Source organism: Juglans microcarpa x Juglans regia, chromosome 1D (genome assembly GCF_004785595.1).
Source record: "Juglans microcarpa x Juglans regia isolate MS1-56 chromosome 1D, Jm3101_v1.0, whole genome shotgun sequence".
Classification (NCBI taxonomy): domain Eukaryota; kingdom Viridiplantae; phylum Streptophyta; class Magnoliopsida; order Fagales; family Juglandaceae; genus Juglans; species Juglans microcarpa x Juglans regia.
Window position 1 is genome coordinate 39,985,572 of NC_054594.1, and position 128,996 is coordinate 40,114,567.

General features: G+C 36.8%; 12 protein-coding genes and 1 pseudogene across 22 annotated transcripts; 5 read left to right on the forward strand and 8 right to left on the reverse strand.

Moving 5' to 3' along the window:
• The first annotated feature begins 2,230 nt into the window (after window positions 1–2,230).
• On the forward strand, window positions 2,231–4,216 carry LOC121257484 (coniferyl alcohol acyltransferase-like). The gene is made up of 2 exons (XM_041158499.1): window positions 2,231–2,749; window positions 3,054–4,216. Exons 1-2 carry the CDS (start codon window positions 2,297–2,299, stop codon window positions 4,035–4,037), a joined length of 1,437 nt encoding a protein of 478 aa, XP_041014433.1. The 5' UTR covers window positions 2,231–2,296; the 3' UTR covers window positions 4,038–4,216.
• A 7,703-nt stretch (window positions 4,217–11,919) lies between these two features.
• Window positions 11,920–14,367, forward strand: LOC121257586 (coniferyl alcohol acyltransferase-like). The gene is made up of 2 exons (XM_041158653.1): window positions 11,920–12,431; window positions 13,371–14,367. The coding sequence occupies exons 1-2, from the start codon at window positions 12,036–12,038 to the stop codon at window positions 14,334–14,336; spliced, it is 1,362 nt and encodes a 453-aa protein (XP_041014587.1). The 5' UTR covers window positions 11,920–12,035; the 3' UTR covers window positions 14,337–14,367.
• A 2,574-nt stretch (window positions 14,368–16,941) lies between these two features.
• Window positions 16,942–26,651, reverse strand: LOC121257546. Of its 8 annotated transcripts, XM_041158588.1 has the most exons (14): window positions 26,353–26,649; window positions 25,973–26,131; window positions 24,608–24,761; window positions 24,394–24,499; window positions 23,927–24,016; window positions 22,826–22,939; window positions 21,125–21,310; window positions 20,266–20,388; window positions 19,516–20,036; window positions 18,849–18,948; window positions 18,657–18,716; window positions 17,886–17,978; window positions 17,680–17,799; window positions 16,942–17,578 (listed from the first exon to the last, which is right to left on the reverse strand). In XM_041158588.1, exons 3-14 carry the CDS (start codon window positions 24,646–24,648, stop codon window positions 17,258–17,260), a joined length of 1,875 nt encoding a protein of 624 aa, XP_041014522.1. In that variant the 5' UTR covers window positions 24,649–24,761; window positions 25,973–26,131; window positions 26,353–26,649; the 3' UTR covers window positions 16,942–17,257. The 8 variants fall into 8 exon arrangements, with proteins under 8 accessions (XP_041014522.1, XP_041014575.1, XP_041014566.1 ...); XM_041158641.1 differs by lacking the exon at window positions 25,973–26,131 and having other exon boundaries at window positions 20,320–20,388; window positions 26,353–26,651; XM_041158632.1 differs by lacking the exon at window positions 25,973–26,131 and having other exon boundaries at window positions 26,353–26,650.
• Window positions 26,652–28,098: 1,447 nt separating this feature from the next.
• Window positions 28,099–31,892, reverse strand: LOC121257533. 2 transcript variants are annotated; one of them, XM_041158566.1, is made up of 3 exons: window positions 31,485–31,892; window positions 28,673–30,447; window positions 28,099–28,584 (listed from the first exon to the last, which is right to left on the reverse strand). In XM_041158566.1, exons 2-3 carry the CDS (start codon window positions 30,405–30,407, stop codon window positions 28,265–28,267), a joined length of 2,055 nt encoding a protein of 684 aa, XP_041014500.1. In that variant the 5' UTR covers window positions 30,408–30,447; window positions 31,485–31,892; the 3' UTR covers window positions 28,099–28,264. The 2 variants fall into 2 exon arrangements, with proteins under 2 accessions (XP_041014500.1, XP_041014507.1); XM_041158573.1 differs by lacking the exon at window positions 31,485–31,892 and adding an exon at window positions 30,539–30,900 and having other exon boundaries at window positions 28,673–30,500.
• A 12,284-nt stretch (window positions 31,893–44,176) lies between these two features.
• On the reverse strand, window positions 44,177–50,104 carry LOC121257593 (myb family transcription factor PHL6-like). 2 transcript variants are annotated; one of them, XM_041158676.1, is made up of 8 exons: window positions 49,492–50,104; window positions 46,869–48,017; window positions 46,279–46,495; window positions 46,067–46,143; window positions 45,936–45,975; window positions 45,453–45,519; window positions 44,883–44,952; window positions 44,177–44,686 (listed from the first exon to the last, which is right to left on the reverse strand). In XM_041158676.1, the coding sequence occupies exons 2-8, from the start codon at window positions 47,562–47,564 to the stop codon at window positions 44,336–44,338; spliced, it is 1,518 nt and encodes a 505-aa protein (XP_041014610.1). In that variant the 5' UTR covers window positions 47,565–48,017; window positions 49,492–50,104; the 3' UTR covers window positions 44,177–44,335. The 2 variants fall into 2 exon arrangements, with proteins under 2 accessions (XP_041014610.1, XP_041014600.1); XM_041158666.1 differs by having other exon boundaries at window positions 45,453–45,521; window positions 46,869–48,029; window positions 49,492–50,103.
• Window positions 50,105–55,369: 5,265 nt separating this feature from the next.
• On the reverse strand, window positions 55,370–60,851 carry LOC121257602 (exosome complex component RRP42). 2 transcript variants are annotated; one of them, XM_041158688.1, is made up of 9 exons: window positions 60,654–60,851; window positions 59,985–60,041; window positions 57,558–57,685; window positions 57,305–57,361; window positions 57,070–57,162; window positions 56,695–56,773; window positions 56,435–56,559; window positions 55,891–56,034; window positions 55,370–55,802 (listed from the first exon to the last, which is right to left on the reverse strand). In XM_041158688.1, the coding sequence occupies exons 2-9, from the start codon at window positions 59,995–59,997 to the stop codon at window positions 55,563–55,565; spliced, it is 879 nt and encodes a 292-aa protein (XP_041014622.1). In that variant the 5' UTR covers window positions 59,998–60,041; window positions 60,654–60,851; the 3' UTR covers window positions 55,370–55,562. The 2 variants fall into 2 exon arrangements, with proteins under 2 accessions (XP_041014622.1, XP_041014630.1); XM_041158696.1 differs by lacking the exon at window positions 59,985–60,041 and having other exon boundaries at window positions 60,654–60,847.
• Window positions 60,852–61,585: 734 nt separating this feature from the next.
• Window positions 61,586–67,722, reverse strand: LOC121257609 (annotated as a pseudogene).
• A 714-nt stretch (window positions 67,723–68,436) lies between these two features.
• LOC121257615 (D-3-phosphoglycerate dehydrogenase 2, chloroplastic-like) lies at window positions 68,437–72,591 on the reverse strand. Its single transcript, XM_041158721.1, has 5 exons — window positions 71,833–72,591; window positions 70,295–70,671; window positions 69,871–69,981; window positions 69,676–69,771; window positions 68,437–69,511 (listed from the first exon to the last, which is right to left on the reverse strand). The coding sequence occupies exons 1-5, from the start codon at window positions 72,470–72,472 to the stop codon at window positions 68,840–68,842; spliced, it is 1,896 nt and encodes a 631-aa protein (XP_041014655.1). The 5' UTR covers window positions 72,473–72,591; the 3' UTR covers window positions 68,437–68,839.
• An 8,499-nt stretch (window positions 72,592–81,090) lies between these two features.
• On the reverse strand, window positions 81,091–83,821 carry LOC121257623 ((R)-mandelonitrile lyase-like). Its single transcript, XM_041158732.1, has 3 exons — window positions 83,551–83,821; window positions 81,521–83,036; window positions 81,091–81,431 (listed from the first exon to the last, which is right to left on the reverse strand). Exons 1-3 carry the CDS (start codon window positions 83,651–83,653, stop codon window positions 81,389–81,391), a joined length of 1,662 nt encoding a protein of 553 aa, XP_041014666.1. The 5' UTR covers window positions 83,654–83,821; the 3' UTR covers window positions 81,091–81,388.
• Window positions 83,822–89,494: 5,673 nt separating this feature from the next.
• Window positions 89,495–91,147, forward strand: LOC121257627 (mitogen-activated protein kinase kinase 5-like). The gene has a single exon (XM_041158745.1). It carries the CDS (start codon window positions 89,862–89,864, stop codon window positions 90,918–90,920), a length of 1,059 nt encoding a protein of 352 aa, XP_041014679.1. The 5' UTR covers window positions 89,495–89,861; the 3' UTR covers window positions 90,921–91,147.
• Window positions 91,148–96,046: 4,899 nt separating this feature from the next.
• Window positions 96,047–100,078, forward strand: LOC121257634 (tyrosine-sulfated glycopeptide receptor 1). Its single transcript, XM_041158757.1, has one exon. The coding sequence runs from the start codon at window positions 96,553–96,555 to the stop codon at window positions 99,745–99,747; it is 3,195 nt and encodes a 1,064-aa protein (XP_041014691.1). The 5' UTR covers window positions 96,047–96,552; the 3' UTR covers window positions 99,748–100,078.
• Window positions 100,079–109,100: 9,022 nt separating this feature from the next.
• On the forward strand, window positions 109,101–120,167 carry LOC121257935 (ATPase 10, plasma membrane-type-like). Its single transcript, XM_041159221.1, has 22 exons — window positions 109,101–109,341; window positions 110,093–110,175; window positions 110,266–110,385; window positions 110,677–110,775; window positions 110,887–111,024; window positions 111,711–111,845; window positions 112,014–112,193; window positions 112,284–112,490; window positions 112,763–112,882; window positions 114,106–114,225; window positions 114,334–114,456; window positions 114,710–114,814; window positions 115,013–115,157; window positions 116,377–116,538; window positions 117,204–117,442; window positions 117,862–117,894; window positions 118,009–118,090; window positions 118,387–118,547; window positions 118,682–118,855; window positions 119,007–119,189; window positions 119,289–119,452; window positions 119,660–120,167. The coding sequence occupies exons 2-22, from the start codon at window positions 110,110–110,112 to the stop codon at window positions 119,754–119,756; spliced, it is 2,853 nt and encodes a 950-aa protein (XP_041015155.1). The 5' UTR covers window positions 109,101–109,341; window positions 110,093–110,109; the 3' UTR covers window positions 119,757–120,167.
• A 235-nt stretch (window positions 120,168–120,402) lies between these two features.
• LOC121259009 (triacylglycerol lipase OBL1) lies at window positions 120,403–123,305 on the reverse strand. The gene is made up of 5 exons (XM_041160481.1): window positions 122,676–123,305; window positions 122,303–122,550; window positions 122,144–122,177; window positions 121,233–122,014; window positions 120,403–120,751 (listed from the first exon to the last, which is right to left on the reverse strand). The coding sequence occupies exons 1-5, from the start codon at window positions 123,079–123,081 to the stop codon at window positions 120,494–120,496; spliced, it is 1,728 nt and encodes a 575-aa protein (XP_041016415.1). The 5' UTR covers window positions 123,082–123,305; the 3' UTR covers window positions 120,403–120,493.
• Window positions 123,306–128,996: the final 5,691 nt, after the last annotated feature.

Sequence of the window (128,996 nt, forward strand, 5' to 3'; positions counted from 1 at the left end):
CAGTAATTAGTATAGAAATAATACGGTCTGAATAGTGAAATGAAATATTATTTCATATTATATTTTAAGGATGATGCTACAGCTTCCTGGGGGCTCTCGCCGGAGGTATAGCATATGTTTTTATATGTTTTTCTAAAATTATTTTTTATATAACTTTTTTTAATTTTTTTTAAAAATAAAATAAATTTAAAACATCACTAAAAACATTTCTTTAATTAGAAAGTAAAAAAAAATTATTAAAAAATATTTTTTTAATTATAAAGTAAAATAAAAAAATCATAAAAAAATTATAATAATAAGATGATATGAAATAATTAAACGTGACTATAGTTACATATCGACCTTTACATTTTTTTACATGAAAAATGCTACTCTACAGTTGGGTTCCGGATCCGACAAATTTTATTTATTTAATAATTAAGAAAATATTTTTTAATAATATTATAATGTTTTCATTAAAAAATATTTAAAAGTATAAAAAAATAATGAAAAAAAAAACTTTTTTTATCGTTATCGTCTCGTGCTAGCAGCCTAGCACTGCTCCTTTGACATATTCTAACGCGTCCACCCGCTAAAGATTCCTGTTTTCTATCCCAATAATTAAATTTAATATATAAATAAAAAAATCATTTTTATGATAAATTCTATTTTTTTTTAAAGAATATATACTTACAACTTTTGTGAAGTATATGTTAGTTATTATTTATTTTTATATCTCATACTTATAATTTTTTTATAAAATGAATGATATTTTTTATAAAGTATGATAATATTTTTTTATAAGATGTGGGATGTGAAGTAGTAAATAGTAAATGATGATAAAAATTTTTTATATTAAAATAGATAAGAAAGCATGACTGTTGACTGGGGGACGTTTCCCCATGCCTTGAATGAAAATTAATTTTTATTATTTTATTTTAAATAAATAAGCAGGTTGATTGAGACAGAAGTAGTCGATGAGAAGTTAGGATTCAGGAAGGTGGACGATTATTGATGATTCATCTCCTTTTCACGGCATTCCATCTTTTTTTTTTTGGGGTCAATGCATTCCACAAATTTACTTGGGACCAAACACGTTTTCTTTCTTTGATGAAAGGGATGTAGACTTTCGGAGATAATCAACATTTTGAATAGTCTGTTTGCTATTACCAAGTCAACCTAATTAGACGTGTTGAAACTCTCATCACAGACAAATGGACGGCCTATAATATTGCCAAGCCACCTCATTTTATGTTATCTTGTGGTCACATGGCTTGTAACACATGTTCATTTTGGAGTTATGGAAGAGCCGTATCGATCAGAATTTCTGACCTGACGAAAATAAAATAAAATAAAATAATTTTGTTTTTTTATTGGTATGATGACCCAAATAATTTATCAGTGAGATCGGGTTAACAATTTCAACAGTTTTCCTTTCTTTAGTATTATTGTCTTGCATCACATCATGTATTCCTTTTGTTTTTCTATTGATTTTTTCTATTCTATTCGAATGTTTACAATACCTATATATATAAAATTGGTGGTAATTCTTTTTAAACTTTATCCTACTAGAACTGTGTTTGATATGGCTTTTGTTGTGTCTGGTGCAGGCTAAAAATTTAAATCTTGCCGAAAGAGAGCTTCAGTTTGTGTGATTAGAGAATCTAGATTCATCCAATTTTTCTCGTTGATGATGATTTCTGTATCTATATCTCAGTTTTTTAGTTATTAGATGGATAGTAAAAGTGTTTTATCTCATCTCATCTCATCTCATCATTATTATAATTTTTTCAAATTTTAACACAAAATATAATAAACAATTCATCATTTTCAAATTCTAAAATAATAATAATATTAAAAAATAATATTCTAATAATAATTTATTAAACTTTTAATTTTTATTTTTATTTTTAACTCATCTCATCTCAACTCATTATTAAAACTGTACTTTAATATTACTCGACTTAAAAACTGTTGAAATGGTTGCAACTAAGTTATTGTGTAAGGTCGTTTTCATGGATCAAGTCATGAGAATAACATGATTATTATAGACATAAATTTATGACTAAATTTTAAAAAGTTGTATTTTATTAAAAATAAATAAAATTCTCATATGATTCTTTAATTTTTCTAAAAATACTAATTAGCATAATACTTACCTAAATCTGCATATAAATAATTAATTTTCTTTCCGGTTATCCCACTGTCCTGGCCCTGCGCCAATGTATAATTTTTAGCTAGCAAGCCCATCAAGCACATGAGCATCCTCTCGTCTCTCTAATTTTCTTCCCAAGAGATCCTGATCCAAAACTTGCATATGGGGGCCGGAAGATCAGAGGGGTCAGAGTACATTGTGAGAGTGAGAAAGACGGAGATGGTGGCTGCAGTTCTGCCATTGCAAGAGCACTGGCTGCCACTATCCAACCTAGACTTGCTTCTTCCCCCTGTGGACGTGGGTGTTTTTTTCTGCTATAAGAAACCTGCAGCTACCTCCGGGGATGATGCAGACAACCAGCTTAGTGCTTTTGAGTCCATGGTCGGGGTGCTCAAGAAGGCATTGGCACAAACTCTGGTTTCCCACTACGCGTTTGCCGGTGAGGTGGTGCCAAACTTGGCTGGAGAACCTGAGATTCTCTGCAACAATGGCGGAGTATGTTTTGTTGAAGCTTTTGCAGAGGTAGACCTTAAAGACCTCAACTTGTATAACCCTGACGAGACCATCGAGGGCAAACTTGTACCCCAGAGGAAGCATGGTGTTCTCGCTGTCCAGGTTTGGTTCAATATGTCACACGCTCTCTGATCTGTAGATGGCTATGATTTCTCATTGCCTCTAACAACGAAGACTTTTTGCGCAACCACGGTCGTTTTTTTAGTTGATATTTTTGTTCACTCAAAAACACGTTTTCTGAAATCTGTTGGACCATAGATTTTATTTCTATTTTTATTTTTTCATGCAGACACTTCCTTTTCGATGGCTTGATTATTTTTTTCATGTATGATTGGTAGATATGTTATGAGATCAGGTACTATACCTAGCTAATAGTTATTCGAAATTAACTGCATGCATGGTGCAGGCTACTCAGCTAAAATGTGGCGGATTGGTGGTGGCATGCACATTTGACCACCGAATAGCGGACGCTTACTCGGCCAACATGTTTCTTGTTTCGTGGGCTGAGATGGCTCGGTCTAAACCAATCACTGTTATGCCATCTTTTCGTCGATCTCTACTTAACCCTCGACACCCCGGCTCGATTCATCCCTCCTTGGATGACATGTATGTCCCCATAACCACATTGGCCCCACCCAAAGACCCAGAACCTGATGCAGACGATCTCATTAGCCGCATATACTACATTACTGCCGACCAACTCAACCGTCTCCAGTCACTAGCCAGCAGTACAAATGGTCACAGGAGGACAAAATTACAGTGTTTTAGTGCATTCCTGTGGAAGATGATTGCCAAATGGGCTATTATTAAGAACATGGACAAAAAGGTAACCAAGTTGGGCATTGTTGTCGATGGAAGGACAAGATTAAGCGAAGGAGATAAACATAAAGCTTCACTCATGGGTTCTTACTTTGGAAATGTGCTGTCCATACCCTATGGTGCCAAGCAAGTGAATGAGATTAACGACAAGCCGTTGGATTGGGTGGCGGACGAGGTTCATAAACTGTTGGAAGGGGCAGTGACAAAGGAGCATTTTTTGGGGCTGATAGATTGGGTGGAGGCTCATCGTCCGGTGCCAGGTTTGGCAAAGATATATTATAATGGGAGCGAAGATGGACCGGCTTTGGTGGTGTCATCCGGGCAACAGTTCCCAGTGTCTAAGGTGGACTTCGGGTGGGGAAACCCGGCTTTTGGATCGTACCATTTTCCGTGGGAAGGGGACGCCGGATACGTGATGCCGATGCCGAGCCCCGCCGGAAACGGTGATTGGGTGGTGTACATGCACCTCTTTAAAGGACAGCTGGAGTTGATAGAGGCTGAGGCTGCTCAGGTCTTTAGACCCTTGACTTCTAGCTATCTCGGTTTCGACTTGATCAATATTGCAGGCTAATTTCAGCGACTGCATGTTTTAAGTATATAATCTTTTATAAAATAGTGGATTCTATAGAAAAAAAAAAAAAAGTTTTTATCATAATGAGATCTACCTTTTATAAAATATCTGCACGAAACTTATATATTTGTATGTATGATTATTAAAATTAAAATATTATTAAGTTAATGTTATATCACTTATTATAAATGCCTGTACGTTCAAAGCAATTAATAATTAATTAATTTTTACGTTGATTTTATTTTGTAATTAAATAGACTATAGGTTAGATTTATTTTTTATTCTTAAATATTATGTTTGCAAATTATAAGACAACTCGTGCGGCACATGATTTTTTCTTCTGATTAGCTACTATTTATCACTCCATAATACATATTCTATGCATGAAAAACACCACATACCTTATGAAAAACACTACATACCTTATGAAAATTAACACTCCATATCCGATAAAAAATTATAGACGTAAAGTGTGAGAATAAATAGTAACTTATGTATAATAAATTTCTTTTTGTAATAACGTTCAGAAAATAATTTGTAAAGATTATGTATGTGCAAATTCTTTTAAAAAAAATTCATTGAAAAAAACTATATATATATATATATTTTTTGTAAGAATGGATACAAAACTTACCGAGACACTGAGGCATAGGGCTGTGCATAAAAGGCCCAGACCCGATCAATTCGAAAGACTCGACATGAGCTCACCGAACTAAAATCGGGTTCATCGGTTCACGGGTTTAATACACCCAACATCGGTCGAAACCGATCACCCGAATGTAACATTGGGTCTGTGAATGGACCAAGTCAAGCCCTCGCCTCGTTCGCTCTCCTCCTCCACCAATTCTATCTGTCATTGTTAGGAGAGTCAGCAGAGGTAGAAGAAGACCAAGAAAGGTAGAGTAGAGTTGGATTGGTAGTGACGACAATGGCCGTCTGCGTAGTTTCAAGCTGACTGAGTCCACTTTCCTGGCCTCCCTCATGCCCAAGAAAGAGATTTCCACTGACCACTTCATCGAGGCTCACCCAGAATACGATGATCGCGGAGTCCTCATCGCTATCTTCGGTATTGATTTTTCCTTCATATATCTGTTCGTACAGGTGCGGGATTTGAGCAGAATAGATAACAAGGATTGTTCTAATGAGTTTTCTTCCTCTCCATGGGTGATTGTTTTCTTTTCTTCCTTTTTTTTTTTTTGAGTTAATCAAAACTAACAGATCGGTACTAATTGGATTTCTTTCTTTTTCTCATGTTATTATTATTTTCTCATCAATTTTTCCCTTTATTTTCCTTCTCTCTGTCTCTCTGCTGAAGAATTCGAACACTTGTTCTCTCTTCACAATCGTTCAATCAAATTCCATCAAACACGACTTGTTGACCAGTTTGTTTAAAACATAGCAAGGCTTGGTGATCTATGAATAAGACAGAGGCATGAGATCCAGAATGGGTCTTTTTATTTTTGCCCTCCAAATCTCCAATGTGTATGGTGGAACGAAAGAGGAGAAGAAAAATGGGTTTGACCCGATCCAAAGTTTACAGGTCGGATCGGGTCACTCTTGGTTAGTGTGTTTTGCGAGTCGGGCCCAAATTTAGCTCGGGTGGTTTGGTGTGCAGGCCTACTGAGGCATGCATCTGATCAACCAGTACTGTTCAAGTATTTTCTAGCTAGGGCATTGAGCTCATCCGCTAAGTTGCCGTATTTGCAGAGGAGTAATATACATACATTTCATACATATTTTACAATACACATTATAAAAAATATTTTCAATCTTTAATAATTAGACGTACCTTGAAAATATCCTTATTTTATAATATATATTATGAAAAATGTTATGAAATGTATTATGTGGATATTATTATTTTTTATATATTAAGAAAATACTAAAAATGGAATAAATTGTTTTTTTTTTATATTAACAATGCAGAACCTTTTTTTTTTTATTGATCGTTATTGCGCAATACAGAACTAATGCCCACGCGCACACATAAAAAAGGGCTAATTTGTATTGAGTTATTTGCTCAAAAAATGATAAATTCCAACCAAAATAAATAAATTTTTATTGTAAATAATCATTCTCATTACAAACTTAAATGATATTTACAATTTTAAAATGTATAAGTTTCGTGCACCTCTTTAATAAAAGTTAATAAATATAAGATTTACATAAAAATTTATTTTTAATAATAGATTCTACTTTAAAAAAAAAATGTATTCACTCTAAAACTGTATCAAGCATTATTGATTGGTTGCAAATAACTGATCATTTGAAATAATAGGACGTGATTAGTTATCCAGAATTAGGTGCGCATGCAGTAGTACTACGTATGTATAAGGTGTGAGTTAGTTCACCCTACAAAGAATCTTTCATTGTTTGAATTAGAGGAATTAGGAACTGGTGAAGTCAGTATTGATTTGTATCCAAAATTAATTGAAGTTGTTGATCAGCTACTCCAATCGTACATTAATTGCATGCATACGCCACTTGTCATTTTCACGTTTCTAACATTTGTAATACGGATAATGATACATAACCAACTATTCTATAATTTATCAACAACATACTACGAAATTATTTCTTATTACTTTAATTCAAAATGATTGTCCTAGCAATTACCGTCTAAAGTACGAGAAAAAAATAATTATTTAATACTTAGTTGTAAACCAATTGTGATATAGTTGTTATTATATCATTTTCCTTGTACGACATCGTTTCTAACAGCTCTCTCTCTCTCTCTCTCTATATATATATAGTATATATACATGTAAAAAGTAGAGCTAGCTAATTAATTAAGTGTCGATTTGGAGGGTTGGGTTTTGGACGTGATTTTTGGTGCATGGCTGATCTATCATGACGATGATGATTCTGGTTGACCGCCTAACAGCAACTAACGACTTCAAAATCTGGCTTAGTTAATAGGATACATCGATCAAAACCAATGTCGATGTCGAGAATGAAATATAATTAATGGTAATTTATATATATATATATATATATATTAGCAATGTTATTTGAAAACGTTTACATCATATACCATTCACATGTCATAATATGATTTATAAGATTTAAATTTTAAAATTTATCTTCCAAATCAAATTATGTCATGCAAATAGATATAATGTAAAAACTTTTAAATAGAATATTTATTCTCTATATATATATAGTAGCATTAATTCATGATAAATTAATGGGAAAATATGTTAATAATTTCATTTATTAATTGATAAAATCACTATATATATCTAATTAATTAATGTTAGTAAAATATAAACATAAAGAGTACACCTGAACAAAAGTCAAGTCAACTCTATAATATATGAGTAATATTAAATACAGTCAAGTTTTACATACTTTTTTTAAAAAAATATAAGTTTCATTATTAAAAAAATAATTTTTTTATGTAGATTCTAAATTTATCTTTTTTTTTATAAAAAATATACGAAATTTGCGCAACCTTAACTATAAATATTATTTTTCGTATTTATATCTAAGAAATCGTATTAATTACGATCTCAAGATTTTAACGAAGATTCTTGTAACCATGATAGCTTCGGGTTGAGTCATTACCCAATTTACCTTTTTATGACAAACCTTGAATGGCAGCAGGTTTGAGTTTTGAGGAGGCAGTTTTAAGTGGTAAGTCCACGTACTTGCGACGATGATAAGATATATAGTCAATCGAAAGAAGAGTCGTTAAAAGGGCAGTCTAATCCATAAAGTTAAAACATTTATGAAAGAGAAGCTGCATTGCAACCTGTTTGTTCGTAGGTACTAGGTTTGATCCAAGATTCCATAAATTATGCAATAAATAAATGCATCATGTATTGCGGCTATAACATTTTAATTACATAAAAGCAGCTATTTTCAAAACCTAGGTTGAGATCCCCCTTTGCTTTGTGGACTAGCAAGCACTCCACTCTCATTAATAATTTCGTTGAATTTTTTTGAAAATGCAGATAATATTGCGGCTATAACTTGGTCGCATTTTTCATGTTTTTTAATGGTAAGCAATACCAAATCAACACATTGTGATGCGTAGGAGGAGAGTGCAGTGTATAGTATAAGGTCTCGTTTGATTATACAGTTTAGATGTGATGAGATATTTTATTAAAAATTAAAAAAGTTAATTTTTTTATTTTTATTTTTATATTTTATTTAGAAGTTCAAAAAAATTATAATGATTAGATAAAAAAGTAAAACATTTAAAATTGGAAAATATTTATATTTATGGCGTTTGGATATTGAGATAAGATATAAGCATCTCTCTATCCAAATCAAGCCTTAAACATAATTTAAGTATAAAATATTTTTTAATTTTTTCGTATAATCATTACTCAAATACAAAAATCAATATAAATTTTTGTAAACTTCAAAACAAAAATTATATTCAATTTGTTCTCTTACCTTTTTCCAAACCCAATAAAATATTTTCATTCAAATCATTTTACTATTATTCACAATATTATGCGATACTCTAAATTCCTCTTAACTCATCTCAACTCATCATTACAACTTTTTTAAATTTCAACATAAAATATAATAAACAATTCAACTTTTTCAAATCCTAAAATAATAATAATAATATTAAAAAATAATATTCTAACAGTATTTTATCACTCAACTCAACTCATTTTAACATCTAAATGTAACCTAAATATCAAAACATGTTATGAAATAGCCTAATTAAACTTCTTTCTTTACGAGGGTTATATACTTGTATAAAAAATAAGGGAGGGGGGTTCAATGACTCAATCATGGTGGGAGTGCCCCATTTTTTGGAAAATAAAACTTCCCATAGCTTTTTTTTTATGATTTTCTTAAATATTCTTACCTTACCAATAAATTGAAAAGAACCCCTTAACTAACTACATTTCTTCTTAGCAAAATTAAAGAAGATAAAATATATTTGTAATTTTAAAATGTTTAAGCCCCGCGAACTCTCTTTAAAAAAATTGGATAAATTTAAAACCCACACAAAAAAATCAATTTCGATAAATCTCACTTTTTAAACTAAGAATGTGCAAAACTTATGCACTAAAATGTATCTAGCATTAGTTTCACAATATTTTTTTTAGAGAAATGATATTTACAGTTGTGAAGTATGCAAGTATTGTGCAATTCTTTAAAAAAAAAGTGAATAAATATCAGATCCATTTAAAAAAAAAATTAATTTTTTAATAATAGACCTCATTCTTTTTCAAAACGATTATACGACGCTTATATATTCTATGACTATACATACGTTGCATTATTATTACTTTTTTTTTTTTGTATTTTTATAAACTCATTAGTTTGGCCACACGTGTTTTAAAGTAAAGATCGTGTACATAAATTTAAACAAAAAACTCACGGGTACGTGTAATCTTTATATACATTTTCTTCTTATAGTCACCTTTAATTTGAACTTTGCCCGTTCCGTTTAGTTTATCTTTTCTATACATGTTTGTTTTTTTACAAAAATTTTTATTGAATTTTCAAAACAAATATTCATTTTTCGACAGCTGAGACCGCCCCTCTCTTTCGCGTTTTTATAATTAATTTGTGATATTTTATTACTACAAACGTGGACCACATATTCTTAAATGAATAAAACATTTTTAAATTTTTTCTAAAATATAAACACTAGCTTTTTTATCAAGAAGGTGATGTAAATGATTGGTTTTATTGAAATTATTTTGTTACCAAACAACTTTGTATCATTTTTTAAATTCCAATTTAATGTGATAAGAGTAAAGGAATCAATTTTAAAGGAATCACGTGACTCCATTAAAATCAAATTTAATATTATATTTAATTATTTATTATTATTGCACGTTTCAAATTTACCTTTATAATAAGTGGTGAGTTTAACTTCAAACCGGAAGGGTGAACAAGCGGTTTGAGAGTGACTGCCTCGGCAATAACTAGGCAATGCGGGTCGTGTTGGGCCTCGAAAGTAGGGCTGGGCTTCGACTCCGACGGAGTTGGAGTGCTCGTTTCTGACCTCCGACTCCGACAAGAGTCGGAGCCAAATTGGAGCTCCGACTCTGACTCCGATCGGAGGTCGGAGCTCCGACCTCCTATAGGAGCTCCGACATAAGATCGGAGCTCGACGTGCGCTCAATGTGGCGCTCGAGCAGAACTTTTTCAGAGAGGTTCGCTCGACTTCCTCTCGACATGTCGATCAAGCCAATATTTAATACAACGTGTGCTCGACTTGCGCTCGACACCTCGCTCGAGCGCAAGTGTACAGTAAAAAAAATTTCGGAGTCAGAATCGGAGCTTCTTGGAGCTCCGACTCCGACTCCGACTCGAATAGATATTCGGAGCTATTCCGAATTCCGACTCCGAATTTCGATGACTCGGAGTCGGAGCGGAAGTCGGACGGAGTCGGAATTTTTGAAATTTTGCACACCCCTACTCGAAAGTGTCAATGCAGATCCAAATATCTTCCACTCAAGACCCATGCTCTGCTCCACGTCATTCTTTCTGAATGAGTAGTGCTACACGTGTAGTACGAGACGGGTCTCGATAAAAATAAATTTTTTTTAATTTCTGAACACAACGAGCTACAGTAATTAAATAGACTAGAGCTACAGTAAATGATTTAGAAATAGTATGGTTTGAATAATGAGATTAAATATTTTTAGATAAAAGTTAAATAAAATATTATATTTTTATATTATTTTTATATTGATATTTGAAAAAGTTAAATTAATTATTATATTTTGTATAAAAATTTAAGAAAATTATAATAATATGATGAGATGAAATAAAACCAAACCGGACCACAGGGTACATATCGACCTCTACATTTTTTTACATGAAAAATGCTACTCCACACTGACAAATTTTATTTATTTAATAATTAAGAAATTTTTTTTAATAATGTTATGCTTTTTATTATTATAAAAATATTTAAAAGTATAAAAAAAAATGAATGAAAAAAAATAAACAACGTCTCGTGCTAGCAGCATAGCACTGCTCTTTTGACATATTGTACCGCGTCCACCTGCCAACGATTCCTGTTTTCTATCCTAATAATTAAATTTATCAGTCTAAATTAAATTAAATAGGAAATTTTTAAATATCGTTTGAATTCGAAGATGAGTTGAGATTGATTGTAAATAGTAGTGAGATGAGTTATGAATAGTAGTGAGATTTATGAGTTAAAGTTGATGAATAATAATGAATAGTAGTGATATGAGTTGATATGAGTTGAAATGAGTTGAGATGACTTGCGAATACAAACTGGGCCTAATGTATAAATTTTTTGCGTATTCTTTAAAAAAAATTGATAAATTTAAGATTTAAATAAAAAAATTCATTTTTTTTTATGATGAATTCTATTTTCTTTCAAAAAGGATATACTTACATGTGACAAGAGAATGTATTTTTGCTCTGTTTGTATAGTAAAAATATTTTATCTCATGTCATCAGTATAATTTTTTTAAATTTTAACATAAAATATAATAAACAATTCATCATTTTCAAAACAATAATAATATTAAAAAATAATATTATAACAATATTTTATTAAATTTTTAATTTTCATTTTAACACATCTCATCTCAACTCACTATCCAAGCCGTATCTTAATATTACTCGACTTAAAAGCTGTTGAAATGGTTGCAACTAAGTTACTGTGTAAGGTCGTTTTCATGGATCAAGTCATGAGAACAACATGATTATTATAGACATAAATTTATGACTAAATTTTAATAAGTTGTTTTTCATTATAAATAAATAAAATTCTCATATGATTCTTTAATTTTTCTAAAAATACTAATTAGCATAATACTTACCTAAATCTGCATATAAATAATTAATTTTCTTTCCGGTTATCCCACTGTCCTGGCCCTGCGCCTATATATAATTTTTAGCTAGCAAGCCCATCAAGCACATGAGCATCCTCTCGTCTCTCTAATTTTCTTCCCAAGAGATCCTGATCCAAAACTTGCACATGGGGCCGGAAGATCAGAGGGGTCAGAGTACATTGTGAGAGTGAGCAAGACGGAGATGGTGGCTGCAGTTCTGCCATTGCAAGAGCACTGGCTGCCACTATCCAACCTAGACTTGCTTCTTCCCCCTGTGGACGTGGGTGTTTTTTTCTGCTATAAGAAACCTGCAGCTACCTCCAGGGATGATGCAGACAACCAGCTTAGTCCTTTTGAGTCCATGGTCGGGGTGCTCAAGAAAGCATTGGCACAAACTCTGGTTTCCCACTACGCGTTTGCCGGTGAGGTGGTGCCAAACTTGGTTGGAGAACCTGAGATTCTCTGCAACAATGGCGGAGTATGTTTTGTTGAAGCTTTTGCAGAGGTAGACCTTAAAGACCTCAACTTGTATAACCCTGACGAGTCCATCGAGGGCAAGCTTGTACCCCAGAGGAAGCATGGTGTTCTCGCTGTCCAGGTTTGGTTAAATATGTCACACGCTCTCTGATCTGTAGATGGCTATGATTCCTCATTGCCTCTAACAACGAAGACTTTTTGCACAACCACGGTCGTTTTTTTCAGTTGATATTTTTGTTCACTCAAAAACACGTTTTCTGAAATCTGTTGGACCATAGATTTTATTTCTATTTTTATTTTTTCATGCAGACACTTGTTTTCAATGGCTTGATTATTTTTTTCTTTTTAACAAACTACAGAATATTAATTATAAATTTGAGAAAACGTTTTCCTTTGTTTACTTAAAAGCTAGTACCTATATATACGATTGACGATCTTTGTTGAATGTGTTTGCAACTGGAAATGGCCGATAGGATCCAAATTACCTGTGAATATATCATAAACTCGTATTTTTAGTGTTGGAGAGAAGGCAAAATTAACATATAAATGAATTTGTATTATAAATTATCATGCAGTATATTTTTTCGTAGAGATCAATCTTAATCTTCATCTGGGAAGGGCCAGGGCTCCATCGTGATACAGAAGTACGTAGACTGTCGGGACTTGAATTAGCTGTTCATACGCACAAGAAACTTCAAAAGAATATCCATATTATATCATGCCTTCGTAAGAATTAAAAGTGAAAAAAGAGAAAAGAAAAAGAAACTAAACTTCTTTGTAATAAAAAAGAAAGAGTCACAAATTAGTTACGTAAAGGTAAATTTATAAACTGACGTTGCTTGATATAATACGTCAGATTGTACAATTATTTTTAATGTAAAATAGATTTAACGGATCATGTGAAACTAAGTCAATTTATAAATTTATCTTTATGTAATCTATTTACATCTGTTTCAAAAAAAATATCGACCGATTAAATGCATGATTGGTAGATATGTTATGAGATCAGGTACTATACCTAGCTAATAGTTATTCGAAATTAACTGCATGCATGGTGCAGGCTACTCAGCTGAAATGTGGCGGATTGGTGGTGGCATGCACATTTGACCACCGAATAGCAGACGCTTACTCGGCCAACATGTTTCTTGTTTCGTGGGCTGAGATGGCTCGGTCTAAACCAATCACTGTCATGCCATCTTTTCGTCGATCTCTACTCAACCCTCGACACCCCGGCTCGATTCATCCCTCCTTGGATGACATGTATGTCCCCATAACCACATTGGCCCCACCCAAAGGCCCAGAACCTGATGCAGACCATCTCATTAGCCGCATATACTACATTACTGCCGACCAACTCAACCGTCTCCAGTCACTAGCCAGCAGTACAAATGGTTGCAGGAGGACAAAATTACAGTGTTTTAGTGCATTCCTGTGGAGGATGATTGCCAAATGGGCTATTATTAAGAACATGGACAAAAAGGTAACCAAGTTGGGCATTGTTGTCGATGGAAGGACAAGATTAAGCGAAGGAGATAAACATAAAGCTTCACTCATGGGTTCTTACTTTGGAAATGTGCTGTCCATACCCTATGGTGCCAAGCAAGTGAATGAGATTAACGACAAGCCGTTGGATTGGGTGGCAGACGAGGTTCATAAACTGTTGGAAGGGGCAGTGACAAAGGAACATTTTTTGGGGCTGATAGATTGGGTGGAGGCTCATCGTCCGGTGCCAGGTTTGGCAAAGATATATTATAATGGGAGCGAAGATGGACCGGCTTTGGTGGTGTCATCCGGGCAACAGTTCCCAGTGTCTAAGGTGGACTTCGGGTGGGGAAACCCGGCTTTTGGATCGTACCATTTTCCGTGGGAAGGGGACGCCGGATACGTGATGCCGATGCCGAGCCCCGCCGGAAACGGTGATTGGGTGGTGTACATGCACCTCTTTAAAGGACAGCTGGAGTTGATAGAGGCTGAGGCTGCTCAGGTCTTTAGACCCTTGACTTCTAACTATCTCGGCTTCGACTAGATCAATATTGAAGGGTAATTCTAGGGACAAGTTTTAAATGTATAATTTTTTGTGTAAATCTTTTATAAAATAGTGGATTCTATAGAGAAAAAAATTAAATTTTTTCATAATAGGATCTATTTTTTATAAAAGTTTTGTATGAAATTTATACATTTAAGACTTGCATATATTGTATAATTAATGTGGTGATGAATTTTATGGACTTTAACTGTGTACCACACGTATGCCTCTTTATAAGTCATATCTTGTGCTATATATATATATATAGTATTATATATAAGTAGTACTACTACTACTAACGTTTATATACCTTCAGTTTTGGCCATTTCCAATAGAAATTCAGATTCATAAAACATTAACATGATGCATGCGCGCAGGTTTATGAAGGTATGCATGCGCGCAGGTTCATGACCAATGTTACATGACCATATAATATATATATATATATATATATATATATATATTATATAGCTGCTAACTTATAAGTTTCGCGCACTCTTTTTAATAAAAATTAATAAATATGAGATTTACATAAAAATTTATTTTGTGTATGAGATTTAGACACTCTAAAACTGTATCAAGCATTATTGATTGGTTGCAAATAACTGATCATTTGAAATAATAGGACGTGATTAGTTATCCAGAATTAGGTGCGCATGCAGTAGTACTACGTATGTATAAGGTGTGAGTTAGTTCACCCTACAAAGAATCTTTCATTGTTTGAATTAGAGGAATTAGGAACTGGTGAAGTCAGTATTGATTTGTATCCAAAATTAATTGAAGTTGTTGATCAGCTACTCCAATCGTACATTAATTGCATGCATACGCCACTTGTCATTTTCACGTTTCTAACATTTGTAATACGGATAATGATACATAACCAACTATTCTATAATTTATCAACAACATACTACGAAATTATTTCTTATTACTTTAATTCAAAATGATTGTCCTAGCAATTACCGTCTAAAGTACGAGAAAAAAATAATTATTTAATACTTAGTTGTAAACCAATTGTGATATAGTTGTTATTATATCATTTTCCTTGTACGACATCGTTTCTAACAGCTCTCTCTCTCTCTCTCTCTATATATATATAGTATATATACATGTAAAAAGTAGAGCTAGCTAATTAATTAAGTGTCGATTTGGAGGGTTGGGTTTTGGACGTGATTTTTGGTGCATGGCTGATCTATCATGACGATGATGATTCTGGTTGACCGCCTAACAGCAACTAACGACTTCAAAATCTGGCTTAGTTTATTAAAGGATACATCAACACCAATGTCGATATCGAGAATGAAATATAATTAATGGTAATTAATATATATATATATATATTAGCAATGTTATTTGAAAACGTTTATATCATATACCATTCACATGTCATAATATGATTTATAAGATTTAAATTTTAAAATTTATCTTTCAAATCAGATTATGTCATGCAGATGGATGTGGTGTAAAAACTTTTAAATATAATTATTCTATATATATATAGTAGCATTAATTCATGGTAAATTAATGAGAAAATACTTTAATAATTTCATTTATTAATTGATACAATCACTATATATATCTAAGTAATTAATGTTAGTAAAATATAACAAAAAGAGTACTCTCTGAACAAAAGTAAACCAACCCTATAATATATGAGTAATATTAAATACAATCAAGTTAATGTATTTTCTTTTAAAAAAATTAAAATATGATCCACTATTAAAAAAATAATTTTTTTTTATATAGATTCTAAATTTATCTATTTTTCCATAAAAAATAACATAAGATTTACACATTTTATAACTACAAATATCATTTCTCACAATTATATCTATCAAGAAATCGTATTAATTACATTCAATAACGATCTCAAGATTTTAATGTAGATTCTTATAACCAATCACAACATTACATATGTTTGTTAGAAAAAAAAAAAAGTTGATAGCAACCCTGAGTCAATACCCAATTTACCCTTTTATGACAAACCTTGAATGGCAGCAGGTTTGAGTTTTGAGGAGGCAGTTTTAAGTGGTAAGTCCACGTCCTTGCGACGATGATAAGATATCGAGTCAATTGAAAGGAGAGTCGTTAAAAAGGGCAGTCTAATCCATAAAGTAGAAACATTTATGAAACAGAAGCTGCATTGCAACCTGTTTGTTCGTACGTACTACGTTTGATCCAAAGCCAGCTATTTTCAAAACTAGCAAGCATTCCACTCACATTAATTATTTCGTTGAATTTTTTGAAAATGCAGATAACATTGCGGCTATAACTTGGTCCCATTTTTCATGCTTCCTTTAAAGTCTCCAAATGATTGCCACGTCCCAAAATGTCAAATGTTTTTAAAATTGGTATGTTGGTTTGATAATTTACCACTTTCACAAGTAAATAAATCTTTTTTTTTTTTATAAAATAGAAGCTAATTTAATGGTTAATTAATAAGCAATACCGTATCAACACATTGTGATGCGTAGAAAGAGAGTGTAGTGTATAATATAATTCTTTCATCGTAAACCAGTCGTAGTTTTACATCATTCGAGATGCGAGAGTTTCTCAATTCTGATACTATGCAATATGAACAAATAAGTTAGTTTTTAGCAATTAGCAGTCCAGGAAACATGTAGTCCTTATTTGATTTTTTTGGGTTAAAGCAATGCACAAGCATTCACCTGCATGCTTGTCCATGAACAAAATGTACAACACAACATCCCCAGAAGGATAGACCTGGTCTACAAGGCAGAAGACAAAAACTGCCACCATCCTTGGTATATATTATCAAGGAGAGGTTACACTTCACACTAGACTTGCAACCTAAATTTTCTTTTAGTGTCATTTACAGCCAGACATTATTCTCGTATTGATTTGCAAGGCAGGCAAGGTAAGCCTGGTATATTTGGGTGCAAACTTAGTCCTATCATACATTAACAAAGATGAATTTTGTCAGGCAGGAATAGGTACCGGAAGTGTGAATCAAACGGAAGAATGCCGCAGTTGCGCGAACCAAGAAGGCTTTGCCTTCTCTGTGATATGCATTGTTCAACGAAGGTGGCCTGATGCGGCGGAAGATAATGCAATATCCATACAGCCAGATTTGCATCATCCACAAAGGCTTTGGCAAAGCAGTGTAGCATTTTGGGGACCAACAGCCTCCCTTTGCTGCTAACCCCAACTGAAGCTCGAATGAAATCATGCTGTGCTTCTTGAAGCTCTTCTCTCACATTCTGAGCAGTGTAGATTCTTACCTGCATTTGTTATTCTCCAAGTCATGTAAAATGCAGATCAAATTATTGGAGTACTAAATATAAAGCAACTCATTCCACGCATTATTCGGAAGTGTGATTACCGCAGGTGAAGAGTACATTCCACAGCTGAGAGCAAAAGCTACAAGTGGTTCATATATATCAACTGCAGATTTCCGTTGTTCCTCTGATACCTTCAGCTTGTGAAGGGCAAGAAGCAAAGCCTGATAATAGTTTCCATATAAACGTTAATCAGGTAATGAAGTAAAACAAAGAGAATAATTCAACCAGATTACTAAAATTGTCATACGATTTGTGGCCGATGGAGTGGTGGTTTCATTTTTAGAATCGCATACTCAATTGCGGCTGCACTGAAAGAATGTCCCCCAACAGTGTATGCTGCCTGGAATAAAAAACATCAATGGATATGCTCCAAGCATGAAAAGGCCATAAATTACACATTCATTAACTGCAAGCCACGAAATTATCCTTGTAACAGTCATATGCAAAAAGATGGTGAATCTATCCGTCATTAATTTGAGATAAAGATCACGACACAAATTAAAGATGGCCTTTGCATGCAACCACCGTAACATCAACAAGAGATATGAGGCATCTGAAGGTTTTATTGATGAAGATCAGCTAGCTTAGTCATTCATTCAATACTAAGTCAAGAATTTAAGTTGGATTCTAACATCATGACACAAACACAGAAAGGCTTTTCTGTCTGTCTATGCAATTACCAAGTGCGCGACCCAATGTGGATTGCCATAAGGGGATACACGTGAGAAGGGAGTGTTTGGTCATTCACTATCAGCTTAATCTTTCAGAGTAACTGGTTAAGAATTAATCCTAATATCTTTGCTGAACCTTATGACCATCCAACTCAGCCACAAATGCTCATTGAACAGGCCCAACCGCTGCCTACTTTGAGCTTTTTGACAAAATCCACCAATTTTATTTAATGCCAAGTGCTGCTAGAAGCACTGGAGAACTCTCCAAAGTGCTTGGCCTCCTAGTCTAACGAGATAATACTAGGTATACACAAACAAAATGAGAGACTACTTAGTCAGAATCAAACCTTTTGCAACAAAGAGAAGAGCTTCAAGTCACTTCTTGGAACTCCATATGCCAAGTACGCCTGTTCATAGATAGCCACAAGAGAACAATAAATTTTACCCATCAACTTAGGTTTTGGAAGTGCTTTGCGGTGTTAGCAGTGCCTAATGTATCTTTTATAAACTACGCATACAATAGAAATATAGCAACCCACATGCATAATCAGAGCATTATATAAGTTGATCCAGAAAGCAAGCTTCTCATCACAGCTCAAACGTATAGGATTCACTTTCGCCAGTTGCTCAACAAGTGTTCTGCTCTCAAAACATACACACACACACACACAGAGAAAGAGATCAGCTCCAGGTCCAAACAACAATTCAGCCATTCAGATGCAAGACTTAAACATTCACGGAGTATTAAAATGGTTATACATGTCTGACCCATGTGCAATATCAGAGAGAGAAACAAATACATGCAACAAGGCCATTTCAGAATAAAAATACCACATCTTTGTTATTTCATCTTCACATATAAAACAGCTTTGGAAATTCATCAGGAATCTTTCAATACCTTGGGTATACCTTCTATATCAATACATGTGCTCACCAAGAAAAGAAGTTTGAAATGCTGAATGTCGGGGAGCCAAAGCAAACATAAAATTTTTGGGAAGTTGCGTGAAAACAAGATCAGAAGTAGATTAACAAGCAAACATCCAATATAAAAGAATAAAAACAATCTCAACTATTCTACCTCAGGAGTCTGTAACATTTCTCCTAATTTCCATAAGAACAAATTTTTGGAATTCATGAATTCTCATGTAATTATAATCTGCCCAAGAGACCCAAGGAAATTCAAACCAAAAGAAATAAATGGAATACCTGAACCTTCTCAGCGCCCCCGAGGCATATTCTAATTGCTTCTTCCCAACTGACATCCAAGAAACTTCAGTTGCTAGTCCATAGTTTCCAATATTAGCCCAACTTAATTTTCTCCGCACCCTGTAGGGATCACATGCATTGTCTGAAGCCACCACCTCAGAGTTACTCTGTATATCAATTTGTGGGCTCTGCAACCATGATGAAATCATTGACCTTTCAGACGATGACCACCAAGATGAACTGGAAAGATGACCGCTTGGAGATGTTCCATGTGGTGAGAGAGGTGAGCAGTGGCTTTCTGATGTAGATGTTTTGGATGGTATGGTAGAATCTGCCAGAGACATGAATATATTTTTCATACATCTCACCATCTCTTCAGATAATTGATTAGGGTAGTTCCAAAGGCCGTTTGATGGCATCCCTCTAGGGAGCTTGCTGAACTCTAGAGGTTGACAAGAGTAGGAATCCATTTTCATAGACATTTTCTTGTCATGGCCGAGTGGAATTGAGTCCACTGCATTCTGATACAAAAGTATCAGATGTTAAAATCATCTTAATGGTTGACCATTACACTAAAGGTTTACTCAATATTTCCACTTTCTTAAAACGAAATACATGGATCAAATTTAACAAGAGATAGTAAATTCATCTGCTTTCGGTGGAACTGAGTTCTCAAAGTACACGAAACTAAAGCCAACGCATTACCGTTAACTAAAAAGCTTCATCGTAAGAGGAGCACAAGACAGATACCTCTATTACCAACTCTGTACATTTATCGGTAGATTCTAATGATTGGTCTCTCATCTCCTGGCAGTTGTCTTCGGAGGAATCACCAACTTCAGAAACGGAAACCTTTTTCAAAGAAGGTGAACTCTGGACAATATAAAAAACAAGTTAACCATATTTCACAAAATTGAGCATATACAAATTTGTGTAAGTTTAATCAGACATATGGTGATGCGAGTTATCTCATATAACCATTACGATTATACCAGCAGTAGTAAAGTATAGCGATTAAAATCCTATCTCAGCATTCCAAAGCATGAAGTAATCAGCTGCCCATGCGTGTTTAAGGTTCCCTCATGGTATAGAAGTGGAACAAATACAAGACCATCTATAACTCATTCAAATATGGAGTGAATTTTTTTTTTATAAGTCAAATATGGAGAGAAAATTCAGCAAAGGCTTTCAAATAATCTTTGGAACCCAAAATTGGCACTTTCCAAGTAGCCAATGAGCGAAACAAAGCTTTTAAGAGTGAAATAGTAAATCAGCCAAACCATTGAATGGAACTGATTAGAATTGGCTCCGCAAAACCTTGTCCAACATATCGGGCCACCTATACTTTCTTATTTTTCCAAGTTTACATATTCGAAAAAGCAATGAAAGTGAATAAAATAAAAATTCTACAATCTGGCTCCAACTGAGTTACTTTTATGACCCACTTCACATCAATGCAATATTACTGCCTAGCAATACTTTATATCTTTGAGGAGGAAACAAAACGGGAATTTGAAAAGAAAAAGAAAAGTAATTCATTTTTTTTTCAAGGTATAATTATTGTTCCCTCTGGGAAGGCGTAGGATTAAAATTAAAGCAGATAACATACCGAAGTATCCATAATGTCAGAGGAGTGAAGAGATATTGACTGAGATGTTGAATGCCTCATACGATATTCTGCAAGCCTCCGTTCATTTCTCTCTTGGCTAAGTTGAAAATGCAAAGAGACCATCTCTTGTTCAAGTTTTGAAACCGTGATCTCCAACAATGAAATATTGGATAGGAGCTCTTGAGCCTATACTAATATGAGAAAACATCATTATCATGATAAACAACCAAGTGCAAGTGGGGTACGAATATACAAAGAAAGAAAAGAAAGAAGTACGAACATACAAGCATGATAAACAATTGGCAACTCTAAAAGCTAAAGTTATTTGAGAAAAATATTTTAATTATTTCAACTCTTAGCTAAAATTTTAGAGCAAGTTTTAAAAAAACAAAATATCAAAAGGATAAAAATTCATTTTGCACCCTTACTACTATCCTTTTTTTCAAATTTCAACCCAAACAACCAAAACCCTCAATTTGTTCCCTAAACTTACCACATTTCATCAATGTGCACTGCCTCATTAAATCAGACAAAACTCTAGACTTGTGTAGCACGCATGATTTTTTTTTTTTTTTCATGTAAAAAGTTGAAAATGCCCTCCATTTTGGGTGAAGGTCATGGTCTCTGATCAACGTTGGCCATGTGTCTTCGACCTCTGGGGGTGGCTGCACAAGCTGCCCCTTGAAAAACCATTGAGATCTATTCAAAACCAGGGGCATTTCAGACATTTTGCACAAAAAACTTGCGTGTGTGGAAGGAGCCTAGAGTTTTGATGTGATAGTTTGAAGTGCAATTTGAAAAAAAAGGATGGTAGTTTTGTGGGGGAGGGGTGAAAATGAAATTTCTCCAATGCAAAACTAGTAAACTACATGACCCATGATTTACTGGTTCCACCTGATAGAACTTTGGAAGAAAATATAGAGATCCACAAAAATATGATCTAGACTTATTTGAAACCTATGAAGTAGGTTAAACGGGATAGTAAGTTCCTCTCAAGTTCCTGTAGACCCTTTTAACTTTATTTACTTATTTCTGAACTATCAAGTTACCATTAAAAAAATCTAAACTTTCAAGTCGTGTAGGTAAACAATGAAATTCTAAAGTAAGAAATTGCATGTAACCGCCTCTAAGAAGTTTTCGGCAGTCTCCATGCCACACTTGTCTCATAATATCCTTTCATGATGCTTGCCAATAAAAGAAATGACAATATTTTGGGTGCGAATTAATTGGCCTGGAGTACTCACAAAGAACAGTTGTCAATCATGAATCATAGTAGTTAAGTTTATCAGAAGAAATAACAAGGAATTACCCCGCCCAAAATGCCAAAGTGTGTCAACGAAAAGAAACAACTAGCAATATCAGTAACAAAACCAAGAAGCTTGAACAACTCATATCCTTATTAAAGGAAGTGGGAGTCAAAAAAGTTAACCATTAAGAAATATAGATAAAATTATCCACATTCCCCCTTTTTCTTTAGACAGAAAAACACACTGAACCTAAATGAACAAGAAGAGGTCTTAGCAAACGCGTACAAGGTAAATGATAATGCATTCATAGCCTCAACAAAAAAGTATGAGGACATGTGAAATACACTTCAAAAATTTTGATTTCATGACCATTTTGTCAAAGATTCTCGTGAGGCCACTTCAATTGTAAACATAACTTACAAAATCCAAAAGAACAATATAAAAGGTAACAAACCTGGTGAGGGAGATGTGATGGACTTGAGAATTTCGAAGCATTCTTCTGAATAGCCTTTTCCAGGATAGCATGCAGTTCCATCTCTTCTTGCAACTGCTGTTGTAATCTTTGTACCTATTGCAAAGGCACACCCATTTTTGGGAGCGTTAGGCATGGAAAAGTTGCCTTTGATGAAAGCTATATAATATAACTAGCTCCAACATCATACTTCCTACATGATGAAAGCCTTGTGATAGAATTGATGAGTAAATTTTCCATTAACACTATTGAAGACTGACAAATTAATTCTATACCAGTCCTAATCTAATAACTTAGATACTTTTGACTGGCTAAAGCTTTGAGCCAACAATTTCCTTTAAGCAGTAAAACACCATGCCTTCCGCAATGTGTACAAAACTGCCTTAACTTTTCCAGATGATTTCTCTTTAAGAGAGGAAAAAATATCAGAACCAACAAAGCTTATTGTCAAACTACTAATACAGCTATATATCCACCTCTACAACAAGAGCCATTTTCAAAGTTGTATGCATCGCCCAAGCAGGACTTCGAACACTCCCACCTTCTAAGTCCACCCCTCCTTCACACATTTAGAGTATCAAATGCTCCCATCGCATTCCACTTTCTAAACAAAAGCCAGGAACCAAGAAATGAGACCCTCCTCATACTTGGGAAGAAATTTGTAAGTGGGTATATAAATATATAAAACTATGTAAATGGTGCAGAAGTCCTTCAGGCCAAAGAAGGAAGTGGTTGACAAGCTCCACTTAGTGTTCAGCTGCATATGATCCATCAGAACAACTTGATAGAAATAGTTATCTCTAAGGCACTCTCCCCATCAGACAACAGTTGATGGCCATTTAACCCTAGGTACTAATTCACTCCTATGTGAAATTGAAATTTCAAATCTGGATATCTCTAAGTGGTTCCTTTCAAAAGAACTTTATTCATATCAGAGAATAAATCCCACAGACAGAAACACTACTACAAAATCTATACTGGATTCCTACTTCTGGAGATTAAATTCACCAGCCCATATTAAAGGGCATAGCAATATGCGCATGTCTCAAAATGGCACCTTAAAGGAAGGGAAGCGAAGCTTACATCCTGTTCAAGCTGGAACCTGGAAGCATAATCATTGTTGCTTGTAGTGCAGGATCCAAAACTTCCAGCCTCATCTCCAAGATTGCTCTCCTAAATATTAAAGAAACAACCATATTTCCTTGCAATTAATATACAATTTAACCTTTTCAACAAAATTAGATATCATAATTGACACCTGTAAAGGTTTTGAGAGAATCTTAAGAAACATTAATTTCAAGCCGAGAGTAACTTAAAGCTCACGATGTGACTATATTCTGCTACAAAGAGAATTTAATTGGATTATCAAGCAAAGAAGAAAAAGAAATGAAACATTTTTTCCCATGTCAATTAAGCATTTATCCCCATTTAATCCCTACTATTAGGGAACACATATAGTAAGCACTTCCGTAGAAAACTAGTCTCTTGACGTTGTAGCCAAGAACTTGAAGACAATAAACCCCTATAAAGAAAGCCCCACCAGTGCTCACCTCTAAGGACGAGTTATGGCTACGAATTTCATCCACATTATCGAGATGTATTTCTGTATCAGAACAACTCTCGGCAGAATGTGATGGTTTCGAGAGATAATCGCTCCTGTAAAAGTGCAATCAGAAAGAGGAAAAATAAAGCATTCAAAAGTAGCAAAAATAAAGAGCCCAGAATTCCGTCTTTAAGCAAACAATGAGACTGCTGCATGCTTACTGGGTCAAGGCAGATTCCACAATTGGCGAGGTAGGCATCATGTGATTAGTGGGTTTGGCATCTCTGTCATAAAGCACAAACTGAAATCCCCGAGCAACCGTGGCTTTTGGTACCAGAAACTATAATATCCAAGTGCAAACAAGCATCATAAACCCTGTAAATTCACCTAAAAACATCAAACATCTGGCCCTTAGGAATTTGAATGGGAAATCTAAAACAACAAGCTTCGAATAACTTGAATGACTGGGCATGTGTGCTGTAGAATTAGCGGGAAAACACTGTGACACCTGTGAACATGTAATAAGGACAAACAAACTCATGAATGCACAGCTACCAGTCATTTTCAACACAACCAAACAAATATTACCAACACAACTCGTGAGACCAATCAATTTCAACATCCAATTTAAGACAAGACCAACGAACCTAAGAGATGTAAAAAAAGAGACGAAGAAAAAGGAATAATATTGTGCAGGAGCATTATTTATTATCCGGTTACATTTTGCATTCCATGAAATTGAGAGCTGAGCAAAAAAGCATAAACAAGAGCTTATGGGGAAATGATTGTCTCCACAAAGGAAAAGGTGAAATGACCAAATTAGGAGCAAAAGAGCTTTCTGCACATTAATTGGGCACTCAAATGCTAAGAAAATGGGAAAAGAAAAGGTAAAGGTGGGGATACCTCCCTACCGAAGTGGAAGTCAAAAGTTGTTTCGTTGAGTAGTAAAAGGACGGAATTTCAGAATAATACCCTTGGAAGGTCTTTAAAAGTTGAATCAGGGATGGGAACTTGTTGCTTTTGCCTCCTTTTCTTACGCTTGAAAATTTTAAAATGCAAATAAATATGATAGTTGGCCTAAAAGAAATAAAGTGAGGCTGCACACACCACAGAATCTCAGAGAGAAAGCTTGGGATATCTGAGTGCTTCAGAAGTGATTTGTGGTGACCAGTCTAAGTCATGTGGGACATGATGAAGTGAATTACTCATAGATAAGAAGCAACAAAACAATCCAAAGGACAGATCTTAGTGGTCCCTGTTTCCCAAACGAACCATCAACAGTGATGGATACCTACTTTGAATCTCCAATCAAAAAACAAATATCAGAAAACAAAACAACACAGATCCATTTGGCCATTTCCACCACATTTTGGCTGAATCAAAACTGAGTTGCAGACCCCATAAACCTAACGTAAAGATTGAAACACGGAGAGAAAGAGAGATTTGAAAGCTAACACGTCCCTGATTTAAAAGCCCATTTTGACAGAAAACCAGTTATACAGAGGAAAAATTCCTTTTGTGGTTACGAGAGGCGTGGAACTAAAGAGTAAAAGAACTGGGAAAATCAGAAAGAGGAAAAAAGAGACCTTAGATGATCAAAGAACATCAAGCGCTGAAATATTCTCCGTACGAAAACAACTTGACAAGAAGCTCCCAGCTTCTTGAAAATGCTTCTCTTCTCTCTCTCTCTCTCTCTCTCTCTCTCTCTCTCATGCAAATCAAATATATGCACTTCTAAGTTCCAACTTTAAAGAATGTCAACGGGATAGTGTCACGACTTTGAATTCGAGCATTCAAAATAAGGGGAGAAATGACAAAGATGCAGTTGAGGGGAGCATCTATTAACAAGCCTCAAGAAGAGGGATTTCAATTTTCAAACAGCAGAAAACAAATACAAAAGACAGCGGCACACGAATCCAGAATTGCTTCCAAACAACATATACACTTTAAAAAGGAAAACAGTTACCTTTCTTTGGGTAAATAACAACAGAAACTAAAATAAAAGAGAGTTCTGTGTCCGTTAGCGCACGGGGGGCATAGTGAAGCAAAGAGTGATGCTTTTTAGACAGGGCGCGCTTTGGAGCTGAAGACACACACAAGACTCCATATCTTCAGATAGGTGTTTGAAATTTCGAAAACCCTGTTTTGCTTGTTTGATGAAAGAGATAATCTTTCTGCATCTGCGTAGAACTGCGTGAACCACACATTACACCTCAGACCATCGCGGCCGAATGAACAAACGCTACAAGGCGCGGTAGTGTGACAGAAAAGTAACCCGGGCGAATGAGGAATAGACGCTCTCTCACGTTTGACTTTGTCCAAGCCATTTACTGTTCTACAGCCTTTTGGACTTTTTTTTAGTAATAATGTTAGTCAAGCGAATAAATACGGTATAATTTTTTTAAATTAAAAATGAAATTTATTATTAAAATTTTAATTTTTTTAATATATATTTAATATTTACTCATTTTTAATAAAAAAATTATATAATACTTAACGATTGTAAATATCTGGGGAGGGATTTTGAGTCATGCCTGAGTATTTTGAGTCCGACATAATTCTGTTCTGAAATAAATGCAGCTGACTAGGATCATCTCAGGGGATAATTTGAGTGTTTAGGTATCGTTTGGATTCAAAAATAAGTTGAGATAAATTGAGATGGATTGTGAATAGTAATGAGATGAATTATGAATAATAATAAAATTTATGAGTTAAAGTTGATGAATAATAATGAATAATAATAAAATGAATTGAGATAACTTACGAATACAAACTAAATCTTAATAAGAGTGTCCTACATTACTATTCCTGTAGTGCTGTAAATATAAAAAAAAAGTAATTATTTAAGAAATCTTTTTTATATTTTTCATCAGATTAGATCGTTGTTAATAAAAATTATAGGCAACATCACGTGTGTCTATAATATTTTATGTTGCATGTGTAAATTTTCGGACAGTTTGTTTTCTCACGAGCATTTAATTTCGGTTTTATTTTTATTTTTTATTTTTTTTATTTTTATTGCGGTCGGTTATGTTTGCAATCTCGATGTCATGACTTATAAAGACATGTTGGTTGACTTTCAATGAGACTCAGTTCTTGATAAAATTTGTGATCCGTTTTGACTGTTAATTTGACCCGACCTGCTGATAAGGATTTATTATATATTATATTAAAATTTAAATCCTTGTACAGTTTGTCATACTGTATATTTGATTATCAATTAAAATAAAATTATTTTTAATTTTGTAGATATAGAGATGTCATTGAACCACGTAAATGTGTACGATTAATTCCATTTTCGCTTTAATTTGTTTTTTCTCTTTTGGCTTCTAACATTTATTTCTATTCAAAATTTATTGTCATACTCTTCTCTTCATATAATATTTAAATATATATATATATATATATATTAAGTCCAGTGAGTATTTAATGAAGGCATGAACAGGCACGCTGTGAAATTGAAAAGCTCCACCAGAAAGTTTGGGTTCTGCCAGGACCATAAACTAAATTAATGGGCTTGGAATGAACTGGACGGATCATTAATTTTTCTCTCTCTTTTTCCCTCCATCCAAGCAGATTATTGCTTTAATTATTGGGTCACCCGACTTCCTGGCCCAAAAAGTTATCGTATGCACTGTACAGCATGAGATAAAAGGCAAGAAGGGAATGAGGTGAGTATGGAGAGAGTAATTTACCTGAACAGAGCTGGAAGGGTCCAAATATCTCTTGTAAACTTGTATGGCTGTAAGTTCAAAAAGATGAGTACATTTGAATGCACATGAACGAAACTACAACTCAAATATACACATGAAGGAGACAAAACTGTCATGTAATTTATGCCAACATTGATTCTAAAACATGCATCGAAAGTCATGGCTCTAATCCTGGGCAACCTCTGTTGCTATGTGGTCTACAGTCAGTGCTTCATCAACGATCCAATCATCCATTGGGTCAATCTCTTGAGCAACAATGTCACGCCTCGTGCCTGACTGAAGCTGCAGTTGCAAATTGTAATGCACAAATGTCAGATCATTCAATCGTTGTTGCTCAATTGGATTCCTTCCAGTTGTGAGCAGCTTCTCAGCCAAACTCCTTTTGAGTACGTATCTTGAAGCACCATCACAGTTCTGGCTCAAAATTCGAATGGCAAATCTCTGCAGCTCAGGATATTGTCTTCCATAATGAGACCACCAAAGGGCTGCAGTTGAATTTCCATAAAAATAAGATTTTGGATGTTTGTCAGGGCTTAAAACTAACCCAAATATTTAAGGCGTGGAGCCTCTTACCTGGAGGGATGTTGGTTCTTTGGTCAAGGGCACTCCCCCCTTCAAAACCACCTCTAGCATGTCTGTACTCCTCAAGATGTCGGGAGATCAAATCTTGACTTCTTTGATCACGTACCAAGCGGACAATTGAGCTCAAAAGGCCAAAGGCAACCTCGGCATCACCATAGAAATCACTTGAATAAAAGAGACATGGGTTTAAATAATACCCTGCAGCATGGATAGGGCTATGGAGATGGGTGTCCCAAATCTCGTCAATCACTTGCCAAAAAGGCAAGTACTGGGATTTCTTCTTTTTAAATTCCTCTTTAATTGCCTCTTTTACTTGATCCATTGTTTCATATATGTACCCGACTTGTGGCTTATCAGCCTGATTGATCAAGCATAAAACACGCACCAGTGGAATTGTTGCCTTCAAGGCAATCTCAACTCCATTCCAGAAAGTATGGTCTCCCACCAAATCGGCTACCCTCTTTCCCTCTATTCTAGAAGCCCAAAATGATGTCTTCCAATCTGATGAGGCAAACATATCCTTTAAATGCTGCTTTTCGGATACAATATTCTCTAGAGTCAGAAAGGGCATTGCTGGTCTTGTTTTGGAGGGCTTGATTATGTCATGGCCAAGAGTATATTTCTTCAAAAGATTCAAAAGAGTTTCATGGCCATAAATAAACTTCGTAATGGTCTTGGCTTTAGTTATTATCCCTCTGATAGACTCAATCATCCCAATCTTCTCTAGCATAAGCTCAATGCAATGAGATGCGCTCACGGTCCAGACAACTCTCTTGTACTTATCCATGAATTGTTTGCCCACATCTCCGACCCAACCCTTTGTGGAACAAGCCACCACTTGAACTACATTGTCAACTCCAATCTCCTTAATAACTCCATCCAACACCGACTGTAAGGTATCAACATCACCAATGAAAGATGTAACGTCAGATGATCGAAGATAAACAGCACCCTGAGGGCAATCCACCAAAAAATTAACCAGATGTCTGCCCTTTTCATCAACCCATGCATCTAACAGTATGCTACACCCTGTGCTTGCCCATGAATGCCTAATCTTCTTCACATACTCTTGTATCTCCTTCACCTCATCTTGAAGTATCCAGCCTTTTAGTTCCTGACAACTAGGGACGTCATACTCTGTCTGACCATGACCTAGTGTCGCATTTATCATTCTTTTAAAGCTAGCAGAATTAGCAGCACTGAAATCTACACCCGTTTCATAGAAGAATTTGGCAATGCTTTTTTGGGCTTGCATTGATAATGCATCTTTTATTGTTTCACAACTTACGGCTCGTTGGAAACCTATACCACCATTGGAAAAAGTAGCACCGTCTGTCAGATTGTCTTCCGGGGCAGAGTCCATGTCAACATGCCTCGCAAAACAAGAACCACCATTTTGAGTGGTCTCATCTCTACTATGCTGGTCACTGTTCCAGTTAGGACAACAACTCCTCTTCCGAGGAAGATTTGGGTGATGGGGATCCCCAACTTCCTTGCAAAAACTCTCTGTTTTCCTTTCAAGTAAACTTTTGTTAAACAATTCCTTCACGTTTTGAGGAGCATTTTCACAAGGGGTAACATCACCTCGTATACCTCCTAAGTGGCACTTCAAACGGAAGAAAGTGCTGACCACTTTACCACAATAATTACATTGGACTCTAAAGTGTTTCTTATCAAGAGCTGTACCGTGATCATGAACATTGATGGGGCCCTCACCAGCAGCCATTTTGTTCTGCTGTACATCAAGAGCTTTCAGCGAGCTTGGCCTGCAGGATCGCAAGAAAAAGTAGTAAAGATATAACAATGAACTGGAAAAAAAAAACCCTTTAGCAAAAAAAGTAATATATGATCTGATTTCCACTTAAAAGCCAATCACGGAAACATGTTAGATTCTATAAAGCTTTTCGCTTGATAGGGACAAATATCATTAATCTTGCAATCATCATATGTTAAGCAGTTGATTAAAGAGCTCAAAAAGGGCATGAATTGAATTAAAGTGCACAATAGCTGATAACCCCATGGTTTTTCAAGACTTCGGACACAGGCACGGTGGACAGACCACAGAAGCAGGGATCCCGTTCTATATTTCGTATTTACAACAGGAACTAGTATATAACAACAACGAGGGGAAAAAAATGAGGGACCTTTAACAACTTGTTTGGATTGAGAAACTATCTCAACTCATTTCATTTTATTATTATAATTTTTTTAAATTTTTTTACAAAATATAATAAATAATTTAACTTTTTCAAATCTCATAACAATAATAATATTAAAAAATAATATTCTAATAATATTTTATTTCACTTTTAACTTTTATTTAAAATTATTTCATTTCATCTCAATATCCAAACAGAACTAAGTAAAGTAAGGGGAAAAAAGCATTTTATGAAAAATAATTCTATTTATTATTTCATACACCACACGCTTTATTTATTTTAATTTTTCTTTTTTTTCTTATAATAAATATGTAATGTATAAATAATAAGTAAAACAATTCAATTAGTTTAATAAAAATAAAATAAAATAAATAATAAAAAATAATTTTAAAATATGTAAAATGTGTTGTTTGGGATTATGAACAGCATCGTATCCATCTGCATGATATGCCAGAATATATATTGTTTTATTTGCTAATTTTAACGTTGACTTAAGTTTTTAACAACAATCAGATCCTTTAAAAAAACACAATCAGATAACAAAGGGAAAACTAGATAAAGAATGAATGAGCAGGATTCCTTTATAGATCAAAGGAAAAATTACAAGACGTAGAGAGATACAAGAAAGGAGGGTGAAAGCCTACCTTAAAAAGAAGCTACAAAAGCTCGAGTTTTGAGACAGACACAGAAAGAAAAAGAGGAATCCTTTAACGCAAGAGCGAGCGAGGGGCTCAGATTATCATGATCAACATCAGGTCGTTTCTCTCTTGCACCAGCGGCCTCTCTGGTCTACTCTAGCTGTGGGTTCGTGTTTGGCATCATCTTTTCTTCGGTTACATGTCTCGGATGGTGTCTTTTTTTCAGCATTGTAAGGTGCCCCCGACTTTCTTTTTGGCCACGTGCTTTGCCCGAATCAGAGCCTCCAAAAATCTCACGTAGATGGCACTACATTCTAAACCACACGCACCACACCATGCGCGAGTTCACCGCACGGCCTGCAGACAGTAAGCGGCTATAAACACAGTGCTGCAGTCAGCAGGTCTCCCTCTGAGATAGAGTAGCATCGCGACTAGTCACTACACATAGGTTGTGAAATGTTGATTTATCCAAAAAATTTAAGCTTAAATTGGTAGGAAGAGAGGATGTAATTATTTATATTATATATATATATATATATATTTTATTTTTGTGCACGCTAAATTTCTATTTAATTGGTAGCTTAAGATTTCGTTTGGTTTCTCAACCTATCTCAATTTATCATTATAAATTTTTTAAATTTTAACATAAAATATAATAAACAATTTAATTTTTTTAAATTTCAAAATAATAATAATATTAAAAAATAATATTCTAACAATATTTTATCATCTCAACTCAACTCAACTTAACTCAGTTCATCATCTAAACGTAGCCTAAAAGAATTCGAATTCAAGACTTCTATTCTGATACCATGTGAAATCACGAATTATTCTAAAAGGTTAAATTTAAACTAATAAAAAAATGATTTTAATTATTTATATTCTATTCTTAGCATTATAACATTGACTTTCTTCGTTTTAGACTGAGCTTGGCCCGAGTTAGAAGGTGAAAATTAGACGGGCTGAACGAGTACTAAGAATTTCCATAACGAGCTAGTCGTGGGCTTGGCCCGAGTTAGAAGGTGAAAATCAGACGGGTTGAACGAGTACTAAGAATTTCCATAATGAGCTGGTCGTGGGCTGATCTCAGATTTTTTCATGTACCAAATTGTCATAGATGTTATTGATGATTCTAATGGTTTCTTTTCATTCTGTTAAAGCACTCCAAATCAATTGAGTAGCCATTGTTGATGTCGTGTTTCACGGGCCTGGGCAACTTCTCACCCCCGGTATCCAAGCAAAATCCTACACAGTTACAATAGAGAGGGGATCTCGGGGTCCGTTAATCCTCTGATGCTTAAGTCAGTATTTTGTGGAAGGAGATAAGAAAATGGAAGCAAGAATGATGGAGTATATGAAGGATGATAGCATTTTCCATTACCTCATTTGCTGCTGGGTTGACCCTTATTTATAGTTAGCGTTCAGGATTTCCACATAGCGGGGTGTTGCGTAGCAGGGGGCGATTCGTTCTGCGTACTTTATTACTGAGCAGTTTTCATGTCGTCACATTGCCGAGCAGCGATGGCCCCAGGCCTTCTCTGTGCACTGCTCTGGTCTTGGGCCGTATTCAATGCAGCACACCCTGCGCCCTGGGGTGCATTAAATGCGGCGTGTTTCCTGTCCCGTGTCCCTTCCATCTGGTGACGCATATCACACTCCTCTCCCCTATTTTCCCTAGTCTTCCTCTAGATCTCCTGTCCCGACCTGAACTCCCTATCCATATTCTGGTTTGAGCTTCTACTTTCCTTGCCCAGACTTAGGTGGTTGGGTTGGGCCTCATTGTCGGCCCAACTCCCTGCAACGTACCCTCCCTGCTATCCTGGGGCCAATGTAATGGGTTTTTCCCCCATCACAATACCCTGTGAATTTTGAGCACACTTATGGGCTGAAAATTCAAAAATCCTCTCTTTCCACCTTCTTTTTTTGTAATTGTAAGTGCCAGCTCGATAACCTGGCATCGATTCGTTCCTCGCGCACGTGTTGTGGTAACGCCACACCGTCTTTCCACTATCGAGGTGCCTCTTTGAATCCCGCGCCATTCTTTAATTTGAAGACTGTTTTATTACGCCGCCCCCATTTATACTCGTGTTTCGCCTCTTGCCTTTCTCCTTCTCTGATACCTTCGTCTTGCTCTTCCCATCGTCTCAAATTCCTGACCATCCTTCCGGTTTCTCCTCTTCGCCTTTCGCCATGACTAAGCAGACTGTTGATGAAGCTTATTTCAATTATTTCACTGGGCATCGATGGACGTCGTCCATGACCAAGACCGAACTTCGCACTTTTTATAGGGAGTTTCCACTTCCTGACGGGACCTCGGTTGAGGTTCCATCATCCCGCGTCACTATGGTGGACAGACAAGGTCTGGCGACAGTCGTGGCGCTTTACCCCCACATGTTCTCCATCGAGCTTCGTTTTTCATTCTGCTGCCCAGTTCGTGACGTCGTGGACTTTCTGAAGCTTGCCCCTGCACAGCTTAATCCCAACGCCTGGCGTTTACTCTTGGCCAATTGCATGGCCTTCCGAGTAGTTCTGTCTGGTTCGGAGGACTACCTTGACCTAACTACTCTTGAATTTCTGAGCGTGTACCGAATCAATCGGCTTGACGGGAACTGCTACAGCTTCTAGTCTTATACAGCCGAGAGGCATTTTACGTCCTTGGAGAGGCTCTATTCTTCAATAAAGGAGTGGCATCGGCGGTTCTTCTTCGTAAGGGGCACAGGTTGGGAATGCCCCGAGGGGGAGAGAGACTATGGTGAGTTCCCAGTTCGGTCTGTTTGGGGCAAAGTTCCAACCACTAAATCTCTTGCCATCACTTTATTGGAAAGGGAGGAACTCCGAGTTGCTTATGTGGTATCCTGGGTTTTGGCCCATCCCGACCTGTCCGAGACGGACGCGCTTTTGAACGACGACTACATTCGTCATTACCTTGTTCTCCCGCCCCGTAACCACGTATTGGGCTGGGACTTCTTGTCGGGTCCGCTTTCCCTGTCCAGGAAAAAACGTCCCACCCCTTCCTCTTCAGAAAGGGACTGTCCCAAACGTCAGTGCACAGAGGCGAAGGCATCAACTCCCCCTCGGTCCATTCCAGCCGAAGAAGTCCCCATCGCCCTGCCCCTTCCCTCTAAACCCAAAGCTGCCCGGTGAAAGGGGAAAGGCTTTCAGCGAGGGCACCCGGAGGAGGGTCTGGTCGGGCTGCTCGCAAGGATGACTCGGTCAAAGTCACTCTTAGAGATGGTTCCCCCCAAGCCGTTCTTAAGGATAGCTCTCTCTGTGTCACGGAGAGAGCCCATCAACCCGCCCAGGATGTCGGTCCTTCTGGAGGTAAACTATCATAAATCTTCAAGTGTAGATATATATTTTTTTTGCGGTTTGAGCTGTGAATGATTGCGTTTGCTCTTCCTGAACAGGCCCTGCGGAAGAAGAAGACGTCGAAGCTGCAGTTGCCTCCCTCTTCGCTTCGACTTTTGAAGGCCTCGAGCCTTGGGGGTCAGCGCAGGCGCCGGACACCTTCCCCTCCTTTGAGGAGGCTCTCCTTGAAGAAGAAGAACTCTTGCGCAAGCGGCCAACCTCCTTCGAGGAGATGCTTGACGAGTTCGACGCATCCTTTGAAGGGGGCTTCCCTCATTCTCCTACCCCTGCTCCTAAGCACGTTAGCTCAGCTCATTCTAGAGGCTCCCCGATCTCTATCCCAGCAGCCCTTTCCTTGGAAAAAGAAGTTCCTCCTGCTGAGGGGCCCGAATTCCCTAAGGTTACAGAGCAGAGCCCCAAAGGGGCTGCTCCTAGATCGGAGGTCGTGGGGCCAAGCTGCCCGGAGGTTACGACTCCCAGTCGCCCTGAGGTCTCAGTGTCTACACTAGTGCCGGACCCACTTGCCTAGTCAGGCCCTTCGACGACTCTAGAACAAACTCTCCCTTCGGAGGAGATCGCTCAGGTACTGGCTCTTCCTTTTCTGTTTTCGTTGTTATTCGTTTGATTGTTTGTTTCGCTTGTTTTCCTTTTGTTGTATTCCCTCATGCCAGGTCGTGTGTTCTGCTCAGGAGTGCCAGGTTCCACAAGTTGTGCCCTCCCTTCCGCAACAAGGTGTCGCCATGGTGGAGGTGGAGGATGATCCCTCCCCGAGCAGCAGCTCCCTTTGCACGAGCGATGTGCAGGGTGAGAGCTCAGCCCGAGTCGGAGGCTCGCCAAGCTCACACTCCGCCCTCCCGCAGGATCCTCCCATTAAGGTTTCCTTTCCGAGCGAGGGAGAAACAACTCCATCTCCCGCAAACCAAGAGGTTATTCTGCCTCTGATGCCCATTGAGCCTCCTTTTTCTTCCCAACCAAAGGCATCACAGGGTGTTGGGTCTGGCCATGTCAAGGCCCAAACAGCATTTTTTGAATCATACTTCCAGAAGTTCCAACCACTTTTTGCCAATGTAAGTGTTCTTCCGCGCGGCCGCTCCTCTTTCCATTCTGTTCTCTTTTTTTTTTTTTTTTTCCTAACAAAATGGGTTGATGTTGACTTCTCAGGCTGCCGAGGAGTTTGCCGACCTGGTCTCCCGAGAGTAAGAGGCTCTAGTTAAACAAACTGTTGAACCTCTGCGAGGAGGAGCTACTGAGTGAGAAGCAGTCCCTGGGGGTGGAGAACGAGTCCATGAGAGAGAGCAACGCGCTCCGTCTTGAGAAGATCCGCGAACAGAGGAAGCTGAATAAGGACATGGCAGAGCTGATGAAGATCATGAGTCTGTAGCTCGACCTCAAGCGCAAGGAACTCCAGTTGAAAGGCATTGAGACGGACAGACTCCAGGTTAGACTGATCTCAGTGGTCGCAGACCTGGAGTCTACACAAAAGGAGCTGGAGGTCCTTCGTGCCCAATCTGGCCTCCTCTTGGTCGAGGGGGAGAATGCCCGTGTTGAGGTTCAAAAGTTGGGGCGTGAGCTAAAGTCTGCCCGGGAAGCTCTGGAAAGGAGTGTATGTGCTGCTAACGCCTTGGAGGACGAGCAAAGACGCGTGGCCAAGCTAGAGTGTGAGCTAGAGTTTGCTCAAGTTGCGTCGAAGCAGGGTGAGAGGACAATTGAGACGTTGGAAGCTGAAAAGAAGTGGGCCACCCAGATTCGGGTCTGCATGTTCCACCGTTACATGGGACTTCTCAAATCTATGGACGTGACCAAGGCTTTAGCCCGCGTCTCCATCTCCTGCATGGAGGCCTCTCTAAAGGCTACCCAAGACCGCGTGACCCAGCTGGAATCGTAGCTTAGGAAGGCCCCTGTCCTCCACAATCAGGCCTGGATCAATGGGTACAGGGAAGGCCTTGAGCGCCTCCGGGGACTGCTCCTCCAGAACCCCGAGACCGACCTCTGTGCTCTGAACCTCCAGGAGATCACGCCAGACGTGAAAGCTTACGAGAATATGCTGACCTGAGGCGTAAAGGAGATGCCTCTGGCTTTCAACAGCTCTCCTCCTTAGCTGTTTTTATTGTTTCTTTGTATACCCTTTTTTTTTTTTTTTGCAAACATCAATGTATAAACTTTCCTATAGTAATGATTTTGATTCCTTTATTATGGCCTGCCCTTTCCCGTTACCCTTTATAATGCGCATCGTAGTCTCTTGATGTTAAGTCCTATCAAATCGAGTAAGGTGTAAATCTTCCCTGCGTGGGTAAGTACCCCGCAAAACAATCACCAAGCCGTGGTCCTTAGCAGTGACCCTTAGTATGGTTCTGTCTACTGGACACAAAGTGACGTGTCCCTAGCTCTGCCTAGGTCTGGTTGGTCTCCCATGGGGCGACGTACCGCGCGGGTACCGAAGTGTAGTTGTTCGCTCGGTGGGCCTTTCTTCATTTTAACTTAATTTTCCTTGGCGCTCCCGCGTAGGTATAGACAGATGACGTTAATTTGCATTCGGTGATTCTTTTAGTATGAACCCCACCCGTCGATTCTATCATGTTGCTATTATTCACTCCGACGTGCCCACTGAGCCGCACGTCTTAATATTCACACACGTGAGCATATGGTCTTACTGCTGATCTCATGTTTATCCTGGAGCTGCTTTTCATCGACACCTCTTCCTTCTATGTTTGATCTAGGTGCCGTTCCACTTTTGTCAGTCGCGCCAGCTGTCTCCATCAAACTCGTGACTTAAGCTTTGTATTTAACTTTTTCTTCAGTCGCCCTTTATGCACCCCAGGATTTGTGTATCACAAGGGACGCGTGGGCGACCCCGGAGGCCCCTGCGGACACGTGGGAGTCAGGGTGCTCTTAGGTGTCACGGGGTCCTGGGATGCCCTGAGTTGTTTCCGCCTATAAAAAGAGACGTTTTCACCTTCCACTAGAATGCATCCGGCCCTGCCTTCTCTCTTCTCTATTTACTTTGCCGATCTTCCGTGGCCTTTTCCTTCCCTCCTGCAGCTTATGGGAGGCCTTTCACACATCTCTTGTTCTTACCCTCTTGCTTACAATGCCTCACTTGTTCTTGACCCCTTGCTTACGGGGGTCGACCTCCGTGAGCATTTGAACCAGAATCTGCATCCTACAGGTTTTGGACGGTGCTCGATCAAGGTAGTGGCGCAGCACCCGTGGCTGAGGAGGGCGGGAACAGATGTCGAGGGGGGCGACTACATCTTAGTCGTTGCCTGCCCATCGATCTTCTGTTACCCGCACTGCTACCGCTTCCTGGCTCAACTTTCAATCCCAATTTGTCACCAGGAGACTCTTGGTAAGGTGCCACCCAGCCTCTCGCCCGCAGAAGAAGGGACATACTTTGCCGAATCTACGGGGTGTCCATCTTTCCAGTGCTGTCGTGTTTATATTTGTAGTAACTTTGTAGTTGGGCCCTCTTTTCTCTTTTCTTCTTCTTCTTTCTCTCTCTTTTTTTACTCTAAACGATGTAAAATTTCCCTTGTTGCTCCACTTGTAACTCTGTTCAGGATATATATATAAAGGACTTTGTCTGCCTTCTTTTCTGCTGGCTTTTTATACTTTTTTTTGCCCTCGTTTTTGCCTTGACGATAGCTGTTAACAGGTCAGAGCTCACGGCTTGGTTCCTATGCTTTATACTTTGTGGATTGACACTTATAGATTGGCAGAGCCCGAGGGCCCTGCTCCCTCACCAACGCATTTCCTTCTTTCTTTTTGCAAGAAACTCGACAAGTCATTTAGATTGCGTTGAGAATAGCTGTTAGCAGGTCAGAGCCCATAGCTTGGTTCTTGTGCTTTATACTTCGTGGATTGGCACTTATAGGTTGGCAGAGCCCGAGGGCCCTGCTCCCTCACCAACGCATTTCTTTCTTTATTTTTGCACGAAACTCGGTAAGTCATTCAGACTTCGTTGAGAATAGCTGTTAGCAGGTCAGAGCTCATGGCTCGGTTCTTGTGCTTTCAGTCTTCCTCCCGATCGTCTGGCAGAATTCCCTCTTAAAGAAATCTCAAAATATCCGTGGCCCATTCCGGGGGATGTGGGACCTCGATAGCTGACACCTGAATTCCCACCGCAGCTATATCAACAGTTCGGGCGACCACATGGTCCGGGAGCAGGACCTTTTCTTGCCCTGAAGCTGCCTTAGCTAGCCGATCCGCTTCCTGGTTCTCTCTTCTAGGAATCTGATGGATGGCAGAATACTGGAAGTGATCCCGCTCTTCTCCAACTTGTTGAAGATATTTTTTCAGATTTTCTCCCTTTGTGAGGAATTGTTCGGCTACTTGTCCCACCACTATTTGCGAGTCAGCTTTTACTTCAACTTCAGTTGCGCCAAGGGACCTAGCAATCATTAGTCCCGACAGGAGCGCCTCATATTCTGCTTCGTTGTTGGTGACTTTGAATCTGAGTTTGAGCACTTAATCAAATCTCTCACCCGAGTCCGTCACTATGTACACTCTCGCTCCAGCCCCTGCCTGACAGGACAAGCCGTCGACATAGACCTGCCACGGCTTGCCCTAGGGTGCAACAACCACTTCTTCTGGGAAGTTCGAGAATTCGGCTACAAAGTCTGCTAGTACCTGTCCTTTTATCGACGTTCGCTGGAGGTATTCGACCTCGAACTCACTTAGCTCAATCGCCCAGCTAGTCATTTGGCCTGAGATATCGAGTTTCTGCAATATTTTCCTCAGGGGGACATTGGTTTGGACCTTTATCGGGTGGGCTTGAAAGTAGGGCCTCAACCGTCTGGCGACGATTACTAACGCGAAAGTGAGCATTTCTGTTCGGGGATACCTGGCTTTTGCACCTCGAAAAGCTCTGCTAACGTAATAAACTGGGTGTTGAATCCCTGCCTCCGCTCGGGTTAACACAGAAGACACCGCATTGGGTGACACCGCCAGATACACAGTCAGGTTCTCTCCAGGTGTGGTTTGGCTGAGCAGCAGCGGATGAGCCAGGTACTCCTTCAGTTCGTCAAAAGCTCTACTACAGTCTTCATCCCATTTTTGTGCTTTTCGGAGGATACTAAAGAAAGGAAGGCATCGATCGGTTGATCTGGTGATGAAGCGGCCCAGGGCGGCTATCCTTCCTATGAGCTTCTGAACTTTGTTGATATTCCTCGGGGAAGACATATCCATGATGGCCCTGATCTTTTCAGGATTGGCCTCGATTCCTCGATTAGAAACCAGGAAGCCCAAGAACTTCCCTGATTCCACCCCAAAGGCGCATTTATGCGGGTTAAACTTCATTTTGTACTTTCTCAGCACCGCGAAGGTCTCGCGGAGGTTGTCAAGATGTTGTTCTGCCTTCTTGCTCTTAACCAACAGATCGTCTACGTAGACTTCCATATTCCTCCCGATCTGGTTCTTGAACATTCTGTTAACCAGGCGTTGGTATGTCGCTCCCACATTTTTTAGACCGAATGGCATTGCCGTATAACAATAAAGTCCTCGATCGGTGATAAATGTTATTTTCTCTTCGTCGCCGAGACTCATTCTGATCTGATTGTAACCAGAGTATGCATCCATGAAGCTGAGTAACGAATGCCCGGCCGCCAAATCTACTATCAAGTCAATCCTTGGGAGAGGAAAACTGTCCTTCGAACATGCTTTGTTCAAGTTGGTGAAATCAACACACATCCTCCACTTCCCACTCGCCTTCTTGACCAGTACAACATTAGAGAGCCATTCGGGATAGTAAACTTCCCGAATGAAACCCACAGCGAGGAGGCGTTCCACTTCCTCAACTATAGCCGCGTACTTCTCTGCACTGAAACTGCGGCGTTTATGCTTGACTCTTTTTGCATCAGGATTTACGCTGAGATGGTGCTCTATCACTGACCCATCGATACTCGACATCTCTTCATGGCACCAAGCAAAGACATCATGATGCTCCAGAAGTAGCTGTTTCATGGACTGGCTCAGATCGTCGGACATTCTAGATCCCATTCATACAGTCCGCTCCGGGTCTCCAGAATCCATTAGTACCAAGACTAGGGGTTCGTCGGGCTCTGCCTATCTTAGCGCTTCTTCATCCCTTACTTCGCAGTCTAGCTCGGTCACCGCCGAAGATGGTGGCTGGGCTGCCCCTTTGAGTCTCGTCTGCACTTGTGCCTCTTTGTTTTCCTCCTCCTGCTCTTGTTCTGTCCGAGTAGGTGGTGCCGGTTCGGCAGCCTGCTCGTGGCTCGATTCTAGAGTCTGTCTGGTTATCGCCTTCGACTTCATCTCCCTGGTGTAATAGTCTCTCGCGGTCTGCTGTTCACCTCACATCTCTCCCACCCCGCATGCGGTTGGAAATTTTACTTTTAGGTGGTACGTAGAAGTGACAACCTTCATTTGGTTCAATGACGGTCTCCCAAGTATCACGTTGTACGAGAAAGGGGCATCGACCACCAGGAAGTCTACCATGAGGGATGTGGTTCTGGGAGCCGCGCCTACTAGTACGGATAGAGCAATCGCACCGGCTGGTTGGATGGTATCCCCGGTGAAGCCTTTAAGTGGTGTTGGCACCGGCCGTAACCAGTCGGGAGAAATCCCCCATTCTGCTGAAAGCTTCCCAAAAGAGGATGTTTGCGGAACTACCATTATCAATCAATACCCTCCTGGTCCGGTAGTTGGCTATCTGTGCTGTTACTACTAGCGCGTCGTCATGAGGTCGTAACAATCCCTCTGCATCCTCTTTACTGAACGTTATCAAATGTTCCCTGGAAGGGTCTCTACGGTGCGGCCGTTGGGTGTAGAATACTTCTCCATACCTGGCCTTCCTCTCATGGACCTTTCGAGCTAAGGAAGTTGCTCCCCCTGCATACCCCCAGCTATGGTATTGATCTCCCCTATGGGAGGTTCTTCCCTTCTTGAATTTCCTCGATGCGAGTCCTCTTTACAAGGGTTTGTAGTTCTTCTTCTTTCGGGACTTACACTATTCCTTTGGGCATAGCCCTGGCCTTCACGAACTGGGCTATAGCTCCTGTGGACTGGATCTCGTCTTCCCCAAATGGGACTTCGGTCCCGGCTTCTCTAAATGGGGCTCTGGTCTCGATTTCTCCAGGAGTAAGGACGGTATTCTCGTCGTGAGTCACTTCTTTCATTATCGCATCAATCGGTTCGGGTCTCTGGATCATCAAATCTTCCCCATTTCGTATAACAGTCTCGGGTGTTGTGCCCACTGCTCCTGTGAAAGGAACAATATTTGGGTCGTGCCAGACTCTGTCTCTGTTCCCCTCGTCGACTTAGGTCCACTTCCACTTCTACTGCCAAGCTAGAGTGCAAGCGTGGGCCATGCTTCCCCTTGCCTTTGACTTCGTGAGCTCCTTTCTGGCGGGCTCCTCGATCAAGCTCTCGATGCCGTTCTGTCGCTTTCTTGTCTGCTCTTTCCAAATCGAGCTTCCTAGGTGCTGTCAGTGTCTGGAGCGTGTCTTTCCCGTTTATGTAACCATCTGCCCGGTCCATAAATTCCCTCAAAGTTGATGGTGTCTTGCGGGCGATTTCCACCATGAAGGGACTGCGAGGCTAGACTCCTCCTAATAATGCCGCCAACGTGATCTTTTCGTCTTGGTCGTCCGTTGTCATCATTTCCCTATTAAAGCGAGAGAGGTATAACTTAAGACTCTCGTTATCCCTCTGCTTAACAGTTAGCAGATAGGCGGCTGGCCTTCTCCTCATCCGGCTGGCCATGAATTGCGTTAAGAACCGACGCACTAGTTCGTTAAAGCTATCTACAGTTCCGGGTTGCAAGGAAACAAACCACACTCGCGCCGCCCCCTTTAAGGTGAAAGGGAATGCCCTGCATGCTATCTCACTAGGGAAGCCGTGAAGAGTCATGTGGGTTTTGAAGGTCTCCAAATGCTCCAACGGGTCCTTGATCCCGTCGTACGCTTCCATCTGAGGAACCTTAAACCTTGAAGGTATCGGTACCACCAGAATCCCGGTGTTGTATGGTAGTTCAACGTTAGTGAGCAATTGATCCATCATGGTGGGTTGACCCATCTGCTTTGTTACTTCCATCTGAATTTGCAGGTTTATTTTACGTCGTTCTTCCTCTGCAACGACTGAGTTAGGTTGGGGGTGGTCCCCAGAATGATGGCTTTGTTGATCCGCTTCGGTCTCTTCAACATTCCTTCATAACGCAATGTTCTCCCGTCGGAGAGTCTCCATATCTGCCATGAGCTTCTGTATCGCCTCGTTTTGTTGGTTAGACCTTGCTTCGACTGCTTCAGACTGCATCCTTTCACGCTGTGAATGCTGGGAGCGGGTTGTTGCCGGCATACAAAGGACATGCTAGTTATGGGACAACAAGGGATCCCACAGACGGCGCCACTGTTGATGTCGTGTTTTGCGGGCCTGGGCAACTTCTCACCCCTGGTATCCAAGTGCAATCCTGCATAGTTACAATGGATAGGGGACCTCGGGGTCCGTTAATCCTCCGATGCTTAAGTCAGTATCCTATGGAAAGAGATAAGAAAATGGAAGCAAGAAAGATGAAGTATATGAAGGATGGTAGCATTTTCCATTACCTCATTTGCCGCTGGGTTGACCCTTATTTATAGTTACCGTTCAGGATTTTCACATAGCAGGGTGTTGCGTAGCACGAGGCGATTCGTTCTGCGTACTTTATTATCGAGCAGCTTTCATGTCGTCACCTTGCCGAGGAGCGATGGCCCCAGGCCTTCTCTGTGCACTGATATGGTCTTGGGCCATATTCAATGCAGCACACCCTGCACCCTGGGGTGCATTAAATGCGATGTGATCTCTGTATGCTCATGGCCTCTGTTCTGGGCCGCATTAAATACGGTGTGTTTCCTATCCCGCGTCCCTTCCATCTGGTGACGCACGTCACACTCCTCTCCCCTCTTTTCCCTAGTCTTCCTCCAGATCTCATGTCCTGACCCGAACTCCCTATCCATATTCTGGTCTGGGCTTCTACTTTCCTTGCCCTGACTTAGGTGACTGGGCTGGGCCTCATTGTCAGCCCAACTCCCCGCAACGTACCCTCCCTGCTATCCTGGGCCTAATGTAATGGGTTTTTCCCCCATCACAGCCATGATTGAAAATCCAAGGTTGCAATCTGAGTGGCTGATTTTGAGTTCTCATGGCTGCCAATGAAATTGAACAGTTTATATATTTAAAATAAATCAGTAGCAGGAGTTTGGCATGAATGCTAAAGGAACTGTACCAATCTTGAAAACTATGACCATATTCTATTCATTACAGAAATTCAAAAGTTAACCAAAGTTCAACTGAAGATTACAGTGTGTACTAATACTGATTAACAAAGCAGGAACTGTAAACAACATACGATTTCAAAGTTAACCAAAGCAATTGAATTTCTTTTCCTTTTGGAGTACTAAAAATGTCAAGCAATACAAATCAAGCAAATATTACTTCAATTACAAGTTTACATGTGATTCACGGATTTACAGGAGCTGGGTCATTTTGGGGATGATGCAAATACTAGAGATAACATGTCATGACACAGCATCTTTAAGTCCAACTGCAGCCTTATCTGAACCTGAATCATGTTTCTCTTCCAGACGAAGCCTCTTTGAGCATGGTTGTGGCTTTGAATCACCACTTTCAGTAGATTTATACTTGGATGATAGAGGTGAAGTTGAATCAGTTTTGGATTCGGCAGGAAGTGGGGGTGATGAACCAGCTGATGCAGAAGAAGGCCACAGTTCAGAATCTTGGCATGGATTAGTCGGTGAAGACATGGTTTGAGGAGAAATCAAGGCAATGCCAGCTTTCTGTTGTTCCTCCAAGATCTTTTGCAAGTACCTTGCGTGTTCCTCCATGCGTAACTGAAGGTCCCGTTGGACCTGTGCGGGGATATAGAAACAGACAGAAGAAATGAAGGAGAATAAATTACATTGCAGACCATAGAGCTAATGCACCATAGATGATGAAAGCTTCTGGCTACATTACACAACTGAAAAGAAACCAAGACGTGCAATTATGGATTGTTGGATTTCAAAACTCAAAAAGCCAGATTCCTACAATAAGCATAAATCAAACCTCAAGTTGTTCATGCAGCTGCTTCTGAACCTCCACTTGCATGCGCAGAGCCTCTGTGATTTGAATGCTCCTATCACATATTCACAATCCAAGTCAGAAATTTTCACATATTGTTTGACGGAAGAAAAGATGAAATACATACACACTACAGAGAAGCACACACATCAACACAGAATATATCTTATCTCATAAACAAAAATGAAGACGACTAGAAAAAGATGCACTTTGCACACTACCGGACCTTTTACACTTTGTATTCGATACACTTTGCACACTATAACTACCAGACCTTTTACACTCTGTACCCTAAACTACCAAAACTGAAATACTGCATGCTCAGAGGACCAAAAAGTTGCAATGTGTACCTTCCGTTAAGATTTGACCATCAAAATTGTGTCATTTCACTTATTTTTCATCCATCTTAACAGTCACAATTGAACAGGGCTGCTAATTTCCAGTTTTTAATTGTTAGGGGGTCAAATATGTCAATTTTGGAAATTTATGGAGTAACATGTAAAAGACCTGGTAGTTAGAATGTGCAAAGTGTATTTTCCCCCTTAAAATGATTACCCTTTTCTACGTCCATCACTTTCATTGCTAGTTGAAGCTGCTTTCTTTTCTTCAGGGCAGAAGCCTTCTCTGGAAAATAATAAAAACAAGAGACAATTAATTGCCATATTCAGAAGCAGATCAAAGCTTTACTAGCTGATATGGAAATCACACCAGTATATAAAGTACTGTAGTGAATCAGTGATATTGATGTCAAATTGACAGACAATGCAGGATTTGGCCATGAAACAATACTTTTTGGTGAGTAGACCAATCAAGGAGATGGTAAAATGGGATTATCTTGGCAAGTCAATTGCTTTATATTCTACTGGACAGGCTATACCAGTAGGGCTTAAACGAATCTGGTTTGAACTGCAGAATTACATGTGATATGGCTTGTACTAATTGAAGCTAGGAATGTATACATTCACATATTTCATAATTTAGAAGATGAAGATGATAATGAAAATAAGCATAATTTTATTAAGATTTCATGTTCCTTACCTTCATTTTTCTCTGGCATATACTTCGCAAGACGGTATTTCTGCAAAGACATATAACAGTATAGGCTCAATATGAATAGTGGCTCAGTCTACATTCCATCTAATTCAGCAGTTGTATGTAAATGTAAGTACCTGTAAGTGGCTTTTCACATGATAGATGGTCAGGCCTTTGACATTCATAAGCTTCAACACACCCTTTGGAGTAGCCTCTACATTTCAAACCAAACAAATTAGACTGCGATCAGAAAGATGATAAGACTTCAAACTTTGATAGTTGTTAATAAGATTGAGCATTGTTTCACATCTACATTTGTATAGTAGAATAGACCAACTAGCTTGCTTACTTTCAGCCCCATCAAGCTTGTCGACAGCCTCCACAAAGCATTCATGGATCTCAGGTGTCCATCTCATTCTTGGCTTGTGCACAGTGGCTGAACCAGGCGATGACAAACTTGATTCCTCATCAAGAGTTGGCAACACAGAGAGACAACTTCGATTGCATGTCAATCCTATAGCTGGTTTTGAATTTTTTGATGAAGCTGGTGGTGTTTCATAAATTTCCTATATGATCAAGCAACAGTTCTCAAAAGTAAGGACTAGTGAATAGAACAAAATGCAGCAGTTCCAACTGAAAATGCACATGTAGTATGGATGCACAAGTAAAATTGGCCCCTCGAGATTTTCTGTTTGACCCAAAAAGAAAAACCTCATTCATTCCGTTCTTTTTTATTGTAACCAAATTTTGGTGCAAGTGTCAGAAGTTTGATTGTTTGAGCAATTAGGGCACATTAGTTCCAGAACCAAGTAGTGTTGCTTGGCCACTAGAAGGAACTATAGTGTAAAAAGAAAATCTAATTAGTACATATACATGCTCGTATGTATGCATGTGAGTGTGCATATAACAGGATGTAGTTAGTCGCAGTAGTGTACTTACATCAAGCCTGGGACTTTCTCCATGGTCAGTGATAGCCATGTGAAGATCATCAGGCAAAAAATGTAGTTCCATTTGCTCAGTAAGTGCTAGACTGTCATTTGCACAATTTACACCATGAAGGCTACCGTCAGAAGCATCTCCAGGCAAATTAAGGAAGTCTGTCATAAGAGCCTCTGAATGCTCTTCATCATATTGATCGTCCATATCCTCTCTGAAAAGCAATGGAGTTTTTGTTGAATCAGCAGCAGAAACAACGGACTGGTTGTAGGATGGAGGATGTGGAAGAAATGGTAGATTTCCAAGCTGCCTATGGGTTTCAGAGCTTGATGAAGAAGACTGGTATAAACTGGTACAGAACAAGGATGAACGTGAAAATGTGCTCTTAGAATTTTGGTCACGAGGACCAGGAGACAGAGGACTATTTTGTCCAGATTCTGAACGATACTCTTGAGGTTGGACAGTACATGCTTGTGTACAAGCAGAACTTAGCGATTCTGTTCGTATGAAAGGAGATGGACGTGAAGATGAACATTCACTAGCCAATAAACATCTGCCCTCTGATTCCACAGTCAAAAAATTGCGTATTGGGGAGACGGTAGCATAATATGACTGTGTGACTCTTCTGGTAGCCTCACTTTCTTTGGTAGATATGAAAATATTGTGATTCATGGTCTTAGATGGCAGCCCAACCCTCATCCACCTATGAAACTGACAAATGCAATCTGGCCCGACACTCACAACTTTTGATGATGGAATTTTAAAATTAGTTGGAGATACAAGGATTACAATTTAAGGTGTCATTGGGGGTGAGCAAACACGAGATGGGTGGATTACAAGGAAACAACAAGCACGGAGATTCTAAGTTCAAGTTGAGTAAAGATCATCTAGAATAATCACATAAACTCTACATCTAGATGAAAAGATGATCTTTTTATTTCCCTCAAAGCTGAAACAAGAAGTCAAATCTCAGTGGCAAGAATCTGCTAAAATACTTCTATCAATATGGTAAATGGCTATTTCCGTGATGTTTGCTTATCTAGACAACTGAAAACCCTCAACCAGTCTGCTTCATTTCAACGATACATACTGATCAATTCAGAAAGTACCCATTGACTTCAACTATTGGATAAGAAGAAAGATGTCCATGAACTGCAAAACAGACTACCAGTTGAGTGATCAGTAATATGCCATATGGTAACAACAAGAAGATATCATGTTACAAGGAAATCAGTCTAATCATTTAAATGAGCGCAAATAAAATAGAAATGGTCAAAATCAGCCCTAAAAGTTTAAGCTGTAAAAAAGCGGGACAACATTGTAGATTAATCATACACATAATAACATTATCATGGGTAATACTTATTAAAATAACAAGAATGGAACCAAGAAAATCACTCCAGCAGTTACTATACAATTTGCTCGAGCTACAAGTTTGAATGCTATTAGCAGATTTTATTAGCAGATTAATCACCCTCACGGTCATAAAGAAAAGACTGAAGCTATTACGTATTCAATTGTGCTTTTTAATGATTAGTTTATACCAATTGGATCGATCCAGAATGGCACTTATTAAAGGAAGCCCAGCTCACTTCGATAAAAATGTAAAGCGGAAACCCAATACAGAACCACTTTTAACGGGATTGATGAAGCAATCCTACAAATCTCAAGCAGGACAGCACGTTGACTCAAAGAATTGCCAACTCTTGGAGGCAATTGCTTTATGGTTTATGCAGAAATTCAAGGATTAGAGAGAACCACCGGTGATATTGAGGGACAGACTTTCTAACAGAATCAGGCTTTGCATCTCGTCTCATAACTGTAGGCCGCAGCGTTGACATTTAAAACGTCCCCACTAGGATATAAGCTTTTAGTGTCAACACAAACAAATCCATCTTCCTTGAATATTCTTGGGATTTTTGGAGATGCACATTAGAAACAATTCACAAACTTGTTGTCCCACGGCTTCCTTCGTAGCTCTATACTCATACCACCTCAAACAAAAGAAAAACGGCACAGTTGTTCTTTCCAAAAGAAAAGAAAGTGTCACAATTTAAGTTCATCAATCACCTGCCCAAGAACTTGACATGTAGGCAACCACCTTTAAAGTCTATAGACCATGCTTTAACTGTTGGATGATTTCCCCAACATCAGAATGTTCCCAAATCGTGCCAAGTGTCCACTCCATTCATTAATTGAATAAAATCGGCTTGAAGATTAATTACCTCAGGCATTCAATTGATGAACATTTATGATCTTCGATGCCATTTTTGTTCTAGTTTTCTTCAGAGAAATAAAATTAACAGAAGAAAGTCATTGCATGGCAAAAACGCCAAAATAAAAAATAAAAAAATAAAAAATAAAAAAAAAAAATAATAATAATAATAAAAGGCTATTAGACGCACTCGAGAATTTGATTAAAAGAGAAAAGTTTCCGGAATATAGGTTTTACAAGGAAAACCACGCGTTTGCCTTACCTTTTGTAGTTAATACACCAGCAAAAATTTTAAGAAGGATTTGAAATCGATTCAAACAAGAATTAGAGGAAGAATACATAAATGGAAAACTAAGATGATAGATTAATACAAGTGAAGAAGAAGAAGAATAACAAGAACGAGAGACTGACCTGAGAACAATTATACAGAGTGGGAATCAGGGAGGTAGTATATGTAGTTCTTCAGAATTCTCTGGAGAGATGTGGTGGTGGTTTCAACTTTTGAGGAATATGGAAGCGAGAAAGAGGCGTACGTATGTCTGTAAACAAGCGTGGCCTTTTCAACTTTGAATCTAACGTCTGAAGCGGAACAAGAAAATGATTTCGAGGATTCGGAATATCATATATATATATATAATATTTACACAAAGCTATCAAGCATATGTGGAGATCAGTAATATTATATACATGAACGATGCACCACCACCACCACCAGCAGCGTTTGATGTCTCACTACATCAAGCGACGATCGATGTTTTTATTTCTTTATTACATTATAATAATAATAATAATGTGAACGATGAGGCAACTCTTCCTCGGAATTCTTGAGGCTCTGAGTCTGAGCTGGCCTTCTGCTTTAGGCTCTTCGGCTTTGGTTGGCTGTCTGATGCTCTTCTCTGAATCATTACATTGACATTCTAAGGTTGTAGATACTTAGGATAGGAGGAGTTTCTCCAGTTTCCGTATACGCGCTTCTCCTGGTAATGTTGGCCACGTCCCATTGGCTTCTGACTTTCCTACTCTCTCGAGAATTCCTCGTTTCTTGCATTACTTGTTCCGTCATCAACTATGCTATCATTTGCAAAAATTTATAAATTAATTTAGCTTGATGTCATATATTAAATTATTAAATTATTTTTATTATAAAATAAATTTAACATATTATTTAAAGACATATTAATTTATTAGTTTATTTTTATAAAATCTCTTTATATTCATAATATTTTTATTCTAAAATTTATCATATTTTTCAGTTTTATCACCATATTCTGTGCTTTAATTATTTATGTGAATTGAAAATTATAGTTAAATTTAAAATAAGGAACAAAATATATATTTACTATATTTAATATCTTTTATATAATTTTTTTTTATGATTGATTTGATAAGTGTTAATATAATTCGTAACACCCCAAATGTTACCAATAGAATTCTTCATGCATTTTAGCTATTATTTATAAATTGAGTAACTCATATTTTACTAAATAGATCTTTTCTTCTTTTAAGACATTATAAGTAGTCACGTGCTAAATAATTAATCTTGAATGGAATGAAATAAAATGTGTCTTTCATATAAAATATATATGAATAGATGAGTATTGTTATAGTCACAAAGATATTACATAAAATTAATCTAATAAATAAACGTGAATTCATGTAGTTCGTTAAATCTATTATATAAAAAAAGTAAATTTTTAATTTGACAAATCATATCATGTTATATTAATTTATGAGATTATTTTTATTTAATTTATTTGTAACTAAAATATTTTCATGTGTATATTGATATTGATATATATATATATATATATATATTATATACACGTCCTTTTTACACGAGTTCAACGAAAAACATTATTATCAAATGGAATTAATGCGAGTAGGATATTATTGAGATGGAGAGAGACGTGATGTTTCGATACAAGTAAAATAAACTCTTGCTGCCTTGCATTTGAGTTTTTTTATTTTTTATTTCGAAAAATCAAAGTCAATGAAATGATGCGTGTCTCGAGATGTGTGGTAAGGGAGGATTTGGATTTGGATTTGGATTTGGATAAGAACAGATTGTTGAAGGGAAAACTAGATGATTGCAGCCTCATCCACTTCTCTCATTCCCAATCTTTTCGTGTGAAATAAGTATTATTATTGTAAAATACTTTATTTATAAAAAAAATTACATAAAATAATTTTATAAGTTAACGTAATTTAATTTAATTTATCAAATTATAAAATTATTTTTATTATATAATAGATTTAACCTATCAAATAAAATCACATCAATTTATAAAATTATTTTATATAATTCCTTTATGAATATAACTGTACATATTTAACTCGTTTTATCTTTATTCTTATTTGACGTTGGGAAAATATATATAAAATGCTTTAGTTCGTGACAAACCATTTCACTTATGGTACACATCTAACTTAATTTGAAATGATATTTAATATTCTAATATATAAATAATTAATATATATGTATATTTCGAATAAAGTCTTAAACCGTGTACGTATAAATTCGAACGCCAAAATTTTCCTTTTTTTATTTATTTATTTAATTTGTTTAGCAACATTTACAATTCTCGTATTGATTGAACAGGTCAATTAGTCGCACACTAAATCCCACCACGTCAATTATTGCTGAACAGGTCATTGTACAAACTTAAGCCTCCTTTATTTTAATTGAAGAAATGAGATGAGATGAGATGAGATGAATTGAAATTAAATTTAAAAATTAAATAAAATATTATTAGAATATATATTTTTAATATTATTTTTGTTTTATAATTTGAAAAAAGTGAATTATTTATTTTATTTTGTATGATAATTTAAAAAAGTTATAATTATTACATAAGATGAGATGAGATGGGCTATAAAAATAAACGATGATATATATACACAAGAAATGTTAAAGATATTTCACAAAAAGAATTTATAAATTAATATAATTTTATATGGTAGATTTACTTTATAATAAAAATAGTTTCATAATATAACGTACCACATTAAATTACGTTAGTTTGTGAATATATTCTTATCAAATTATTTTGTGACTAAAATATTTATATATATATATATATGAAGGGAAATGATAGTATGCCGCCCCACTCTTACCACCCAAGTTGACCACTTGCACTTTTTTTTACTTAATGATTAAGGAAGTGATTTTAAATGTATTGGTATATTTTTTTATTTTTTAAAAGTATTTAAATATATTAAAAAATATGAAAAAAAAGTATATATATATATAACGCTGGGCGGTACTAAGAGTGGAGCGACATAGTAACCCTACTCATGTATGAATTGTATTTACTTATAGATAATATAGATATAAAAGACAATACAAAGAAGCTTGTGAACAAATTAAGTGGGAGATTCTCTATCAATTATCATTACAAGTGGACAGAGTTTAGCATCTCGACGTCCGTTCTAACCACACATGCAAAGATATCGATAATAAACGCCATTTCGCTCATCATTGGTGTAATAGAAATTTTCACCATATCTAACCAAATAATATTTTAAAATCACAAAAAGAATTCAATGATTAAAGGATGAGGCAAGTGGGCATCTTTGCCTTTTTATATGTTGGAATTTCTAAACAATACAAGCAACTTGCCCGTATATACTCTTTCTTGTCTAATCTCTCTATCTCTCTCCCCGTTTTTTTTTTTTTTTTTAAGTTTTGCTACTCATGAGTCAAGTCATCCTCACTACACACTATATTTATTTCTATTTTTTAAATTTTTTTATAATTTTATTCTTTTTAAATTAATTGAATTATTACTTATCGTCTATATACTATATATTTAATAAAAGAAAAAAATTAAAAAATTAAATTTAATGGGAGTATGATGCGCCAAATTTGTTCTTAATAATTATATATATATATATATATATATATATGTGTGTGTGTGTCTCTCGATGTCACCTCGTAACAATTAACAATTAATTATGCACCATGCATTGACACTTGGGCAACGCACGAGGTTCATAAAGCCTGCTACATAGACACACGTTTTTCTTTTGTTTTCTAAATTTTTGTTTTACTTTTCCGTTTCTTTATAAGAACTATTTAATATAATATTAATAATTAAATCTATATATTTTCACCGGTTTAAATTTTTTAGATAAATAATAATTTTACATGACATGAGAGTCCAGATCTTAAATTTAAATATTGATTTTATATTCTATCAAATTTAATTAAATATTAGGTGTGTTCAGAATAAATATATATATAAATAAAGTAATGTTAGAAAGAAGTTATTATAGTAGTACACACTTTGCACTCACTGTATAGTTACTTCTAATTGATTATTTCTAATATTTATTTAAAAATATATATAATCTAGATGATGTCATATTATATATACAAAATAGATACTCTCAATAATAATTTCTATCTATATTTATTCATACAAATATTATATATAGCGGAGAGTGGGGAATGCATGGGCAGTGAGTCTGAGACTGTGAGGTGGGCTCTGTCTCTCTTTTTATCTTTTTATTTTTGTGGCGCGTAAGAATAAGATGTCTCTGGTGGGGTCCGGATACGAGCGTTTCTGGCGTCCGTCCATGATTCCTTTCCTACGCCAAATATAGGCAAAACTCCAAGGTCCTCGTCGTTCTTTTCACTGATTTGGAGAACGGTTGACACTGATGCCCGGAGTTGTTCAGGCTTTCATATTGTCCCAATCCATTGAAAATAAATTATCTTAGGAAAAAATGACATCCGGGGCTGATAAAGTATTAAAGATTACAGCAATGGGTTGGTTGCAACATCTGACTGAGATTCCATAAGTTTTTTTTTTTTGCTTCCCAAATCCAACGAGTAGGGTGTAATAAGTTCTGTTTGATCCGGTTTTAAATAAATTTTTTAATCGAATAATATATACCGATTTTGAAAATTTAAGAATCGATACAAACTGATTTATCACTAAAATTAAAACTTTCATTTTTTCGATTTCAGTCCAATCTAGTTTTTCTGATTTACCGTTTACACGTGTGGTCCTACATAAAATTTATATGTTACATCAAATGTTATATTAAAATTTTATAAAATTACTTTTATGTTATATCAAATGTTATATTAAAATTTTATAAGATTACTTTTATGTTATATTAATTTTATGTTATAAGATAAATAGATATGAATAATAAGAATAATGTATTTTGTCCTTGGTTTTGACCGTTAATGTATTTTAATTTTTTTTAATGGTTAAGGAAGTGACTAGTAGTGTATTTATATATTTTTTAAAAATATTTAAAGGTGTTTAAAAAATATTTGAAAGAAAAAAAAAAGTGTTATTGCACTAGAGCACGCTCAACCGTAAATGCTGAACGACCAATTAGCAACATCTATAATATAATATAAAAAATTAAATATATATATATATATTAGTTCGGCTCAATTCAAATCAATTTTCAAAATATAAAAATCGATATCGAACAAGTTTCAATTCTTAAGAATTGGTATCGGACCAGACTAGACCGAATCCACTGGTCGAACTCTTTTCTTTTCACACGCAACTCCTCTACCCAGCCACTGGTTCGTGACTAATATACTAAACTATTAAGATTGGCATAATACATTTTATACAGTCAAAAAGTTACAAGTTGCAAGTTCAATTATAAATCTGACCGTCAAACTTATGTCTTGACATTTACTTTCATCTATGGGTTCTTCCATCTTAATTGTTAAATGTATGCTATTTGACAGTTGAAGGTGATTGAAAGGTATAATCTTTCAGATATAGTAATTTCGGACACCATTAATGCAATGTATGGACTTTCCCAACTCTTTCCTACCAATCGAGTTCAACATACATCATTGTCATATGGTATTCACTGTCATTATCATATCTTTTGCTACTGGTACCAAAAAACGAAAAAGAAACTTCCCTGCAGGGGTGCCGTACGACTTAAACCCCTCCGTCCTTCATAGCTGAGGGCCAATAACCACGTTTGGACTCATCTCACTACTATTCACTATTTTTAACTCACAAATCTCACTACTGTTCACAAACTATCTCAACTCATCTCATCTTAGAATTCTAAATAAAATGGGATTATGACACAGAAATAGGAGCTGCTGTAGAAAACAGGGCTTATGCCATGCGAATGTTCCAATTTCAAAACAACTGAAAACAATATATATGTTGGCAACAGAACAATAATACAGCAAATGCTAATCCACTAGCCGGCTAGTGGAATTGATCTTTAGAACACACCACTACCACTCAAAATAAGTGAAGGATCAAACTATCATACGCTGGTAACCAGGCACTGGAACAAGCAAAATTAGATTACACAGCTCTGAAAATTGAGGTTGAAACATGCCATTCTATCTTCATCCCCCAGGTAATTTATAAAAAATTCTACATAGAACACAGTCCTGTTCAAATGTACCAACCTTTTTTTTTTTTTTTTTTATAAGTTCAAATGTACCAACTATAATGGCATCAGAGGTTCTAAACATGTCATGAAGCATCTTCGACAGCTTCAGCAGCAGCTATCTCAGAATCCAACTTGTTCATTAGCTGTTCACTTACGTGCTTTGCCACAGATATCATGTCGAGAACGATGCTAGGATCTAGGCCTGCACCACCTCGTTTAGTCAGACCACAAATGTGTCCTTTCCTGTTGACAGATATAGAGACCGCAGAGCTCATTTGGGATTCCTCTTCTGATGTGGCATCTACTATATAGTGCCTACCCACCTATAAAATACAAGGAAATATTTAATGAAGCAATTTGTAGCTTACAAAATTTTTATATGTTCTATAACTATAAGTGTGATTTTGTCACCTTTGTTAACGTAACTATGACGGGGATGTCTGATGTGTCAAACTGCAGAAATTCTTCGTCACTAATGTCAACCTCTGGTTGCTCATCGCCTGAAGCACCAGCTGCCACAAGAACCCTTGGAATGCCGGTATTGCTCAGAGCAGCCTTCAGGTGCAAAATTAATAAGAAACATTAGTTTTCGGTTTCCAATGGCAGCAAAGTCAACTACATAAACTGCCTCTGATCATGATTGCTTGTTTTAGGAGAATAACGACAAAATTTTAAATTTATACTGCCATCAAAGTCTGTTTGAATTCTGCAGATATATTAGGAAAACTTACAAGAAAGGAGAGGAGGACCCAAGTGAATTTGAAGTTCAACAAATCCAATTTCTACACGTTTCAAGCACATGACATACAGCTTATGGTTTCATTAATTTTTTTTTTGATAAGTACTTATGGTTTCATTAATAATATTTAATCTATTGATTAAAATTGTCATTGTCAGATTTAATTAAAAAAGAATTTCAATTGCAAATATATAAATGGATAGAGAGAAAAACCACCTTAATGGCAGCACCTAGGGCATCCAGTAGATTCCCATCTGAACTAACGACGAGGCAATCGATATAAAGACCCCAGCACATCTTTCCCTCCACAACTATTAGAGATGAGAGATCAATTCCAGCCCCTAGGAAAAGTTAAATAGGACCCCTCTATCATCAACTCAAGTAAAGCAAGAACCTAATTCAAGCACGTTATAGGGTGAACAACCGAAATGATAGAAAGCAGATGGTTACTTCTCTTGCTCTAATTAAATTCATACCAGCTCCACTTTTACCACCCAAGAGACAACACTGAAGAGCAACCGAGAGGTCTGTTGACAACTCATCACCCCCTCTTCCCTGCATAAAATGTAAGATATAGAATTTAATTTTACAATATGTACAACATGTTTTGGACACACCCACCACCCACACGCAACCACAGGAAACAAATGAAAGACACTAAAGACGAGCGACCACATAGGGCTAAGCAATGAATCACGTTGGAATAATCAAATTGGATTCTTTAAGAGAACTATTTTATATAATGACTCATATTTTATATTTATTACAAAGAATCAGAAAAGAAAAAAGAAGTCTACATGCGCTCAATCACCAAAAAAAATAGAAGAATTCAGAAAATCACCGTACACAACCTCAAACATTGGTGCTGCAGTTGGACTACAATCAACATAAATGGAGACCTTTCCTTTGTCAGGTTGCAATGAACTTGGCTTCCCAAGTTCGGCCTGCATTTAAAGAAATTAGTAGGCAACATATTGCAAGTATTCACCAGAAGATCTTCCAACAAGCCCGAAATGGTTAGTCACTGTTGGCAATTGTCACTTAAGAAATGCACACAGTAGATCCAGCATCCAGTAGATGAAATACCTTCACACTGGAAATAACATCTGTTGCCCCCATCCTGACTCTTGCCGAACCATTTGCCTGCAATGAATTCCAAGGAAAATTACAATTACATAAAACCATAAGAAGTTAATTTGGTATGTATGCTAGAAAACAAAATAAACTGGTGTAGAAGAAATCATTCCCGATGCCTTAATTCCAACTGATTGATTCAGTAGAGGAATTATTTTATGCATTTAGACAACATTCCAATGATGAATTGGAAAGAATATTATACCTGAGGTATAACTCCAGTTTCAACAGAAACAGGCCGGTAAGTTAATCTTTTCCGACCATCAGAGCGAAGATCTTGAGCAATGCCCCCCTGTATGAAGTTCTTCTCTCCAAGAGAGAGTCCCACCATTCCTGCACACAGATAAAATTGGCATCAAAGGATTATACAAGAAAGCAAAAGAAATGGAAAATGGAGAAGGAAACCCTTTGATGTTAAAAAAGACAAATTCAAGTATTTTATAACATTCAATATTGCACTTCGCAAATTTATTTTTAGTGTAGTTGCAGGCAACAGTATTGTTGATATGCTCTAATAACCCCTCCCTCATGATCACACTCCTGGGACTCACACCCATGAAATCTAGCTCTAATAACACTTGTCGGATTGTGAACTGTCAATCTACCTAAAACCAATTGGTGTCCGGGGAGAAGTGCTCAAGTTTTGTATGTATTCGGCATTGCACCCCACATGCTTATTTTTAGAGCAGTCGCAAGGAGCAGTATTGTGGACACACTCCAACAGCATAGATAGGAATCTGAATTTTGGTGGACCGAAAAAATGCATGTAAAAAAACTTCCATAAATACCAAGAGATTCCATAGCTAGATAGAGAACTTTTTTTACATGTGCAACACACATAGAACAATAATTATTGAAACTGAAATTGATAGATAGTCCTTCACCAAACTATAGGAAAAGGTCACACTATGTTCTCTGAACAGTATCAGTTTTACCAACTGCCCCACAAGACCTGTACATGTGGTGAGATTGCGTGTCTGTAATATGTTTTCTTTTTCCTTTTCCTTTCTTTTTTGGCCAGAGAGATATTTATTCAGTGATCATGTCATAATTCTCCCTTCAAAAGACTTGAAATGAGGACATAATTGAAAGGAATAAATTATGGGGAAAAATAAGAATAAACACAAGAAGTAGCCTTTTATCAGAATTTTGTGTATATACATTACAAAAAGGAACATGCCACATAATCCAAGGCATGCCATGGAATTAAGTATTGAGGAAGAAAAAGCATCAACTATCAAGATCAACAAAATGCTATGCATTCCTTTTGTAACAACTCTAGGACCTATAAGAATCTAAAACTTTAAATCTCAAGTCTGCAGAACCTAAAACCTAGGCTTCATCAAACCAACATATTAAAGTCTGTAGAATTTAAAATCGTAGATACCATCAAATCATTCCCAAAGTCTACATCATCTAAAACCTCAAATGTAACACAGAGAAGTTCTTATGGTATGCAAAGTCAAAAACTTCAAGTTTTCCTAAAACTCATTCCATAAAGTCTGTAGAATCTAAAACCTATTTTTGATACCAACTGTAAACGCCCCGTACCCGGAGAGTTCGAGAGTTAGTTCCTATCACCTAAAACTATATCTCAAATATATATATAACTCCAAAGACTCTACATAAACTCATCTGTTTAAACTAAACATACATGTTCCTCTACAAGGACATCAATATAGTTAATCAACAACTCCACAAAGTCTCTATAAAAATGTCAACATCCCAATAAACCAAATCAAATCTGCTGAATAAGATTCTCTACTAATCATAGTACCCTTTGGTTCTAAATCCATTATGCTCAACTAATCTTGCCCAAGCTTCCTATTTTTGATTCTCAATTGAATCATCAAAATCCTATGAAAATATTGGAGGTAATTGGGTAAGTTATCAACAACTCGATAAGCAGTGAACATATACTAATATGTAAACATGAGCCAGTTACAGAATAAAAAACCAAAACATTATGAAAATATCAGAGCAACAGTTCGGAAATATTTATAGACAAAAATCATTTAGCATAACATAATTGAACAACATTATATCAGAACATATTCCATGTTTAACCCCCGTGGCAGGGTTGTGCTACCCCCAGTGGGCAAACCGGGCAGAAACAAAAGTGAAATCTTCCCCTTATTATTCTCAAAGCCCGGAGTGTGCACACAAAATAGACCACCACGTAGAAAAACCACTTTGTTTCCAAAGTGGGTGCACTCAGAAACAGAGATGTTGGTACCAACATAATAATAGAGGCCACGGTTTTACACCTATGATAAGGTCAGAACATAAAGCAGAAACAAAATGTCATGCAAGAGGTTTTCATATGCAACATCATATCATAACATAGTACTGAATAGATATAGATCATATTTATATCATCACGTATGAAACTTTCAGATTTCATATTTGCTCAATTGCTCTTGTTATACAATTGAGAAACAGAGAGCCAAAAATGCTCACGTCTACACTAGTAATGACAAAAAGATATTTTTCTTTTCTTATTCAAATACAACGAGTTATGTAGAAAAAAATGACTGATGTTGTTTCCAATGTTCCATAACAATATATGCACGTTTTTCATAAAATCAACCTTAGTCCATTAGGCAAAGTCTAGCATAGAAGCACCGCTTACTTAAATCTTGCATTGTATTATGTAAGCCTAGGGTCCGACCTCTAACAATATCACAACCTTAAAAAGAAAACATTCACTAAAGTGTTAATAAACCAAACAATCACAAAACCAACTTTACTAATGAAAACCCGTAAGCCGAACTACCAATTCAGCATGCCAAATCCATCACAACATTCAAAGAATTTCACTACTTCCTGAAAATTAGCCCATACTCCTCAAATTTGCTTAACCATTTACCACAAGCAAGTTAGTCAAACAGCTCATACATTCAAAAACAAACATTACTCTTGACTTATCAAACAAACAAACAACCTGCATTACCCCGACATGCCCAACACCCAAACAGCCCACAATTTAAGTTCATTCCCTCCTACTCCACAACGATACAAACCAAAGACTCCTGACATGCCAAACAACGGCCCAAACAGCCACACTATGGAGTCTCCTCCGCCAACAACACCACAAACCAAAGACTCCCAACATGTTACACAGCAACCCAACAACCACACTCTTCATATATTACTTTGTCCACCTCACACAAACAAGAGACTAAAAAAACCAGCAACCCAACACGAAGTAACACAACCTACAGGTTCTACCGTTCAAGCATAATTAAAGGAATAACCCGAGAGAGAGAATGAACAGAGAACGTTAGATAAAGGTGCTTACCGTCGTTCAGCAAGAATCCAGGGAGGTGGTGGGGGCGTGCAGCACCAAACAACAAGAACTGGCTAGAAACCGACGAAGGGATGAGTGAAAACAGAGGACCTGCGGGGGAGTGGGGGACGGAGAGAGAGAGTGAGATGCACTGTGGGTAGGAAATGGGGCGTGTGTAGCCGAAATGGGGAGAGAAAGTGACGGGGAGAGAAAAACGGATGGGATCGTGCGTAACAGAAGAGGGGAAGGGGAGGGGCGTCGGTGCAGGGGAGGGGATGGGAGGGCAGAGGAGATTCTAGAAGAGCTGGTGAGAGAGCTCAGCTTAGGTTAGGGCGTAACCAACCAAAAATATGAATGAAGGAAAAGGGTGCGTGTGCGTGTTTGCAGAATGGGAATTATAAACCACAAATATACCCTTAATCATCCAAAATCAAAAGACCTGAGTTAGGAATTAGGTTAGACTCAATTCTTTTTAAAATTGGTCTCATTCGCCAAATGTCTATGACCTGATTAGCATAAATTCTCAATATTCAAAATGAGATTCTTGAGTTCGAAACCGCCTCTCCAAATGTATCAAAAAAAAAATTGGTCTCATTCAATCAGTTCTTATTTATTTTTTATTTTTCAAAGGGAAATTAAAAAAAATGTAAAGACCAATCCCATTAATTTTTTTTTTTTAAATATCGAAAAACCTCTTCAATGGGACCTTCAGACCCACTCTTGCAGAGTAAATCTCAGTCACGTGCACCGTATCCTTTAAAATTTTCCTACACGAAACTAGTTAAATCGCTGACTTTTCACCATGACTTGTGGCCCAAAAGGATTGCTTGCAGTTAACCTTAGATCTTGAAAGGAGTGATATCACAAAACCAAAACCTTCACCACTTGGGCCAACCACTTGGAGTTACCAATCCCATTAACCAGTATAAAAAATAGTATAAAAGTATGAAATATTCGCATGTTTTGTAATTATAACGAGTCATATTTGTGTATAAAAGTATAATTGCAATGCCCAATTTGTTGCATTAAAATCAGTAATAAAAAGAACACAAAATTGGTTGGGTTAACATTACATGGCAGATCATGCAGCTACAGGCGAAGTGAAGCTACTGCATACGATTTCAGAGGTCGGGTACACACTGGCGAAAAAGTTTCCAAGCCTCCAATTATCTCATCAAGTGCCCACCTGTATTTGCAACATTTGCTGGGCTTTCATGGCAATGAGCAGAGTGTCCAGTACTGGGAAATTCTGAAAAGCTGTTCCAATTGGAAATTTCAAGCCACCTATCTGCTTCATACACAAACATGTACATCGCACTATGAACCAAAATGGATTTCTGTTTAGAGTAGAAGTTTGCATAAATCACAACCACGTAATTGAACGCCAACCATAGTTTTACATTACATCATGCCCGCTCGCGCAGAGCGACAGAGAAGGAGAGAGCAGACATTGTTCAACCATCCAACAATTATAACTCATAACTCATCAGCAGCAGAAATGTATTATTTGGAAAATTCATCAAAAAAAAAAAGAAAAAACGAAGGAGATCACAGTGGCCATAGATAGGTAAAATTTCAACTGACCGCCATAATTGGCTTCTGCTTCAACACCTGCTTTTAGTAAGTAGCATTATTCAATGATTTATCAAGTACCTCAACATTATATAAAGTGCACCAACAATTTTAAGCAGATGCAAATAATATGTCGTAATAATTTCACTCAGTGCTTAAAGGTCCACATGCAGAACTTTCTCGAGGCAAACTGATACAATAATGGGCCCAGCCAAATCCCCAACAGCACAGCCTGCACAAAAGTGCATAGTTTATTGGTGGAAAATATATGACATGGGATATACCATAAATTGTTGCCAACTAGAGAGATTCAAATATAATCCTAGAAATCTTTCTTGCCAGCAGGCGTGAGCTTACCAATCCACTGGCCAGCCGAAGGACGAATGAGGGTGGCACCAATCCCTGCCCCGATGGAAGCAAAAACCAGTGATGCACTACACCTCACAGTAGCACCAGCAACCTTTTTCCCTAGAAATTTAATCTTTTCGGCTTTATCAAGTTCATCACTCTCTTCTTTAATCAGAGAAGAGATGTATCTGTAGAATTCAATACCAACTTGAACAAGCCATGATGCAGCAACCCTAGAAAGTGTCCTGCATATCAAAATGGGGCACACTTCAATGCGGTTGAAGCTCAGAAATAAATTAGAGCACTAGCAATGGCTTATTCATCTTTATCTTCATCTTCATATTTGCATAATATATCTTTAAATTCATCTACATTGACTTATACATCTCTAAATTTTTACATAGTTATGATTAGTGCTTCTTCAAGTTTGAAGAAGCACTATTCACTCTCCAAACATTATTTTTAGAAAAAAACTACTATGCTGCCCCAAAGTTACCGCTCCATTTGACTGCTCAGTGAAATTGTTTTTTTTTTTTTTTTTTTACTTAATGATGAAGGAAGTATTTTAAGTGTATTGGTGTATTTTTTTATTTTTTAAAAATATTTAAATACATTAAAAAAATGCGAATAGAAAAATGAAAAAAAAAAGTTGCAAAAGCAACTATCGGTAACACTGAGCGGTGCTACTTAGCTCTTATTTTTAATTTTTTTTCTCTCTCCTACCCATTAAAATAAACCTTGTGAAATTTGTATTAAGATGATTTTGATATATGAGATTTGTATTAAGTTGATGATACAAAGTGTTTTTTAGTACATATTAATATTTATTAATAAAATTGGTCATTTTGATGTATGAAATTGGTAATATTAAGATATATGGAATTTTTATTTTTGAGCACATGGTGCTAATTGTAAAATATATAAAAATAAATATATAAAAATAATAATAATTTTAAGGAAAAAAATTAAAAATAATAATAATAAACATGGTGCTAATTGTAAAATATATAAAAATAATAATAATTTTAAGGAAAAAAAATTAAAAATAATAATAATTTATTATTATTTAGTTCAAAGATACATAATCCATTATGAGGGTTTTTCTTGATATGCAAAATAAATCTTCAAAAGATGTGATTTTGAAGATACATATAGAGAAACCAATGCTAGTACTCAATTAATGGGAAGAAAGCAAATATAAAAGGCTTAACCTCTGATAGTTGTTCTGCTAACACTATAGAAGTAAACCAATCTAGGCATCCCTCTTTCAGCCTTGCGCACAGCAGATTTGGGAGCGTCTGTACATATTGATCATATGCATCAGTTTATTAGAAAATCTAATCAGAAAGCTGATTAGACTTTTTTTTTTTATAATAATCAATATATCTTCCAGCAATAACTAAGCTCATCTCCTCTATTGCATGTAAAATGTCCATTGATTCTTCTTTATAATATGATGAATCACGAAAAATGCACATTTGACACCTTTTTTTTCCAAAGAAAAAAAAACTTTTCAATACCTTTCAAAAGTTTCCACGCCATCCTCTGTGAAACATAATGGACAGCAATTCGTTCTAGCACTCGTCTAGTGGTTACAACAGTAGTCTGTAATGGTATGCAGTAGATCACTGAAATAAGTAGTCTCTAAAAGGTACAACTGAGTTTCCTATCTTTCTAGAAACATCTGCTGCAAAACAATAGAGAAAGATGCAAAGCTTTGCAGCACACAAATATGAGTTCCAAGATTGAGAACCAGCAAAATTGGATGGAAGTTTTTTTTTTTAAATCACTGTTAAAGCAACCAAAATGACTTCTTTTGCTCCAGTTTAAGTTAAACACTAGGTTAGAAACAACAGATTTCAAAGACAACAATATCAGGACTTGTCAAAGGCCAGTAAACGTGTTCATTGAAACAAATATTTTTTGGACAAGATGTTGTGAGAAGGCAGGAGCCAGTTATCATATAACATGCATCGTGGAGAACTTTTGAATATCAAGGAAGGATGGTTAGATTTAGATCAATAATTTGCCACAAAAAATTAGGAAAGGTAAACACAAAGAGGCAAGTCTAGCCAAACCAGACTTAATTCAAATCAGACGAATCTTAAAGTCGATAATATAAGGGAAAGCATAACAATAGGAGCTTGGACAAGTTCACAAAATTCATTCATAGAGTTCAAGGCATTTTTGTTTTGGTTAACATTAAGCCCTATCCTACATGATGATGTCAGTTGGACTAAGGAGCACAGAGCCAAAGATGGTAACTTATCGAAGGATTCCAGTGAGCATCAAAATATGGACTTCACTTTATCCTATCTAGTGGAAAAACAAATAATCAACATAGCGGTAAGAAATATCACAAGGACAGGATGTCAAACACAGATGAAAAAAAATATGCAAGTAGGCAATGATAGCAGAAAGGAACATGCCCACAGAGATGGATCCCAAGACATGGTGATTGGGTACAGAAATAGATTTGATGAATTATTAATTTTCTGGTTTTACTCATTAAAAATAGATTCTTGCATTAGTTTCTCATTGAGAGGGTAACACGTTATATTCCAGAGAGCCAAGAAATCTTTGCTAAGTAAATATATAAAAATGAACTGTAACGCCAATAGAAGGCCCAAACCACATGACCTATACTCTAAAAAGACTAGTCAATGATACAATTGGAGCCCTATTGAAACTTATAAAGAACAAGAAATTTTCCTTCCCAAGTAATGTGGGATCCCATACACGACCAACCCTTATCCATATCTTATGGGGTATCACAATCTACCCCCTTAAATTCTCAACATCCTCGTCGGGCCTATCCATTGTAGGTGACACAGCTAAAATCTCACATTTCTGGTTGGGATAGTCTCTGATACAATTTGTAACGCCTCAATGAAAGGCCCACATAAGATATGGATAAGGGTAGGTGATGTATGGGATCTCACATTGCTTGGGAAGAAGAATCAATTGCTCTTTATAAGGTTCCAATAGGGCTCCAATTGTATCATTGACTAGTCCTTTTGGAGTATAGGCCATATGGTTTGGACCTTCCATTGGGGCGTTACAAATGATATCAGAGACTATCCTAACCAGAAATGTGGGACTTGAGTCGTGCCACTTACAATGGATAGGCCCAACGAGGACGTCGGTAATTTAAGAGGGGTAGATTGTGATACCCCATAAGATATGGATAAGGGTAGGTGGTGTATAAGATCTCACATTGCTTGGGAATGAGAATTTCTTGCTCTTTATAAGGTTCCAATGGCGCTCCAATTATATCATTAACTAGTCATTTTAGAGTATAGGCCATGTGGTTTGGGCCTTCCATTAGGGCATTACATGAACAATCAAGTATTTTTTAGAGTTTCACATCGTTATAATTTACCACCCATGAGAATCAATCATGCTTTTAAAAACTACTAAGGAGAATCCTTGAATGCACAAGAGCTGAATCCTTATGGTTCACAAGACAGATAGACAGGAATATAGGTACAACTCACCTCACGGACAATTTGCTTCACTGATTTTTTTAAAGGAACAACCAAATCTAAATGGCGCTCTTCTTGAGTGTCCTGAAGAAACTCGTCATCATCCTCCTCAATGTTTGAATGAGGCTCCAAAAGAGGCAAATAGAACATCAAAAACGACCTCACAGAAGTCATAGCAAATGCCCTTAATTCAAAAGCTGAGAATAAAGGTTTTAACTCAATTTTATATTCTTTTGTTCTGTATTTCAAAGAATCGTGCTGAAAGATATTTGTAGTTGCGCTTCGTATACTGGAAATGTAATCTTCAGACAATGCTGCACCAGCATCACAATGAGCAAACGATATCCTGAATACAGCAGTGCAGCTACTATAAGTCAATATATGGTCCGAGCTTAGCTAAAATACCTCTTTTCAAAAGTGGTCCTAAACGTATGGTAACAAAACCAAGTAGCTTGTTGCAAAAGAAAATTGGAACAATAAGAAAAATCTGCAAAAGACACTAGCATAGACAACGGGAGAGACACTTTCCGCTGTAACTGCTAATCATCCAAGCGGTTATTATTTTGTTTTCCAAAAGGTGAATTCCTCAGTTTGACCAGGCCAAGATGGCGTACAAAGCTTAGCTCAATGGAGCTATACTTAGGTACTAAATTTGAAAATCCTAAATATGGAGCTCCTTGTTCCTATTCTTTTCATTTCTTTTTGTCCACAGCATCCGAATACACTCAAAAGCCTACTATAGTTAAATTTCAAGAATTTCAAAGAGAATTTAAAGCCACCCCGTTTAGAGACTATCGATGCAAATGTATTGCTGATTCATAAAACAATGCAACCAGCTCAATAATGCATAAGTGAGGCACCTCCAAATTTACAACGACAACTCAAGTCACAGCCACCAAATAAAAGAGCCAAGGCCAAGATTATAGCTTTAGTCAAATTTTGCAGCAATGACGAAATGCACAAAAAAAAAAAAAAAAGCCTCAAGACTCATTGACTATACCCACTTTTACGATACCAAATTTGAACAACGCCTATGAAATCGAGTTATACATAATCAAGGAAAACAAACAATGCCAATCTGAGAACTTCCATCTTTAAAAAATATATATAACCTGCCGACAAATTGGCCATACGGTCATACCCACTTACCTCAGACAAGTTAATACCCCATACTGAATCCAAATATAACCAATCCGAATTGTGTTAGCCATTTATATACTCCATCCACTCCACACAGACACGAACATTTTTATGCGGGGAGAGAGAGGGATGGAAGTTGGGAGAGAGAGAGTACCCGAACAACGCCCTAGAGGCAAAAGGAGTTCCGGCGGAGACGGCGGCGGCGGCAGCAGATGCCGCGACGGTAGCCGAGAACAACCCATTAGAGTGGAGGCTTTGGCCCGTGTATAAACTTGGGTTTTTCCGCAACAAATCCAAGACTATAGCTATTCCCGCCATTGACGTACTTACTATCTAAAACCAATCACAAAGATACAAACTTTCTTATTCTTTACCATACCCAGTAAGGACAAAAGATAAAGGAAGTTTCTGGGAAGATTTCCCGGGCTTTGTCGTAAATCTTCTTGAGAAAATAACAGGGTTTAGCTTGAGAGATTGAAACAGATCGAGCAACCTATCCAAGACTACGGAGAGGGAAGGCAAATGGGGCCAAGTTGATTTTTTTGGTTTTAAAGAAGATTAATGTTATATATAAATTTTAAATAGATAAGTTGATATAAATTTTTTATAAAATAATAAATTTTATTAATAAATAATAATTTTTTTATATTTTTTTAAAATAAAATTTATATTTTTATAAAAATTTATATAAAATTTATCTATTTAAAATTTATACAAATTATTTCTCTTCAAATAATTAGCCCATGGCATTCGATGACTGACACTGTATACCAGCAAACGACACACTAATTGCACGGAAACACGTCGATCAATATTTAAAAATAAAAATAATAGGTATTCTTAACTCTCAAGTCAAAAAATAAATATTTAAAAATAAAAATAATAAATATTGTAAAAAACTATTTTATGTCTTTATCCTGTTAATCTGTTTTTAATTTTTAAACAATTCTATACGCTATATTTATATCCTATTTGTATTTACTATAATTAGGTGATATTGTCCGATGATCCAATAATTATAAGGGAAATGCTTTTCCCACAGAAGGTTCACCGATGATGGTCACCGATTACTTTTTTTTTTTTTTTTACTTAATTGTTAAGTAAGGATTTTGAAATTAATTTCTGATTTTTATTTTTTTAAAAATATTTAATGAATTTATAAAAAATGTTTAAAAACTTAAAAAAAAACACCTTTTACCTCTTCGGTGGCTACAAGGAAGCTCATTGAATAGAAAAGTGGGAAACATTACTTTCACTACAAGAAGCTCATTGATGATTGAACAGCTGAATCAGCCAGAATTATACACCGGTAAACCACTACTACCACCACCCGCAAGTACATGGAATAAAAAACAGCAACAAAAATCACTCGAGAAGACGAAGAAAATATAACCACCAGACTAGGAAAACAAATAAAACTACCAACGCCCATGCCCTCTAGTATATATAATAATGTCTTGCATGGTGACAGGATTTTATACAATCTAGGACTAAGCAGACTGCTGTATTTTGTGAAGCGGCCAGCTTTTATTAATTCTCATCTCAGCCACCGTAAAGCCAATGTGGGCATTCTTAAAGAATACATGAAGTACTTGGCATTCTAACACGAGCGAGCATTTCATCTCTAGCTAAAGGATCTTCGATGACTTTCATCTACAGTTCGAGGAACACGAACTCTTCGATTGCAGGCACCCCTCCTATTTTTTGAAGGGTCTCCTTATTTGGTTCTTCATCCACACCAATAGCCATAATTGCCTTTTTCCTGCGGTGAGTCCTTCCCACGCTCATAAAGCTCACATTCACATTGTGCTCACCTAGTATGTTTCCAACGCGGCCAATCATGCCGGGTTGATCCACCTGCCTGCATAAAATCAGGTTTCCCTCCAGGCTCACATCCACGGCAAAGGATCCCACACATGTCAGGTGGGGTTTTCCATATTTCACTTTCCCCTCAATGCTTATATCTCCACTATCTGAAACAGCACTTGCAAATTTAGAATCCACATTGGATATTTGCACCTGAATCGAGTCGACAGGGAACTCTGGAGATGAGTCAATGCTTATCCTTTCCTCACTTATGCGAATACCTCTTTGTTTGGCAGTAAAATCCGCATTGACCAGGTTAACAAATGAGGATGATATCGGCTCGATTATGCCTTTTGTGATCATAGCCCGGAGGAGTCTTGTGTCCAGGTCATCCGGGTCACGGGCAGATCTATAGACCACCCTTATATTTTTTATGCCGCTCCCTCCAGCCACCAACTGTACAGCTAGCCTTCCCAGCTTCTCAGCTAGCACAACATAAGGTGACAACTCTGACAGAACCTGAGAACACAAGCAGCAATGTGTAAGCTACCTTCCCTTGCAGAATTACTACGCGCGCACACACATATATATAGCATAATAGCAAGAGAGTTCTTCTGGTCCCGAACCCCCAACTGGCACTCAAAAACTATTGATTATCTGGCTATGTATGGACAATTTTTTACCTCAGCGGGGACCATGGGAGCATTGACAGCAGTTGCAGAAAGCTCCCCTTTCAACGCTCCTACTACAGCCTCTGCTATTTCAATAGCCACGCCTTCCTAAATGGATGGTACGGATGGTTTATTGGGTTAGAAAATATTATCTAAGAAAGCAGAGAGTATATGGATCATGAAAGGTGCTAGGAGACAAAAACATGCCTGTGCTTCTTTCGTGCTAGCTCCAAGGTGAGGTGTGACAGTGACATTCTCATGCTGCACTAACTTGCTTTCTTTGGGTGGAGGCTCCTCTGTGAAAACATCAAGTGCAGCCTGTTCCACGCAATTATAGAACTCATTAAATTAGTAAAGGTGACCATTTTCGGGATATCCATCCGTACAACTATCATCGAGAACAAAACCGAGGCAAGAAGATCATCCCATCAAATGATCAGCCCCAATCAAGCGTTTGAAATTCATCAGGGAAAATTTAGAACTGGGAAAATTTAGCAGCGGATGGATACAAGAAGCCTTGAGACAAGAAGACACTACTTGGATTAAGCTTATGTCACAGTCACGGATTATTATGCTTTTATGAATTTAGCATGTCATTTAGGTGTCTTCCACATGAATTGAAGAAGCATACCTGAGCAACAACGCCACCATCGAGGGCCCTAACTAATGCATCTTCATCAATAACTCCGCCCCTAGCAACATTGATGATTCGCACTCCTTTCTTCACCTTTGCAAATGTTTCATCATTGAATACCTTTGAAGTGGTAGGAGTGAGTGGCATGTGGAGAGAGATGAAATCCGCTGTGGAGATGGCTTGATCAAAAGATACCAACTCCACACCTAAAGCACGGGCTCTATCGGCTGGGGCATATGGATCATGCGCAATAACATGCATTCCCAAGCCTTTGGCACGCCTCGCAACTTCAGAACCAACTTTCCCAAAACCCATAACTGCTAAAGTCTTTCCAACCACAGAGACACCAACATACTTGCCACGTTGCCATTTTCCTGAAAAATCAACTTGAAGCTTAGCCTTCTCCACCTAATTTCTCTTGTGGCAATAACAATGCAACATCCATTAAGGAAGTTGGCAATGCATCCTAAGATTTTATCTTGCAATTTCATTCGATAACTGAGTTGTTTTCTCAATAACCATTTTCTTCATAATTCCTTCGATTAAGATTACGAAGCACCTTTTCCTATTCTGCTCTTTCTTATTCTCATTGTTTTTTTTTAACCAGATGATCAAGCAAGACTCACAACTACTCTACTAGCAAGTAATAACTGCACGTTAACAGGTACGTACTCTGATTTTTCAATAAATAATGGACAAATTTCAGTCTATACAATGAAAAAACGCTTGTAGATCAGATCACCATTAATACTGACAACATCTATTAATCCTTTTTTTTTGTCAGCTTTAATATTATATTTATATTATATGCTGTTGCCGTGCGTAGGATGTGTTCAGGGGCAGAACCAAAAAAATGTAATTTGTTTGGGGAGGGCAAAACTATAAAAAGAGTTTGACATGGCCATATGGGCATGTACTTGAGTTCAGTACCCCTGCTGCTGAGTGCTGCATGTGACTGAAATTATTAATGTGGTGTACCAAACACGGTATTCACATTTATACTTGGAAAGCAACACATCACCTAAAGTATCTAATACCAGCAACCCAACATTATATTATATGGTTGAAAGCTATAAAAGCGGAAATCCGACCCCGCAGCCTGTTCAACTTGAATGTCATGTCACCCAAACTCTGCAAACACGGGGACTTGTAACACATGAAAAATCCAGATCAACCATCTCATATCTGGACACGGACATGGAGGCTTTTGTTAATCCATTTTTCAGGTCAATTATTTCACATATACAACCAAAAAAACCCCATATCAACTTGATTATAAACTTAGATTTTAACTCTTATGAACAGATCTAAGATAATTAATGCAGAAATGAGCAATTCATTGATTTATGGCTCCGTTTCTTACTCGGAAGGTACGAAGAAGAAAGAAATTACCGACACAGAGCTTGTCCTTCTTTAAGCAGTACATTGTTGAAAATTCTGAACTTTCTTTTTCTTCTCTTTTTCCTCGTAATTTCTAGGATTTAAAAAACAAAAGAAAAAACACGCGCGCACACACATCAGACATGAAGACGTACCAGCCTTGACAGATGCATCGGCCTGCGCTACATTCCTAGCCATAGCAGTGAGCAAAGCAATCCCATGCTCGGCTGCGGCCACCGTATTGGCTGTCGGCGCATTAACCACAAGACAACCGAACTCCGTGGCGGCTTGCAGATCCACGTTGTCAATGCCCACACCGGCACGCCCCACCACCTTCAGCCGCCCTTTCGCCGCCTCGAACACCTGCCTGGTCACCTTGGTACCGCTCCTCACAATCAGCGCGTCGCATGACGAGATCTTGGAGCAAAGATCATCGGGCGAGAGATCGTACAAGCATTCTACGTTGCCAAAACTACGTAAAACTTCAAGACCCGCTTCTCCGAGTTTCTCGGAGACCAAGATTGTTGGTCTTGGATTTGAGCTTCCAGAGTCGAGATCTTGTGGGTAATTGAGGACCGAGGTTTCGGTTGATGTTAGCGTCTTGAGGACGTTGCTGACAACAAAGGAACTGCAACGAGAATGGGACAGAGGATGAGACAGTTTTAAGGAGATGGGCGTGGAGGCGGTGTGAAGGAGGAACGAGAGAAGAGAGGATGATTTGGGAGAAGATTTCGAACAAGGAGAGGAGGTGAAGGGAGGAGAGAAGACGAGTTTGGTAGAAGAAAAAGAAGCCATGGGTGATTGGATTGCTTCAGGTTCCTTGTTTTTCTGGTTCTGATATCCGTGTGTCGTGTGTGTCCAATGTAAGCTGGGGTTCTTCAGCCTGAAATGCGTCCTGGGGTCTTAAATAGAAGCCACGATCTTTGACTGCCAAATTTGGGGAATTAGTAACACGACAACGCGATGCACGCTCCATTGTTAACTTTTTAATTTTATTTATAATTTAATTGCGTTTAATTGTTTAGATATTATTTTATTTTATTACTTATTTTAATTAAAAAAAATAAAGACAAAATATTATAAAGTAAAATGATAGTTAACTAACAAAAATTACAAAAGATGAACAATGAAATGGTAATAAAGGATATGAGTAATAAAATAATTTTATCCTAGAGCTTCAACATCACATACCATTTACACCTTATAATTTAATTTAAAAAATATATAAATCAAATTATATTACGCAAATGATATATAATTTAAATACCTTATAATAACATTTCTTGGTAGTAATAACGAGCAAAATAATACTTTGTGATAATAAAGGGCCTAAGTAATATACCAATACTACATAATATTTGGACCTACTTAGGTTTCGTTTGTATAGTGAGATGAGATAAATTGAAATGAAACTTGAAAATAAAATAAAATATTGTTATAATATTATTTGTTAATATTATTATTGTTTTAGAAATTGAAAATGTTAAATTATTTATTATATTTTGCGTAAAAATTTAAAAAAATTATAATGATGAAATCAAATAAGATGAGATATTTTTACTATTTAAATAGACCTTATTCAAAAAGGCTTTTTGTATGGTTGTTTTAACTCCATTCGTGTCCTTCTCCATCTATATAAGAAACAAATAAATGTAAAATGTTCATATCCTCCTTCATTTATAAAAGAAACAAGTTGAGTTCTGTTAAAAAAAATCTTACTAAAAATAAGTTAACATTTAAGCAACAAATTGCAATGTGACACGTGGACTAAAAAAACAACAAAATGGAAGACGGATATGGATTATACATCTTAAAAGTCTTTGTCTTACTCGGGAAGGAGAAAGCCAATTTCCATGAAAGTTCTTATCTTTGAATAAATAACTCATTCAAATGGAACTTTTGTCAAACTAGATAAAACATTAGGCCTCGTTCGATTAGACACACGAGATGAGAAGAGATAATAAATATATAAATAGTAACACAAGATGAGAAGAGATAATAAATATATAGTAATGAGATAATTTATAAATAATAGTAAAATTAGTTGAATAAATATATTTTATAGAATTTTGAGAAATGAGAGAGAAAATTTTGAACTAAAATATTATTGAATCAAAATATCGTTAAAATATATAATTTTAATATAAATTTTGTTTATGATTTCAAAATATTGAATTATTTTTTGTATTTTGTTTGTAAATTTTAGAAATTTGTTATGCTTAGGTAATAATTAAATAAAAAAGTTGAAAAGTTGCAAATTTTAAATTTTAAAGTATTTGTGTTTGAATTGTGTTTCAATATTGAGATGAGATAGGTTGAGATCGGGATCTAAATCCTTGTACTTTTTTTATTCTAATTAATTATAGTGGTTGGGCAAAAATAACTTCCACTTTTCATGTGGGCTCTGAACTCCGAATATTTTGTAAAAATCAAGTTTTTTGTTCCAGGTGACATTCGCTCAAGTGGCACTCGAGTGTGGCTTGAGCATACGTCACACAAACTATTCGCTCGAGCCCATTTTTTACTCCGATTGTAATCTCGAGCTCTGACTCGAAACTCTAATCGAAGTCAGACTTCGACTTCAATCAGAGAGAGTTTTGACCTCCGACCCCAATCGGGGGTTGGAGGTGGACATTCCGACCCTATTGGAGTTCAAGCCCACCCCTACGTTTGTGTTACTTTCACAATAATTATTTTTAGCACGGCTGTTTTCAAGTAATAATCAAGGAAATGTAGATTTAGGCTAAGATAAAGTAATAGCAAAGCAAAGGAAAATAAGAGACGTCATTAGAATTTGGGGTCTGTGGGCCCTTTGATTGCTCTCGTAGATCGTACCATTATTCTCGTTCAAATCTTATATACGAATATATATCCCAATATATTTTCTTTTTTTCTTGGAATGTTTTAAATATATGAGTAGATTATATTTTTTTAAATAAAATATGTGAGATTTATACACTCTAAAAATTAAGAAAATGTTAGTATGTCTTATAAGTTTGCCATCTCATTTTGACTGTATTTAAAAAAATTATTATTTTTTACCTAATTGTTAAAGAAGTGACTTTTAATATATTGATATATTTTTTATTTTTAAAAAATATTAAAATATATCTAAAAATATATAAAAAATGAAAATAAAATATGAAATTTGTACTAGTGGGCACGCCTACCGATTAAAGCTGGCAGCACACTAGCACTACTCCTAAAATTATATCCAAATATTACTATTTTTTATTTATTTAATGACAACATATTAATAAAAAATGCATGTTGAAATGTATTATAATGATCAGATCTTAATGTTAATGAATTAAAAACTTGTTGATCTTTTAATAGCATAATGATAAATTATTAGAGTTATAGTTGAGTTTTTCCTTTTCTTTCTGATATATTTTTCCGGTGGAACTGCGATGGCTGGCCTTGGCCATGTGCACGTACGGAATCGGGATCCAGATCCCATCTTGCACCTATCGTTTTCCTACCATTTGCACCGTCTTTTCGTGGGTCCGCCGGCGCCCTTGAATATTCGACTACAAAACTATTATTAATTTATTACATTCAAAGGAAAACAATTTTTTTTTTTTAAATGGAAAAGTAATACACTTCTCTCTATTTTATTTCCAAGTACAATTTTATTTATAAAAGATGTACAACATTCATTTTATAAGTCTTTTTTAAGAATTTATAATTTATAATTTTTAACATATTAATAGGTGAAACATGGATAAATAAATTTTTTATAAATTTTTATTAAATATAATTAGTATTTTTTTCCCTACAGTCGTCATAATGCGGGAAAAAAAGAAGAAGCAATGGTGCATATGATTCACAATGTCACACGCCCTTCAGCCAAAGACTCACTTTATATATTTTCATACTATTTTTAATTATTTTTTATTTTATTTTACTCTTATTAAATTAATTGAATTGCTTTATTTATTATCTATAAACTATATATTTGTTATAGAAAAAATAAAATTAAAAAAATTAAAATATATATAATGTGCAGAGATGATAAATATGATTCATAGTAAAAACATATATCATGCGAAAGCTCCAACTTTATTGTTGAATGAAAAATAATTGCTCAATAAAGTTGAGAGAGCCCACATCAACTGCAACGTTGTCAGTTGAAAAATAATTGCATTATTTGGTACGTAAAAAATCTACGCAATCTTTTGTTATTCACACAATTTTCACATACCATATTTTTTCTAATTTTTATTATTATTTTTATTTTATCAAATATTTAATAAATAAATAATAAATAGAAGAATTGAATTTATTTAAAAATAAAAATAAAATTTAAAAAAATTTAAAAATATAATATATAAAAATTGAAAAGATTGTATAGTATTACTCTCTCGTACATGGGGTCGTGAATGATGAAAAAATAAAAATGGCATCTTTTCGAAATGTGTTTTATAATAAATTTTTGAGAACCAGAATACATGTTGGGGGAGTGAATTTAGACGGAAAGCCGAGGAAGAGCAAGAGCTACCTACCCCCCAATAGGCTTGGGCCCATTTTCCAACGAAATAAAGAGCAAGAAAGAGAAAAGTCCCGAGAAGCTGCGTCCAAGAAACCAACCCGTATAAAGACAAGATCTACCTAATACCCAATCAGTAAAATAAATAAATATAAATAAAAGCAGTAAAGATGGTTGAAGTGCTTTAGCCTTTACCTATTAAAAAATAAATAATTAATTATGAAAATAAATTCATCACTTTCGGATAAAAACAGTTTCACAGGATTAATCATAAAATATCTTCGTTTAACGATATGTTTGGTTGTTAAATTAAATTTAATTCATTTCAAATTAATTATAGATGAAACTCACTACATTTTTAATTTTTTATAAAAATATCAAAATTATTTTAACTTATTTCATATATTTCAATTTAAAAAGTTAAATCTATAAAAAGCTTAACGAATTGTGTTCGGATTGACTCATTAATTATAATATACATATCTTTATACGATATAAAAATAATCCGTTAACATGATTTGATACTTTTTCTACTTTCAACCAATTCAGATCAACAAATTGTAACACATAATTGTGACTTCTAATGATAATTTTATATTTTATTTATTAATTATATCAAAATTGCTTAAAGCTACTCCCATATGTGGAAAATGGGTAGATCCAGATTTTTTTTATTTTATTATTCTTTGTGTTGTAATTATTGATTTGAAATAGATGTTGAGAGCTTCCATCGAGTGTTGTATTTGTAACAGTTTATTATATCTATGACTGCTGCGTCTGCTTCTGTACCCTTGCTCAGGCATAAAGCCAGCTGCACTATTCAAAAAAATAAAACCGATGGTGATGGATCCAAGAACATGGTAATGCTTGCTATACAAGAAAGAATTCTTTATTCCTTCGATTTTGGAGGACATTATGAGTGCGTATTTCAATTTTTAAATTGATTATATTATGTCATTTCGAGGGAATCATGATATTGGATCCATGTATGTTTGAAGGAGAGAATATTCAAGTTCCAACCCTCATTATTATATCATTAGTGGCATATCTTTTTATTGTTTATATATTCGTGCACAATTCATTCTGCATAAATATATTAGCTGATTGTTTACTCGAGTCAACAAGGATAATGATACGGGACGACAAGAACTGGGCGGTGGCTGGCGGCAGCTACGCGGAGCTGCAGTGGGTAGGTGCACGACTGGAATGGTGAAAGGTATGTTTAGTTTATCAACTCATCTCAATTTATTATTATAATTATTTTAAATTTTAATATTAAATATAATAAATAATTTAATTTTTTTAAATTTTAAAATAATAATAATATTAAAAAATAATATTTTAATAATATTTTATCATCTCAACTCAACTCAACATCCAAACAGTCTTAAAGAGTTTGAGTGGTTGAGGTTCCATGGGTGGACTGAGCAGTGGTTACATTAAGGTGGTGCAGCGGCAACCAAGGGTGTGCAACAGACTGATTTTTTTTTCCGGTCTGGTCTGAAACCCGAAAATCTGGGTGTATTCGGGCGATTATCCGCCCAAATTACACCTGGGCAAGTAGAAAGAATCCGGATCTGGATACGAATCTGGTTATCCTTAAAAAAAAAAAAACCTTTCCCGTCTTTATTCTTTCTCATCTTCTCGAATCCCCTCTCTCTCAAATTGTCAAAGCCTTTGAACTTACGCATATGGGTAGATTGGGTTTGCACTTATGCATCTCGTCTTCGATTCTTCGCAATCCTTCTAGTTTTCTCTCTCAAGTCTCAAGTCTTTCCCCTAATCCCTTCTAGCCTTTTCTCTTAAGTATTTCCATCGAATCTCTCAAAGCTATGTTCTCTCTCGAGTTTCTCGACCTCATTGAAACACGGAAACAAAATTTTCGAAGTCCTTTGCGCATCTAGGTGAGAGACGCGGAGGATACCATTCATATTCTCTCTCTCTCTCTCTCTCTAAGCTCGTAAGATATCTTTCTTTGTATTTAAGGATTTTTCTCAGGTTTTTCTCATCTTTTTGTTATATTCGTATAATTTTTTTTTTTTTTGTTTTTTTGGTTTATATTATTTTTTCTTTGCTATGTAAGCTTATTTTGATACCTTATCAGTGGAATTTTTTCTACTCGGTTCGTGTATGAAATGAAAAAATGCAAGTTTTAATCACTGTTTTATATAATAATCTGTTTGTTTATTGAAAAAAGTCAAAGATAATGACTGGATCTATAGGTTTGTATTATTGAGATATGGTTGAGAGACTCATATGGATTTGTTTGTTCTAATATATCGATTTGAGGCTAGTTGTGTGCCTTGGCTTAAATGACCATCTCTCTTGTCATTGACTTATATTAGGTCGAATTTTTCCCATTGCGTGTTTGAATCGACAAACTTGCCCTTTATCTCAAATTAACTCAAGCTTTCCCAATTAATGGATTTGAAGGGATCCATTAAGGTTGCAGGGAATTACCCATTGCTATGTTTAAAAACACTAGCAAACATGTTTAATTTTGAATGTTTAATGGTCGTTTAAGAGCTCTTCAAATGTTTTTGGCAGCCCGATGTTGGATGCTGCTCTAAATAATTCTTCACTGGACAGGGAGATGGTGACCTATTTGAGGCCATGTGGGATCGGTGACCCATTGTAGAGATTGGGAAAGCAGCAGTCATTAGGCAACTCATTGTCAATTTGTCATTCATTTTGTACTGTGATTTCTCCTCATTCTTGTGTATAGTTTTTTTTTCACCTTTGTAATTTGTGATGCATTATGCAGTAAGTAACATTGTTTATCTCTAATTTTATGAGAAAAAAAAAATGAAAAGGAAGAAAAACTAGTTTGTAAACAAACCTTGATCAAGATTCTGTAGTTGTAATATTTTTTTTTTCTTCTCGGAGTTCATCCCCAATGGAAAGTTCTAAAGTCTTTTTTTTTTTTAGAAAAAGGATTTATCCGGTTATAACTTATAACCTAGATCCGGGTTAAATCCGGATATCCGGATTGAATCCGATTATCCACCCGGATAACTGCCCGGATTTTAGCATCCAGATTCGGATTCGATTATGGCTGGATATCCGGATTCAGATCCGGTTGAACACCCCTAGCGGCAACCATAGTCTAGAGGATGAAGATGAATACTGGATCTAACGTGTACGTGTTCTATATATAATGGTGATTGTTGCCATGAATATATATCTGCCTTGATTGTAGGGGCCGTAGTAGGGGTGGGCAGCGGGTGCGGGCTTCCACTCCGTCCCCGCATGGAGGGGCGGGCAACCCCGCTTTGCCCATGGGGGGGCGGGGCACCCCGCCCTGCGTCTAAGGCCCCTAGCGGAGGCGGGTGGCTAGGAGGGCCCAATCCTGCCTCCGCCCCCATTTATATATAGATATATATTATATACATATATATAAACATAAATATATATTTATATTTTACAAATTGTATATATATAAATATATATTACAATTTGTTAGACTTGTTCATAAAATATGCATTGGCAAATTTAAAAACTACATAATTTAAAAGTTAATACACTACAATTTACACAAAATATGCACCAACAAATTTAAAAATTACATAGTTTTTAAATTATAGTCATATTTAAAAAATTTAAATTTATAATTTGAATCTAAAAATATATTTTTAATTATTTTTGCACTTATAAATAATTTTTAAATCAAATAAATATAGTTTTTTGTTTTAAGTGAAAAGAGGCGGGGTGGATTCCAAATCCGCCCAGCACCCGCCCACGCATCCCGGGGGCGGGGGATGGCGGTGAAAACCCCACCCCCAGGCCCTGTAGGGGCAGGTAGCATCCCTAGGCCGTAGGAATAGGAACGTGCATGGTTTGGGAAGTGGACGAGAGACGTGCATGTGTGGTGAACGTGGTGACAACAACCAAGCAATGTTTTGAATACCGTACTGGATGGCGTATCGGTCAAGGCACTGAAACGAAATATTTCGGTATTGGTACCGTTTCGTATACCGTTTCGAGATAGTCGATATATGAATAAATTATATATATAAATATATATAAATTATATTCTAAAATAATAGTCTATATATGAATAAATTATATATAAATACATATATATAATAGTCTAATCTGAATTGGGGGTAAAAAAAATGAGCTTGTAGTTTGAAAAAATGAAAAAAAAATTAATGGACGAAATACAGGCCAATATAAAATATATATAATACCAATACCGACCCAATGGCCAGTACGGTACGATATTCACAACACTACAACCAAGAACTAACAATGTGATTATGATACTTCATTAAAAGATAATTACAACTACTTTATAATTAATTTACAATTTATTTTAAATCAACTAATGTAATTATGACACTTCATTAAAAGATAATTTCAATTTTACTTAACTACTATTCATTTTAAGTAGAGTAATAAACTAGTTATGGGCTAATTTTAAGCTTATCATTTTCCAGTCAACAAATGCTGATTTTTCAGGCCCTTTTAGCCAAATGCCAGTGTATCTAAATTTATGACTTTTTATCTCTTAAATTTTTTGCGTTGGAATAGTTTACAGTATATGTAAACTTATCTCCATCTTTGAAGTAATAACATTCATAGCCAAAAGAATATTTTATTCCAATAATTTAGGTTGAGGAAAAATAATAGTTGAGATACAATAATTTAAGTAAAAATTAAATTATTAATTAACATATGGTTAGTATAGTTACAAAATATGAAAAAATAAAAAAAAATTATTATTAAAAAAATAATATTATATTTTTATTTTGACTAATCCAATATATAGTTATGACTTGAATGGGTTTGAATTTATGAAAAACCTTTTAGCTAAATTTTGAAGATGACTTTGATGAAACTAATGCTAATGCTCTTAGCGGATTGAATTGATGCTTGTGGAGCTCAGAGTGATCAACTATGAACAGAAGGAAAATGAAAATATTTTTCATGAACATCTAATTGTTTCAATGGCATCTCTAACTCTTCCCTGTACTAACATTCTAGCTACATGCATGGAATCCCAATTCATATGGAATCCATTCTCCCAGTTTCTTCTCATCTAGCAACATGATCAACTCGACAGCCGAAAGCAATCTGAATTAGCACAAACAGTATTCTCTGTGACATGCCATGCCACAGAATTCTCTGTGACAGAATTCTCGTTCCATACAGAGTTTTGTTTTGAATGAACAAATGAACAAACCACTACTACTAAAACTAAAACCCAACCAATTGTCCTTTCATCGTCTCGTTCGCTCTTCGATCAACTTCAGCCCAACATATCTGCAAAAAGAAACCAACTAATTTTACGTCAACCTTTTCACAAAGCATTTTCCTTATCAATAACACCAAGTTTACAACATTTCACTTACCTTCCAAGCATCAGTACAGTGGCCTGAGGATTTGTCCCTGGCGAAACTCCAAACGTCGACCCATCAACAACTCGGAGTGCATCAATGCCAATGACCCGGAAGTCAGCATCAACCACCTTCCCCACAACGCAGCCACCGTGGTAGTGCCATATGGTACTAACTGTCCGGCGACAGAAATCTTCCATCATACGCCTGTTGGATTGATCAACAGGCAATGCAGGTCCCACGAACCTAAAATCATGACCACCGAACAAGTTCCTAAACTTGAAATTCTCCAAGGACCTGCTCCTGAGCACAGCACCAATCTTGCGTGTGCCATTCACGCAGCGTTCAAGATCAACTGGGTTGTTCAAGTAATTGAATCGAACAATTGGGTTTAACCTCACATCTATTGAGGCTAGTCTCAATGTTCCACTCGAAAGTGGCCCAACAATCTTTTCCATGAGAGTAGCCACAGTGAGATACAGAGGGGCGGATGGTGTCCGAATGAATATGGAGCGAGCGGGGGATGCAAAAGGGATGACATTGGAAGCTGCTTCGATGTACGCCCCAGATTCAGTGATGCCGACGACCTGTATCAGTGAGTGCTCCAGCGGAGTTGGGGCCACAATGGAGATACCATTTCTGGGATTATCGTAAAGGTACTGCCCAACATAGGGAAGATGACGAGCCACAGGGATTCCCCAAGACGATAGATAAGGCCGTGGACCAATGCCACTCAGCAGCAGGAGCTGTGGGCTTCCAATGGCACCGGCAGAAAGGATCACCTCGCCATGTCTGCTCAACATCGCATGGTGATACCTCCTGAAGTGATCACGATAAACAACTCCGATTGCTGATAGCCTTGAACGCGAGCGCGCTGAAGTTGAAGCCAGTACTATTCTTTCCACAGTTGCGTACACGGCCACCTGAATATTGGATGGTCTTGCGTACCTCAGGAGATCAGCGGCAGTGTGTCTCCTCCCGGTTCTATCAAAAGTCGAACCGCCAATCTTGGTTCCCACCAAGTGATCTAAACTAAACCCGTTATAGGGATCAACACCTGCTTCCAATAACCCATCTCGAATTGCCGATTGCCAATTCCTTAGCTCTGGCCTAAACACTATTTCCCTCTCAATCCACTCATAGGACTCGTTCACCACTTTAAGATCCCAATGGACACCCGATTTCTGATAAAACTCTTGATCTGCTCTGCTATAGAACCCTGCATTTATCGCACTGCTGCCACCAAGAACGCGACCTCGAGCATTGAGGACTCCTTCTTCAGATGTGAAGGCTTGGGCAGGGGAGTCGAATGCATTGTCTTCCATGAGTGTGTTCAAGAAACCTTCTTGGTTCATCAAATTGGGCTTTCCATGGGCAACACCGCCTCGCTCGAGCACTAGTACTTTATACGACTGCGATAGTGTTGCAGCCAATGGGCATCCGGCTGTGCCTCCCCCAACGATGATGTAATCATAGTAGTCTTCGGATGGGAGTTCGGTAGCATTGAACACAAACTTGAGGTAACTTGGGTCTGCACGAAAATTGGAGACAGAAATCGTGGTTAGGCCTAGTTCGATTAATATTAGTTCCCACCCTTTTCTTGCACTTTCTCAGCCACTAAACACAAGGAATGAATGATGGAGAAAATACCTTGGTTTTTAAGACAAAGTACTATTAGGTTACGCTTGCACGGAGAATTTAAACAAGGCAAGAGGAAAATTTCTATGGTTAACCAAATAGTGGCATTAGGTTCAGTTGATTAGAGAATTTCAATTTCTTTCCCTTTCATGCACTTTCTCGGCAACCCAACGGAACGAACGACTTAAGAAAATAATAGACTTTCTCAAAGGGTGAGATATGAAAACTGAAGAATAAACAGGACAGCCGTCTGTATGGTTGCCGAGAAAACTGAAGAATAAGATATGAAAACTCAATTCTGGGTCTGTCACATGCATTTTCTCCATCTTTTCCGATATTTCTCAGAAACCAAAGGAAAAAAAAAAAAAAGAGTAGACAAAATTATATAGAGGGAGAACAGGAGTAACCTTGGCGAGGCGGTTGTAGAGGTGGTCTAGCAAAAGAAACAACTGCACCAAAGAACATCAAGAGCGCAAAGTACTGTAGCCCAAAGCAAATGGGTCTAGCCATTATTGTGTTTTCTTGGTGTTTCTTGAAGGAGAGGGAATTTTCCTTGTGTTTCTTGTGAAGCGCGAGAGAAAGAGAGGAAGGACTAGAAGTGGTAGAAAGGATTGGCGAAAAATTTTGGTTAAAAATTCAGTTAAATACCGTTAGACGTTATAGAGTAAGGCAAGAATCCTCTACGTCAAGGCCCGATGGGGGGCAAATTCATATAAATTTCTAGGCCTACTTTATGGCTCAATAAGAAGTATTTTGGGCCCAGGTTGGACTGGTTTGATGGAGTGGCCAGCCCATCTCTTTCTCAAATATTGAGTTCAAAACTCGATTTATTTGAGAGTTGGTTTGAATAGTGAGATGAGATGATCTTATTTTAGATGAGTTTAATAAAATATTATTTTTAATATTATTATTATTATTTTAAATTTAAAAAAATTGAATTATTTATTATATTTTATATAAAAATTTAAAAAAATTATAATAATAAAATGAGATAAAATAAACGAATCCAAAACGGGCCCGACTCTTCACAAGGTTGATAGTGAGTAGTAGATTTTTGAAGTGTAGAAGTTGATGTTGGGGGGAAGGGGCAAATAATTGTGCAAAAGATTTGTGACGTGGTGTGTATTTTGAGAGGCTATGATTGATTTGATGTACTTACTTCTTAACTTAGATTTTATGTTTGCACGCGTTGTCCTTACTTTGATGCTTATTTTTAGTTTAGATGATTGTCAAATGATCAAATTAAATAAAAGAATGATATTTACACTTAGAATATTTAAATTTTGTGTATTTTGGGATGCTGTAATTGCTATTGAAAATATCGAGCTTTTGTATGCATTTTGTCTTTTTTTTTTTTTTTTTTTGCAACATTTTTATTCGTATATTTAAAACAAATACAAAAAATAAAAAACACAATACTAAAAAATAATAGCAAATGCTAAAAAAAACACACAATCGGTGATAGGGCTGAAAAACCGACCGGTCGGTTCGGTTTTGGGCCCAAACCGAGACCGACCGGTCGGTTTGTTAGAGCCTCAAAACCGGCCGAAACTGACCGAATGAGGGTATGAAAACCGACCGGTTCGGTTACCGGCCGGTTCACGGTCGGTTTGTCGGGTTTGGGCCGGTTTGGGCCACTGTGTTTGGGCCGGTTTTGGCACTGTTTGGGCCATTTTAAGACCCAATTCAACCTCTTTTTCAGCTCATTTTGTTATTCAAAATCATCTACTACAAAGACTTTTTTTTTTCCAAAATTTTTAAAATTAATTAATTAAATCAATTTCTTTTTAATTTTAATCATGCCATGCATATATTATTAGTAACTAATAACTATTAACTAGTAACTACTACATATATACTACTTATATTTTATAATCTTATTATCTTATATACTAAATTATTAATTACTAGATAAATAAAAAAAACTCCACTAGATGTTTAATACACATTACAAACAAAATTAAATTGTCTTAAGCAACAAATAACAATTGTTTTTGAATAAAACTCAAAAAATCTTCATTCTTCAGTCTGCAGTCTTCGACTCTTCAATCATCAATAGTTGTGATGTATGATGCTCCTAACTCTATAAGAAAACACCAAATAATCAAATTATCAATATTAATAAATTAGGATAATGAAAACAAATTAAATTAAATAATAAAAATAAATGAATATGGAATTGAATGAGAAAAAGTTAAAAACACATTACCAGATTCTACTACAAAGCTCTCAACATTATCCATGGAGTCTCGAATATCAATTGGCGTTGACGGATGTCGCAACCAATTCTGAGTACAAATAAGTGCCTCAACAGTTCTTGGAGCCAAGGAACTCCGAAAAGGATCAAGTACCCGACCTCCCGTACTAAATGCGGACTCTGATGCAACCGTGGAAACAGGCATGGCTAACACGTCTCGTGCAATTCTCGCAAGTATAGGATAGTTAGGCTCATTCACTTTCCACCAATTCAACAAATCAAAAGATTGACTGAATGCCTCACAACCATTTGATAAATACCGATCAATCTCTGTTTTGGTAGATGTAGATCCAGAGGCAGTCGATGCTTGCAACCACTCATAAAAAAGTTGTGACTCAAGACTGTCTTCAACATCATCTGGAGGTGCAGATGACGGAGGGGAAACATGTTCTCTGCTACTCGAGGAAGAACCGAACGTAGTATTATACTCCTCATACATGTCTGATAATAATTGTCTCACCCTCGACAATAAATCTTCAGCCCAATTATGATCATAAATTTTTTTCAAGTGAAAAGTAAGAAGCCCCAACTTACTACGTGGATCAAGGAGAACTGCAATCAACAACAACAAATTCAGTCTATCTAATGAACCCCAATACTTATCAAATTTCATTCTCATGCTTATGGCCATGCTCATCAAACAAGTATTCTGACTCTCACACAGTCTAACCAACTCTTTTTGGAGCCTACAAATCTCAAAAAAACTTGTGTTTGCCGTGACATGTAAAGAACCAGAAAATCGACAAGTGGCATCATAAAACATTTTCAAAAATTTTACAAAAACCCGCACTGTCTCCCACTCGTCAGCTCTAGGAGGCCCAATGTTTCCATCCTTAAAGTAAGAAAGAAAATTGTAGTCCTCACTCTCCATTCGCCTAAAAGCCTTTTCAAATTTCTCAGCAGCCTCCAACATCATGTAAGTTGAATTCCATCGGGTTTGTACATCAAGGCACAACATTTTTTTACAATCAATTTTTTCCTTTTCTGCACATCTCTTAAACTTGTCTAATCTTGCAGGGGAGGAGCGCACATATCTAACAGCATTTCTAACCATTGTAATGGCATCATCACACTCCTTAAGACCCTCATTCACGACAAGATTTAGAATATGAGCACAACATCTCATGTGTATATACTTCCCTTCCAACATATTCTCCGTCAAAAAATGTCTCAAATATGCAATTGCAGTATCATTTGAGCTAGCATTATCAACAGTAACAGTAAATATCTTATCAATGCCCCAATGAAGGAGGCACGATTCAACATATTTTCCAATGGTATCCCCTCGATGATTAGGGATTAAACAAAAATTTATAATTTTCTTCTGTAATTTCCAATCACTATCAATGAAATGGGCAGTTAAACACATATAATTAAGATTTTGTACCGATGTCCACGTATCGGTAGTTAATGAAATCCTCATTCCCCCATCTTTGAATAACTTTTTAAGTTTGGCTTTTTCAGATGCAAATAGTTTCATACAATCTCTTGCAACTGTCACTCGACATGGCACTTTAAATCTAGGTTCAAGCAACCAAACCATCTTCTTAAATCCTTGCCCTTCAACAATTCTAAATGGTAATTCATCGAGAATTACCATCTCCGCAAGCGCCATCCTCACAGCCTCCTCACTATATTTATGAGTTACAAGATTTCTTAAAGAATTATCACTCTCTCCAAACCCCTCCGAGGATACCTCACCTGCCAATGTTGTTTGGTATTTATCTAAAGGCCCACGCTTATGAGGATTTTTGAGATATGAAGGTAGATGGTTTTGCATAGTTGAAGTTCCGTTCCTCTTCGAGTGGCAAGCGTATATCTTGCCACAATAATTGCACTTGGCCTTAGGATCATCTACGGAACAACCCTCAACTTTTGTAAAATGATCCCAAACAATTGACGGATTCTTCCCCTTCCGTTTCTTAGGAAGTGGACAATTACTACTATTAGGGGCACTTGAAGTCGAGAGTTTTGGTATTTGGGAGTTCGAATTAAGATCAATTGGACTTGACGAAGAATCCATCTAACATGTAAAAACAAGAAAGAACAAAAAATCACCCCAATTGTTAATTACACAGCAGCTAGTTTGCAACGTGGCAAACATCACAAATCTAAGATTCTAATCTACATTTTAGATCACTCATAAATCTCACAAATTATTTTACTTTCAATAAACATCACAAATTATTTATAACATAAAATTCATAAATTTTACTTTCAATAAATATCACAAATTATTTATAACATAAACATTCATAAATTTTACTTTCAATAAAAATCACAAATTATTTTTTTTCAACAAAATTACATCCAAATTCCAATCCGTGAATGGCAATGCACACTGCGAAAATCAATCAAAATTCTTCATCAAAATGATATTCACTATTTCAATCATCTCAAACAAAGCAAACACAATCCCTAACCCTAGATTGAAATACCAAATAAGAAAACAAAAACCCTAATCCAATAATTGATCCTCGGATTCTAAATAAAAAAATAAAAAATACTTATAAATAAATAAATATGAAAATCATACCTAAAAACAACAATGGAGAGTCGGTTTGACGGAGGAAGTCTCGCCGCTGCTGGACGGTGGACTGCTGGGCGTCGGTGAGCCGTGAGTAGCTGGAGTCGTGGATGGCGTCGTGGCGATGCGGCGTCACGGCTCGAACTCGAAGTCGTTGAAACCGAAGGTCCGAAACGGCGAAGCCGCGAAATCGTTAGCTGAGAGAGAGAGAGAGAGAGAGAGAGAGAGAGAGAGAGAGAGAGAGAGAGAGAGAGAGAGAGGGAGGCGGAAAGAGAGTGAGAGTGAGTCTGTGAGAGTCTGGGGGTTGGGGGCGAAGCTGCGAAGGGACAAAATATGCCCTAGGTCTGAACGGCGCCGTTCCGTTTAATTTTTTTTTTCTAACTTTAAGAATTAAACGACGTCGTTTCACTTATTTAAGTAAAACGGCGTCGTTTAATAAATTAATATATTTAAAAATATATATATATATACGGCGTCGGCCGATTTTTCGGTTTTTGGTTGGTTCAAACCGCAACCGAACCGGCCGACGCCGGTTTTGATGATTTATCACCGACGGCCGACCGGTTCCCTACCGGTTTCGGCCGGTTCCGAGCTCCGGCGGTCGGTCTGAGTCGGTCTCGGCCGGTTTTACAATTTTCTGTACAGCCCTAATCGGTGAGTCTATCATTTTCCTTCTTTTTTATAAAAGTAGTTAAATTTGATATCCACATAAGAAATTATTTTTTAATAGTAGACCATATTTTTTTCAATGAAAATGTTCGAGACTTGCATATTCTAAAACTTATATAGTATTACTCATAAATAAACTGATATCTTTTAAAGATCTTGACACAATAGTAATGCTAGGGACAAATTTTAAATGTACAAATCTCGCACAGACCTTTTATAAAAGTATAAATCTCACAAAGAAAAGAGAGTAAATTTTAACACTTTAATACAATAGAATCTAATTTTTTACAAAAACAACATTGGCAATTTGTAGATTTATGAATAGTTTGGATTCAGAGATGAGTTGAGATGGTTTGTTAATAGTAGAATAAAAGTTGAATTATTTATTATATTTTGTGTGGGAATTTGGGAAAACTATTTTAGAATTTGAAAAAATTGAATTGTTTATTATATTTTATATAAAAATTTAAAAAAATTATACTGATAAAATGAGATGAATTGAAGTGAGTTTATAAACGAGCCGTTAGAATTTATATATTTCATTATTTTTGACAGAAATATATAAGCGTAGGGGGCAAGGCTTTGGACCCAAGCCAAGCCCAACCCAACGTAGCATTACTGCATGGAGGATTAGTGCAATTTTGACAATGAAGAATGTTGTTAATAACTGCGTATGGAATAGGCTTAAATTAATATTGTTAAGAGGGGGCCCACTCCAATCTGATTGGCGTTTATATGATACTCGCTGAAAAAGGCGCGTGAAACCTCTTCGCCCCTTTCAAAATCTCGATTCCCTCTTTTGATGGCAACATCTCTCACCTCAATCCTCGATTTCTTTGATTAGAATATTATTACAAAATAAATATTTAAAAAAAAGAAAAAAAGAAAAAAATATTTAGAAGATTACACATCCAAACACATATAGACCTTTTCTTTTTCTGAGTCTCTTCTTTTTCTTCTTCCCTCTCTTCCCAGAACCTTCTCTCTCTCTGAAAGTCTCCCTCTTCCTCTTTTCTTTATCTCCCTCCATGAATTGTTTACAACGAATCAAACAACCCGGCTGGTTGTTCTTGGTCCTCGTGCTCTAGTACGATAAGAAGAAGAAGAAGAAGAAGAAGAAGAAGGGCGACAACAAACCCATTGGATTCTGTTCTTTACGAGTAGTTGCTCTTCCTATTTGTATCAAGATTCTGTTCTATTCCATTTAACTCAAAGAAGAAATCGCTGAAAAGGAAATTGGCGTGCCAGACGACTACGGCATAACCATGAAACCGGTTCAACCTCCACTGGCAGCGGGCAGCAATAGAGGGCTACGGGCACGTAGGCGGCAGGACCTAACCCTACCTCTCCCACAGCGAGACGCATCTCTAGCCGTCCCTCTCCCTCTCCCCCCATCCTCCGCCCCAAACTCTTCCTCCTCCTCCGCTTCATCGTCCTGTAATCCCAACGGCCGCAACGCGATCAACTTCTCCGAGCTCGAGCGAGCCAACCGTATCGGGAGCGGCAGCGGAGGCACCGTATACAAGGTGATCCACCGCCCCACGGGTCGCCTCTATGCCCTCAAGGTCATCTACGGCACCCACGATGACTCAGTGCGCCGCCAGATCTGCCGCGAGATCGAGATCCTCCGTGACGTCGACAACCCCAACGTCGTCAAGTGCCATGACATGTTCGACCACAACGGCGAGATCCAGGTCCTCCTCGAATTCATGGACGGCGGCTCCCTCGAGGGGAAACACATCCCTCGCGAGCCCGACCTCGCGGATCATGCCCGCCAGATCCTCTCCGGGCTCGCCTACTTACACCGCCGCCACATCGTCCATCGCGACATCAAGCCCTCCAATCTCCTCATCAACGCCCGAAACCAGGTCAAGATCGCTGATTTCGGAGTCGGCAGGATTCTTGAGCAGACCATGGACCCCTGCAACTCCTCGGTGGGCACCATTGCGTACATGAGCCCCGAGAGGATTAACACGGATCTAAACCACGGTAGATACGATGGCTACGCCGGTGATATATGGAGCTTGGGGGTGAGCATCCTGGAATTCTATGTGGGTAGATTCCCCTTCGCGGTGGAGAGGCAGGGCGATTGGGCCAGCTTGATGGTCGCCATTTGTATGTCCCAACCGCCAGAGGCCCCGCCCACCGCTTCCAGAGAGTTTCGGCACTTCATTGCCTGTTGTTTGCAGAGGGAGCCGGTTCGCCGCTGGAGCGCCTCGCAGTTGTTGAAGCATCCTTTCATTGTGAACAACAATCACACCCAGAGCCAGGTTCCTCGGAATCTCCATCAACTTTTACCTCCTCCACGCCCGCTTGCTTCCTAATCTTTTTCTTTCTTCTTTCATATGTTTTTCTTTTCTTTTCTTTTCCCCTTCAAGAATGATGATGATTTCGTGTAATTTTGATAAGATGGGTAAGTTTGATTTTTAGGGGCAGAAATTGGGGGGGGAGAACTGGATATGTTTCTAGTTTCAGTCAAGCAATCTCAATCTTGATCATGATCATTTGTCTTTGATAACGTTTGGTTGAAAAGAAAAATCTTCATCTCTAACGGAGGAGCCCAAGTTTTTATCGCTTTTTTTTAAAGCCTTTCTATTATACTCAGATTATTGTTGGTGTAAGAATTGGTTAAAGGGGATGTTGGGTATTTGGAGGGTTGCTGAATTTTTTCCATTTTCGGTTAAGATTGTTGTTAGCTTTTAGCTTTTCTTTCAACTAATATGTAGATTAGATTTTCTTTTGTGATATTTAAAGCATGAATCCCTCTTTTGTCTACCATTATGGTTGAGAAGTGAGAACAGAGAAAAAGGCAAAGGTGTTCTCTCTCTCACACACCCCCACACATTATTTCAATTGGGTCTGTTCACATTTTCATCTTGCTAGGCGGTTTTCACATTTTCACCATTGCTTTGTTTTTATGTGTTGTCTTGATTTTTGACTACTATTTTTGTCACACACACACAGATGGGGCTGTTGATCCTTAGGAGAAGCAAGAATTTCCTGGCCAATTGGAGTATAAAATGTTAAATTTTATAAATGGGTGTGTCTTATCGCCTGTGTCCATGGAGCTTCGTTGTCTGCTCCAAAGCTTTTTTTTTTTTTTGAACAACATGCTAATTGGATATTTTCCGCCTTTTCAAGATCATATTGGTCTGACCCTCTTCAAGGATTGTGCAGCAATATCAGTCCATGTCTGCATTGACTTTTTTCAAATTAATTTCACCTAAATTTCTATTAGAACCCTCTGACTGGTTCTCTGACTATAAATCATGTTATCAATGTATCTGTTTGTTTGTTTTTATGGACTGAAGTGGCATCTTGAATGGGTTTTATTTTATCAAACAGCACGCAAATGTACTGATGATGGAAATTTGGCAACATGGTTTTGGGTGTGTTGCCTGAACTGTGAGAAAAATAATGCCTATGCTCGAATTTAGGCGTCAAGAAATTTCATGGGTAAACTAGATTCTATTATATTTTCCTCTTCATCGGTGTAGGTACGGATTTGAGATCCTGCAAATGTGATCATGGTCATTTTAATATGCACTGGAAAATAGTAATTGACCATTTTTTTTTAATGATGGAGAACCACCCAATGGCAGAGTCCTTAGGACTCACCCATGGAACCTAAACTCCCGGAGAGGCTAACACAACAAGTCATCGCCATGACCGCCTACTTAAATCGCAGTTTGATTAGGGTGAATCGAACCTGGGACATGGGGCTCATGCACACAAGTTCACCCTTACCACTTGTGCTACCCACGGTTGGGTCAATTTTTGGCCAATTCTTGATAATGCAACAAATGGATTTCACCATTTCTCACTCATGCACACAAGTTCACCCTTAACCGCGGTGGGGTCAAGTTTTGGCCAATTCTTGATAATGCAACAAATGGATTTTACCATTTCTGGGTATCTATGTCATTAGTCATTACCTTTTGCATAGGGTTTCAGATGCTGCAGCATAGAGGATAGCCTTTGATTTTGAAGGATGAAATTCCTTGGATCTCGCTACTGTTTTATCTTGTTGCCTAAGAAGAATCACTTACCTATAATGGCTTGATTTGCACGCATTCATTGACTCTTATGTAGAAGGAATTATTGTATGAGCAGTCACATATTGCTAGTCTCAGAAGTTCCTGATTGTTGACAGTGATCTCTAAGACATGTATATATAAATATACTAAATATTGGATATTCGACAACGGATGAGCCTAGAATCTTCTTCTTTAACACTTTAATGGTCAATTTGGATAGATTTAATGTCCACGATTTTCTTGTATCATTTGTCAATCACAGCTTAGGTGTCTTTTGTACACATCCGGTGTATATGGGCTACGCCTTACTATGTTCTATCAGTTAAATCATTTGTTACTTATAAAATAAAATATAGAGAACTGATACCTTCTAAGATCCCAAGCTCAATTAAAGATAGTAGATGATAGCGTTAGAGATGGTAAGGTATTTAAGACCAGGGTTTTAGGCATGGTTAGTTTACTACTCTTCTGTTTGGTCCAGCTTAAATGTTTTAACATTGTAGTATACAAGGTGCTACACTGAGTGGAACTTTAAGATGCTCCAGCAAATAGCAGCCCAGGCTTCAGGTTGAATGTTGGCTTCTTGCAACACATTTCTGCAACGTTTTTTCTTGGTGTAGCACTAAACGTATGAGAAGATTGGCATCACAGACGCATCAAACATCCAATCAGATAGTATGCAACGCGTTTCATTTGCTGATCAGAAATTTTCATTTTGGGCTGTTCTCTGTTTATAAGATCATTTTTTTTTCACTGCTGAAGCCATCAAACACTGTTGTGTTTGTTTATTTTAATGCATGAGTCTCAGTTTATGACGGTGAATATTTTCGAATGAAAGGACAGGTTGCACATATTCTCCACCTTTTTCAGACACATGGGCCAGCTTTTAACACTATCACTAAAAGTTGCACAAAGTTGCATATCATTAGTTTTTTTTTTTTTTTTTTTGCGCTCTCTCTCTCTCTGTCGCTGTCGCTCTCCCTCTCCCATTCCATTTATTGATTCTGAAGTTTGGGAGATAAGGGAGTGAGAGAGTGCGTTAGGCATGATGATAAAGATCCACATATTTCTTTAGGAACCCAACCGCCACCGATGTAAAATGAGGAAATCAGATTTGGTAGGTTTTGTAAGGTGGATTTGCATCCCATGGTGGAAATGGGTTTGAGGATTCAGTTTCCTTCTCCCTTATTGGTAAAGACATAAAGCAGATGATAAAGAGTTGCAAATGACGATACCAATGTCATAATCTCCCGAGTATGGAAGCCGTGTGTACATTCCAAGTGTCATTGCTGCTGCTTGTCCTAATCAGTTTCGAGTACCAAACAAACACCTTTGTGATCCTTTTTGCCATATCTTACAAACAGGTCTGGACTTCTGGGTTCCTTCTTCATTGTCTGCTCTCTCTTTGGATATATATATATATATATAAAGAGCAGTGATAAACTCACAATATTTTACGCAACATTTTTTACAATACATTATAAAATAAGGGTATTTTTGTAAAATGATGTTAGTTTTATAAGATATTTTATAAAAATACCCCTCCTTTTAAAACATTGTTGTATAAAGTGTTGTGTGTTTATCATTTCTTATATATAAATGTGAGAAATTTACTTTCTTTTGATATGCGATTCACTTTTTTTACAACGACATGAGCAAAACTTTTATATTTCGAACTTGTCTTATAATGTGTTATTAGATGATTAAAGATTATTTATTATATTTTATATATAAACTAATCATCTAATATTACATCATGAGATGATAAGAGGATGATAAAAATTAAAATGATGAATAAAATTTTTCATATATATAAATCAAAACACTAATATCTTTTGTTATTATGTTGAGAATGTCAAAAAAACCGACTAAACAACTATGACTCTTATTTTCTGACGACGTGATGTTTTATTTTCCCATTGGTACAATCAAACGTTTTGACTTCTAACCGCGACATATCATTTCTTCCTCAAACTGCCTTTGCCTGGAATCCCCCCTCATCGTTTTCTCAGTCATCTCGAGGTCTTTTAAAATTCTTTGCCCAAATAATTACTCGTTGGCATTTACTTTTTTTCTTTCACACTTCTCATAGAGACTATTAAATATTATAAGATTCACGTGTTATTTCCAAGAGTTTTGTTATATATAATTATTTTTATATATTCTTTATGAATTCTACTGATTTGATTGGTCAAAATATTTATTTTATATTAAAAAAAATATACAGTCAATCAAATCAATGAAATGGAATACGCAAAAGTGACTGTATATAAAAATTTTGTATTTCTAACTTTTTGTGAATTGGGTAAAAAATGATTTGAAGAGATAATTACGTGAGAACTTAATTTATAAATCGTCCAACTTGCAGATGAGTTTGTTCATCTTACTTGATGATGACAATGAACCTTACGACATTAGACTTTTAATTAGTGGCGTGACGAAAGTATATTTATGCACAGAAACATAAGGGCCTCATTTGGGTGCAATTGTGTGCTATAATACATAGAGTATTAGATGGTACGCAGGAACTCAAAAGAATTCCCTTCATAATTTTATACCGCGTGTAAAATTTTTTACAGCTGTGTGAATTTAGGCACATTGTCGAACTATGTAAATTTTATGTTTTTTATTTTATTTTTCTCTCATCGTTCTTAACACTTTTTACAGAAATTATGTTTGACACAAACAAATAATATTAGACTTTGGTCTTAATCATTAGATATATTTTTACTTCTTCCCTCCTAAACATGCAAACATTTCTCTTTTCATTTATATTCTTTCGTGAAGTTTCAAAACACGCTATATTTGGGGTGGACACACTTCACTTATTAGTAGTAAGTGATTTTGCTGCTAATTTACACGGTAAAATGAATATTATAAATATATGTTGCTTGAATAATTATGATTTAGAAATATATCGTAAATAACCATCTTCTAAGGTAGTTTTAGATCCGTTTGATTACGCAATTTAAATGAAAAGAGATGAAATGTTTTGTTAAAAATTAAATAAAATATTATTATAATATAATTTTTTTAATATAATTTTTATTTTAAGATTTGAAAATGTTGAATTATTTATTATATTTTATGTAAGAATTTAAAAAAATTATAATGATTATATGATATAAGATAGTTTGATTATTTCCATTGTTCCACGTCTCATGGCCTGCTCTGTCGGCCCGACCACCTTCCGATTCAGTCTCCGGTACCCACTATTCCCTCTTTTGTGTTCTTCTGCACTACTGTCATATATATATATATATATAAAAATAACAAAACTTTATTTATTCCCTCAAAAAAAAAAATTGTGTATCTCATTTTCTCGATCTACCCAATAAAAAAAGTCAATTTTCTCGTATGTAGACTCTGCAAACTGCTTAGCATGATCCCCCCAAAGCAAAAAAATGGCAAGTAGCTCAGGTTTGGGTGTCTTTTTCTCTGGTGCATATCTGCTCAACACGTTATGCTTCTTTTGCATATACTAATCAACGATGATGATGATGATCATTAGGAAAAGTCTAACCAGCACTTGAGTACCAGCAGCCCCAAAAAGTAAACGCTGAAAAAAGAGATGAGAAATTTTTATGGGGAAAGAGAGAACCTCCACCCGAGCTGCCTTTTATTTTATTTTATTTCATTTTATCTCCAACCAAAAAAAAAAGAACCATACTTGTCAACGTCGCTCCCTCATTGCCTTCCTCCCATCAAGGGTCAATGGGTTTTCAGTAGTACTGCTATCCCCCAATGTTGTTCGAGCTTTAGTCCCCAAAAGGTAAACGGTGATATGTCCATTTACATGGTACAGGTGCCACCACTCTTGTCCTGTCTTCTTCTTATTCCTCCTATTGTCTTGTCGTCCCGGTGACAAGGGAAGGGAGAGTACAACAGTAGAGATTCCCCTGGCTCCTGCTTATCCGCGATGTTTGTCAGACTGTTTACGGTTCTGATTCTTCTGTCTTCCTCTGTTTCTGCTGCCGCAGCTGCCTGCAACCCCCTCGATCGCGACTCTCTCGTCTCCTTCTCCCACAACGTTTCTCCCGCTTCCTCTCCTCTCAACTGGAGTTCTTCCGCCGATTGCTGCGACTGGGAAGGGATATCTTGCAAGGCTATCGATGACAAAGGCGATCTTCGGGTCACCCATCTTTTGTTACCCTCCAGAGCCCTCGCCGGCACCATCTCCCCATCTATCACGAACCTTAGCTATCTCACCCACCTCAATCTTTCCCGAAATAGCCTCATGGGTTCTGTTCCTTCCGGATTGTTCTCATCCCCGATTCAGCTCCGTATCCTTGATTTGAGCTATAACCGTCTGTCCGGCGAATTCGCGTCATCCTCCTCGTCCTTCAGCAGTGGTGCCTTCCAGGTTTTGGATTTATCTAGCAATCGGTTCTATGGGGCAATCCCGTCTGCATTTTTCAACCTGGCGGTAGCAGCGGACACTTTGACAAGTTTCAACGTGAGTAACAACAGCTTCACGGGCTCTATTCCCACCTCTACCTTCGGTGTTAGTAACTCTTCACGCAACTCGGTCAGGTTCTTGGATTTCTCCTCCAATGAATTCAGTGGTCAAATTGTCCGTGGGCTTGGATTATGTTCCGTGCTGAAGATTTTCCGAGCCGGTTACAACGATCTCTCGGGACCCCTTCCACCTGACATTTACGATGCTGCGGCACTCGAAGAAATCTCGATACCTGCTAATAATCTCTCCGGAACTATTGGCGATGGTATCCTCCGCCTCACTAACCTCAAAATCCTCGAACTATACTCTAACCAATTGCAAGGCCCCATACCCAGGGATATTGGCAAGCTCTCCAACATGGAACATCTGCTTCTTCACATCAACAAGCTCACTGGTTCTCTGCCCCCATCTCTTTCGGATTGCATCAATCTCATCACATTGAATTTACGGGTGAACCAATTGGTGGGAAATATCGCTGCCTTCGACTTCTCCCCTCTTGTCAGCCTCAATACCCTTGACCTCGGCAACAACCAGTTCACCGGTAACTTCCCTCCAAGCCTTTACTCTTGCAAGTCACTAAAAGCTGTTAGAATGGCCAGTAATAACCTCACAGGGCAGATACTGCCCGACATAGTTGCGCTGCAATCTCTCGTTTTCCTCTCTGTTTCTAACAACACGCTGACAAACTTCACCGGGGCAATCAGGAATCTGATGGCCTGCAAGAACCTTAGTACTCTTTTAGTCTCCAAAAATTTCTATGGTGAACTAATGCCAGGTGATGACGACACATTGGATCCAGAGGGATTCCAAAATATCCAAATTTTAGCTTTGGGTGGTTGCGGTTTCCCTGGTGAAGTGCCCAACTGGCTTGCTAAGCTTAAGAAACTTCAGGTCTTGGACTTGTCTGTTAATAGGTTCGGAGGTTCAGTTCCTGCTTGGTTGGGTAGTCTGCCTATGCTTTTCTACATAGACTTGTCTGCTAACCTCCTCACAGGAGAATTTCCCGTGGAGCTCTGCCAACTGCCAGCGCTTTTGTCACAAGAGGCTTATGAAAACTTTCAAATGGGCCAGACTCATCTGGAATTGCCAGTCTTTGTTATGCCCAACAATGCCAGCAAGCAACAGTACAATCAGCTTTCCAGCATTCCTCCAGCTATATACCTGAATAACAACAGCCTTAGTGGCAATATCCCTTCTCAGATTGGGCAATTGAAGGTTCTTCATGTGTTGCATCTCAATGACAACAACTTCTCTGGCAATATTCCAGATCAAGTTTCTAACCTCAAAAACTTGGAGAGGTTGGATCTCTCCTCAAACCACCTATCTGGCCAAATCCCTGCTTCACTTAAAGGTCTAAATTTCTTATCTTGGTTCAGTGTTGCAAACAATAATCTTCAAGGACCAATACCGGTGGGAAGTCAGTTTGACACTTTTCCCGCTTCCAGTTTTGCCGGGAATCCACGGTTGTGTGGCACAATCCTGCAGCGCTTTTGCCCTAGTTCACAAAGAGTTGAAACTCATAAAGGCTCAAACAAAAGGCTTATTATTGGAGTCCTTGTGGCCTTTTTGGGAACTGGTTTTATTTTCACCGTGCTAGCAATGTGGATATTGTCTAAGAGGAGGGTAATTCCAAGAGCGGACACTGACAAGATTGATTCTGAGTCAATTTCTAGCAACTCCAATCCACTGGTTCCTCTTGGGGTTGACAAGGATACCAGCATGGTAGTATTGTTCCCAAACAATGCTAATGGAATCAAGGATCTCACTATATCTGAAATCTTGAAAGCCACAGAAAATTTTAGTCAGGCTAACATCATAGGCTGTGGGGGTTTTGGTTTGGTTTATAAAGCAACATTGACAAATGGCAGCAGGTTGGCTATTAAAAAACTCTCAGGAGATTTGGGACTGATGGAAAGGGAATTCAAAGCAGAGGTAGAGGCTCTGTCCACAGCCCAACACAAGAACCTGGTTGCCTTGCAAGGTTATAGCATGCATGAGGGCTCTCGGCTACTAATGTATTCCTACATGGAGAATGGAAGTCTGGATTACTGGTTGCATGAGAAGGCCGATGGTGCATCTCAACTAGATTGGCCAACTCGACTGAAAATTGCACAGGGAGCAAGCTGCGGGGTGGCTTACATGCACCAGATATGCGAGCCACACATTGTGCATCGTGACATCAAGTCCAGCAACATCCTCCTTGATGACAAGTTTGAAGCACATGTTGCAGATTTTGGATTGTCCCGATTGATTAATCCGTATCAGACTCATGTTACAACTGAGCTTGTTGGTACCTTGGGGTACATTCCCCCTGAGTACGGGCAATCATGGGCAGCCACTTTGAGGGGAGACATGTACAGTTTTGGGGTTGTTATGCTTGAGCTACTCACTGGGAAGAGGCCTATGGAGGTATTCAAACCGAAGATGTCCAGGGAGTTGGTTGTCTGGGTGCAGCAACTGAGAAGTGAAGGCAAACAAGACCAAATCTTCGACCCTCTCCTTATAGGGAAGGGCTTTGAGGAGGAGATGCTGCAGGTCCTTGATATGGCCTGCATGTGCGTCAGCCAGAATCCTTTCAAGAGACCAACCATCCAGGAAGTTGTCGATTGGCTGAGGAATGTAGGGGCAATCCCCCTAGACCAGAATAAGGAGTAGTGTACAATTCCCTTCAACACAACTTTTGAAAAGATATGTATACTTGTAACAAAATTGCATCTATTAAAGCAGATTTTATGCCACTTTACCTTTCAAACATCTTTTGTCCCATTATGTTGCTTTGAAGATGAGATCAAGTGATTCAGTCCTTAGGAACCTCTAACTAGGGATTGATGACCTATGTTATAAAGGTAATCACTTGCCTATCTGGTTGTACCTAATGTAGAGTTTTACTGCTTTGCTCATAACCTGTCATGTAAATAATTGTTTTAGAACAAATTTTGATACCTCAATTGGACTAAAAATGATGAAAGGTCTCTGAGGATGCTCATGTTTAAACTTGTCAATCTGTTAGGTATAACTCTTTCAATTGGAATCTGTCAATTACTCTGTTTTCTAGTTATCTAGATCATCCAAAGATCTGCAATGGTGTAGATATTTTGTCTTCAATATTCAAGCATGGACAAGATGAGAAGCACCCCTCTTTCTTAATGTTGGGAATTTTTCATATGTTTCTTGAACGTAATCATAGTTTCAATGCATTCCTGAACAGCAGTGCAGGTTCTCCAATGAAGTATGTAGTTGGAACCATCCTCTTGAGATCCTACTAGATCTATGCGGACATGAGAAATTTGTGTTTTATTTACCATGCTAATTGAATAAAACAGTCTCGCCTCGTATTAGGACAGTTACCTTGTTTCACTGAATCCTGTAATTTGTATGTGAAATTCATTGACGTTTCTGTCAAATCTCCAGCACTGGGAAGGGTGTTTATCACCTGTATTTCTGAGTGCAAAATTGCTTGGTGCACGGGTAAACGGACCATGCACATAGCAGAAGTCTTTCTTCTTCCAAAAAAGAAATACATGTTATCCGAAGAGAGTTTTTAGAATAAGTGATGATTTTACAGAAAAGAATAGTCCAATTGAACCTATCTACTTCCATTCCATCTTAATTCATGCTCTTTGTTTCAAATTCCTTTCCTCTATAAACTCCACACAAAGTGCAATTAAAGAGACTGTGATTCAGTACAAGCTCTAGATTTCGCCATTACCCGTCAACTAGTGAATGCATTATGCATCTCTCACAAAAGCGCACACAAAAAATGATAAAAACTAGTTAAATGAAAAGCAACTGAGAATCCAAGAACATGTCACGACATGGTAAATATGTTGGTATATATAATTACCCACGATTACAACTTTGCTATTACAACATGTCAAGTGTTCCCTCCATTTTCATGGATCTAAAACATTTTCTTTACGCTGCTTCCAAAGAAAGAAAAAGGACAATGGATACTGTGTTACAATCAAACCTTCCAACATCAGCCTTAGCCGAACAACGTTATATATAACATAAAAAGACCCTTCATGTCAACTTCATCAAAGTTGAATCTTGATAATCCGATGGTGAAAAAGCATGAGCGTGGCTACAGATTCATCTCTCCTGTGCCTCAAAACCCAAGGAATTTCCAATTGGGTCAAAAAGAAAAGCACTGTACTGTGAGAGGAAGCCATAGGAACCACACCATACCCCATAAAACCAAACCGGACTGGCACAAATGACAAAGTCTAATGAAGGAAGAGATGTAATCTACTTGGGATTAAAAAAGTAAAAAAAAAAAAAAGAGTATGTGGACTGAGAGAGAGATAGAAGGTGATTTATTTATTTATAGATGAACTGAAGAGAGGGTAGGGGCGCTAGTCATCTCCTTGAATATACCAGCAAAGGAGCATGGTGGCACAGCGGCGCAGGATATATATACGAGCACGTTGCTCCTTCACCAACGAAGCACACTTTCTGCTGAAGCCATTCCCCTTTCTCTTTGCAGGGACCTTGGCTCCACACGTGTTGTATTGCTGGGGTTCTACCATGGCTGATGCCATCATTCTCTTTAGTTTATGCAAAGAGAGAGAGAGAGAAAGAAAGAAAGAAAGAGCTCACAACAGAGCTTGAGGAGACGTGTGGGGTAGAGGGGTAAAGTATATATACAACCACAAAGCTTAGCAGGAGATGGTTGACCGGGCTTTGAAAATTGAAGGGAATGAACATGGTCAGGTTCGAAAACTGAGGGATTTGCAGCCTCAGCAGCATAGTTTTCTGTGAAGAAGAGGGGGCGTGAACGTGGGTTTAAACCAGTAATATAATGGAATTACAATATAGTAATGCTCCTACCGATGTTAGTGAGATGGGATGGAGTGCAGAATCGAAGAGGATTAATTAGAAAAGTGGCAAAGGCAAGCATGAAAAAAGGAGGCCTGCTTAACCCAGACAAGGCACGAGATTTGGCTCTGGGAACAGTGTCCCGGCAACGTAACCTCAATTCTGAGGTGGGACGTTGGTTTGGTTGGATTCTACCTTGCTTGATTAGCTAGACAGGGAGAAAGAGAGAATACTTGGCTTCTTTTTTAATTTTTATTCAGTTATTTAAGACAAGGTACCCTATGTTGATAAGGTAATTTATGTATACCAAATACGATCTTAGTGCATAATCTTCTCTTCAGTGCTGTCAGTAGCGTCTTATGGGTGTCTAACCATGGTCATCTACAGCTCATTGGTCCCCCCGTCCCCTCCCAAATTTTAAAAAATAATCGATTGTTGATGGATGATCTTGTAAAGTTTGTTCCCCTTTGGGTCAAACATTGATTTTTGCGTTTGGGTAGTGAGATATTCTCAGATTTTTTGTGAATAGTAGTGAATAATAATAAAAAGTAAGTAAAAAGTAATAATAAAATAATAAATAGTAGTGAGTTATTCTCAGATATTATGAAACTGAAGTCAGTAGTGCTCATCACAGATTATTCTTTCTGGTTCATGATAATATTTTCCACTTTCTAAAAACAAAGAAAAAAACTTGTACAAGAGTTTAAGCAATATAATATAATTACTTCCACAGGCTTCCTTTGTGTTTCTTATGGCAAATCAACTAATCATACTGACCATATACAGAATTCACTGCCTTTTGCACCCAAATGAATCACTCCCATAACTACAATTGAAAACTCGTGGGGTGACTGGATCACCACAGCTTTCCCATCTCATTACTAAAACCAGCAGGGGAATACTCAGTTTGTCTAAATACACATGTCGAGTTTTGGGGCCAGGATGGGAAAAAGGGTTTGGTAGTACCAATACCAGAGCAGCTTATCACACTAATCAGATATTAATGGTCAGGTTAGGTTAATAACTCTCTTTAATTTACCAAATGAGTTGCAAAAGAAAATGAATCGAATCATACTTATACTTGGATCATATAACGAGGGCTGGATACTCTTAAGATTTGTATCCGAAACTATATCCTTTCCGAATATCACGATTGGTCAATGCAGACAACTTCAATCTGTATAGATATGGTTGCTCGAACCCTGTATAATGCATGAAGCTTGCACCATATCGAAGTGCTGAGACACTAATCTTTCTTTGATTTATTCATGTCGCAGTCAATATGAAGCAATTGACATTTTCAACAGCATGGTTTTTGTTTCTTTCTCACAAATATATTATACCTTTTTTTGTTTAGAGAAATGATATTTACAGTCATAGAGTGCGTAAGTGCCATGTACTCTTTTAGAAAAAAATGAAAAAAAAATATGAAACTTACATAAAAAAAATTAATTTTTTAATAATGGACCCTATTCTTTTTTTAAAAAATTGCACGGCACTTGTATAATTCATGATTGTATCTTGTATTACTCTTTTGTTTATTACTCATGTGGAAAGCCAAATGAAGTGTAAAAAGGATCTAAGAAGTTCTTAAAAATCTGCAGATAGCATTTGAAGTATTGCCAGGTAACTGAAGCATGAGTTAGGAAAAATTCTTCATTTTTTTTTTCTAATTAATCTGGTGTATGCATACTCACATGGGGTGCCTGGATTCTTCACATCCAATGTCTATGTGAGGGACAAGAGCTGTATTATCTATCCATGCTTATTAGGAAATATTCCAGACTCATTGGCCATGCCATGTCAAGTATGACTATGGCCAGCTGCATGCTGCACATGGGTTTTGATTTCGTCTATCTTTTCATCTTTTTATGAGTAGGTGCGGTTTGGACAGTGAAACGAGATGATATAATTTTACATAAAAATTAAAAGTTGAAAATTGAATAAAATATTATTAGAATATTATTTTTTAATATTATTATTATTTTGAAATTTGAAAATTTTAAATTATTTATTATATTTTGTGTAAAAATTTAAAAAAATTATAATGATAAAATAAAATGAAACATTTTCACTGTCCAAACGTGGAGATCTCCCGAAAAGTGGTATCTCATTTTCATTCATTTTCTTTTTTCCCTTGTTCCTGAGTAGATTCTTGAAGTTCTCAGAGATCTAGTTGGAGATAAAATAGTAGAACAGCTAGCAACATTACTTTACAGAAACATGGACTTTGCAGAAGATCCTGGGTCGTCGAATGTTCCCTTCATTTAGTCGCGTCTTCCTATTCGTATTTGGACCTCATGCAGTGAATGCCCAAGAGTGTTTCGCAAGCTCCCATAGTCTTTTGATCTTCACCTCTGAAAATCTCGTACCAAGGTAAAATTCATCACTTTTAAGGAATCTGGCAAACCTGATCCTTTAATTATTCATGGCATCGGCTTTTTCAATGTTCTGGTACAGACTGGTGTACTTTTGGGTGTTTGTAATTCTAAGCAAAGTTGAGACTTTTAAGTAACTTGTAACTACAATTCTGAGTTAGTTGAAGAAAAACTCGCGTAGCGGCGATGGCAGATTCCGGCTTTGCTTGTTTAGTTGTTAAGCCATGTGAATTGGTAACTCAGGAATGAGTAGATCGTGGAGTGTTAACGCCTAAAAACAGTGCAACGAGCCAGAAGGGAGAAAGAGTAATTCACGGCCTGTTGAGACTGTTTGGGCCTTGGTCGGTGTGGTTTGGAGCCTTTGGCAGTAGTCCGATACAGTTATATGGTGTCGGTGCATACATCTATGACAACGAATAGAAAATAAATGCAAAGAAGATAAAAGAGAGGGAAATACACATATTTACGTGGTTCAGCATTGGGCCTATGTTCACCAGTCGTTTGGAAAGACAAATTTGCTATATTGTGTTTGTTTTACAGTTTCTCATAATCTCTCATCCACACTGTACAATGGAGATCTGAACTCTATTTTATGAGGAGATCTCGTTGCTAGAGTTCATGTTTTGAGGTTGAAGAAGCTAAAAAAGTTTCCATGAAGTGGTCTGGTCTCTTCTCTTTATCCTCCACCCGTTGCCTATTTTACATCACAACTCCCTTCTCTATGTCACATCTTCACTTTTTTCTTAACACCTTTTTCATTCTCACTCTTTTGTCTCCTCCTTCATTCATTCTTTCTTCTCTCTTGAAAAGACTCTCCTGCTTGGGTTAGACCTAAAACCCATTATGGGCCTGTGATATTTTTTTCCCTCCAATGAGTTTATCCAAATCGGGCTGACATGCTAGCTAGGCTTTGGGGCTCACACCTTTTGGGCCCATAACAATTATGAATGAATCAATATTAATGGCAAATCTCCACTTGGGAATGAGAAGATCAAGAAAACATATAAGTGTTTTCGAGTATTTTTAGATTTTTCATATTCAAATATTATTTAAATATAAAATATTTTTTTTCTTAATAATTATAATTTTCACAAGTTCTCAAATAAAATATAAAAAATAATATAATTTTTTCAAATTTTAAAATAGAAATAGTATTAAAAATTATATTTAAATAATATTTTAACTTTATAATATTTTTTTCAACATTTTTTTTCTCTTATTTCTCAAAATCTAATAAAACATCTTAACTCAAATAAATTTACTAATATTTACAAATAATATGAGATATTCAAAATGTCCAAACGAGACCTAATACGAAAATAACGACGACAAATATATTGAAAGATAACTACTTTTACTTTTCATTATTTATTCTCTCACCATTTTCTTGGCGTTTTTAATAGTTAATTTCTTTGCCCATTTTTAAATATAATCTTTTGTTATATTTTAAACCTATCAAAAAATAAATGTAATTTTTTGTTTTCTTAACCTCTATTAAACTCTGTTATTGAGTGTTCAGTCCAGCTAGTCTTGACACTATATAGGAGCCACGTCCATAGCAATGCTCGTGCTCAACTCATCCAACCAACATCTCATCTCTCGAGGCATCCATCCCCTCGAGGAAATTAAAACGTTTTTATATTTTCAATTTACATCTTCCCATCTAGAGTCCTATATATGTTGGGTAGAGATAGTTGTATTCATATATTTTATTAAGGAAAAATATTAACTGCAACACACCTTGTGCTGCGTTTAAAAAAAAAAAAAATTGCTGTACAGAGAGTGCGATTAATGCATAGCCGCACTCTTTTATTAATGTCAATGAATCTCTTAGACATCATTAAACTGATTTAAAGTTACGTGTTGTGTTTTTTTATTGTTTATGTTTTTATTTCTCTGTGAGTTTGTGACCAATCGTGACAGTTATTCCTAACATTTTTAAACGTTTACGTTTGAATTTATTTAGAGCCCTGAACTTGGGGGCTGGCTGCCATAACATGAATTTAGAGAATCTTACAGCCCCACCCCTAATTTAGTTGGACAAGCTTGAACATTGAGATGAGATGAAAATTTTATAAATAGTAATAAAATAGTTAATGAATAGTAGTGAGATAATTTAAATTACGTTTTATAGAGTTTTAAGAAATGAGAGAGAAAAAGTTGAATAAAAAATATTATAATGTTAAAATATTATTAAAATATAATTTTTTAATATAATTTTTGTTTAGAGATTTTAAAAACTTGAATTATTTTTTATTTTTTGTTTGAAAATTTGAAAAAATTGTAACAATTAATTTGAAAAAATTATAATGATTAGTTGTAAAATATTTATATTTGAGTGATATTTGAAAATAAGATTAGATAAGATGATATAAAAATTTTGAAATGAATTTATTTTTTCCAAACAAGCCCTTAATAAAACTCCCTTCCCATGAGATGAGATCCAACAACTTTAGCCCATGAAAGTCAATAAATAAATCCCATTGGCACTGGCCCAAAACGGCTTGATGTGCTTCATGCTCTTCTGTACTCGATCCTTTAACACGTGTCATCGTCACTATTATTATTATTATATATTATTTTAACAAGAGACACACGTGGGAAAAGAGGTTCCAATACGCGATTATGAAATTTGCTTTGATTAAGTTTCTTTTTTTTTTTTTTTTTTTTCCAGCTCATCTCAACTTTTATTATCTTAACTCATCTAATTATTATAAATTTATTAAATTTTTACATAAAATAAAATAAACAATTCAACTTTTTCAAATTTCAAAACAAAAATAATATTATAAAAAAATATCCTAATAATATTTTATTCAACTTTTAACTTTTAATACAACTCATCTCATTTTATTTTATCTGTAAAAACATTCGCATGATACTCATCGAGAAATGAAAAGAGACATAACAGTATAATGTAGGAGGACGGATGATATAATATGATATAATATATAAAAGAATAAAAGAAAAATATTTTATTTATAAATTTTATAAAAATAAATTCATAAAATGATTCCATTTTTTTTTATATATAATTTGTTAAATTGTAATTTTTTTTTTCTATGGAATCAAGTAAATTAATCTCTTTATATAACCTCTTAGGAAAATACAACAAATCAACCTTCTTTATTTCGCTTTGTCTTTAGGGAATTAAGTAACTCAAAAGTAAAATTATACCGAAGTCTTGGAAAACGCCAAAATTGAAAACAAGCTTTGAGATGAGATAATGTACTTTCATTTCAATTTCATCTGCTGAAAAGGGACCTGAGCTTAATAATTTGTTGAGATAATTTGATTTGACGTGAATGAAACTTAAATATCAATAAACGAGGAGAGGGAAGAGCGCAACCGAAGAAATATGGGCGCTTGAATTTTTGACACGAAGCACTCAATCAGCCCAACATGTGTACCTAAGACGACCATAACCATAATACAATAAACTAACTTATAAACAAACAGTCAAAGAAGGTTTGGTGGCAAGCGATTATCAACACGACACGAGAGTAATGCTAACCATAAAGTTAAACTGACATATTTTATGCAGATTTTTTTTTTTAAAAAATAAATTATATTAATAAAAAATAAAATAGATAAAGCTCACCACCACATCGGAATCAATCAATTTTTTTTTTTTTTTTTAATGGATTCATTTTTATGGAGCTTCATTTTTTTTTTTAATTTATGAATTAGTCACACGACAGCTACAGCCTCATTACATATTACGAGTAATTCCCAAATTATTGTATTTATTCTTTTCATTTTCCAACATATTCTCATTTTCAAGCACATGTTCTTGTTATTTCTTCAAGAATACTTGCTAGCCATGTTTAGAATTCATTATCTACTGCCTCAACATATCTATTTGCACCAACATTTTCTTAGGAGTGTTCCAAATTTGAGAGTTGAATTAGATGATTAAACTATGATATTATCCTTATTTATGATAGGAATAACACAATTACTTGAATTAAAGAATATAATACAAATAATTAAATTTATCTATTATTCTCATTAGATTAAATTTTTAGAATAAATAATGATTTTACATAATATCTGAACAATAGTCTTAACTTCAAATCTTGAATTTACACTCTATCATATTTAATTAAATATTATACATGTTGAGTCTATTGAATAAGAATTCTCACGTGTTAATAATATAATATAAATAATTAAATATATATATTTTTAATCAAGTTAAATATTTTAATCAAGTGAACGAGGACCAAGTGATAATGAACATGGAGCCACGGCCATGCTGTGGACCATGTAATTTTTGCTCCAGGAAAACCAAAACATGAACGACAGATGGTCATGGATTGATAAAATCGAAGGGAAGATGAGAGCATGAGATTGAAACGCAACACACAATTATTACCTCGTTATTGCCAGAGGCCCAGATAGGAACAAAATTATATGTTTGAAGAAGTTGCAAATAGGGAGTGTTATGCATAATTGGGACCCCCAAAATCAGCCGATGGAATTAGCATAGTTTGCTGGATTTGGAGGTGTCCAACTGTCTATTCTTGTCTTTGACCAGGCGTTATATACATACATATGCTGTTTGCACGACTGTCGTAGTGGTGGCGGAAGTAGTGCCATTGACCAAAGAGGACAGAGAGGCATTGTTGGGTCTGAGGAGGGAACGGTAGGTATGGTTTGAAGGGTGCGTTCTGAAAGGTAGTTAAGCTAACGGTCTCCTCCCATCTTCTTAACCCCTTTTGTCTCTGAATCATAAAGTAATTAAAGAAAGCGTAATGGCGCGACCCAGATTTGGAAATGCAAGAATGGCATCATCCGCTCGTGCTGGACTGCTAACCAATGGTCAGCCACCAAATCATTTAGATTTGGAACTAATGACGCTATCCCCTTTTAAAGTTCCTACTTCTTGTTCACTCCAGATCCCTGCCTCGGCTTCCCTGTCCCACTTCATCCACTTCTTTCGAAAAGGAAGAGGAAGAGGAGGAGGAGGAGGAGGAGGCTCTTCACCTTCACTCCTGCAGCTTCTCTACTGCTCAGATATTCACATTTTGTCAACTGTTTGCACCAGCAAGTAATGAAAATTTTCCATCTTTTCTTTCTTTTGTTAAAGTTTTGTTCTTGTTTCGTACGCTGAACTTGATCTATTCCTGTGAGCTTATTGGCGGTGATGCAATTGATAATGACATTAGCTCTTTGGTTTGTTATCCCATTGTAATGCAAGATCATTCTAGTTTGTTCGCTATAAATGCTGTTAAGCTCTTCATCAGTTCGAGTTCAGTTTACGCAGATTGATCTTCATGATTGACTTTGAAAAATGACTTTGAATTTGCATTTACTTATGTTACCGATGGCACTTATTCTTTCTCTCCTTGGGATTCAGCCATTTAAGAACTACTTATACCACGTTTATGTTAACTTGGTGTATGAATTTAGAGATAATGGTGATAATGTCAGTTGATATCAGAACATTGTGCTGGAGGGTTGTCTTAGAATCTCGCAATTTAAGAATAGGAGAATGAACATTCATTGATTCCGTCAAGGAAGATGAAAGGTTTAAGACCAAGTTTATGGTTAGAATAAGTTTGGATCTGTGACAGAAATCCAAACTGTTGGATAAGGCTTGATAGGTAGAGTTTTTTTGTGCTAGTCGCAGAATTATAGCTCAAATAGAAACTTGTTTTTTTCTCAGAACCTAACTAAGTTCTGGAGATGGTTAATTTTCTTGTATTAACCATTTAGTTTCTCATACTCTTCAACTGAACACGATTTTGAATTTTTCTGTGTTAATTGAATTCATAACCTTTTTTTGACTGTAACTACAGGTTCCGGGGCTTGAAACATGGCTGAAGATTTGGATAAACCATTGCTAGATCCCGAGAATTTCAATCGAGATGGGATCGATTTGGTATGTTTTAAGAAATCATTGCAAGTACCACAGTTTGACATTCACCCTCTGTATCACTATTAACATCTTCCAAACACTATGATTTTATAGGAGCGCATACCATTGGAAGAAGTTTTTGAACAGCTCAGAACATCACGGGGAGGACTTTCAACTGAAGATGCTGAAGCCCGAGTGAAGCTTTTTGGCCTAAACAAGCTCGAAGAGAAGCCAGTAAGTTTAAGAAATCTGTAATTAGTAAAAGATCACGATTATTTTTTGAAGCAAATAGAAGAGTCAATCCAAGCTGGATTTCAGATCAACAGCATTAACCAACTTGGGTCTTGAATACAATTTATCTTTATATATAGCTGAATAATATTGTTCGATACCATATTGCTTGTGGCTTATTTACAAAATCCAGAGTGGCTCTTTCAGAGAGTAATATTCAAGGTGTAAAAAAGTTCATCATTTTAAGTTGATCTCTAACTTTGGAAACTGCCTCCTTTTTCCCTTTTGATGCAGGAGAACAAATTTTTGAAATTTCTAAGTTTTATGTGGAATCCCTTGTCATGGGTTATGGAAGCTGCAGCAATAATGGCAATTGTCCTTGCCAATGGCGGAGTAAGTAGCCTATATCCCAGCATGCAATTTCACTTGATGAATCTTCTTTCTTTATTTTATTTTTTGTGCCTTGCTCCTGTAAGAAGCTAATCTGATTTGTTCATACTTCAGGGGGAGGGTCCTGACTGGCAAGACTTTGTAGGGATCGTTTGCCTACTCATTATCAATTCAACAATCAGTTTTATTGAGGAAAACAATGCAGGGAATGCTGCAGCAGCACTTATGGCCCGCTTAGCTCCTAAAACGAAGGTGTGACACTCTGATTGATGCCTTCAGCTGGGCAAATAGTTAAATTTGTTTACAACATGACCAAATTTTACCTTGCATTAGTTGGCTTCTTTTTTGTCAAAAATCATTGAACGGAACCTTCTTCTGAAAATATGATTTCAGTTTACAGTTTATGGTGTATCTACTATGCTACTCGGTTGTACCCCCCCCCCCCCCCCCCCCCCCCCCCCCCCCCCCCCCCCCCCCCCCCCCCCCCCCGGGGCTACTGTCACTACCTTGCTATTCCTGCTTCTGCATCCATAAGCACTCGCACAAGCATACACATATGGGCATGTGCACATAAGCTCTAGTGAAAAAAATAATGCCATTACTTGCAGAGTTCTTTCTTTAACCTTGTTGGTCAAGTTAGTAATAATAAACGAAGAAAATTCTAATGACAAACACTTCCAAGGAGCTCCTAATGATATAGAGTTGAGAAGTGTGATTCAGTGGGAAATGAGCCTGTAGAAGAGGCCTTGGAGGTTTTCTCAGCTTCCTTGATCTTTTTAAGGATCTTATAAATGTTGGATTTTTTGTAGCTTTTACTTCTAGTCTCCCTATCCATCAAAGGATGCCCATTCCTTGGGGTTCCTTTTACTGCCTAAGATTTTTCAAATATCAACTCTTTTATGTACGATAAAATATCAACACACCATCTCTTCATGCAGGTTCTCAGAGATGGGCAGTGGCAGGAGCAAGATGCAGCTATCTTGGTACCAGGAGATATAATTAGCATAAAGCTTGGAGACATCATTCCTGCTGATGCTCGCCTGCTTGAAGGAGACCCACTAAAAATTGACCAGGCAAGTGCTTCTCAAAAGCTAAATAAGGAGCGGCTTTCTTATACTGCTCTCTCAGCGTGTGTCTATACTTTCTGTTGGGTGATTATACCTTTGTCTTCCAATGTATCTGATATTACTGCTTATTTAGTACCTGTTATAATAGTTCGAATGTGTATTTTGTCTGTGCAGTCAGCTCTTACTGGGGAGTCTCTACCTGTCACTAAGAGGACGGGTGATGAAGTATATTCTGGTTCAACATGTAAGCATGGAGAGATTGAAGCTGTAGTGATAGCAACTGGTGTCCACTCTTTTTTTGGAAAAGCCGCACATTTAGTTGACAGCACCGAAGTTGTTGGTCATTTCCAGCAGGTGACTTAGAAATTCTTTATTATGCTGTTGTAGCATTATGAAAATTTTGATTTCCAATTATAATGTGACATCATAACTTGTTTTCTGCAGGTCCTTACCTCCATAGGGAACTTTTGCATTTGCTCTATAGCTGTGGGAATGATTCTTGAGATTGTTGTCATGTTCCCTGTACAGCATCGTTCATACAGGGATGGAATTAACAACCTTCTTGTTCTCTTAATTGGAGGAATACCCATTGCTATGCCGACAGTATTATCTGTGACACTTGCTATTGGTTCTCATCGACTATCTCAACAGGTGCAAGTCATTATATGATAGAGCTACTATGGAATTTATACCACCAAAGTTTCTGCTGCAAATAAATAAGATGAAGTGAAAACCAAAGCCTATCAGTGCTAAATTTGTCCAACAGATTTAGTTATCCAAATAAGACTTCAACTTTAAAATAGTGATCATATTTACGAAATGAAACATATTTCGACTTTGTGCTTTCCTCTATTAACAAACACAATGTGAAACTCAAAAAACCAATATTGAGATTGTTTGAAATGTTATATTCATTTTTGAAGGGAGCCATTACAAAAAGGATGACAGCAATTGAAGAAATGGCAGGAATGGATGTCCTTTGCAGTGATAAAACTGGAACTCTTACTCTGAATCGCCTCACTGTTGATCGGAACCTTATTGAGGTACCAAATCTCACTCACGAGAACTTCCATACAAGTAGAAATTCTATTTATAAGCCAGTGTGGATAACATACCTAGTAAAGTGCTTACGTGGCATAATTTAATTTGGAAGAGAAATTTTAAATTTTGAATCTTACAAATTAAATCTTACCATTTAAATGATGTGGATGATGTGCTCTACACAACGGATTGAGAATAGAATAACTCATGAACTTATACTTTTCTGCACATAGCACATCGTGATCACAAATTTTAAATTATTAGGTATGTTTTATCTGATATGTTTTTGACATGGAAATCCACCTTTTGTGCCCCAAAAGTTTTGCAAACACGAGAGAAGTAGATAAGTAGTTAGATTGACAGTTAAGTGACACAACTCAAGTAGTTTTCATTCAGTTTCAATTTTGCCAGTTGCAGGCAGAATGCTATCCAACTTGAAACTTCCTCCATTTTTTGCTTATTTTAGGATGGTTTTAGATGTACTGATTGAGTCTGATTGAAAGGTTGGTGCTGATCCTGTAGAAAGCCTTTGCATGTTTAAATATTATCTTAAAATATAAGTCATCAAATTCCTTGAAAATATATTCATAGTAGCATGCCGAGGGACAATTTCATTCATATTTTTCCTTTGTTATTGTGCCCTGAATATGTGTGCAACATTAATAATTCTGCATCACACTTTCTTATGGAGAATTCATATTCATGAAATAAACAAGATTCTCGCTCAGGTTTTTTTTTTTTTTTTTGAAAGAGCCAAGTTATTTTGGTTAGGTGCATCTCATCATATTTATTTCATGGGAATGATAGTCTTACTCTGTTTTTTCTACTTGAATTCATACTGGGCTTGGGAAATCTATGTAGCATATATGACCATGATGGTCATTTTGTTGATGAAGTTATGAAAAATTAAGATCTGTGGTTAGGGGTAAGAAAAGAGAAGTGTGAAATCATTGTGTTTATGGCTCTTTTTTCATGAGAAGACGCATTTTATCTATTGGATCGAAAGATCTCTATGTTGGATATATCAGTCTCAAATATTATACATCACAACTGAAGATGATTAATTACCATGTGATTAATTACCATATCATACAGCTCCTGGTTTCTCTTTTCTGATTTCAATAAGAAGCTTCTGAATTTCTGTGCATGGAGCTCTAAGAAGATCCTAGTAATTCAATTCCCTCATTTGTTCTAATAATCCTGACAGTAACTCTTATATGCACAGGTATTTAACAAAGATATGGACAAAGACACGGTTGTCTTGCTTGCAGCCAGAGCAGCAAGACAGGAAAATCAAGATGCTATTGATGCAGCCATCACTAACATGCTTGCTGATCCAAAAGAGGTAGCGCTATAAATAAGATATCTCAGTTCTACTGAGGTTTACTACTTCTATTCCTTTGTTTGGGTATGTTTGCTTATATGCCTGAAACTGAGTGTCTGTCATCTTTAGGCACGCGCAAATATCAAGGAAGTGCATTTCCTTCCATTCAATCCAGTGGACAAACGTACTGCAATTACATATATTGATTCTGATGGTAACTGGCATCGTGCCAGCAAAGGAGCTCCCGAACAGGTATCCATATTTTCATAAAGTACAATCATATGTTTCATGTTTCCTGATTTTTCGTTCCCCCATGACCTTTTAGAGCAAAGTTCCAACCCCTGCATTGATGAGAAGTTACAAAAATGGGTTCCTTAACTCAATATTTTTACGAATAAATTGCCAACCATAAGAATGTGGTAATGGTGTACCAAATTCAACTTATCTTTCAGGACTTTGTATCAGAGCATGATATATTTTCTACATTGTTTGCCTAAACTGTCAGATTCTTGATCTTTGCCAAGAGAAAGACGAGATTGCTGGAAAAGTGCATTCTATCATTGACAAATTTGCCGAGAGGGGCTTGCGATCTCTAGGAGTTGCTTATCAGGTAGCATGGCTATCTTTTTAGCTTTTTATTCCCGATGTTAATTGTTCAGACTGGTGAGTTAAATTGATAAGTTTGCACTTCAAGGATAAAATCTTGAAATTGGATAGCATTTCATCATTTAAGCAGTTATTTAGAAGCCATATCATTTGATGCTGTCTCACTGACATGTTCATTGACTTCATTTGATCAAACTTTAAGGAAATTCCTGAAAGAACCAAGGAGTCTCCTGGAAGTCCTTGGACATTTTGTGGTTTGTTACCCTTGTTTGATCCTCCAAGACATGATAGTGCTGAGACCATCCGCAGAGCTCTTAACCTTGGAGTCAATGTTAAGATGATTACAGGTACTTTTGGATTTCTAATGATGACAAATAGTTCAAATATTTCCAAGATTCCATTTCCATCTTTATTTAGAGTAGGCTTTATGTCTTGACATTAAAGATTTTTCTCCTATGAATTGTTTCCACTTAGTTTAGCTAACACTAAGAGAGTTTAATTTAATTTCAATAGATAGAGGTCACCTCTTTTTTGTCTCTTCTATAACTTGTTTTTTATGTGACGAGACATTTTCTTCATCAGACTCATCTTGGGTGCTGAAATTTGTAATTTGTATTCTTGTTATAGATATAATTTGTAACTTTGAGATAAAAAAAAACTATGGATATTATGAATGCACAATGTATATACAGTAAATTAGTTAGATTTACCTTAGCAAAGATTCACAGCAGTTCCTGAATTGGTTTTGGATCAAAATAATCCCGTAGGACAACAATATTTACAATAGCAAAAAGAAATCATTATTTAGACTGCTAATAAGAAGAGTACTCAATGAAACATCATAATTACATAGATAATCTTAATTTTTCATGCAACCAACAATATCAACATTGTATGCAACTATATCAATAAGTATCAGGAACTAAAATCCGCATGTAAACTGAAACATGGAGATCAAACATGAGTTAGTACAAATGATAATCTGCCCAGAACTGTTAAGACTCACAAATGATGCTCAAAACCCCAGTAATTGCCAACTATCCTCTCGGTATGCCAATGATTTAGAGAATCTAAAGAAAATTTTCTGTCAAGAATAAGTTGAAAGAAATAATAATGCTGGCCTGAGCTCTAGACTCATTAAAGATGCTTTGAGCAACCGGGGGGAACTTAAAGAAAAACTACCTTCCAAAAAATGCAATATGAACCATTTACCAATTCTCAGTCAGATTCTACCAGTTATAAGCATCAATAAATCCACATATAATTGCCTAAGAAAATGTCAACTCCTATTTTTTTCTCCTTTATGATATTATAGCTAGAACTTGTGCTTCTCACTGTGATGAAACATCTTTTTTCATGTTTTGCATTCACATATATACAAAAAGTATGAATGTGATGTACCAAGAAGTCAGTAATATTTATAATATCGGCTACTTTATTTTTAAATTTATTTTTTATTTTTTTAAATATTTTTGCCATTACATCTTCGTTTTCTAGTTAATATCAGAAAGCTATGGGTAGGAGTTTCAAATAGATATATTAATATGTAAATGATGCCCTATGAAGGTGATCAGTTGGCAATTGCAAAGGAGACAGGCCGACGACTTGGTATGGGAACAAACATGTACCCCTCTTCTTCATTATTGGGCCGTGACAAAGATGAACACGAAGCTCTTCCAGTGGATGAGCTCATTGAAAAGGCAGATGGCTTTGCTGGTGTATTTCCTGGTATTGTGATCTAATGTCTCATGGAAAGTTAATTCTATTAGATAACATACATTACTATTTTCTGGTGATTGATGGAACATGAACATAAAAGCATGTTTTTAAGAGGAGGAAGAGGAGAAGGAAGAAGGATGATGGGTATACTATTAAATCCTCTTCCTGGCCAACATTTGCTCTTCCTCATTGTTGAGCCATGACTGAGCTCTACATCAAATGGCTCCCTCCACAAGAAAGGTGTAGAGTGATGAATATGTGAGTTTGAGACACATAGGGCGCACGTCTAACTTAGGGATAAAAGAAGGGACATGTTGAGTGGTGATTACTCAGTATAAATAAAAAAATGCCAACTAACTGAAGAACATGTAGCAAAAACTCTGAATTACTGCTTAGGGTGATATATCATACATATCAACAAAATTAAAAATTTTATGGCCAAGGTATGGCAAAGTTTCCACATCACAAGATCATGTAAATGACCTCATAAAAGTAAGCGTTCTTCTAAACTGGATGACTAATAATGAAACAGCTAAAATAGATGATTGCTTACATGAAAATCTCCGGACTATGTACTTACCGATAAAAATATGTTTATCATCTGTATGTTACATATTATAGTCATGTCTCATGGTGATTTACTGATTCTAGTTACCATGCCATATACCTTTCAGAACATAAGTACGAAATTGTGAAAATTTTACAAGAAAAAAAGCATGTGGTTGGAATGACTGGAGATGGCGTGAATGATGCACCTGCTCTAAAGAAAGCAGATATTGGAATAGCAGTGGCAGATGCTACAGATGCTGCAAGAAGTGCTTCTGATATAGTCCTAACTGAACCTGGCTTAAGTGTGATTGTCAGTGCTGTGTTAACTAGCAGAGCTATATTCCAAAGGATGAAGAATTATACAGTTAAGTATAATCTTTCTTCTGTCTATAATGATTTTAGCATTATATCTGTGGCATCAAGGTCTATAATGGGTTCATAGGGGAAATAATTGAAATACTGGGAAGTTATGACTGGTGCCCCTATGTTGCCTTTCAACCAACTTTGGACTATAAGAATGTTCGACTCCCATACAAGTGTTACCTCTTATGTTCTAGTGGACATGGGATTCCTATGTAACGGATGATATTAAATCTGGGTACTTTAACTGGCTGTTCTTGAGGTTGGAGATATTCTAAAATCAATAAACATGCAAGATTCAACTGAAAATTTTGTAGTAGTAACCATGATATTTAAATATATTGTTTCCTTTTTTCTTCTTTCTGTATTTCTTGCTTCTAAATTGTTTAATTATAAAACTAATTAGCATGCATAAATATGCAGATATATGCTGTCTCCATAACCATAAGGATTGTGGTAAGTTAGGATTATTTGATTTTCTTTTTCGAATGCACCAGCACTAATGCTAGTGTTTTAGTTAATTTTTTTTTCTTCATTTCATATAATTCTTCAAACTCAACCTTTTTGCAGCTTGGTTTTGTGCTTCTAGCCTTGATATGGGAGTATGACTTCCCACCTTTCATGGTTCTGATAATAGCAATACTGAATGATGGTAATATTTCAAGTAGCCTCTACTTTTCTTTTTTTTTGTTTTGCTTTTTTCCCCCCCCCCAATAATAATGGATATGATCAAACTTTAATGACAGAATAGACTGAGTGGTTAGTGAAACAGAAAATTCAAGAAAATATTTTGAAGCCAACTCAAAATAATTGTGCATGAGAAATATGTTGCTTCAAGTTTTAAAGCATCTTATCATATTGTCTTACTTATCTTTTTTATTATTGATGCCTAGCCATTTGGAACACGGTACCTTTTTTCTTCTCAAAATTTTTTTGCAACTGAATCAGGGACAATCATGACTATTTCTCAAGATCGGGTAAAGCCATCTCCCATGCCTGACAGTTGGAAGCTGAATGAAATATTTGCTACTGGAGTTGTCATTGGCACATATCTTGCTTTGGTTACTGTTTTATTTTACTGGATTGTAGTGGACACCACTTTTTTTGAGGTATAGAACTCGTAAAACTTGTTTTACAACTTCGTTTCTTGAGATGCTGTAGAAAGGAAATAAAGAAAAGACAATCGTTTCATTTGCTATATATACCTCATCCTTGTAAGTATCGGTTATCCATGCCACTGCAGACTCACTTCCACGTAAGCTCCTTATCCAGCAACACTGAGGAAGTTTCATCAGCTGTATATTTGCAAGTTAGCATCATCAGCCAGGCTCTCATATTTGTTACACGCAGTCAGGGGTGGTCATTTCTAGAGAGGCCAGGAACTCTCTTGATGATTGCTTTTGTGGTGGCACAACTGGTAAAGTTTATTAAAAAACGACTCCTCTTTGAATAAGTCCAACAAAACTAACTATCATGATGTCATGCATAAAAGTTGCTTATAAATTTACTAAATCAAGACAAGCAGAGTTTCATAGCATTTGCTGAGACTTTGGTTTCTATGTGTTCAGGTGGCCACTGTAATTGCTGTCTATGCAAATATAAGCTTTGCTTCCATTAGTGGCATTGGATGGGGATGGGCAGGTGTTATATGGTTATATAGTTTGATCTTCTACATACCACTGGATATAATCAAGTTCATAGTGCGCTACGCATTGAGCGGAGAAGCATGGAATCTTGTGTTCGATAGAAAGGTTAGTGGGGTGTTCATCGGTCCATAGTTTTTACTATTATCTCTCAACCATTGCTTGAAATGCTTCTTCTTACTTCATCTTTATTTTTGTTTTGAGCAGACAGCTTTTACTTCTAAGAAAGATTATGGGAAGGAAGATCGGGAGGCGAAGTGGATACTTTCTCAAAGAAGTCTACAAGGATTGATGTCTGCAGAATTGGAGACCAATGGGAAGCGATCATCTTTGATTGCTGAACAGGCCAGGCGGCGTGCTGAAATAGCCAGGTACCACAAAGTTTTACTGAAGTGTTCTCTTTTGAGTTTGGTTTGATCCCTTTGAAATTACTTAGCTTTCAGAGATCCTTTACCCTCCCGATTCATTAGCTTATTCTAATGCCTTGATATACCTAAATTTTCAATCTGCTGAATATGTAGTTTGGCATTGAATATTAACTGAAATGCACTAATCATAATAAACCTTGAATTTCGCAGGCTAGGGGAGATACATACTCTGAGAGGTCACGTAGAGTCTGTAGTAAGGCTTAAAAAGTTGGACTTGGATTTGATCCAATCGGCTCATACAGTCTGATGTGATAACGGAGATTTAATATCGTTCAGTTTTTCAATGAAGGCAAACATGGTAGCCGTTGCTCGCATGATTCATTGTTGAATGTAATAAGCAAAAGAAAACAACATTTATCATGCGAGACGTTTTGTAAATGGCTATGGTGATCTATGCATCGTTCTCAATTTTTGGGCTCGAAAGGTCAGGATTAAACATCTCAGAAGAGGTCTTTGAGCTAAATAAATCATGTCATTTCTTAGAATGATCATTGCAATTTTTTTGGATAAAGAAAGGATTATCTGTCTTCAGCTTTGGATATTCTTATTTTTATTCGTGGAGCTTTAATGTAATAGTTGGGCAACTCCCAGACAAATAAGGATACTCAGATCCATTTTTTCAATCAGAATTTATATATCTCATATAGTTTGGAGTAAATAGTTTCTTGTAATAAGATCATTGTTGCTTGTGCAGTGGTTGTCACACCATATAAGTCAATGCATGAAACTGGAAATAGGTTGGTAATGAAAAACGCTAGCTGGGTGGTATGGTAGGGATAAGAAGCACCTGACTGGTACATGACCATGATCAATATCTGAGTGGTATGCAATGAGGGTTTCCACACAAAATAGAAATAGTTGAGACTGCATGCATTCTTAGTGCAAAACCTAACTCGAGAAAGTAACATTATTCTGGCCTCTTTCCTCGATGACTGCGTGTTTATTCTACACTATGACAAGCATTGTTTGCAGAAGAAAATTTACTTAGAATGAGGACATCTGCATGATACGTTCCTTTCCAAGCCTTGCAGAGTTGACATAATCTGTGGGGCAATGTGCAGAAATACCAGGAAGTGCCAATCCTATTACCCTGAGCAATATAGAAAACCAGCCCTCCTTATACTCTGGCCCGTGGGTGTACCCCATCGTTAAACTTCGGATTAACTCCCAAACAGCATTCAGATACGCTGGTATCACATATCTCATTCCAAAGTAATTTCTGTTTGGCTCCTCGTCCATGTTCTTCAAATATACATACGTCAAAGAAGACACTGACTCAGTACTGTTAAAGAAGATGTAATATCGACAAAAAGAATTAAAAGGTGCTATTATTTAATGCTAACTAAAGTACTTAATTAAGTAATCATTAAACACAATACTGCAGTCGTTGGATATGTATTCCATTTTCCTTGATATAATATTTCAATACAAAACTTCTAGCCAAGAAATGAAATATCTTTTTGTGATTTCCTCGTGCTTATTTCCTCTCTATAAACAAAATCACTTGCCTAAAAGGTTGAAAAAGACCCCGGTTAAAATCGAGGTGAATTGATCAACTCTGCCGGTTGTATGTTACATGAGGTCCTGAGGACAATTCCATATCATTGAGAACTGCACGATAGGATGCTCAAGATTCATGATGATTTTGGCTTTGGCTTTACAGTACACAAACTGAAAATTGATTTTAAAAATGAACTGTAGGCAGAGAGGCACCAATACATACCTTCTCAGTATACAGGCTGTCATAGTAAAGGCACGCTCCAAAATGTTTATACAAGAAGGTTTTGTCATCGTAAGGCAACCTTGGCACAAGGTCGTTGCAGTAGACCACCCTGAAGTACTTGGGGACTGGATAATTCAAATGGGCTTCCATAAACCTACCCAGCTCCTTGTTCCCAACCCTGGGCTGTCCAAATGTGTATACACACGACAACCTTTGCATTATCTCCATCTCCTCATGCAGCACAAGCACTGTCGGGAATAATATGGCAAGAGCCCCACCTAAGCTATGTCCTGTCACCACGAATTTTGCATTCTTGTGTTCCTTGAGTAAGCTCTTGAGCTTACTCTTCACAGAATAGTATGCAGTCATCTCCACCATATCTGGTGAAATCTTCTTAGTGTCAGCACTAGTAGGGCTCTCAGAGTCAGAGGACTGATCCAATCCACGAAGGTCAGAATCAGTGTTCGAAGATATTGATCCTGTGTCTTCTGAAGGATTTCTGCGAACATCTCCACCATTTGATGAGGAGAACTTTGTATCTTTCACTCGAAGGTGATTCTGGAAGGAGACAACATCAGCCCTGTTACCCAAACCTAAGGCCTCTAAGAACCCCATGTGGACTTTCCCTAATTCAGGGATCTCATACCAAGAGTAGTCAAAATCGGTACTCCAATCATCAGCATCAAAAGGTTCTGTGCCCCTGAAGCTGATCAATATCAAATTTGCGTCTTTAGGCTTATCACAGAGTATGAACACTTGGGTCGACATCTCCTTTTGGAAATCTATCAAATCATTGTTTTCCCAACAGGGAAGGAAAATGAACAAAAGGGAACGTTCATTATGTAAGTAAAGCTAGAAGTTCTAAGGAGTATCAATAAACACAAATCATGTGGAAAATATATATTCCTTACCATTCCAGCAGTTGTAGAACTTTACAAAGTGCATCTGCTTTTTTAAAGACGTTCAGAAGCTCCTTTATCATTGAATATAAGAGAACAAGTATGAAGTGGGGGAAGAGAGAGAGAGAGAGAGAGAGAGAGAGAGAGGAATATAAATATGGGGTGACTTGCCTTCCAGTGGTGGAGTACAATATTTCTAACGACTTCGGCATTCTCATAGGCTAACTTGGAGGCCATGATGCAAAGGTCCATGAGATTTCGATTCCCAATTTCTACCCTTATGCTTCTCTCTCTGAAAACAGCGTCACCCTCCTCCTCTTGTAGAAAGCTTTGGCCCTTGTACAGGTCAATCCGCCCATCTAAATGCCCTATAGTACTTATGAAAGTTCCTGTGTCCCGCTGTGGCAGGACGACTTTTCCTGCATCTCCCAATGCATTACGGTAAAAATCACATCTCTAAATTTAGGAAACACAGATATCAATTAGCAACTCGACATCAGGCAAGAGGGATGTACAGTATACAAAACACTTCATACTAATTTACCACGTAAAAGGTTGCAGAGTAAACCAGTGAGGTTGCCGTTGAGAGAGAGGAGATTAAGAAAGAAATCGACGGCATAGCCAGTCCACTGCATGGGCTTGCCAAAGAAGGCAACGATCTTGCGCACAATGATGGAAACCAGTATGACCCATCTGTGGTCGGCCGCCACCTTACCCACCAGTCCCTCGTCCGAACCCTCCAGGAACCTCAGCCCGCTCGCTATGTCATCCCGCACCATGTACCGATACAAGTCCCCGATTCCACCCTTTTCCGGCCGTATGATCAGGTAGCTTAGAAGACCACCATCTTGGCCACCGCCACCACCGTTTAAAGAGCTCGACGACTCATATACATCACCATTAATCTCACTCTTATCGTAGTTGTTACGGCTATCAGATTTAGTATCCATGGATGCTTAATGACTCTCTCGCTCTTACTCTCTTTCTCACTCTGTAGAGATTATATAGGCTTAAAAGGTTGGGGCTTTATTTTGTGGTTATACCCTTTTCGGTTCAGAGAGCTAAAGGTTACGCGGATAATGCAACCGCATTGCAAGGATTTATCTAATTATTATAATTTTTTTAAATTTTAATATAAAATATAATAAAAAATTTAAAAAATTTAAATCTTAAAATAATAATTTTAAATTAATATTCTAATAATAATTTATTTAATTTTCAATATTTCATCTCAATTTAACTCAATTTAATAAATTCTGAAAATTATGATATATATGATATATTTCGGTTCAAAGAGACTGCATTCGTCATCATAACTCTCTGCAGCGGCCCTCCCCACTGAGGCTAGTGAGCTAACCAACCACTTTACTGCTTTATTTTTACTTCTACGCTACAATTCCAACCACAAAGAGAAAACAATTATCACAAACATCTCATGGAGCTTAACTAATCAAGTGCTCGCCGGAATCTGAGATGACCGGACATGCGAAATACAGCCGTCAGTTTAGGTGTTGCTGGAAAGGAAGGCCGACTGTAAATGTGGAGAAAACGGTCTCTGAGATGACCGGACAGAAAAGACAAAATCAATATAAGTCAGTAGGTTGCATTAAGATGTATAATGACGAAAAGATTGCGTCTTTCAGCGGGGAATGCGTGGAAGTATTGAACTTCGAAAAGGTCGAATCTGAGGATAGGAAGAGGGTAGGATAAGACAATATTCGTTACAAACTAGAAGGATAAAAGACTTCCATTCTTAGTTTCAAGCTCAATAAAAAATTGAATAAATATAAAAATTACTATTGAAAATATTTATTTTATATACATAATGTGATATTATTTAGACTATATATCTTTTTGAATAAATATTAAAAACAATTAATTAAAAATAATTATATAATAAATATAAAATATATACTGCTATAATAACTTCTCTCGATTACTCTAAAAAATTTCCTGTTCGGTTGCGTAGAAAACGGAAAGGAAGGAAGAAAGCAATTGTAACTGAACTCATCGGCAGATTATCACTTTCGGGTTCGATTCGCATGCAGCCGGGCTTTCGGCTTTAACCGGTAATTGTAGTCTGATTCGCTTTCGAAACTTCTGATTTGAAGTCGTCTCCGTAACTAGCGTATGATCTCTCTGAATTAACCGGCAGACATGCACTAGAAATTCGTGGCGTGCACATCAACCGTTCGATGAATGATGAATGTCAGCCCAAGCGTCGTAGTCGAGCCACGCGTTTGTGATTTAGCCCATTAGGTGTTGTTGTGTGCAGCTATCCTTGTTTACCCTGTACGGCCACGTGTCCCACATCTGTCTCAGATGTTACCACGTGTTTACTGACTTATCAGACATTACACTCTTTTCTATTTGTTTTTGCAGCCTACGGTGAGTCACAGCACACCCTGCGATGCATTTAAAAAAAAAAAAATATATATATATATATATTTGTGAAGTGTAGAGAGCGCGGTTAATATATAGTTGCACTTTTTTTTTTTTTTTATATGAAAAAAGATTTGCGTAGCAACAGGCGCACCATTACTAAAGTGGAAAAGTAAACTTTAATAAAAGTAATGGATTTGAAAATCAACATTTAATAAAATAGTCTACGTAATATTGATACACAGATTGAAACTGATTTTTTATACAGTCATAAAAGTGGTATTTAAAAAAAAATATAAAATTTACATAAAAAAATTAATTTTTAATAATAAATTTTATTAACTTTTTTTTTAAAATTCTAAACATAAATCTCATACTTCTATACACTATTTAATAAATAGTACAACTCTTTTAATAAACAATAGTGTTACAGGTACACGCCCAGGCGTACCGTTTGTGGAATCAGCCGATATTATTTAATTAAAAAAAAAAGAGAGGAAAAAGCAAAACTCAATTTCAGGATTTCAGACAAATCAAAATCCTCTCCAACGCCAAAATCGTTTTCCATCCGCTATTACCATTTTCGCATCCATGAGTACTGTCGAACCAACCGCATCGTGGCATTGAAATCGTCGTCGTCCATCGTCACGTCGAACCCATCCTAGAAGAAACATCATCGCTGTGTGAACGCTATGCCGTCAAACCGAACCCTCATCTGCGAAGATAAATCAGATTTCTGTGTTAGAGAGTGCCGTCTAATAGTGCTATAGGTTCACGCTGTGGGGTACCATTTGCCGTCGTAGGTATGAAAACGGGTTTATGCCTCTGTTTTATGAAGGTTTTGCTTCTATTTGCCAATGGGAGATTCGGTTTAGGGCATGCGAATGAGAAGATGACAAAAATCCAGTACCTCCCTCCGTGTTTCGTCTTCCTGCACGTCGGTGGGGCAGCTTGTTTGTGGTGAAGAAGATGAACTTCCTGCGTGAATCGTCTTTACAGGTTGCTTGGAAATGTTGCTGTGTTCTGTGCGAGGTTCCATGGCCGTGCAGGTTGTTGGGATTCGAGTTTCTTCGAAACAAAGTTGCAAAGTCACGAGGTGCTGGGTTTCAGGAACTGAGAAGATAAGGAGAAGAAACGATTGTGTGATACGCACCGTTTCAATAAGTTGACATAGACTCATGGGTACGCGGCGGGTACCCCTCCCGGGTGCAAACAACATTTTTCTTTAATAAATAGCAGCACTTAACTCGTGACGTAAAAAAATGTGTAATATTTATATAACTGACTGTATCTAACGCACCAACAAGCAAGCAGCTCGCCCAGGACGATTCATCTGATCGAGTAGCTAGCCTTGGGGAAGGCACAAATCATGATTAATCAACACAAGGTACTGTCTATATGGAAAACACTATTATATTCACTCTTTTTGACATTTCTATTTGATCGCCTGCTAATTTTTTTTTACTTAATGATTAAGAAAATGATTTTAAATGTATTGATGTATTTTTTTTTATTTTTTAAATATATTTAAATATGTTAAAAAAATATGAAAAAAAAGAGATTTTTTTTTTTTTTGTCAATATGGGGCGGCATAGTAGCCGCTCCCCTGCCTATATATTCCGAGCACCGTCGAAGCAATTTTATTGCATTAATTAATATGCATGCCTCAAATCTTCATGCAGCTCACGGTTATGTCCTTCGGTTGGCATGCATGTACGATAGGCGGAGGTGCCACGCACCCATATGATGCAACCACCAAGGCAAATATTGAATCCTAGGTTTGACAGAACAACCATCACCGGCCGGCCGAATCTGATATTCTTGTGATCAGGAAGATGACATTCCATGCAGTACGTACGTCCGTCTTGCTCAAATTATTTTCTGACGTTTGGAAATGCACTTCTCGACATGTTCTCATGTGATCGATCAACCATGCATATATATTCATGATAGGCTGGGAAGCTCACATGGATCAAACAATATGCATGGAGTAGTCTTTCAACATTAAAAGTTCTAGTTTTAACGGATGCGCCACCCTAGCTAGGCATGACTGCATGCTTCACAATTTCCAAGTAATTCTTCAAAGTTAGCCCTAATTCAAAAGTAGTATCGCTTCTAAACTTCAAGGAGAGTGTTTTAAATTACAATTTTCCTCCAATTATTTAAATAAATATGCAGGATTTTTTTTTCTTTTTTTATAGTTTGACAAATGATTCTTGAATAACGAATCTAATTATATCTAACAGTACTAAGTATATGAATAGTCAAAAACATAAATTAATTAACGAGAATATTATATATCCCATGGTTATTAGGATGTTTGTCTGCTATAGACTAGAAATTAGAAAAGGAAAACATGCTAGCTGGAGTACTGCATACTCTATAGAATTAGGCTGAGGAGAGTTGACTATAATTGTTGCTTCCTTACATGCATGACATGCATGAGCTAGCTAGCTGATGATCTTCGATTGGGTGTGACAGGAGATGTACTGCTCATGTTTGTAGTTTCATATATAAGAGCAAGTCAAGATCAGCTAGCTCATGTCATATCATGAAGACTTCAAGAAAACTCCATCACTCAAGAAATGACAACGGATCAGGAAAAAAAGAACAAAAATCCTGCAAGGTTCATAATTCTAATGTTTGAGAACATTATGATTGCATCATTAATTCCAATATAACTTCTAACTCTTGCTTTGGATGTCTTGTAGGTCGACTTGCATCGATTCTTGCAGGAGTAGTAGTACTACTTGTAGAGGCAAAGGGATCAGGAGGTACATTTAATTTATCTTCTTTTCCTTCTAACATTTGAACCACATGTTTTGTGGAAGGACGATCCACTGGGTTCCATTGAATACACCATAGTCCTACAATTGCAAGTTTCTTTGCAATTTCAGCTTCTCTGTCATCCTTTATAAATACTCGTAAGTCTTCTTAATTTTGTTCTAAAAAATTATAAATCCATTCTGGAAAGTAGATTTGATTAGTGTTTTCTCTTGTAACGCCATCATTTTCTCTCCCTCCAACTATTTCGAGCAATAACATTCTAAAACTATAAACGTCTGCCTTATGAGATCATCGTCTAAATCCATAAGCACAATAACCAACCAAGTGGACAACATTAACAAGGTGGATGAGGATCACGCCCATTGTTCCAACTTCATTTATGAATTCTTCTCCATTTCCTTTGGAATCGTTCAGAATCTTCACTGCGACATAGATTTCATTGGAAAGCTTTCCTTTGAACACTGTGCCATAAGCTGCTTGGCCTAATTTATCAGCAAATTGACTTGTTATTCTTTTAATACCAGCATACTAGTATCTTGCGGGCTTACAATTTCTATAGTCTTCCAAAAACTTTTCGATCTTTGCTTGGTTTTCTTTTTCTGCTTTATCATACCTATAGCCACGGTAAACAGCAAAGACAACTAGTACTAATAGAAATACTCCCAAGATCGATGGCACCTGCATGGTTAACATTATGGGTCAAGAGCTTATAATTGCGAATTTCAAAGGGCCAACGTGCAACTTACCAGTACTATACACTAATTATGTTGAATGACCTGTAAGATTTTAACATTATTAGATTCTTAGGCTGTCTTTATTGTTAACCAAATTCAGCTCATCTCAAACCAATCATTGATGGGACACACTACTTTTTCAAATTATCATAAAAAGTTTAAACTCATTTCAACCTACTTCATACATTTTAATCTAAAATATTAAACTCATCTAACCTAAAAAAATTAAACTCATCTCAATGAGACCCACAAAATACTGTTATTCATATTAACTCAACATAACTCATCTTAACATCCAATCGTACTTAACCTTATTGTACTTTGTAGAGAACACTACAAACAAATGTTGATGAATTTTCTTAACACATATTGGTGAATGCAGAAAAATCTCCATTGCAGAAGAGCAATACATTATAAGAAAATTGCTTATTTGCGAACATTCATTTCTAGTAAAATGATTATTTCCAAATAAAATGAGTCTGTTTTCATTATAAATAGTCATTTTCATTGCAAAAGAATAATTACAAATATTCGTTTTTCTTGTAGTGATATTTGTAGCCCAAGGTTGACCAAATCAACACAAGTACGTTAGCTTGAAAACTGACGAGAAGAAATTTAAGTCCAAAAGTGGAATGGAAGTTGGATAGAAGAAGGTAGTGCCTATTGTGTTTGGGGAAGCACTCAGTTTCGGATTCTGACTCAGTGCTGTACTTATTATACTTCAATCTGCACTTCTTGCCTTTTGCTTCACACTTTCTGCACATTGGTCTAGTGGACCACTTCAAGTGAAGAATATTATCAAGAGTGTTCATTATACGAAATGGGATTGATCGAACGTTGTACATCTTTGTACAGCGTGATACCGGCAAGCTGTTGATGACTCGACCAATATAATCCGTGGCATAACCTTGATATTTAGGGCCACCAAGACAAGAGATCCGACTATACTGATCATCTCTATT

What these genes read in the sequence shown, in the direction of transcription:
- LOC121257627 (XM_041158745.1), top strand. Translation starts at nt 89,862, where the DNA reads ATGAAACCGGTTCAACCTCCACTGGCAGCGGGCAGCAATAGAGGGCTA.
- LOC121257484 (XM_041158499.1), top strand. Translation starts at nt 2,297, where the DNA reads ATGGGGGCCGGAAGATCAGAGGGGTCAGAGTACATTGTGAGAGTGAGA. An exon ending in ATGGTGTTCTCGCTGTCCAG is followed by an intron (nt 2,750 to 3,053) that starts GTTTGGTTCAAT and finishes TGCATGGTGCAG; the next exon opens with GCTACTCAGCTAAAATGTGG.
- LOC121257602 (XM_041158688.1), bottom strand. An exon ending in AAACTGGAGTTATACCTCAG is followed by an intron (nt 57,362 to 57,557) that starts GTATAATATTCT and finishes AATTCATTGCAG; the next exon opens with GCAAATGGTTCGGCAAGAGT. An exon ending in TCATAGTTACGTTAACAAAG is followed by an intron (nt 55,803 to 55,890) that starts GTGACAAAATCA and finishes TGTATTTTATAG; the next exon opens with GTGGGTAGGCACTATATAGT.
- LOC121257586 (XM_041158653.1), top strand. Translation starts at nt 12,036, where the DNA reads ATGGTGGCTGCAGTTCTGCCATTGCAAGAGCACTGGCTGCCACTATCC. An exon ending in ATGGTGTTCTCGCTGTCCAG is followed by an intron (nt 12,432 to 13,370) that starts GTTTGGTTAAAT and finishes TGCATGGTGCAG; the next exon opens with GCTACTCAGCTGAAATGTGG.
- LOC121257615 (XM_041158721.1), bottom strand. Translation starts at nt 72,472, where the DNA reads ATGGCTTCTTTTTCTTCTACCAAACTCGTCTTCTCTCCTCCCTTCACC. An exon ending in CGATGCATCTGTCAAGGCTG is followed by an intron (nt 70,672 to 71,832) that starts GTACGTCTTCAT and finishes TTGATTTTTCAG; the next exon opens with GAAAATGGCAACGTGGCAAG. An exon ending in CTCCCATGGTCCCCGCTGAG is followed by an intron (nt 69,512 to 69,675) that starts GTAAAAAATTGT and finishes TTGTGTTCTCAG; the next exon opens with GTTCTGTCAGAGTTGTCACC.
- LOC121257634 (XM_041158757.1), top strand. Translation starts at nt 96,553, where the DNA reads ATGTTTGTCAGACTGTTTACGGTTCTGATTCTTCTGTCTTCCTCTGTT.
- LOC121257935 (XM_041159221.1), top strand. Translation starts at nt 110,110, where the DNA reads ATGGCTGAAGATTTGGATAAACCATTGCTAGATCCCGAGAATTTCAAT. An exon ending in CTTTGCTGGTGTATTTCCTG is followed by an intron (nt 116,539 to 117,203) that starts GTATTGTGATCT and finishes TATACCTTTCAG; the next exon opens with AACATAAGTACGAAATTGTG. An exon ending in CCATAACCATAAGGATTGTG is followed by an intron (nt 117,895 to 118,008) that starts GTAAGTTAGGAT and finishes ACCTTTTTGCAG; the next exon opens with CTTGGTTTTGTGCTTCTAGC.
- LOC121257546 (XM_041158632.1), bottom strand. Translation starts at nt 24,648, where the DNA reads ATGATGCCTACCTCGCCAATTGTGGAATCTGCCTTGACCCA. An exon ending in GCCATAACTCGTCCTTAGAG is followed by an intron (nt 24,017 to 24,393) that starts GTGAGCACTGGT and finishes TTTAATATTTAG; the next exon opens with GAGAGCAATCTTGGAGATGA. An exon ending in GGGGCGCTGAGAAGGTTCAG is followed by an intron (nt 18,949 to 19,515) that starts GTATTCCATTTA and finishes TTTTGAGAGCAG; the next exon opens with AACACTTGTTGAGCAACTGG.
- LOC121259009 (XM_041160481.1), bottom strand. Translation starts at nt 123,081, where the DNA reads ATGGATACTAAATCTGATAGCCGTAACAACTACGATAAGAGTGAGATT. An exon ending in TTGTACTCCACCACTGGAAG is followed by an intron (nt 122,178 to 122,302) that starts GCAAGTCACCCC and finishes TTAAAAAAGCAG; the next exon opens with ATGCACTTTGTAAAGTTCTA. An exon ending in GTTCTACAACTGCTGGAATG is followed by an intron (nt 122,015 to 122,143) that starts GTAAGGAATATA and finishes ATGATTTGATAG; the next exon opens with ATTTCCAAAAGGAGATGTCG.
- LOC121257593 (XM_041158676.1), bottom strand. Translation starts at nt 47,564, where the DNA reads ATGAGGGTTGGGCTGCCATCTAAGACCATGAATCACAATATTTTCATA. An exon ending in CAAGCTTGATGGGGCTGAAA is followed by an intron (nt 46,144 to 46,278) that starts GTAAGCAAGCTA and finishes TTTGAAATGTAG; the next exon opens with AGGCTACTCCAAAGGGTGTG. An exon ending in AGTGATGGACGTAGAAAAGG is followed by an intron (nt 44,953 to 45,452) that starts GTAATCATTTTA and finishes AATATGTGATAG; the next exon opens with GAGCATTCAAATCACAGAGG.
- LOC121257533 (XM_041158566.1), bottom strand. Translation starts at nt 30,407, where the DNA reads ATGGCTGCTGGTGAGGGCCCCATCAATGTTCATGATCACGGTACAGCT. An exon ending in AAGAACCAACATCCCTCCAG is followed by an intron (nt 28,585 to 28,672) that starts GTAAGAGGCTCC and finishes ATTCAACTGCAG; the next exon opens with CCCTTTGGTGGTCTCATTAT.
- LOC121257623 (XM_041158732.1), bottom strand. Translation starts at nt 83,653, where the DNA reads ATGGCTAGACCCATTTGCTTTGGGCTACAGTACTTTGCGCTCTTGATG. An exon ending in TCTACAACCGCCTCGCCAAG is followed by an intron (nt 83,037 to 83,550) that starts GTTACTCCTGTT and finishes ATTTTCGTGCAG; the next exon opens with ACCCAAGTTACCTCAAGTTT. An exon ending in ACTGTACTGATGCTTGGAAG is followed by an intron (nt 81,432 to 81,520) that starts GTAAGTGAAATG and finishes TTCTTTTTGCAG; the next exon opens with ATATGTTGGGCTGAAGTTGA.